Source organism: Saimiri boliviensis, chromosome 12, assembly GCF_048565385.1.
Source record: "Saimiri boliviensis isolate mSaiBol1 chromosome 12, mSaiBol1.pri, whole genome shotgun sequence".
In the NCBI taxonomy this organism is placed as follows: Eukaryota; Metazoa; Chordata; class Mammalia; order Primates; family Cebidae; genus Saimiri; species Saimiri boliviensis.
In genome coordinates, this window is record NC_133460.1 from 19,381,079 (window position 1) to 19,525,257 (window position 144,179).

The following is a 144,179-nucleotide window of genomic DNA, read 5'->3' on the forward strand; positions in this document are numbered from 1 at the left end:
ACCATTCCATCCCTCCCTGGCCACTGGAAATTCCTGTCTGCTACAGAGAGGTCCCCACTTCTGTGGAGGGCAGAGGGCGGATGGGGAATTTGAGATGAAATTATCCTGTGTTTAAAGGAATCCTAGCTTAGGACTTCTTCCCAAACCCCAGTGGAAAGAGCTAGGACTTTAGGGTCAAAGCAAGGTCAATCCCAAGACCCTGTTCAGCCACGTACTAGCTGTGTGTCCTTGGGTAAGTCACTTTACACATCAGGGCCTTGATTTCCTCAGTGCAAAATGGTGCAAAGTGATACTTACCTGGCAGGGTTTTGTGAGGTCAAAATGAGATCACACTTGTAAAGCAAGGTTCCTAGCACGCAGTAGGCCTTCAATAAATGATAGCTAGTACTCAAGGTTTGTTCTGTGGAAATAATAAAACGACTGCCATGTAGTTGCTATGAAACAAGATAACAGAAGTAGAGAATCAGGCAGCCTCTGTATGTACTAAGTCCTCAACAAGATGACGTCCGTTCTTTATAGAAGTTCCTAAAATTTCTTTCTCCAGGTCGTTTTCCCAAACCAATCAGAAGAGGAATGGTAAATTTTTGCAGGGCTTCTTGACCAAATTTGAAAGCCCATTGACATGACCAGTGAGGCAGATACTGGCTAGTTGCTTGTCCAATCTGTTCCCTCTTCTTGGGCATATGCTTGCACCACATTTCCCAGCCTCCCTTGCAGTTGTATGTGGCCATGTGAGTGAAATCCAGGCAATGGATGTGGAGAGAGGTGATGTAAGCCACTTCTCTTTTTCTTCCCTATTACTAGGATTTTATTAATGATTTATTATTATTTCAATATGTTTTGGGGGAGCAGTTGGTATTTGGTTACGTGAATAAGTTCTTTATTGGTGATTTCTGGGATTTTGGTGCACCCACTTAGTGTACCTAGCAGTGTACACTATACCCAATGTCCCTTTGTCCCTCACCCCACTCCCACCCTTTCCTGCCAAGTCCCCAAAGTCCATTGCAACATTCTTATGCCTTTTCATCCTCATAGCTTAGCTCCCACTTATGAGTGAGAGCATGCTATGTTTGGTTTTTCATTCCTGGGTTACTTCACTTAGAATATTGGTCTTCAATTCCATCCAGGTTGCTGCAAATGCCATTAATTTGTTCCTTTATATGGCTGAGTAGTATTCCATTTTACATATATATATATATATATATATATATATATATATATAATCAAATTTTCTTTATCCATTTCTTGACTAATAAAGAAGTGGATAAAGAAAATGTGGTATATATAAAAAATGGAATACTGGTTTGGGCTGGTTCCATGTTTCAACGCAAGCCACTTCTATGCCTTGCCCATGAAGATCTCCCTTGCTGCTTCTCCATGTTTTCTTCCTCTGGATAGAGGAAGAAAATTCTAAGACCCCAGAGAAGAGAGAAAGGGCACAGACTGGAAAGAACCTGGGTCTTGGACTCAACCTGTGAGCAACTACCCCAGTGACTAGGAACAGCCACATCGAACCATTAATAAGCAAGAAACAAGCTTATGTCGTGTGAAGCTACTGGATGGAATTAGGGGTTTGTTTGTTACAGCTGCTAGCATTACAGCCAGCTTCTGGGGAATCTCGCTCAGAACCCCGCTCATAAAATGGACTTTGCCGCCCTAGGGATTTGAAAGTCATGTATTCCACATGAATACTTTTAGCTTTAAAACTGTCATAAAGAATTTCACATGGGGTATGAACCTATGAGGTCCAGCCCGTAATAATATCCAACATTTCTGAGTGCTTGCTATGTGTGCAGGCATTGGGGGAAGTCCTGCATAGGTTTGATCTCAGCTATTCCTCATAATAATCATATGCTTATTAATCATATATATGATTAATACAATAATCATAAATCTTATTAAGCCCATTTTACCACAGAGGGAATGGAGGGTTTATGAAATTAAGTAACACTTCTTCACTTTCACAACAGAGAACTGACTCTGCGCATGAAACACTGACAGTTTGTCAGGAGGGGACTAGGGCTGCCCCGAGATACTCTGGAAGCCAATGGGGAACAGGAAGTTTCTTGGGTTTCTGGGTGTGGGGAAAGGAGAATGTTGCCATTTTCAGATGCTGGGAAAATACCAAGGTCTGGACTTTAAATATATGTGTTGACAATTGTATTGATTATAAAGAAAATAAATCTACATATCTATATTAAATCAACAGTGCAATAATCTTACAGTGATACCTTCATAAAGAATCAAATCATAAACTTGGCTTTGTAATGTAATGAAGAAATACTGTCATAGACTGAATTGTGTGTCCTCAAAATTTATATGTTGAAGCCTTAATTCCAAGTACCTGAAAATGCGACTTTATTTAGGGATAGCCGTTTAAAGAGATAATTAGTCTGGGCACAGTGGCTTATTCCTATAATCCCACTATATCGGGAAGCTGAGGCAGGAAGATCGCTTGAGCCCAGGAGTTCAAGATCAGCCTGGAAAACCCCATCTCTACAACAAATTTAAAAAAAAAATAGCCAGGCATGGTGGTGCACCTGTGGTCCCAACTCAGGAGGCTGAGGTGGGAGGAGAGCCTGGCCCTGGGAAGTCAAGTTTGCAGTGAGCCATAATTGTACCACTGCACTCCAGCCTGGGCAACAGAGGGAGACCCTGTTTCAAAAAGAAGAAGAAGCAGAAGCAAGCAGAAGCAGAAGGAGAAGGAGAAGGAGAAGGAGAAGGAGAAGGAGAAGGAGAAGGAGAAGGAGAAGGAGAAGGAGAAGGAGAAATATTAATTAGGTTAAAATGAGTTCATTAGGGTAAGCCCTAATCCAATATGATTTGTCCCTTGTTAAAAGTGGAAATTAGGCCGGGCGCGGTGGCTCACGCCTGTAATCCCAGCACTTTGGGAGGCTGAGGCGGGCAGATCACGAGGTCAAGAGATCGAGACCATCCTGGTCAACTTGGTGAAACCCCGTCTCTACTAAAAATACAAAACATTAGCTGGCATGGTGGCGCGTGCCTGTAATCCCAGCTACTCAGGAGGCTGAGGCAGGAGAATCGCCTGAACCCAGGAGGTGGAGGTTGCGGTGAGCCGAGATCGCGCCATTGCACTCCAGCCTGGGTAACAAGAGTGAAACTCTGTCTCAAAAAAAAAAAAAAAAGTGGAAATTAGGACATAGATAGATACAGACTAGATACAGATGGAGGAACATGTGAAGAAGACACAAGGACTTTGAAACATTCACCCCAACATTTGCCCTAACCCTTTAAGACTGAGTCCAGGTCAGTCCTGCCCAGTGTCAGTCACATACTTGATATCGATATTTTATTTTTCTCTTACTAGCAACCACTAGAGGCATATTCACTTCTGTGGGTTTGGAAGCTTTCCCCTACCCTTTCAGGTCAATCATTAAATGGCTTGCTTCTGAACTCTCTGTGCACTTCATTTGTATCTCTCACTGTGTGACCTCAGGCAAGTTACTTAATCTCTCTGAACATCAGGGCTCCCATCCACAGTAGAGCGAGGATAATAGTGCCAACTTCCTTGGGTTGTTGTGAAGATTAAATTATGTAATTCGTGTAAACTACTTGGCATGTCGTAAGTGCTCGATCAATTGTTTGTGCGTGTGTGTGTCCATGCATATATTTTCTGTCTCTCTGCTTCTAGAGATAATATTAACCTTTTTAGTATCAGGAGAATGGACTAAAATAACATATTCCCTATCAGCACACTACCTTGCACATAGGAGACATTCCCACACGGGTGTTCCTATTCCTTAGCGGGTGTTATTATTTCAAGCTGCCCGCCACTGGCATTGGATTGGGATTAAGAAGTCCAGGGTTTGAGTCTTGGATCACCTGGCTATTAAACGATGGTCAAAGCAGTTCATCTTTCTCTGCTACAGTCTTTATGTCAATAACACAGGGATAATCGTGCTCATTATAGAGAGTTGCTATTTTTTTAAACACTGAATAAGGTGAATAAAATTCTATAGATGGTCATAAACTTGTAAAATATATATGGCTGGACACGACGGCTGAACACACTTGTAATCCCAATACATGGAGGCTGAGGTGGAAGGATCACTTGAGGCCAGCAGTTTGAGACCAGCCTGGGCAGCACAGTGACACCTTGTCTCCAAAAAAAATTTTTAATTAAAAATTTTTTTAAAAAGCCCAGCATGGTGGCACATGCCTGTAGTCCCAGCTACTTGGGAGGCTGAGGTGGGAGGATTGTTAGAGCACCGGAGTTCTAGGCTGCAGTGAGCCATGACTGCACCACTGCACTCTAGCCTGGATGACAGAGTGAGACCCTGTCTCTAAAAAAAAAAAAATTTAATGCAATAAAATATAGGTGATTGGAGTTAATTCAGGGATATGTCCTTCCTATTTCTTGTTAACAGAATATAGATTTTGTTTCTGTAGTCTGCCAGCATCCACCATAATACCTGGCACATCGTAGGTGCTCAACAAATGTTGAACAACTGAGTGAATGAATGAATGCATGAATGAATGGCCTGAATGTGTCTAGGACTGTCATAAGCTTCCAGGTCTCAGGACTTTTTGTTTCTGGTGCAGATATTTTTGGAATAATTACATAGCCTACTAGCCCAGAGCCTTGAGCTTGACTTTCGATAACAATGATGAGAACTTTCCAAATCCATTCCGATAAGCATCACAATAACAATAATTGAATGCCTTACTTTCAAAATGCCTTTGCATCTATCATCGCATTTTATTGTCAGCACCCTTATAAAAGTAAGAATTATTATTTCATTTTGCAAATGGAAAAAAATTTTGAGTCCAAGAGAAGAAATGCAATTTTCCCAATTCTGCAAGCCAGGGGCCTCTTTAAAATTTCTAGGAGGAATTTGATTTCAGTTATTCTTCCCCTCCTTAGAATCTTGATGTCTTGATGTAGGGGCTTGGAAAAATGCCTTCATTGTCAGCATCCATCAGAGATCCCTGCAAGTCAAGTATTTGCTGTACTCGCTAAATGGCAGCCTCATCTATGCAGTTGTCCACTCTAGAAATTTGGAAATTATGCTGGATTCCTGCTTGTCTTTCATGCCCCTCCACTCCATACCCTACATACTTGCCATCCAGGCACACACATGCCCAGAGCGATGCCAGATTTTCTCTATTTTCCCTCTAAAACATCTCAAGCACCTTCTTACCTTACTACTCCTACAGCAGAACAGCCACCATCACCTCTCAACTACGTGACTTCAATACCCCTGACAGACCACGTGTTCTCTACCCCTGGCCCCTCTGCCATTCCCACAGACTGAGTGATGTTTGAAACATATAAATTCTCTTCCATAGCCTTAGGATAGAATTCAAGTTCTTTATCGTGATCCTCCCGGCCCTTCGGATCTGCTTTGCCATCCCCTCTTCTGGCTTCCCATCTGGCCACCACCACCTCATAGTCACATTCCCACAGAAGGAAGTCCTTGCAATTTCTGGGGTGCCCCTGCTCTCTCTGTCCTCCAAACCTTCACACACATTATCCCCGCCTCTGGAAGCCCCCCCCCCCCCCACATACTCTTCCGTTATCAAGACTTGATTTGAACATCACAGTTCAGGAATCTTCCCTTGTTCTTCCAACACCCTGTTTACCTTTATCTTTACCTTTAGCAGTCAATACACATTGTTATTTGTGAGATCCCATTATCAGCTGTGAGATCACAAGAAGACTGCCTTGAGCCATCATTTCCAATGACTTCACTCCTGTCCAAAGACCTTCCAAATACTCTGTGAAGTCCAGGGCAGCAGAGAAACTTCTCTGCAGGCACCTCTCACCATATTGTGCCCAACAGGAAATTCGAGCTCTTCTTCTATTTTCAAACTCAAGAATCACTCTCATAAACATTGCAGGGGTGGGGGTGGGCATTGTTTGACTCTCCTACAATGTTTGGAGATTCCTAGAGAGGTACCGCAGTATACTCTATAGAAGCATACAACCTTCTGTCATTTTGCTGGAGAATTTTCCATTTTGATGTTCCTGCCACTCTCCCTGTGATTTCCTGCAAAGCACCTTAGCCAATCTTTCGGGTCTCCTTCGTTAAACCGACATGGCAGCTGCCAGTCACACGGAGCTACTGAGCACTTGAAATGTGGTTAACTCAAATTGAAGTCAGCCGTAAATGTAAAATACCACTGGATCTCGAAAACTTAGTTTGAAAAAATAATGTAAGATGTCTCATTAGTAATTTAAATCTATCTTAAGTTTCTTGAGTTAAAATAATTATTAAAATAATGTCACTTGTTTCTTTTCCTTTGTTCACATGGCTACTAGAAAATTTAAAAAATTTTCTGTGTGGCTTACATTACATTAGTATTGGACATTTGTCTAAACCTTTGAACTCATCAATGGTGGTTGTTTCCCCAAAAGAAATTCCAGTGCTGGGATTTAAGATGATGTTTATTATCTATCTCCTCTTCATACACTATAAGATGAAGGCACTACAGCACAGAATTTAATCTTCTCTTAGTTCTGTTTCCACAGCAATAAAATGAAGGGGGAGGTGTTTATTTGACAAACAGTTCCAGAGCCCTGTATGCAGCCAACACTGAGGATGCAGGGGCGAATGAAATGGCATAGAACACATCCTCGGGGGTGGGCCAAGAGGAGCTTTATGCTTTTTCCATCCCCAAAACATTCCCCTCACCTCAAGTTCCTAATTTTCCGTAGTTCAACCTGGGAATTCCTCTGCTCCCCTAGGTTTAGAGCCTGAGGAAATCAGAGTCTTGGAAATTGAAAAGCGTTTTTCCATAGAAACTCCATTATAAGATGTGTAATATACGGTCCTAGACTACCCCATACACTTTTATCTAACCAGTAATTATAGAAATATATTATCTACTCTGTATAAAAAAACTGTGCATTTTTAGGAATTGTATCATTTTCTTTTCATATCAGCCATAAGAGTCAGACATTAATATGTTGGCTTTTCAGATGAAGGATATGAGGCTCAGAGAGGCTTAGGAATTTTCCAAGTTCACACAGCTAAAAAAAAACCCAATATGCCAAAGCTGGTATTTGAACAAATATTTGTGTTTGTGTAGGTGTGGAGGAGAAGGGGGCCTAGAAAAGCACAGTATGTTTCATTAAACTATGGCAGAATCGTAGACAGAAGCTCTTCTTCCTCACAACTCTACCAAACTCTTTATTAGATTTTCTTGCATGACTTGCTTGGAATTTAACCTATAATACAAAACTTGAAGAGTCTTTTAACATTTGGGACTATCTCAGCTATAACTTGTAACTTACAAGGGACAGAAAACCCAATGCAAACAAGCTTAAGCCAATCATAGATGAAGGCAGGGTCACACTTCCTTGCCCAACAATTTCAAAGTTCAGAGATATTTGGCTTCAGTCAGAGCTTCCGGGAGCTCAACCTACCTCATTGGACTTTGCTTGCATCCATTTCTTTAGACCGTTTGCTGTCCAGTGCACTTCTAAGCTCTTACAACCTCTCTCCTTCACATGGGTAAGGTCTTTCCTGGAGTACCATAAAAGCTCCTTACTTAGCTCTGATTGGCTTATACATGCCACGTGCCAACTCATGAGCCAATCACTGTGCTCAGGGAAATGGAATGCTCTGATTGGCCAAGCACAGGTCATATGCTCACTCTTGGACCTGGGGAATATGGCCCCTCGAAACCATGGCCTGAGTTAAATGCCAGTATTTCCCCAAAGGAAATTTGCTATTACCAGAAGAGGCTAAGCAATGTATGTTGGACAGGTAGAAACGCAAACATTAACTGCAATCCTTATAATGAATGGTAAACAGGTAAACGGGCTCTCAGGAAAGCAAACAAACTCTAGTTTGTAATATTTGAAGTCATCAGTGATGTGAATGATCCCACTATGCTAATTTTGAGCTACCGACAGTTTAACAACCATTTTCAAAATTCCTGAATATGTAACAATCTGTTCTCACAGGCCAGTGGGGGCTAACTTCAGCACACTACTGGATCTTCCAAAGGAAGAAGAACTATTGCAGAGAGGAAGCATTTACAAGAGGAAAGAGTTTTTTCTCCTTTGTATTTTGATTTTATTAAGTGGAAGGCTAAGTCCCTTATAATCCCAATTCGTAAGATAGCTTCTTATCCCCAGAGCTAGGAGGGAAGCAGGAGACAGCCCCAGTGACCTCGGGATAGCCAGCTTTAATTTCTGAACTACCATAGAAAGCTGTGTCATCCATTCACCCAAACTCTCTCATCAAAAGCACATATGGCCCAAACTAAAGTTTCTCTTTCTACCTTAGAATTTGTGTTTTATGTTATTAGCAAAACACTGTTTCAAAAAAATTCTGCCTTCCATGAACATCTGTTGTCACTGATTAGAACACTTAGAATGAAGCCATTTTCTATCTTGCCCAATATTAACTGCAGACACCGTAGCCAAGTTCTTCTAAGTAACTTGTAATAAACGGGGATGTTTCCTTAAATGTACAGGCAGATGAAGATTCACCATAGCAACTAAGAATGTTAGGAACTGAGATGCATATTGTAAACATGGAGGTAGCTTTGTTCAGCTGGGTTCTCAGAGAAATAGGACCAATAGGGGGTATAAATATATATTTACTGCAAGGAATTGGCTCACACAATTATGTAGGCTGAAAAGTTCAAGATTTTCAGTCAGCAAGCTGGACACCCAGGAGAACTAATGATATAGTTCCAGTCCAAGTCTGAAAGCTTGAGAACCAGGAGAGCCCATGGTCTAAGTCTGAAGGCCCAAGAATCAGGAAAGCCAGATGGGTAAGGTCAGGTTCAAGTCCAAGTCCGAAGGCAAGAGAAGACTGATGTCCCAGCTCAAAGACAGTCAGACACAGCAAAAGAATGCTTTCTTACTCAGCCTTTTATTCTATCCTGGTGTTCAATAGATTCGATGAGGCCCATGCATATTGGAGAGGATGATCTGCTTCACTCAATTAATTCTGTGTTAATTTCATCTAAAATCACCTTCACAGACACATCCAGGAATAATGTCTAACTAAATATCTGGGCATCCCATATACCAATCAAATTGACACATCCCCATCTCTACTAAAAATACAACAAAATTAGCTGGGCATGGTGGTGTGCCCCTATAATTCCAGCCACTTGGGAGGGTAAGGCAGGGAAATTGCTTGAAGCAGGAAGGTGGAGGTTGCTGAGCCAAGATCATGCCACTGAACTGCAGCCTGGGCAACAGAGCAAGACTCCTTCTTTAAAAAAAAAAAAAAAAAAAATTTGACACATAAAATTAACCATCACAGTAGCCGTCTCTCCCATATTCCAAGTGCCCAACAATAATCTGGTAATCTGAGGCTTTACATTACAGCTTTAAAAATAAGTAAGGAAAAATATCCTCTGAGTTCAAAAATTCCTGGCTTTTTCATATTAGGACCCCCAGGCAAGTGAAGGGATTCCTAGCCTATGCCGCTGAGTATCAGAAATTTTAGTTGAGGTGGATGGCTTCAAAACAGAAGTGATCATAAAGCTCTTCCCAACCCAGCCCTGAGGGTTGGCATATCAAAATTACTCAGAGCTCAGCCTTTGGGTCAGAGGGACCTGGGTCCACATCCTATCACTGTCACTTTATAGTTGATAACCCTAAGCAAATTTCTTAGCTTCTCTGAACCTCCACTTTATAATCTATATACTGGGAATGATAATGGTACCTACTTCCCAGAAACGAATGGTATGAGAAGATATATGTAAATTTTAACCCTGTGTCTAGGGTTTCCAGTTGTTAGGCTCTGGAATGCAAATGAATAATCCTTTAGCAGTTTTTAAATTTCAATATGGTTCCCTAATTGAAAATGCCATAGTGCATATAAAGTGCTAAGTCATCAAAAAGAAGGGTGAGAAATGCATGCACTGTGTTTAAGGTGTCTATAAAAGAGATTGTTGCACAGCCTGTTTGCTTTAGGGAATGCAGGACTTCAACACAGGTGAGTTTTGAACTTCCTTAGCTTGTGAAGAGTTTCTTTTCATCAGCATTTATTATCATACACTGTAGATGCTGTAGGGATCACAAAAGAAATAAGACACGGAAGAGCAGGAATTGTAGTAAATAGTGTATGGAGATGGAGTAGACAGCCTTGGATACAAAGCCCGGCTCTGCCCCTTTCTAGCTGGGTCAATCTGGACAGGAAAGTTAGTGTTTCTAACTCTCCTGAGCTTCAATTGCTTCATCAGGAAAATGAAAGTCACTCCTGTGACAGCATTGTTTTGAGGATTCAGTGAGATGGTGCGTGCAAAATATCTGGTACCCAGTTTAGAATAATGTTAGAATCCTTCTCCTGTCTAACAGGAGAGCTGATTTTCTGGGAGAGAACATAAGATACACAGAGAAGCCAGAGCTACAGAATATAATTTGTGTTATGTTTACAATGGACTGGGGTGCTTTATGTGTATGTCAACTTCTGTCGTGTTTGCACTGTCATAAGAAAAAAAAGGCTTTCCCTGCCTCCCACCGTTCGTGGAAGGAAGGATTCTTGCTGGAAAGAAGTCAGGCTCATCAAGGAATCCAGCTAGCAACCTCGTAGAGGCTGGGGAAGCAGGAGCAGAGTGAGACTACCCTAAGCCTGGGAGCCCCCGGAAAGAAACAGCATTAGACATTGTCACTACCCAAACCCATAAGGCCAAGACCTCGCCCAGCAAGAACAACTTCTGGAGTGCATTTCTGTGGGCAAGCCTGGGTGAGAAGAGCATCACTAATTCCCCAGCAGACTAGAGCGCCCCCTAGATGGCGGAGGACCGATGCTCAGCATGGGGTGGCCACAAAAGCAACTGGAAGGATGGAGACCTCAGGAGACCCGAATGGGCCCTTCCTGGACCGAGGAGTTCTTACTCCACATGATGCCCAGGGGAAGTAGAATCGAGCCCCATTAACCAAGCAGGTGAGCCTCAGAGATTCATTTAATTTGTTTAAAAAAAAAAAAAAAGAAGGAAAAGAAAAGTGATCTGTTTCTTGAACCCGAATGCCATGGAGTAAATTCACGGGCTCATAAGAGCTTGCTAAGGACTTTCGTTTATATTCTGCCTAGCAAATGTGAATCAAGCAGCACTAGGAACTCATCACATCGTCTCCCACTGAACCCTCCAAACCATCCTATGAGGGAGGCCGCATTAATTCCACTTGGCCAAGGAGTAAACTGAGGCCAAGAAGGTGACTCAACTTGTTTTTGGCCACAGTTAGTGAGAAACTATTAAAGAATATTCACGGCATTAAATAGAGTATCTAGCACAGAGTAGGTTCTTAATCCAGATTTGTTGACTTGATGATTGAATGAACAAAATAGATAATATGCTAGTGAAACCCAGTTGAAATAGCAAAACTGAGTGACAAGAATAGCTGACATTTGCCAAGATTGTTCTAGATCATTCTAACCCATGACAACACTAAGAAAAAAGATATTTTTGTCCCCATTTTACAGATAAGCAAACCCAGGCCAGAAAGGCTCAGACATTTGATTCCAGTCACGTATCTTAGAAGCAGTAGAGCTAAGATTTAAACTCAAGATGTCTGGCTCTCCAGGCCAAGTTTCCAAGTACTGCCCTATCCAGTGTACAGATAGGGTACAGCATGAAGGTGCAAACTTTGGAATTGACATAACAAGCCCCCTCCTTTTCACTTTCTAAGATTGGGAAACTGATAACATGAAGGATAAAAGCATGAGCTCTGGGGTGAGATAAATTTGACCTAAAAAATCCCAGCCCCACCAATCTCTAATTCTGTGATCTTAGACGAGAGGCTTAGTCACTCTGAGACCCAGTGAGATGAAGAGGATAATAAATTGTTGAGAGGGTCAGATGAAATAATAGGCATACGGCTCCTACCTCAATGCTCAGGACCTGGTGAAATAGCAATAAATGGCAACAACCATAAAAACAACAAAAATAACTGAAATGGTAGCTCTAACAATGCTACTGATGGAGAAGGGGAAAGAAGAGGAGGAAGATATGGATAAGGAGGTAGAGGAAGAGAAAGAAGAGGAGCAGGAGGAGGAAGAAGAGAAGGAGGAGGATATTGAGGTGGAGGAGGAAGAAGAAGAGGAGAAGGAAGAGGATAAGGATGTGGAGGAAGAGGAGGAGGAGGAATGGGAGGAGGAGGAGGAAGAAGAGGAGGAAAAAGGATAAAGAAGAGGAGGAAGAAGAGGAAGAGGAGGAGGAGAAAGAGGGAGAGGAGGAAGAGCAGGGACAGGAGGGTTCTGAACACAGGGAGGAACCCTGTCAGAGCCTAGAATATTCCTCAGATTGTACAGGGGGTGTGGGGAAATAGCATATTAAAAAGCACGAACTTGAAATTCCACTCTACCACACTATGTGCCAGACACTGAGGAAGGAGAGAGCCCCCAGACACGTAGCCATGGGCAGACCACCAGCTGACAACAGAGCCCAGCAGTTCGAGTCCCTGCAGCCACTTTTGAGCAAGCCTGAGTTTACAGCCCAGGTGACTTCAGATGACATCACCCCAGGACATCAGATGGTATGTGCCTCCCTCAAATCACCACAAGATTGAATTTTCAGCCACATCCTCCAGACACATCCATTTTGGCAGAGATGTTATTTGCGGAGACCAATCAGAACCTGCACTTTAAATGCAATTCCCCTAAGCAGCGTAAACCTCCTCTTCATACCCGAAGTGCCTCTGCACTCCCAGACAGACACTGCTTGCCTGAAGCAGTTGAGCAGAAATCCAAATTTGGAGAACAATTTGCTAATCATAAAGAGCCATCACTCAGAAGTGCAGTGACTGGCCTCGAAGAATTGGACCATCACCCGACCCGTAGCTTCTGTGTTGCTCTGCCTGGATTGTGTGACCTTGACGTGTGAAGTTTCCCAGATTTGGAGTCTAACCACAACTTCTGCTACTCAACAGAGACCCCATCCAGTGGGACTAGAAACCACAGAAGCCTGAATGAAAGGCAAAAAGCCAAGAGGACAGACTGAATCTCACCTCTCTTCTCCCTTCCATCAACAGGACTTCTACATGTCATATTCTTTGTAGACCTTGCTGCTCAATGAATCATCCATGAAAAAGATTTGACCTGTTTAATCATATAGCAGCCTAGTCCTCCAGGCCTTTCTCCCCAAGACTTGCAGTCATTTCTAGAAGGGAAAGGTGAAACCAGAGTCTATGAGTCCCAAATAAAATACCCCTTGTCTATCAGGAAGGAGTATTCACAGGAACCTGCAACATCCCTACCCATTCGAGAGGCCTGGAATGCCCCCCAGCTGATGTCAGTGCTCACCTGACATCTACACCCACCTTCCTCCTCCTCCCTTACCTCTCTCTGTCCACCCCTCTCATGGAACTGGCTAACCATCTGAGGACTTAAGGGAAGGGAAGGGAATTCCTTCCACCTTAACTCCCAACCCCTCCAAAGTCAGAGACTCCTTTAGCCCAAATATTTTCTCATGTCCTTCCAACACTCCAACTGATGACCAAATCGTAGTTCTGTGGAGCCTTCTATCCCATGGCACATTTAAGGAATCCTGTTACAGACTGAATGTGTGTGTTCTTCCAGGGTTTATTTGTTGAGATCCTAACCCTCAGTGTGACAGTATTAGGAGGTGGGGACTTTGGGAGGTAATTCGGTCATGAGATTGGAGCTTCATGAATGGGATTAGTGCCCTTGTAAAAAAGTCCCCAGGGGGCTCTCTCACCTTGTTTCTGCCATGTGAGGATACAAGAAGAAGTCAACCATTCACAGACTCGGAGAGAGTCCTCACCAGAACCCAACCATAGTGGTACCTGGATCTCAGACTTCCAGCCTCCAGAACTGTGAGAAATAGATTTCTGTTGTTTATAAGTCACTCGATTTGTGGTATGGTGGCTTGTTACAGCAGCCTGAATGGACTAAGACAAACCCCTGTACCAGAGGGTTTCAAAGAAAGATATTTAAAGAAGAGCTTCTTCCTAAGCACATGAAGGTATTTGCTAAGCCCGATCTCCAACTCAAAACAAATCCACAATGAATACTACATTTTTTCCATGTAAGGGACCCCAATTAAGGCTATACCTCCACAGAAACAAGGAATCTTGGATGTACAAAGTTACAGTGATGGCCTAATTATTGTTCTCTTCACATCCACTATTGCCTCCTTCAGTATCCTCCATGCAACTGTCAGGGTGGTATTTTTAAAATCGAAACCTTGTTATGTCATTCTCTGGCTTAAAAACCTTTCAGTGGCTTCCCATTGCACTTAGGACAATGGCTTCACATTGCTCTTAGGATAAAATCCAATCCGTTGTATGAGGCCTGTGACAATCTACATGATTGGATTCCTGCCTGCGTCATGCAGATTCCCTTGAGTGTCTCTCTCCTTACTCTATAAGTCAGTACCACACTTAGATCCCGGCAAGAGGGGTCTGTCCCCACCCTGGGTCTGCCACAATTTAGACAGCACCACATATCACAAACACACACATAAACCAATGTATTAAATAACATGAGGAAAAAACTCTTTGAAATCTGGCATTCACTGACAGTACAGCGCACTCCGTACCCTGAACATATATTGTCATGACTGACACCGTGAGCGCCAGGGAAACTTTTTTTCTTATTTTTTGAGACAGAATCTCACTCTGTCACCCAGGCTGGAGTGCAGTGGCGCAATCTTGGTTCACTGCAACCTCTGCCTCACAGCTTCAAGCGATTCTCCTGCCTCAACTTACTGAGTAGCTGGGATTACAGGCATGTGCTACCACACCCAGCTGATTTTTGTATTTTTAGTAGAGACAGGGTTTCACCATGTTTTCCAGGCTGGTCTTGAGCTCCTGACCTCAGGTGATCCACCCACCTCAGCCTCCCAAAGTGCTGGGATTGCAGGCGTGAGCCACTGTGCCCGACCAGCTCCAGGGAAATTCTTCTCTGCATCCTTTGCTTCGTGCCTTTAAAGCAAAAGGCAATGGCATTCAAATGCCATGAAGAATTCTCCGTGGTGCCCCTGCTGATTTTGGAAGCAAACACTGCTTCTGAAGGCAGAGAAAATTTCACCATTGAAAATGCTTTGGTAAAGAAAAATACAAATTAATTTAACTTGGGACATCCTTCCCCTGAGATCATATGAAGGCAATGTATTCTCACAAAAGGAAGCACTGTTTTCTAGTAATTCCAGGCAACCATCTACTTACTCCCCTTCATGTTTCAATTCACACGTCAGGAGGCTCACACGAATTAGCACAGTATTTGCAATGGTTGGACATGGCAGTTGAGAAACACTTTGGAATATTAAATGATTTATATTACTCTGAAGTTTGTATTTGTTTAAGTCTAAATTCCATTTATGGCAAATGTGAAGCCTACTATCTGTGCGTGTGTGTGCGTGTGTGTGTGTGTGTGTGTGTGTGTGAGAAAGAGAGAGAGAGACGGGGTTTCTGTCACCCAGGCTGGAGTGCAGTAGTGAGATCATAGCTAACTGGAGCTCCTGATCTAGACTCAAATGATCCTCCCGCCTCAATATCCTGAGTAGCTGCAATTTCAGGTGCATGCCACCATGTCCAGCTAATTTTTGTTATTATGAGTAGTAGAAACAAGGTCTTGCTGTGTTGCGCAGGATGGTCTCTGGCTCCCGGCCTCATGAAATCCTCCCGCCTCAGTCTCCCAAAGACTGAGATTAAAGGTGTTAGACACGGCCGGGCGCGGTGGCTCAAGCCTGTAATCCCAGCACTTTGGGAGGCCGAGGCGGGTGGATCACGAGGTCAAAAGATCGAGACCATCCTGGTCAACATGGTGAAACTCCGTCTCTACTAAAAATACTAAAAAATCAGCTGGGCATGGTGGTGCGTGCCTGTAATCCCAGCTACTCAGGAGGCTGAGGCAGGAGAATTGCCTGAACCCAGGAGGCGGAGGTTGCGGTGAGCCGAGATCACGCCATTGCACTCCAGCCTGGGTAACAAGAGCGAAACTCTGTCTCAAAAAAAAAAAAAAAAAAAAAAAAAAGATGTTAGACACAGGCCGGACATGATGGCTCACGCCTGTAATCCCAGAACTTTGAGAGGCCAAGGCGAGCAGATCACTTAAGTCAGGAGTTTAAGACCAGCCTGGCCAACACGGCAAAACCCATCTCTACTTGTACGAAAATTAGCCAGGCTTACTGGTATGCGCCTGTAATCCCAGCTACTTGGAAGGCTGAGGCACAAGAATCACTTGAGCCCAGGAGGTAGAGGTTGCAGTAAGCCCAGATTGTGCCAATACACTCCAGCCTGGGTGACAGAACAAGACTGTCTTAAAAAAAAAAAAAAAAAAAAAAAAAAAGATGTGAGACACAGCCTGGCTGCTACCTACTCTTCACAGTGACAACTAGCTGGACTTTGCTAAAATTATTTAATGAGTTTGAATTTAAGTTCTTAAAGTTGAAATGAGTTTCCATTTTCTTTAAATAATTTGGATTTGGATTTGGATATTTATTATGATTTGCATTTTGTTTTTTAAATTCAATAGATAATCAGAAATATTTAGGCATAAGGTATGTGCCTCTGCCTTTGTACTATTGGGCTATGGAAATATCGGTATTAGGGCAGCTCTACACTTCCAATCCCACTGAAATTCTTTGAGTTTCTCAAATACGCCATCCTCTTTCTTATCCCAGGACCTTTGCACGTGCTACTTCCTCACCTGGGGGGTGCTGCCAGCACCCTGCACCTGGATAACTCCTCCCCATACTTCATATCTTACCTTGAACTTCTTAACCCTTAGAAAGCCTTCTTTAATTCCCCTGGCCACGTTAGGACACCTTATCATGCACATTCGTTGCACCTGTTTTCTCTTTTGTATGTATTTGTCCAATATCTCCCTTCCTCATTAGACTGTAACTTCCATGAAGTCAGTCTGCCTTGTTCACACTTTTCAGCACCCGGAACAGACCAAGTTTATAGTAGATGCTCAATAAATACCAGGTAACTTCACAAATGCTAGAGTGCAGAGTACCAGCTCTGATTGATTACCTGAACTATAATTACCTGTGTGAGTCTCTCCAGATGGACCAGGAGCCAGAGGCCAAAAGCTGGTACCCATGGGCCACATGTAGACTGTAGTTTGGTCAGCAGAATATTGCCCATATCATGTATTTTTTTAAATTTTGTGGTTTTAATTTTTTTTAATTAACCGCCAATATTTAAGAACTTGGAAATTATACTTAAAAATTAGGATTTGCAATTTCTCTTGACAAAGCCAAACAGTTGGTAACATTTCCCATGTGACAATAATCCCCTAAACTGTGCTTCTTGTAATAAGCTCATTGTCCTGACTGCCACAGTCCTGATTTACCCTGTATCACACACTTCCATGGGACTCCCATGTCAGTAACTAGTATTCGACCAACTAAAATCATGCAGCTAAGGTCTAGCCAACAAATTCTAAAAAAGAAGTGTGTCCATGTTCATCACAGCACTATTCACAATAACAAAGATTGGAATCAAACTAGGTGGCCATCATTGTGGATTGGATGAAGAAAATGTGGTATATGTATGCCAGGGAATGCTATGTAGCCATTAAAACAAAAATGAAAGCATATCCTTTACAGCAACATGGATGTAGTTGGAGGCCATTATCTTAAACAAATCAATGCAAGGACAGAAAACCAAATACTGCATGTTCTCACTTATAAGTGGGAACTAAGTATCAGGTACTCATGGACGTTATGTCATTTTTCATTATCCCGACCACCACAGTCCTGATTTACCCTGTATCACACACTTCCATGGGACTACCAGGGACTACTAGAGGGAGGAGGGAGAGAGGAGGGCAAGGGTCAAAAAACTGTTGGGTACCAAGCTCAGTACCTTGATGATGGAATCATTCATACCCCGAATTTCAGCACCATGCAGTATACTCATGGAACAATTTGCCCATTACCCCCTGAATCTAAAATGGAAGTTGAAAAAGAATAAGTAAAGATATGATGCTGTATGCAGATGCGTTTAAAAAAAGAAATGTGGGGCTGGGCATGGTGGTTCACACCTGTAATCCCAGCTACTCAGGAGGCTAAAGTGGGAGGATCACTTGAGCCCAGGGGCTTGAGACCAGTCTGAGCTATGTGGCAAGACTTCAGCTCTAAAAAAACAAAGTTAAAATATTCACCATGCATGATGGTGTGCACATGTGGTTTCAGCTACTAGGGATGCTGAGTTAGGATGATCGTTTGAGCCCAGGAGTTCAAGGCTACAGTGAGTTATGATCATGCCACTGTATTCTAGCCTGGGTGACTAAGCGAGACCTCATTTTTGGGGGTTGGGGGAAGAAATCTTATTTAAAAACTTCCATGCACGGTTCTCCTCTCTCTTCCCGTATCTGTCAGCTGAATATTGATGCCCAGGGCAACCCGAGAACACGGAAAAACCTTCTTGAGCCTGGGTTCCTAAATGATCGCATGGAGTAGAGATTCCCCCACCATCCTCTGCCAACCAGGAACACACACACTGAATTGTTTCATTGTCAAGTAAAACATTCTTGCTGTGTTAAAGCTACTTAAATGCTGGGTCTTGTTTATTACAGCAACGAGTTTTACTCGAACACAGTCCCTACAGGCATTTAAACTTGGGACCCCTGCACAGGTTCTTGGAAGACAGAGATGATGCCTCATTTACCCATTTATGTGCAGTGCCTAGCACAGTGCTGAGCCCATAATGGATGCCCCTAAAGATGTTTATTGAATGAATGAAATGCAGGAACAGATGGAATTATGTAAGCTTCAAGCAGAGCCAAGGGAGGTGACAACAGCTCTACCCTGGTTGACTCTAGCATTGCTCCTACCCATCACCAGTCCCTAGCCTTTGCAGCAGAGCTGCATCCTGTGAAGATCTTACCCACATGGCTTCAGATTTTTCTCTGGCCTTCACTCTCATTCCCCACACCTGTGCTTAGGACAGCAGCCAGTGACTGGTGCAATTGGCATAAAGAGACAAGCATGAAGTTGAAGCAGCTGCCTAGAAAATAAATTACATGCAGTCACCTGCTATTTCCATTCTAATCTCATCTGCTGGAAGCTGCTCTCCCTATCCCTGCTTCTGCTCCCTTCTCTCTAGGCTGCAGAATTCTCTGGAAACGGAGCTCCACTGGACAAGAGAAAGAATAGGACATAATCTATCTTTTCATAATTGTACAACATCAAATATTTATTACATGACCAGCTTAGGCATAACAGTGGATGCTGAGTAATTTCTGGGCCATGTCTTCTTGTACAGAAATTCAGAATGGTAAGACTTGTATTTTACATCACATCTTTAAAATCCCATTCAGTTGCATTCACTGTATTATTTTATTCTCAAACATCCATGGGACATATGCAGGTAAGATGGAGATTAATGTCCTCATTATACCATAAGATCCAAAAAGCTCTAGAACTGTGCTTTGCAAGTGCCAGGCGTGATGCTAAGGAGTTGACGTGTATTTGTTTCAGGCAAAGGTCAAAACAACCCCATGAGGCATGTTCTATTGTCATCATACTCATTTTACTAAGGAAGACAGACTCTGAGACCCAAAAAAATTACATGATTTGCTTAGGACGGTAAGGTAGTAAGAGATGGAGCCAGGAAGCGAACTCCTGTCTGTCTGACTCCAAGGTGCTAACTCGTTTGCTATTATACTCCATAGCTTTTATTCACTCAGTATGTTGCATTTGTTATGTCTGTCTCCTCTACTGGATTGTAAGCTCCTCCAGGCAAAGATTAAGGCATATCCATAACACTCTCCCCAGCTAGTAGACAGCCTCACATTTAGAACAGTACCTATGTGATGAATGAAAAAAAAGAGCGAGGAAGCCGAATGAGAAGTTAAATGGCCCATCCACAGCCACATGGCTAGCTAGTAACTCTCTGACTTAAGACTCAAACCCTAGTTTCAGAGTTAGCTAGTCATTCCATGACTCAAGATTCAACCAGTGTTTAGGTTACTAGCTAGCTCTGTGGCTGTGGATAGGCCATTTAACTTCTGTTCCGAATCCAAGGACTTTTCAACAGGAACAATAACAATACCAGAACTATTTGTTGAGAATTTATATCAGGCTCTTTTATACATATACTGTTTCATTTAATTTTTAAAATACCCTTGTAAGCTGGTTGCAATAATACCTTCATTTTGAAACAGAGGCTCAATGAGATAAAATAACTTGCCTAAGGTCAGCTAGCTATTCACTGTCAAATACTCAGTTTGTCATCTCTGGGTTACTTAACACTTGCCAACTTCCTCCCCCAAGAACGAGGCCCAGTCTCTGTATCCATCCCAAGTTGACTGAATCCTTTTCTCCACACATCCCAAACCATGACTCTCCCCTATCTGACTACAAGAATCCCATTGCTCAAAGATATTTTTTCAAGGAAGCTCCACCTTTAGGGGAGGCCTCTTGGATATGGGGAAGAATTCTCCAGAATTCTTCCAGAGGGGCTGAGTATGAGCTGCTGAGTCAAGCAGAACAGGCTCCAATACTCTGCTGCTCTCTAGCTGCATAAGTGGTTGGGGGAAAGAGAAAAGGGAGTCACTAGAGACTGTTAGTTTTCTATTAAGTGTACCTTGGCACTCTCACATATCTTATGCCCCCACTGTATATTTCAGCGTGTTCCAGCCATCCATCCATCCATCTATCCACCCATTCTTTTTGATTTATCAGTAAATCTAGCCACCTTGCACTCTTTCTTTTATCTACTTTTTTACCAATCTATCCATCTTTCCTTCTTCTCTCAGTCCTTCTTTGTACCCAGGCATTCAATAAACATTTATTGACCAACTACTTTCTCCCCAACACTCTAGTGGGTTTTAGGGTCAAAAGATGAATAAGACTCAGGATACAACACAACACAGGAGTCAAGAATGAGTGTTAGTAGGGACAGAGAAAAAAGTTAACATCTGGCCTCTGCCACTTAGAGGATGGACACATTCCTGGGCCTTTCTAAGCCTGTTTTTCCTATATAAAATGAGAAGAGTATAGTACATAACTCATAGGGTTGTGAAGTGAAGATAAGATCAAGCTCTTAGTGAGTATTTAAACTCCCTTGGGGACACTGAGATCATAAAACCAGTTCCTGCCCTAGAGGAACTCAGAATGTATTCGGGAGGCGCACTGTAATAAAGTAAGAAGTCTGATAAGGAACAAAGTAGTGGAGGTGGCTGAAGTCAGCCTGGAGCATCAAGGCAAATCTCAAGAAAAAAGTAATTTCCAGCTCCTTTTCTAAAAAAAAAAAAAAAGAAAAAAAAAAAAGAAAAAAAAAAGAAAAAAAAAAAAATGGCATCTCCTCCAAGAGAAGAGTCGACCTGAATTACTTGATGACCTTGAGGCATTTAAAATGACAACTTCATGGGTAATAATCGTTTTTCTCCCCTTGACCAAGGTCTTTGCTAAAGTATTTTTCAGCATTCTAGTCATGTGCTGATGTTCTGCATCTCTCTTTCTGAGTTTGATAGATCTTCATTCCCCTACATCGTGCATCTAGAATGTCCTTGGCACTTCATGTGTCTTAGATTTATCATAAAATTATAGCAATGAAAAGTGTCCTGGATACCATGTAACCCTATGCTTCTTCATTTGCCAGAAGGCAAGATCCAGATGGATTAAGTGGCTTGTCCAAGGTTACTCACTCAACTAACCTGTGACCAAATTGGAACTAGATTCGAGGTCTTGTGGTGCCTACCTCAAAGTTACTTCCAGCCTACTATGCTGCCCACTCTTCTATTTTCCATGCTACCTTAAACTAAGATGCCACTTGTAGTCTTCTTCAGGTTTCTCTTTATCTGCACCTCATCTGTGATGTGGTGGAAAGTTCAGATTAAAATACTATTGAAAAAATTACTTTGCCTCACCAAATCTGTTTTACTCTCTATAAAACTATATTGATAAAGCCAATCTCACCAATTTGATATGAAAGTTAAGTGAGGATGTAAGTGGAAGTACTTCAAGAAATGCTGTAGATTGTCTTTGCTTCTCAGAACATTCTATTAGTAGAAGATTCAGGATTCTGCTTTGGCTGGATCTGATTGCAATATGTATGCACTTTGCATTACATTCTACCACTTAGTAGATGCTTTATGAATAAACAAAACTGATTTTCAAGAAAGTTAAGTAGATGTAGTTTTATTTTTTCTAAGTCCAACTAAAAGTCCTGCATACTACGTGTAAAGCAAACATACATACAGCTTCTACCTCCATCTGACAGTAACAGGTGGCACCACCATGCTTTCCCATGCCAGAGTAGTGTTAGAGAATGCCAGCTAAAGTAGAAGGCTTATATGAGAAGCAGCATCCCCTACCATACAAAAATGTCTAGGCTTCAGTAGAAAAATCACTGCTTGTACCAATAGCCAGGAATATTTTAAACTGAACTTTTTAAAAAAGACAATCAATAGATGCCAACATCAAGATGCCAGAGATATTGGCATAATCCAATTTAATTCCAAAGAATTTAAATTAATTATTGAAAAAAAAAGAAAATGCTTCAATGAGCAACTACAAAAACATTTGAAACAAATTAAAAAGTAGAAAACTTTAGTAAATAAATCAAAAGTGTCAGCAAACAAACAGGAGATATGAAGAAGAACCAAATGAAAATTTTAAAACTTAAAAATACAATAATCAAAATTTTTAAAACTCAGCCAAGAGGCTCAGCAGCAGAATGAATGGGAAAGAGGAAACAATCAGTGAACTCGAAGGTAGAACAATAGAACTTACCCAATCTGAACACAGAGAAAGGAGACTGAAAAAAGAAAAATGAACAGATCCTCAGGGGGACTATAACAGAAGATCTCACACTCATGTTATTGGAGTCCCAAAACAAGCAGAGAAAGAGAATGGATATAAAAAGAATCAGAGCTGGTGCTAAGAAATGGTTACAATCAGTGTCTCTAATGCCATTAGTTTGTCTACATCTGCTGTGGTTTGAATGTGTCCCCCAAAGTTCATGTGTTGAAAACTTAATCCCTAATGCAGTAGTACTGGGGGGCGGTGATTAGGTCATGAGAGCTCTTCCATCATAAATGGATTAATGTTGTTATCATGGGAATGGGTTTGTTATTGTGGTAGTGGTTTAGTTCTATGAGAGTAGGCCTGTTATAAAAGTGAGTTCAGTTTCTTCTTGCTTTCTCACTCTCTCACATGCTCTCCCACCCTCTCACCTTCTGTCACAGGATGACACAGCAAGAAGGCCCTCACCAGATGCTAGTACACTGATTATTGAACTTCCCAGACTTTAGAACTGTGAGAATTAAATTTCTTTTCTTTATAAATTACCCACTCTGTGGTGTTCTGTTATAGCAACACAAAACAAACCAAGACACCATCTCTATCTCATCCATGCTACCTCTTTCTGTACACTAATTTCATGATCTCCTATCTAGGCTTTTTATGCCACATGTATCCCTGAGTTTCCATTCTAACAGCCCTGAGTGCAGAGTAGAAAAAGAATTTTCTCCTTTACCTCCCATTTGAAGAAAATCCCCAGAAAGAACTCTGATTGGTCATATGTGGGTCTTTTCTTCTCTTTTAATGAATTTCTGAATCTAGGTGTATGAGTGAGATACTATTAATTAATTCCTATGATCATGGGTGGAATCTGTTAGCAAAACAGAGTCTTGGCTCCCAGGAAAAACAATGCTTTATTCCCATGAAATTGCTTTTAAAACATAAAACCAAAGTAAGGCTTGACTGTTCTTCCAATGACTTAATCTTTGTAACAGAATCCTTAAGGAATCTGATAATAGGATTTCTCAACCTCAGCACTATTGACGTTATGGATCAGTTAATTCTTTGTCACAGAGGGCTGTCCTGTGCACTGTAGGGAGTTGAGCAGCACCCAGGTCTCTATCCACTAGATGCTAGTAGCAGTGCTCCATCTCCCAGCTGTAATGACCAAAAATACCTCCAGACATTTTCACCTGAGGAGCAAAATTGATCCTGATTGAGAACCACTGCAGTGGAGGAAGATGAGATGGGAGAAGAGAAGGCATTTATCCAGAAACTATTACCAAAGTAGATATCTTGAGGAGTGACAGGAACATGTAGAAAAACAGAGAGGAAGAGAGGGAGGGAGAGACGGGTAGAGACCTGTATTAATAGTTCCTCCAGCACCTCCTATATTATCCTTCCATTAGCCCCTTGGCACTGATTAATTTACCACATTATCTCGTTTTCACCTTGGAAGAAGAGCTAGAGCCCCAGGGCACATGAAACAGAATGAGACATATGGATAACTCAGAGTGTGGAAAGGGAAGGAGAGACTAAGAATTCAGACTCCTTAAGGGAGGGAGTGGATGGAGCCGTTATCCACACTAACAAGAGTGACCTCTAGTTACATAGTATTATTTTTCTGGGATTTCTCACACCCAATATTATCTGTCTTTCAAATCTTGTGAAGTGAACAAGGAAAGATCTTCTTATGCCCACTTACAAATGAAGAAACTGAGATCCAAAACAGGAAACAGAGGCACTATCATGTAGGCATTAAAAGTATGGGGCTTTTAATAGAGATAGATCATGCTTCAATTCTTGGCTTCACCACTTACTAGTTATTTGATCTTGTCAAGTCATTTAACCCTTTACCTATAAAATATAGTCAATGCCTAAGTAATGTAAGTTTTCATAAAAATTAAATTGCCTAATGCATGTAATTATTGTGATGCCTATCACTTAGCAAGCACACAATAAAATGCAACAAGTATTGTTATCATAGTAATCACTGTTATCACTGAAATTCTAAGAACAAAATTAAAATTAAGCACTGTAATCACAGACTCACAGCAAGTGAATGATGAGGCAGGTCTTTAAATTCAACGTTTGAATATTCAGTACCATTTAACTATCCTGTGATGACTGAGACTGACAAACAGGGTGAAGATTGATTACCTACTAAGGTGTCTTATTTAATCTTAGTATGATATTGAGAATTAGTTGATAGCATCTCCAGTTCATAGATGAAAAACATCTGAGACTTAGAGAGTAACTTTCCCACCATCACTCAGATTGAGAGTGGAGCTGGACTACTGGTTTTGTGTTGTAAAATTCAACCGCTCATTCTTATGCAATTCTAGTGACTGGTTTAGGTATGGGATGGTCTCTAGCCATAAAAAAGTCTTAGGGAGTAGGAGAGAGTTGGGAAAAACTTCTCCTCAGTGAAAAAAATAAATAAAGATGAACAAGAGAAGAAATGGTTTGTTTTCTGTGCAATATGCACAAAGTAGCTGCCACCATCTTGCAACCATGAGAAGAACAAAATGGAAAGGAAAACTGAAACATCAAAGATAGCAAAGCAGAAGACAGAAAAAAAAAATCCGGACCTTTGATGACTTCACTCAACCACTGATTTAACACCCTTAGCAGCTCTACCTCAGGACTTCTTGTCACATGAAGAATAAATTTCCTTTTTGTTTCATTCATTTAAATCAGATTTTCTGTTAACTTGCAGTCAAATGCATCCTGATTCAGTCAAGCATAATACCATTACTACTACTACTAATAGAACTCATTATATAATTACTACATATCAAATAATGTACTAAGCTCTTTAGATTTCATATTTCACTTCATATTTTATACCTACAACAAACCCATGTAGTAGTTACTATTATTAATTTCATTTTACAGATGAGTAATAGAGTAGAAGAAAGAAAGCTAACATTTATAGATTGATGATATTTAACTTCTTGGTGCATCAGTGAAATGGCTCAGAGTGCAGCCTCTTGAGTCAGACTGCCTATGTTCAAATTCAGTTTTACCATTGTCCATGCAACCTCAAGCAAGTACTTCAAGGTGTTCTCTTTGAACCCCCATTTCCTCATCTTTTAATTTTTTTTAATTTGAGGGGTTACATAGGTTTGTATATTGATGGGATACATGAGATGTTTTGATACAGGTATGCAATGTGAAATAAGCACAACATAAAGAATGGGATATCCCTCTCCTCAAGAATTTATTGTTTGAATTATAAACAAGAATTTATTGTTTGAATTATATTCTGTTTTGTTGTTGTTGTTTTGAGACAGAGTCTCCCTCTGTTGCCCAACCTGTAGTGCAGTGGCATGATCTCAGCTCACTGCAGCCTCCACCTCCAAGATTCGAGCAATTTGCCTGCCTCTGATATGGGCCACCATGCCCAGCTATAATTTTTATATTTTTTTGGTAGAAATGGGGTTTCACCATGTTGGTCAGGCTGGTCTCAAACTCCTGACATTAGGTGACCGGCCCGCCTCAGCCTCCCAGAGTACTAGGATTACAGGTATGAGCCACTGTGCCTGGCCTCCAGTTACATTTTTTAAGTATTTTAAAATACACAGTTAAATTATTAATTATATTCACCTTATTATGCTACCAAATAGTAGGTCTTATTCATTCTTTCTAATTTTTTGTATCTATTAACCATCCCACCTCCCCTACAACTCCCCACTACCCTTCCCAGCCTCTAGTAACCATCCTTCTACTCTCTATGCCCATGAGCTCAATTGATTTAATTTTTAGCATTTCCTTATCTTTAAAATAGACATGGTAACTGCATCCATCCGTCTTACTGAGTTGAAATGAGATCATTCAACCAACAAATATTGTGTGGATAATTTAATATAATACTCATAATTTTGCAAAGTTAGGAAATATTGCCGCCATTTTTTATAAATGAGAAAACTAAGGTTTACACCTTAGATTAAACTATTTGCCAAGCTCCTTGCAGTTAGTAAGCATGGGTTCTGGGATTCAAATCTAACCATGTTTCTTTGAGTCTCAAAGAGTTTACAAAAAATTGGGCCACTTGGGTCAGGGGCTGGGACAGAGATTTGGAAGAATGGATTAAGGCCAAAACATGAGAACTCTTTGTGCTTTGCCAAGAAATATGAGGAACACGTCAGCCGCAGTGAAATTTTTTTGGTAATTCATTCCTACAACAAACCCATAAGGTAGATACTATTATTAATTCCAGTTTATAGATTTGTAATAGAGTAGAAGAAGGAAAACCAACATCCATAGGTTGATGCTACGGCATGGTCCAGAGTTGGCAGTAGGAAACAAGAGAAGGTGGGACTGCAAGGTAAGTGAAACTCAACAGACAAAAATGCAGCTGTGGGATTGCCAACCTAGGTAGTCTCATTAATAGTAATTAATAGGACTTGCCTTATGCACACTTGTCACCAAAAATCTGTGAGGTGTGACTAGTGGTTGCCGTTCAATCACCTCCTCATCAACCAATGTGGGCACAAACTGACCTCAAGCATTTGAGCAATCAGCACTCTGAAATTCCAGATTCTCTTATTCCAGGAAACAAGATGATCTAGTGGCTACATAGGAAACTTGGGAGCAGACCTGGTGGCCTAGAATGCTTAGCATCTAGGTGGCCTTAAACATATAACTTCAATACTGGGACCTCAGTCTAATGGTTCTCCTCCCAGGTTTAAAGCTTGGGCCTCCCATTTCTTAGCTCTGTAACCTAAGGTAAGCTACTTATAAGCTCTCTGAGGCTCTGTCCCCTCATCTGTAACATGAAGAAGGCAGTTTTACCTACCTTTTACGATGGTGGAAAGGAAATGATCCAGGTCATACATTCGGTGAATCATTACTAGGAACCTTCTACAGGCCAGGCATATTCTGATGGTGATAAGACGACAAGGTCCCTGTTGTCATGGAGCTCACATGAAAGTAGGAAGGAACAGATGATAAACAGATTATGAGAATCACAAAATAATGTCAGGTAGTGATCAAACTAGAGCTGCTTTGGAGGAAGATGGTGGGGTTTGAGCACAGACCGGCCTGGTGGTTGAGTAGGGAACACAGCAACTGCAAAGGTCCTGAGGGAAAAAAAATACAGTTTGTTGTGTGCGTGGAGCAACATAAAAGGCCCGTGTGTCCGGACATACTGAACAAAGGGAGGGACAGTGCCAGAGCCATTTAGGGTCTAGACCCTGGGAGACCTCGTCACCCTTTGTTGGTATTTTTTTTTTTCTTCACTTCAGAGGGGAAGGCATTGGTGGAAGTTTCTCAACAGGACGGTTCTTACCAGAGTGTCTATCACAAAACAAGCTCTCCGCAGCGGATATCTATTACCTCTAAGATGAGGGCAATGCTTTCTATCACAAAGAGTTGTGAGAAATAAATTATACAATATGTGGAAAGAATAGAAAATGTAGGACGTCCTCAAAAATGTTACTTCTTTCTCATTTCTGCTCCAACGCATTTTGACCTCTAAAGCCACGTTTAGACTAGAAAACACACTGTAACAGATGGGTGTTGACCTGCATTTTAAACTGAGAACAAATTTCCCGTACATCGTCCACAAACCAAATCAACCCTGGCAGTTGATTAAAAGCAAATGTAGTCCCCAGTGGAGATGCTGCTACCAGGTTTAAACCTCCAGCAGTCCCTCAAAATGCAGCAAAAAAGAGAAAAAGAAAAAATAAATGCCTGTTGACTGTGTTCAGTGGGCCAAGTACTGTGTAATACGGTAATGCAAAGTCTCTCCAAACACAGCAAGTAGAGACCACAGAGGAGATTGTTTTTAGGGTTCTCAGACCCTCTATGAGATAATATTGAAGCAGACAGTGAAAGAGTTCATTTCCTTCCCATCATTCCAATAACATCAAGGGAAAGTCTCAGGGAGGTACTAGCATGTCTTTAACGCCCCCTAACACTTTTTCATTCCTCCTTTCAGCAAAGAATGAAACGGCCTCACTCTCAGAGTCTTGGCAGACCACAACACTAGCTAGAATTTTAATGGCATTGGCTTTTTCCCCCATGATTTTTTAAATTGTTTCGTTTTTATACAGCAAGAGACACTAGTTTGCATATATATGGTAAAATTTAATTTTTAAACAAATGTTAAATGTATAATTTTTTTTAATAGAGGGATTTTTATGTGAGGCAGTTTAAACAGAGATATCATGTAAATAAGAGCACGAGTGACAAAAATCAGGCACATGGTATCAAAATGGCTAAACTTCAGGAACCGTTACTATTTTTTATTCTAACAGCAACCCTAGGAGGTAGATGCCATTTTTATCTCTGGTTTACAGATAGTAAGCATTGACACAGAGACAAGAAGCGACTTGGTCAAGGTCACATGGGCCTCTTAACCCAGGACTCCAGAGTTTGGAATCATCGTGCTGACAAATCATAGTGATTGTTTCCAGATTTGAAAATATCGAACTTGAAAAATCTTTACATGCCTCCCTTAAGAAGGTACCTGTGATCTGCTGGCTTTAGGAATTCGCTGCCAGGTGTATGGCTAACCTTCACCTGCAAAAGTTGAGCAAAGCCCTAAACCTCTCTCTGAGTCTCCTGCAGCTTCTCTTCCCTGACAGTGTTGGCTGCAGAGAGAAAGAGTGTTACTATAACCACACGTTGCATTGTAAACTGGTCTCTTAAATCAGTGATGCGCAGTACCTGAGAGCACAGGGCTGTTAAAGAGAAGGAGGCCTTCAGTGCTCAGGTATTCGGAACATTCTGGAACATTCCTGAGCAGGACAGCTCATTGCTCTGCCTCACTTAGTCTGGCCCAGCCTCTAGATTGCCTACCTGCTGCCCTTCCTGGCTATTCTGCTTTTGTCATCGTTGCTGCTTGGCGGAACCAGCCTTATCTGTACATTGATGAGTCATGCTTTCTGTACATTTCAATGTTTTATCCCTGCAGGGAGGATTCTGGTAAGTACCTTCACTCTCATCGGTCTTAATTCCTCATGCAGCCTTCTTTAGGACTATTTCTGAGGCTCTTAAAGAAAATTAAACTTTTGAGCAGTTGGAGTACAGTGGTTGAAACAAAAAAAAGGCTCACGGATTGGGGGGATGTTCTCATGATTATCTAGTTTGAAAGAATATTTAAACCTTCTCTCTTTTTCTAGCTTGATAATTTTAGTACCTAGAATGCTCTCAGGTGTAATACACAGAATGTGAGAATTCTTGCCCTTGGATGCTGTACAAATCAAGGGAAAAATGACATCTGATAACTATTTATTCAAACTCAGATCTGATGTCAACTATAAGTTACTGTTATTATCTCTTTGGGGGTCAATTCTCATGTATGTGATGAATGGCATTAGACTTTTAACTATAAAAAGCTGCATTTGCATTCCAGTTTGACACTATGTGTGACCTTAGACATTTCACTTCACTTCTTTGGACTCAATTCTCTTACCTGTAAAATGGGAGGATTGAATTGAATCCCTACCTCTTAAACACTAGGAATGATGGCCACATGGTTTGCCTTCTCTGTGTTGTAAAGTTGTCATCTATAAAACAAGCTTATGATGCCAGCCCTGGCCACTTCACATGGGTAACAATGAGGATTAAAATGAAACAGTGTACATGTCTATACTTCGTTCAGAGTTCTATCAATTGTGACATGTTACCATAGAGCAAGGATCACTGGCTGATCAATGCATGTCCTTGGGTTGCTAGCAACAGAAATCTTCTCTGACCTGAATGATGTAAACAAATGGAATTTTTTTTCAGAAGTACCCTTCAAATCTCTACAGATCCTTCTCTAGATAGTCCTTACGTGTTTTCATTTTATAGATTTTTTTTTCATTTTATGGATTGTTTTAAATTGTAGTAAGAACGTTTAACTTGAGATAGATCCTTTAAACAAATTTTTTAGTGTACAATACAGTATTATTGACTTTGGGTACAATGTTGTACAAGATATTCCTAGGACTTATTTATCTTGCATAACTGAAATTGTTTGCCTGTTGACTGGCAACCACCCACTCATTTCCTTCTTCTACTAACCCGTGGCAACCACTATTCCACCCTCTGCTTCTGTAAGTTTGGAAATGTTATATCTCTCATGTAAATGGAATAATGCAATTTTGGTCTTTGTGTGGCTGTTTTGTTTTACTTAGCATGATGTCCTTCAGATTCACTCACATCGTTGCACATGGCAGGATTTCTTTCTTCTTTAAAGCTGAATAATTTTCCACTATTTGTCTATATCACATTTTCTTTATCCATTCCTCCACTACTGGACATTTAGTTTGGCTATTGTGCATTGTGCATGGAGTGAGGACATGGGGCTCACAGAAGAACAGGAAGCCATGAATTTGGGAATGTGCAGGAAGCAAGGACCACAGCAATAGCACCAGAGCAGATTAGTCCTCTACAGCCGTCCCAACATGAAGGAAATCCAAACTCTTCTGCTGCCCTTGTCTCCCTCATTCAAGGGTCTAAGTTCAAAATGCCACCCTGTAATTGACCAAGCTCATGACACCTGCCCATCCACCTCTGACTGCCCTGGGCCAAAAGATCTGTTCCCTTTGGCTTCTGTAATGGGATGGTAGGCACCTGAATTTACTCTTTGTCCAAAACCACACTCAGTGAGGAAGAATCTCTCCCCTAAGGGAAACCGTGATCTGTCAGGTAGGGGAAGAAGATCCTGGGCAATGCCTACATGCAAAATCACTACTGCCCAGAGACTAGTTAAATGCTAAATTTAAAAAACTACAATGTGATACCCTCAGACAAGGATTTTGTTTGTTTTTCTCGTTATTATTACTGTTTCCTCACCCGATGGGAAGCAGGAGATTTGGTGACACATATTGCTGTGCTCTTTCCTTCCTTTTCTTCTTCGCCTTCTTGTCCCTCTTCTCCACTTCTGCTTTCTTATTCTCCCCTCCCTCCTCCTTTCTTTTCTCTCTTTCCCCTCCTCTCTTCTTCTCTTCTTACCCTCCCCATTTCTTTCTCCCCCATCCAACCCCTGTCACTTTCCAGAGCAAAGTAAGTCTTTAGGGATACACAGCGGTCTCTCACATCTCTCTGAACCAGAAAGAAGACTTTTCCTGATACATCAACATCCTGGTCACCACACTCCTCCTTTATTCTACCATATACACACACACATGCACACACATGAATGCACAAGGGTGCACATGTATTCTTACATACATACACATGCACATACATGCACATGAAAACACACACACACACACACACACACACACCCCTAACCCCTGCCTTCCCCTTCCTTTCAGGCAAAGACATCATTTCCTTCACTTCATCCATGATCATTCTTCATATCCTGATGAAATTTACCCAGTTGCAGCTTGGATTCTTTCTCTTTTCCCCCTCACTGGGTTTTAGGAGGCAGGTAGGCACACAATTGTGGAAATATTACCATCCCACTCTGTGGTTGCCCCTGACCACCTTGAAAAGTCAGTGACAAGCAGCAAAAGGCTCTATCCAAATTCTGTGAGAACTGACGGACAGCTCAAAGAACTGTAGTGAGTGATTGCTACAGGAGATCCTCAGCTGTTCGCCAAGGCATCCTCAACAAGAAGCCACATGCGTGGAGTAAAAAAAACAGCAGAAAAACATGATGATATAGTTCTTACTGGAAAGCACACAAGAGCCCACGGACAAAGACAAACTAGTAAAAGCTCTAGCAGAGAAGGCCAAGGTCAGTGGAAAGCTGGGAGCATCAGGGGAAAATATCAGGTGCCATTTTGACAACCTAATAGCAGGGAAGCAATTGTCTTCCACAACAACTCCAAAAGCTGAGCTTCTAAAGAATTGCAACACCACCAGATGTTAGTTTCAATAATTGCTTGTAATAACATGCTTGGCCAAAACACACTGCACAAGACGTGTCTTCCTCCATTTTATTACGATAATTTTCAAGCAGACACAAAAGTTGAAAAATGTTTCCACTGAAAACCCATCTACCCATGACCTAGATTCTACTACTAACATCTCCTTGCTTTAAGGTATATCTACCTCTCTATCCATTCTTCTAGCTACCCATCAATCCTTTAAATGTTTGATACATTTTAAAGTAAATGGCGGGCATTAGTACACTTTATCCCAGAACTTCGGCATTATCTAGAGTTGTTTTTGTTTATAGTTCACACAGAAGATATTTTTGACCCCCCAAAATAAAACAGAGCAAGGGATCTACAGGTGAAGCATGGAGGATTTTTAGGACAGTGAAACTGCTCTGGACGATTCTATAATGGTGGGTACATGTTATTATACATTTGTCCAAACCCACAGAATGTACAACACCAAAAATGAATGCTAATACAAACTATGGACTTTGGGTAATGGTGACGTGTTCACATGGGCTCATCAGTTGTTAACAAATAGACTGCTCTTGTGCAAGGTATTGATAATAGGGGAGGCTATGGTCCTATTCGGAAGGATGGGAATTTGGAAAATCTCTGCACCTTCAATTCAACTTGCTGTGAATCTAAAACATCTCTAAAAAAATAAAATCTATTTAATTTTTTAAAATAAAACATATACTATAAATCTAACAGGACTAGCAAACTGGCATCCCTTGGGCTGAATTCAGCTGACAAACATGCCCATAGTCGATTTCCATTCCTCCCATTATGGAATCACAACCTTTCTTTGAATAAATGGTCCACCTCCTCTTAGAGTCAATGTGGTTTGGGAAGAACTTACCCTTCAACTTTGCCACTGGACACATGAGCCACACCCTGCAATCAGTATATATATTGTTTGTTAGCTATAGAAATCTAATTCAGATTTGTGAGTTTAGTTGAGACGAGCCCCTGACCCAGGTTGGTTCATCAAGAGCCTTTTCCAGGACTTTGGTTGGAATTCTCTTTTAGCTCTGGTTATCAAAGGATCAATCTAAGGATGACAGTGTCCATCTTTTTCTTATATTCCAAAAACCTTCTTAAGAATGCAGCTAATCAAGGCAAAGCAGAGGCCATTGGTGGAAAAAGCCAGGTATGCTTTTGCACCTGGATCACCAGGCCTGCAGTCAGGCAAACTTCTATGCTTTTCAGTTTTAAGAGCCAATACATTCCTTTTTTTTTTTTTTTTCTGAGACAGAGTCTCACTCTGTTGCCAGGCTAGAGTACAGTGATATGATCTCGGCTCACTGCAGCCTCTGCCTCCCAGGTTCAAGCGATTCTTCTGCCTCAGCCTCCTGAGCAGCTGGGACTACAGGTGTGTGCCACCACGCCAAGCTAATTTTTGTATTTTTAGTAGAGATGGGGTTTCATCATGTTGGCCAAGATGGTCTTGATTTCCTGACCTTGTGATTCTCCGGCCTCTGCCTCCCAAAGCGCTGGGATTACAGGCACAAGCCACTGCGCCAGGACTAATACATTCCTTTTTAAAATTAAACTAGTTTAAGTTTTTCTCCATCAATTTCAATAAAAAGAGTTCTGGGGAATATACAATTACTAAGGGAGCTGAGCTGGGATTCAAACCCAGGTCTGGATTTAAGGCCTTAACAGTTAACAGTTATACTACTTGCACTGCAATTAGGTTCTGTGTTGAACATTCCCAGATGAAGGACACTTCCCCTGCCAGGAGGTGATCTAAAGGCAGGAAGGACAGATAACAGATAACCTTTGAGTGGCAACACAATGTGATAAGAGACATTTCAGGAGAAAGCGGGTCTATGTGGGCAGTCAACGGGCATGTGTAGCTCAGGAAAGACTTTGAGGTCAAGGTGATACTTTAAAAGCAGTCCTGACTCCAGAGGAGTCAGCCAAGTAGATCCAGGGTGCTACACGCCCCATTCGATCAGCCCATCCATCTAAAATAACCTCAGTCATAATCACTGTGTGTTTACATTTCACTCCCTATCAATCTATCCGTCTATTCATCTCTCTCTGTCTCTCTGTGTCTCTCTCCACATCTCTGTCTCTCCCTCTCTCTAGCTGACTCTTTACTCTCCTTCCCTCCTAACTCCCTCTCTCACTTTGTCTTTCCCTCTCCCTCTTTCTTTGTGCACACACTCTCCTAACTTCTGGAATGCAGCCCACTCCATCATCAACACCACCCTAGTCCAAGCCACTATCATTTCTCATTTATCCAAGGTGACAGCCTCTAAACTCGTCTTCCCACTTCTATTCGTCCCTCTTTTCCATCAATTCTCCACCTCCCTGATAGAACAAGTATTTGAAAATGCAAATCTAATCACAGCACTCCCCTGCTTAAAAGCAGGGATAAAGATCAAACTTCTCCCAGTAGCCTACAAGACCCCACCCACTCTCTAACTCCATGGATTTTCTTGTACTGCATGTACACACACACACACACACACACACACACACACACACACACACACACAATCTTTGGTCTCCCACCTCCTCAAACAGTTCTCACTCCCACCCCAGGGCCTTTGCACTGGCTCTTTCTTCTGCCTGGGAATCTCCCCTCTCCCCTAGCCCAACATGCCTTCAACCCTCTTATCCTTCATCCCTCAACCCTTACTTACCCTTCACATCTCAGCTCAAACAAATATCACTTCCTCAGAGAAGCCTTCCCTGACTGCCAGACTACACAGAATTTTCCCTGACTTCCTGGTGCATGCTGGCTCATTCCTTTCACTTTTTTTTTATGTAGCCATTATACACAGTCGCCTTGAGTGTGTCATTGTCATACAGAACCAATCAAGTGGATCAGCCCCTTGAGCAAAATTATCCGTGTGTGTGTGTGTGTGTGTGTGTGTGTATGAATTTACTCATACCTATATCTTGCACTTGACTTAAAGTTCCAGGAAAGCAGAGACCATATCAACTTTTAAAAACAATTGTATACCCAGAACCCCATACAGTGGCTAGCATACACACATCTAGTTTGTTACAGTTCCCACTACTCCCTATTGCCTTCCCAACTCTGAGTAAAATGTTAGTTGAAATTTAAGTTATGTTTATGTTGCTGTTTATCCTCAAGAATTATCCCTTCATACCACTGCCTCTATCAAAGGGTGGAGAAACGGAATCTAGACCAAGTGTTTCCAGGAAAAAAAGGGAGATAGTATATGAAAGTAAAGAATGTGGCCAGGCTCCGTGGCTCACGCCTGTAATACCAATTCTTTGGGAGGCCGAGGCAGGCAGATCACTTGAGACCAGGAGTTCGAGACCAGCATGGCCAACATGGTGAAACCCCGTCTCTACCAAAAATACAAAAATTAGTCGGGCATGATGGTGGGCACCTATAATCCCAGCTACTCAGGAGGCTGAGGCAGGAGAATCTCTTGAACCCAGGAGGCAGAGGTTGCAGTGAGCCAAAATTTTACCACTGCACTCCAGCCTGGGCAATAAGAGCAAGACTCTGTCTCAAAAAAAAAAAAAAAAAAAAATAGTGAAGAAAGTTTGTTACCTGCCCAAGCTCACAGGCATTTGAGTGCGAAACTCCTCCTCTAACATTCTGTATGTATTTCTATAATATTTATTTACTAATTCATCTAAGATTTATTTCTGGACACCTACCTGGCACTGCTCTTGGCACTAGAGATACAGTGAAGGATAAGACAGGTGAAGATTCTGCCTTCATGATACAAAAAGGCTACATGACAGTGTGTGACATTTCCTATCACATACCTGCCCTTCCACCAGCCTCAGCTCCTAATTATTTCAGCACAGGTTCTGGAGTCAAACTGCCTTGGATTCAATTCCAACCAGGTAGTCTTGAACAAATTACTAAACTTTTCTCTGCCTTGGTTTTCTCAAATGTGAAATGGGACTAATAATTGTACCTTCCTTCCATTGTGATAATGAAGATGCAATAATTCAAGTCATGGCTGTCTCTTAACAAACCCTCAGTCAATGTTAACTCTCATTACTCACCTCTGTCTCCTAAGCAGGACTGGCTTCATAGATGTGTCACCTATGTAGTCACTCAAGGCCCCATGCTTGGAAGGGCTCCATGCTTGGTTTAATGCTCTACTCTTGGTGTTGAAATTCTTAGTAATCTAAGAGACCTCATATTTTTGTTTTGCACTGGGCCTTGCAAATTATGTGGCTGGTCCTGACCAGCATATTTTACATGTCCAGTAAAAGTCTGTCGAAAGAATGAATAAATGAATGGATTCAGCCAACTGCAGTTGTTGAACCGAGTCTGCCATTGTTATACAGAACCAATCAAGTAGATCAGACCCTTGAGCAAAATTAAATAGATTTTTGTTGTTAACTCATCCTGCCCATTCCCTGGGACCCTAGAACACTCAAAGCTTGACCTAAGTTTTTAAAGATCTTCTCATCCAGGCCAAGTGCATTGGCTTATGACTATGATCCCAGCACTTTGAGAGGCTGAAGCAGTAGTGTGAGACCAATTTGGGCAACATAGTGGGACCTATCTCTTATTTTAAAAACTTTAAAAAAAAAAATCTTCTCATCCAAACTATCCATTTTCCAGGAAGCTTGGACCTTGACAAACTGCCAGTGTTCCTGATGGAGCCAGCAGAGGACCCAATCCAATTCCCCATTCTCCGGAACTGCAGTCTGCACCATTCACACCACGCCCCTCTTTTTCTCTCTGCTCAGCATCCCTGGGACAAAGGTATACCCGGTTTCTTTCATCCCCATTTTACAGATGGAGAAATAAAGGCTCAGACACAATCAAGTCCATCAAAATTTCCCATGCAGCCCAGTCCCTCTGCCTGGCCAAGTTTGTAGTTCCGTAAAGAGTCTCTAACTAGAGCCCTAGAATTCAAACCACTCAAATCATTTTTGGAGTGACTAATTATGCATAATCATTACCTGTTAAATCCCCTGAACCCCAACAGCATTCTGAAACCTTGGCTTGCAAAGATGAGCAAAGATAAACTCATCTCCTAGCAGGCCCTGGGTGCTGAGCCCTTTCATTATTTCAATGTCTATTGAGAGTCTGCAACATGCAGGCACCGTGTGAAGCTGAAATGCAACCAGGGACAACACAGATAAGAGGCCCTACCTTTCTAAGAGAAGAAACAGACAAGAAGCCAAGTAAATAAATGCAACATATATGGTCTGCTGATGGTGCTATACACCATGCACAGAAATTAAGTAGAGAGGGAGAAAGGACATGAATATTTTGAGGTGAGAGAGGAATAGAGATTTCATTTGGGAGGGGAGTAGAGATTTCAATGGTAAATAGGATTATCAGGGAAAGCTTCAATGAGTAAAGGACATATAAGCAAAGACCCGAAGGAGCTGAGGAAACAGCTTCACGCAGCTGTGCAGAGGAAGAGCATTCCAGACAGAGGGAATGGCCAGTGCAAAAGCCCCGAAGCCTTATCCATCATTCACAAGGCAGGGGGGCGACTCTGAAGAGACTAGGAGGATTTCATAAGATCACATACATTTCCCCCGCCCCTGGCTATCCCCAACTTCTCATCTCAGTCTAGCTGCCTGCAGACCAATCCAATCTATAGGTTTTTGAACAATTATTTATTGAGCTTCTACAATGGCCAGCCACTGCTTTATTCATCAGTGCAGCGGCGTTCTTGTTTTCTTTGTGTTTGCAGTAGTCATATTTAATGGAGAGAGATCACGATAAAATTTCAGTATCTAATGGGGCTTGAAATCTCAGACCTGGCCTCACTGGGCCCATGTGACTCTGTAATCTGCCCTTTTGTGGGGCCACATACCTCCTCCCTTACCACAGACCCACCTAGAAGCAGGAGATGCCCCCCTTATGCAGACTGCCTGGCTCTGTAAGCTTTGGAGATTTCCATTCTGCCCTAGAGTGTCCCCCATTCCTGCCTGGGGTAACCCCTAACAAAGACAGGGACTGGATACATGCCCTTTGCTGGTCTTGAGGGCCAGAGGTCCACTCCACCTTGGAAGACCTAGAAGAGGCTGGGGAAAACCCAGCCAGTTCCTTCTCTCCAGGAATGCATGTGATAGAGGGGTGAGGGGCGTTGGGAAGCAGCGGGGGCGGGGTCTTAGGCTTCTCAGACCCATCACAGCTCTTTGCATAGGCAGCTGCTACAGTCTGCTCCTGGGGACGCCGGGTCTTGGTATTCCTGCAGAATCTTTAACTCTCTCACATTCACTGTCTTGAGCCCCAGACAGCAGACGTCTCTCTCTCTCTCTCTCTCTCTCTCTCTCTCTCTCTCTCTCTCTCTCTCCACCTGCCTGCCCTGAGGAGAAAAGACCACCCACCCACACATTGCTTGGATCCCACCTGCTGTACCAAAGCTACCCTTCACACAACCTTCAAGCACTCTAGACCATCCCCCATAACCCCGCGTGCGTTTGTGTATGTTTGGAGTGCCCCGCGAGTGTGGCCTTGTGCACGGTGATGAGGATGCCTGCGTGTTTTCACGGGTCTGGGTGTGGAGTGGGAGGGCATCCGCGTGTCTGAGTGAGCGTATGAATACACCGCATTTCGGGGTTTTGTGTGTCTTTGTGTCAGCGTGGGCGAGTGCGTGTTTGAGTGGCTGCAACATCCTTATGCCTGACTGAAGGGCTGCATGCTGGAGGGGCGTCTCTTAGCCAGTCTGTATCCTCTTCAAATGCAATCCAGTTAGGGGACAGTCCACCGGCGGCCACACACACGCTCAGGGATGCACGCACCCCTCTTTCCAGAGTCAGCAGGCTTATCTGCCCTAGTCCAGGAAAACCGACAACCCTTTAGCATCCTCGTTGCTCCAACAGCCCCACCCCTTCCCCGTCCTTTGCCCTAGGTGTAGAATCCTCTATCTGGAGATGGACTGGAAGCACTGGCGAGGGGTAAGAGAGGCGGCCGCGAGGAGAGTGAAGAAAGGCAAACTGCGGACAAGCTGGAGTAGTGAGGAGCCGCTGCGGGAGAGGCAGATCCCACCCACACCACGCCCCTCGCGCGGGGCTGGAGATGGGGGTAGCCTGTTCTCCACCCCGGTCTTCTTTTGGGGTTCCCAGGTCTAACTGCATCTTCTCCCCCTGAAACTGGAGCCAGGCGAGGCGGCTGGGACCCCCTCCTTTCCCGCATCCCCCCCACCCCACACACACTCCGCGTCCAGGCAGCCGCTGATTGGCTGCGGAGAGCGGCGTCCCAGCCCCCCAGCTTTGAGGCGGGAGTGGAGCGGGTCCGAGGTGGGAGGCGCACAGACCGGCTACGGGAGCCCCTCCCGAGGCCCCGCGCCGCGCGCCCCATACCCTGCGCCCCGCGCCCCGCGCCCTGCGGGAGGGCTGAGCCGGGACTCCAGGCGGGCAGGTGCGGAGCGAGCAGAGGGGATCTCCGCCAAGGGTAGGAGCCAGTCCTGCAGGGAGAGTGGCGTTGCTGCTCCAGCTGCTGCCTCCGCCGCCGCCACCACCGAGCCGGCGACCAGAGTCGGGCTGGCAGGCCGGGCGCGAAGCGGCGAGGGGAGCGAGGGGCGCGCTCATGGAGCACACGCACGCCCACCTCGCAGCCAACAGTTCGCTGTCCTGGTGGTCCCCTGGCTCGGCCTGCGGCTTGGGCTTCGTGCCTGTGGTCTACTACAGCCTCTTGCTGTGCCTCGGTTTACCAGGTGAGGGGCGTGGGGGAGAGGGAGGGAAACCAGGAACCCCAACTGCCTGGCCACCCTGCCCAGAAGCCCCAGTCCTCCCCGTGCGTTCCCTGGAGCCCTCCTCAGAAAAAGTTTAAGCTTTAAGGGCAACTGCGGAGATTTCCAGGCGGGCGGGGCTAAAGGAAGTTGCTGGTGCCCTGGCAGGGGAGTGGGGGTGAAGACCGTGCGCGCGCGCGCGCGTGTGGGTGTGTGCGTGTGTGTGTGTGTGTGTGTGTGTGTGTGTGTGTGTTTCATTAGTGTGACGGCAGGCAATGGGCTTGGTGTGTGAGCGTGGATTCGAGGGTGCATTTGTGCGCGCGTCTGGAGGGGATGGCTTTCATGGGGTGGGGATGACTTTCACGGGGTGGGGGCGAAGAGGGCTGTGTGTGTATTTCACTTGACTGCATGTTCTGGACAGAAGGCTTCCTGGAGGCTTCCCTTCTCCTATGGCCCCTACAAGTCCACCCCCTTTGGGGCACCTCTGCCCCTCTGCTTGTCCCTACCTGACACGAGATGAAGCTGGAGACCCTGACATTGGGCGCTCTCTTACTCAGGGGACACTGGGATGGAGCAAGGATGCCTAGCAAGAAAAGGGTCTTCCAGCCAGCTAACGAGAATCAGGGGTTGGCTCTGGGACCCTGCACTAGCCAGGGGAAGGGTGCAGAGACACACCGGGCTGCCTGTGGTGGCTGCCACCTCAGGGGGTCACAGTCTCCTTGAGGACATGCCTGGACCCCTGGCTTGGCCTCCAGGTCTACCGACCCTGGGCAGCTCACAGCTACTGTGGATGTCTGGCTGGTCCCACATCTTAATGTCCTCTCTAAAGTGTGGCTGAGACTTGTGCTGAATTCCTGAAGAGAGCTGGCTGCTGAGAAGGAGGGGGTGCTTGCCTGGGCTGTGTGCAAGGAAGAGAAAGAGAAAAAGAACGTTTTTTCTTCCAAGGGCTCCAGCTTTGGGTGGACACCCCTTGCAGACAGTCTGGGTGGTCGGTAGATTCCTAAAGATCATTTGCATGCAGAGAGGAGAGAGGGACTGAAAGAAGAAAAGAGAAAGAGAGAGAGAGAAAAAAAATCCAATGTACAGCCTAAAATCTCAGCATCATCTCTCTAGTCATCTCTTAGTCTGCAGACCTTAGCATCCTGCGATCCTGGGAACTTGGGAGCCGAATTTCTGAGAGCCTGGCTGAGATTTCCTTTCCAAAACATTCAACTTGGCCCAGGGCCCCAGATGAGATTATTTCAATAAATCCCCCCTCCCAAATTTGGCAGGCATGAGAAAGCGCAAGTTTACTGATGTGAGAGCCTCTCTCCCCCAGTGAGTGATGAGGCTTTTATTCCTAACTAATCACTCTGGCTGCCCTAGGAGAGATGCTCAGCCTCTGATTTGCCCTGCCGGGGTGGTAGCACATGTCCTGTAATTACCTTGAGCTGGGATTGATTTCAGTCCAGATTCCACCTTCCCCCTTCAGCCCTTCTGAGATGCTCTCTCTCCCCAGAGCACTGTTTTTGGAAATGGGTTTTTGAGAAGGTTGGTTATTTGGTGATGCTTGCTGAACCGGAAAAGTGTCAGAACCTCTTTCCCCAACAGCCTTCCCATCAGAATGCACCCCCACCTTCCCCCAGCCACAATCCATCCACCCTTGCACCTCTTCTACTGAGTGAGGTAGCCACTTACTCACTCACCATCCCAGGCTTTTCTAATGAAACCATTTAAGGGACAGAGACAAAGACAAGCAGAGGTTGACCCTTCAAGAGTTCAAAGCAGGGACGTGAGGATGAAGAGAATGAGGAAAAGCTTAGACTTTCAAAGACCTCAAAGTGGAAGCCAACGTATTACACCTTCACATCCCAACTCCTATGCCAGCTAGGGCCTTCCTGACGCACAGCATTGACATCTACTGTATGCCAAGCACTGTGCTAGCCTCAGGCTTAGCCCAGAGCTTGAGAACTTAAAAGCATGAAGCTAGGGTTAGGGTTTGGCTGTTGTTGATGTCTTCATACCCTCAACTAATAGTTTTGACCTCCTGTGGCATGCCAAGTATTAACTGGGTGTCAAAAGACCACAAAAACTCCTAGGGTGCAATCTCTGAGTTTCAGGAGCTCCCAAATGGAAGCGCAGCAGATGGATGGGTAGGGACCAAGCAACCTAGAGAAGAATGACTGGGTACCAGGACTATTCAAAAGTCTTGATCTGTTAGCAGTTTTAACAGCCCGCAAGGCTGGTTCAAAGGTGAATTCTTTAAGTCATTCTCTTAAAGCCATTTCTGACAATGAAGTATGTCCTGGCAATGAAGAGTGAGTGTTAATCTAGATTCTGCTGGGGTTAAGTTGCAGGCTTTTCATGTCTCTGTGCCTCAGTTTCCACATCTGCAAAATGGGAACTAGGAGAGTAGCTGTCCCCTGGAGTGGTGCTGAGAAGAAAGGATGTTGCTGGAGATGACAGCACAAGTGAAACACTCACCTCGGTGCCTGACATTCATTGATTGACACTGAGCCACTGCAGTCATAGTTATCATGAAGCCCATTAAGTTGTAAGGAGGTGAGGTCTGCCTGCCCAGCCCTACCAGTGACCAAAGGAGGGACTGAGAGATACACAGAAGAAAGCACTCCGGTCAGCATTTAACTCCACGTGTTGAGCTCACCACAGTAGTCCCCACCCATCACCTCCCCTCCCCAGCCCCAGCAATTAGCAAACTCTTATTTACTCCACCACTGACTGGGAGACACAGCTTTGCTGGGTGTGGAGTAACAGACCGCAGGCCTTGCTCATATTGTTGAAAACTGAGATTTTAATTGAATCACTGTTCCTGGCAGTGGACTCACCCCAAGTTTCCCAAATTCTCACAGTAGTGGTTGGAGACGTGGGTGGGAACTGAGGGATGGATGAGGAGAGCCTGAATGTTTGGCAACAGGAGAGCTAGTATCACAGGAAAGTAGCAGATGTCTCTGGCTACCTGCAGTCTCTAGGCTGGGAGGAAGAGCTAGGGGATTGCTCCAGACAGTCTAATATTTAACTGGTTGGTGTAGGATCAAAGGAATTCTAATGTGAAATATGGGTACAGCTTTGCCACTTAAGAACTCTTTGCCTCACTTTACCACAATAGGTAATAGTAATACCTGCTGCCCACACAGGTGGTATGTATTAAATAAGGGCATCTATGCAAATATGACTTAGCACAGTGCCTGGTCCGAAGAAAGCACTTACTCCTCACTCAGTGCCTTCTCTACAACAGATCTCTGTCACCTATATTATTGCACATAATTCCTGCCACACCTCTGCCTTCAAATTCATTTTGCATGAACACTGAGAGTCAAAAAAACTGAGCATCTTATCTATGGTCGCACAGTCAAGCCAGCATGCAAACACATTTCAGTGCATGGCTTTGCCTTCATTATGGCTGGGAAGTTGTTTGAACTAACCCTGGTCCCTCATTTCTGTGCTCCATGGAGAAAATTGGTGTCCCACCTGTTCCTAAAACTTTCTCTCTTTCCTCCTCCTTTTTAAGTAAGCGAGATGTTTCTCACTTCTTGAGACACACAAAATAAGTCAGCGGAGCCAAAAAGGAAGGATTGGGACACTCACTGGGCCAACAGGAATGAGACAGTGCAAAAGAGGCAGCAGTGCAGAAGAAAATGATGAACTTGAGCCCCTGGGGAAAGACAGTGAGAGGAAGGATGGGTGAGCCAGCCTGATAAGGAAGGAGCAGCGTGAAATTAAACTGAGATTTGAGAGATTTAAAAAAATTTACCTTCCTAAGAGTGCCATGGATGTGCAGAAAGACAAGGTGAGGAAAGAGAGGATAGCTTGAAACTGCATGCTGCCCAGCAGAAGGGAGATTCCCACCACTGCCAAGTGAGGATGATAACATCTGTAACATCTGCCTTTGACGGTTAGTGCAAGATGAAGGCAGATGATGAGTCTGTAGCCTGGCAGATAGTAAGTAAGCCTGACGCATGGTAGTTACCATTGTTTTTAACCAGAAGTAGAAAACTGGTGACCTGTAAGCTGAGCTTAGCCCTGCAGATGTGTTTTCTTTACCTTGTCAACATCTTTAATGAGAGAAAATGGAGTAAACAGGTTAAAAGGACACACTCTGGAGCTGGACCTCTGGAGTCTGAGTACTGGCTGTGCTTCTTAAAAGTTATGTGACCTTAGGCAAGTGACTTTAACCAGCCTGTGCCTCAGTTTCCCCATCTTTAAATTGAGGCTGATTGTAAGAATGGTCTACACTTCATAGGCTTGCTGTGAAGATTAGTGGGTTAAGCACTGAACACAATGCCTGGAACACAGTAAGCACTCTATAAGTTATTTTTTCGTCATTTAAAACTTAGGAAAAAATCCCAACTCATTTTACAACACCAGCTTTATCAAAACTGGACAAAGACATTACAAGAAAAGAAAACTACAGCCCAATGTTCCTCATGAACATAGACACAAAAATCATCAACAAAATACTAGCAAATCTAATCCAGTGATAAAAAAGTGGGATAACACATCAAAATCAACTTGAGTTAATCCCAGGAATACAATAACACTGGTTCAACATGTGAAAATCACTCAGTATAACTCACCGTATTAACAAACTAAAAGAAAAGCCATAAGATCCATCTCAATAGATGCAGAAAAAGCATTTGACAAAATTCAATGTCTGTTTGTGATAAAAACTCATCAAACCAGGAACAAGAAAAGAACTTCTTTAACCTGATAAAGGGCATCTATAGGTCACTTACTTCTTACAACACAATTAATGATGAAAAACTGAATGCTTTTCCCTAAGATCTAGAACAAGGCAAGGATGATTGCTCTCACCACTCCTATTAAACATCATACTGGAAGTCCTAGCCAGTGCAATAAGGCAAGAAAAAGCAATAAAATGTATACAGAAAGGAAGAAATTAAGTCATTTCAGTTCACAGATGACACAGTAGGCTTCCTAGAAAGTCACAAAGATTCTACACCAAAAAAACTCCTAAGAACTAATAAGTGAGTTTAGCATGTTTGCAGGATACATGGTTAGTATGTAAAAAACCATTGTATTTTTATGTACTACCAGTGAATAATTTGAAATTTAAAATTTTTTTTAAATAAATTTCCAAGTTCCCTTAAAAACACCAGAATAATTGACATTAGATGTACATGCCCAGAAGGCAGCAATTTTCTGGAGCTGAGGAATAGCTGCTTGCTTTATTTTATTTTTCCTTTCTTTTTTTTTTTTTCTTTTTCTTTTCTTCTTCTTCTTGTTTTTTTTTTTTTTTTTTTTTGCATTAAATAGATTATTATATTCATCTGACTTAAAAGCCTGAAAATATAAAAAGAGACACATTGGAAAGTCTTTCTTCCATCACTTTCTTCTGTTCACCATTTCTCAAACCTACCACCACAGAGGTAACCACTGTTATTAGTGCCTTAGTTTCTTATGCATTCTTTCCAGGTATCTTCATGCATATGAGAGCAAATATGAATTATGGATTTCAATGCTCCCTTTTTTTCACTGTCCCCAAAATGAGCACATTATGCACACTGTCCTACATTTACTCTTTTTCCACTTAATATATGAATCCCCATCATGGTATATATAAAGCTTTATCATTGTTTTATACAGCTGTATTGTATTCCACTGTGCATTTGAATCATAATTTCTTGGTTGGCTGCCCCTTTCAAAAGTACGTAGGCACTCCAATTCTGAACAGTCCCTAATGGCATACCTAATGGACCTCTGTAACCTGTGTGACTCATCCTTAGGCACATTTGACCATAGGACACCTGTTCTAGCAGTGAGAAAAAGAGCACTTCATCATTCCAGGTTTCCTCTGGCAATGACTCACTGTGTGACCATGGCCAAGTTATTCTTAATGGATCTCTCAAAGGCCCAGGAGAGCCCGGTTCTGCCTATGTTGCTGTAGTTGGAGACATGGCCCCATAGGCAGGACGTGAGCATAGACCAATGGCATAGCTATGCTGGAGGCTACCTGGGCTGGCTTTGTAGTTTTCTCCCCTGCTTAGTTTCCGTAACGATCATGTTAGTTTTGATTTGTGAGGTTAAGTGTCAAATACATTGCTTTGTAACTGGACATGGATTTAAATCCTGTATCTTAACCATGTTTGCCATGGATCGCAGGTATAAGACTTCACCTCTCTGAGCCCCAGTTCTCCCATCTGCAAGAAAGTGGGCAGCTGAGTTCAGCAGTTAAGCCCTGTGGTCTCTCAAGTCAAACTGACTGGGTTTGAATCCTGCTCCCCTGACTGCTAATCTGTGACCTTGGGCAAGTTTATCCCCTTCTCTGAGCCTCAGTTTCTTCTGCTGTGAGATGGAATAATAATACCTCTCTCACTGGGTTGCTTTGAGGATTAAATGCAGTTATAAGAATGCTTAGCACTGTTCTTGGCACCTGTTCCTCTCACATAGAGTAAGAGTTCAGTAAATGCTATTAACCTTCTGTGCCCTGGATTGATTGCTGTGGTGACCAGAAATAAAATATGCAAAGGTTTCTCGCAGTGCCTCACACATTGTAGGAGCTCAGCAAATAGTAACTCGCATCGTTTTATAGTCTAACCTGTCCATGTGCTCAAGCCTTGTAAATGCCCAGTAACCACACATCACTCTGTGGATAGGTCTTTTCCATGAATACAGTTTCACTCAAAATGGAAATGAAACAGCATGCCCTGGCAAACTAGAAGAGAATGATCCAATGGATTAAGTGATCAATTCCATCATAAGCCTAGGGAATTTGTTTCCCTAAAAGAATTGCCTGTGATTCAGAGAAACTCCCAAAAATAATATCAGTGCAGAACATGAAACGGCCTCCAGCTACAGCTGGCAGAGACCGACAAGCACCACCAACAAGGTTCTCCTGGTTACTGCAGTCAGAGTCATGAACAGAAAGGGTCCTGCCATTGAACCTCCATGTGGATCTGAAACATATTGGCAAATGGTGATAGCTGATGCCGGCCCTGCAGGGGGCACCATGAAATGATAGTGGCCGGGTGTCTTGAATTCAAATATCTAAAAGGAGCAGTTAGATAACGTAAATGAACAAAGTCATCTAGTGTTTAAGAAATGCTTCATTTACCCAAAGAATCATGCTTCTCTGTTGTTTTTCTGAAAACACGTGGCTCTCTTCAACTCTTATTTTCTCACAGTTTTAGAGACAAATGCACAAAACAAACAAAAAAAAGAATGGACTATTCCTCTTAATAATTACTAACACACTTTTAGTGCTTACTATGTACTAGGAATTCTTCAAAACACTTCAAATTCATTAACCCTTTTAACGTTTTATTTTATTTTATTTTATTTTATTTTATTTTATTTTATTTTATTTTTGAGACAGTCTCACTGTGTCACCCAGGCTGGAGTGTAGAGTGCAGTGGTGTGATTTTAGATCACTGCAAGCTCCACCTCCCAGATTCAAGTAATTCTCCTGCCTCAGCCTTTCGAACAGCTGGAATTACGGCCATGAGCCACCATGCCAGGCATATTTTTGGGTTTTTTGTAGAGATGGGGTTTCACCATGTTGGCCAGGCTAGTTTCAAACTCCCGTCCTCAAGTGATCACCCACCTTGGCTTCCCAAAGTGCTGGGATTACAGGTGTGAGCCACTGTGCCTGGCCTCATTTAACTTATGATGATTCTTTGATGATTCCTTGAGGCACGTATACATTATAACCCATTTTTCCATTGAGAACTTTGAGATACTTCCCCAAGGTCACACAGTGAAGAAATGACAGGGAAGTATTCAGTACTGCTTCTCTGCTGTCTTATAAGTAAACAGCAGCACATGCTCCTCAAGGATAACCAACATTCAGACCAGGTCGAGAGACGGGGGAGTGACCACAACAGGAAAGATAGGGACCGAGGGAGCTAGAACGTGCCACTGCCACTCCGCTTCCCAGCCAGTGGTTCCGTGTTGCCAAGCTGTTCAAAAAATCTGGATTTTTATATGAAATGTCCGTTATTTCACATGTTGGCAACTAATTCAAAAATTTAAAAAACACTATGTGAGCCAGCACTTTGTGAGCCAAACCAAACATATCTGCGGGCTTGATAATGGTCCGCGATGCAGCCAATTCACAAACCCAGGGGTTGGGAAAGCTGCAAGAAGCACCAATAAACACCAATGGGGTCACAGCAGGTGGAGAAAAAAGAAAAAAACAAGAATCTAGAGGGAGAATTGAGGAGTAACAGGGATGGAGACAGAGAGAAATATGTGGCTAAACTGGAAAAGCATGCCAACCCATGAAACCAGGGATTTGGCATAAGCTGGAATAAAGAACTGCCAAAAATACCACAAACTGCATGCTAACAATGTCTTGAAACACAAATCCACCATTTTTTTTAGAATAGGGAGAGTCCTTAGAACCGGCCAGAATGGTGGATCAAGATGTAGGCTCCGTGGTCCCCAGACCTGGGTTCAAAGTCCGGTCTTGTGGTTTCCTATTAATGGGTCTCTGGCAAGTGATTTCACCCTATCTGAGCCTCAGTGTTCCTATCTGCAGAATGGGTGTAAGAGTCTTTCTCACAGGGTTTATGGTGTGGCTGAAATGAGATAATTCAGGTCTGCATGGGGCACAGTGTCTGGTACTAGCCATTACAATGTGCCAGAAATTCTTCAAAACACTTCAAATGCATTAACTTATTTAACTTTTTGTTTTAAGACAGAGTCCTACTGTGTCACCCAGGCTGGAGTGTGGAGTGCAGTGGCGTGATTTCAGCTCACTGCAAGCTCCCTCCCAGGTTCAAGCGATTCTTCTGCCTCAGCCTCCCAAGTAGGTGGAATTACAGCCATATGCTACCATGTCCAGCTGATTTTTTGTGTTTTTTGAAAAGATGAGGTATCACCATGTTGGCCAGGTTGGTCTTGAACTCCTGGTCTCAAGTGATCAGCCCACCTCGGCTTCCCAAAATACTGGAATTACAGGTGTGAGCAGTAATGACTGCTGTGTTTTCTGAGTCCAAACATTCCCATTTTATAAAATGAGGAATCTGCAGAGCTAGAAATGTGATATGGTTGAGGTTTGTGTCTCCACCCAAAACTCTTCTTGAATTGTAATCCCCAGGTGTTTAGGAAGAGACCTAGGGGGAAATTATTAGATTAAGGGGGCAGTTTCCTCCATGCTTTTCTCATGATAGCAAGTGAGTTCTTGTGAGATCTGATGGTTTTATAAGGCAGTTTTTCCTCTTCTTAATAGCTCACTCTTTCCTGCCACCATGTGAAGTAGGTCTTTGCTTCCCCTTCACCTTCCACCGTGATTGTAAGTTTCCTGAGGCCTCCCTAGCCATGTGGAACTGCAAGTCAATTAAACCTCTTTCTTTTACAAATTACCTAGCTCAGGTATGTCTTTATAGCAGTGTGAGAACGGACTAATACAGAAAGCAGAGTCTTAACCAGAACTTAGTTTTCCCATCTCAGATCAGTTTTCACGAAACCACACTGCTAGCAATCTCTTAGACAGAAGCAAAAGAATAGGAGTAAGAGAAAAAGAAAGTGGAAGATTTTGAGCTCAGAGTGATAGCCTAGATATTTTTGGTTTGTTTTGTTGGTATATAGGATTATTTTTGGTGGTACAAGTCTGTAGCATTGAATCTCTTTTCAGCTATCTTAATCTTTCTGATTCCATCAAAGGGAAAGTCTCAGCTTGGTGCTAGTGTATCTTTAACACCCTTTAAATCTCCTTTTTTTTTCTGAGACAGGGAATCACTCTGTTGCCCAGGCTGGAGTGCAATGGCTCACTCAGAGCTCACTGCAGCCTCGAACTCCTGGACTCAAGTGGTACTCCCATCTCAGCCTCCTGAGTAGCTAGTACTACAGGCACATGCCGCTGCACTCAGTTTAAATCTCCCTTTTGAAGAGACACAGAGCAGACCTTGGACTCAGACACTGGCAAGCAGTAATACCTAGCTGGAGTACTGTAACTCTTGGATTGTCATTCTATTTCTGTTTGAGGTTACCTTCCACTTACAATGGGGAAGGGAGGCTGACTTATGATCTGGGGTGGTTGTGCCATCCAGTAGAATAACCACCAGCTGCATGCAGCTATTGAACATTTGACATTTGACTAGTGCAACTGTAGAACTAAATTTTTTATTTCATTTCATTTCAATTAATTTACAACTAAAATCCCATACTCAATTCAGTTAGTAGAAAATAATTGTATACTTGGAACAACTTAAGAATGTGAATCTACTCTTTCAATCATACATTTTATGACATCTAAATAGAGATCAGAGACTTCCAATGAAAAATTATCATCCATAGGGATATGTGCTGGAAGCCTGAAATGCACATCAGATTTTGAAGATTTAGCATGAAAAAAAGTTAAATATCTCATCAATAATTTATATAAATTACATTTTGGATGTACACAGTTAAATAAAATATATTGTTAAAATTAACTTCTCCTGCTTCCTTTTACTTTATTAATGTGGCTACTAGGAAAATTTCAATTGCATATGTGACTCACACTTATATTGGGCAGCACAGTTATATAAAGTATAAATTTAAGGAAGAAAAGGCAAATCACTTTCAAACAAAATGCTAAATAAATGATAGTACTGGTGACATAAGAATGCTGCAAAAATCACAAAATTGGTAAAATCACTTAGTCTGTGTGGGCTGCTGTAACAAAGTACCATAGACTAAGTGGTTTATATACCACAGAAATCTATTCCTCGCAGTTCTGGAAGCTGGAAGTCTGAGATCAGGGCTCCAGAACAGTCAGGCTCTGGGGAAGGCCCTCTTCCAGGTTGCAGACTCCTGACTTCTCATTGTATCCTCTCTCCAGGGAAAGAGAAGAAGAGAGCCCTCTGGGGTTCCTTTTATGAAGCCACTAATCCCATTCATGAGGACTCCATCTCAGTACCTAATCAATTCCCAAAAGCCCCACCTCCTAATCCCTTCACATTGTGGGCTAGGACTTCAAAAAATGTGGAATACATTCAATCCTTTGCAGTAGGACAATCACTAAAGTCTAGGAACACTGTTCTAATACAATGCCCTTTTTAAAAACTATGTTTAATTTAGAGATGAGGGTCTCGCTGTGTTGCCCAGGCTGGTCTCAATCTCCTGGCCTTAAGTAATCTTCCTGCCTCAGTCCCCCAAAGCTCTAGGATTACAGGCACAAGACCCTGCACCTGGTCTACCATGCCCTTGATGGAAAAACTGAGGCTGAGAGAGCAAGAAAGTTCCCCAGGGTTGCATAACTAATTAGCAGCAGAGCTGGGCCTTGACCTCAGGTCTCTAGGATTCCAAATCCCGTGTGCCTTGACCATTGCAGCACCATGAGTTACCCTCCTGCCTCCACCTCTACCAAGGGAAATGTAAAGATGGCAGGGTCAGGCATGAGAAGGAGGTGACTACCTTGAATCCTAGTACAAATCAAAGGGAGGGAATTTTGCTGTATGGGTGACCCAGGACCTTTGTTTTTCTATAAAGTGGAAACAGAATTGCTTGTGCTTTTCCTAAGTGAAGGTCATGACCTACTGCACTGCATTGAGAGGAAGCTAGGAATTTTAACCTCAAATGTGTGTTTTCATTTTGCCTCATGGCAAAGAGTGATGAGAAGAGAACCGCAGAGCACGATCAGACAATGCACCTGCATTCATTTATCCATCCATCCGTTCATACATACATACATGCATACATCTGTCCACACATCAATCCATCCATCCATCCATCCATCCACCCATCCATTCATCTATCCATCCACCCTCAACCATCCATCTGTCCACGCATCTACCCATCCACATGTCTATGCATCCATCCATCCATCTGTCCACGCATCCATCCATGCATTGTGGGCCTGGGATTGCTAGGTACCAGGCTCCATGCTAGCTATGTGGTAAGCCCAAATGACCCATTTTTTGCCCTTGTGGCATTTACACAAAACACACACTCATGGGGAAGACCGGCATGATGAGATATCCAAATAAATGTAAAAGTTCAACTGGGAAAATGTCATGAAAGAGAGCTACTTGGTGCTGTGAGAGCTTATCGCTGGAGAACTTGACCTACACAAAAGAACTCAAGGGAAGCTCCCCTCAAGGAGGAGTGGTTGCAATCTGAAGGACACAGAAGGGAAGAATGGAATGGAGGGGGCAAAGGGAGCAGGCTGTGTCATGGCCCGGAGGCAGGAGGGCACCGGTGCCCACATACAGGACAGCAAGAAGGCCAGAGTGTCTGGGATGCAAGCAGAGTGAAACAGGAGGTCAGTGCCTTATAAAAGTAGGTAAATTGACCCTGAGTTGAGACAACACATTCTACAGAGTATGAACTAATGTGTCCACTAGTGACTTCTTTTCTTTCCCCGCTTGTTTGGCAAACACAGGTAGAGCTGGGGGAATTGCTTTTCAGCCACAGACATTTCTTATTTTCAACTAAGTGCAAAGCAAGCAATCGGCCTCATCATTTCAACCAGGGAACTCTGCTCAGACACACAGACACACACAGCCATTGCACACACAGACACACAGATGCAAACCCACACAGACACACATGCAGACACACACCACATGCAGAGACACACACTCACACATATAGACACACAGAAGCACATATCAACATGCACACATAGAGATGCACACGCACAGACACACATGCAGATACGCACTACACACAAAGACATGCATACATATAGACACACACAGATGCACACATATACCCACACCCTCCTCAACCCTCCCCCCGACACACACACACATCCTGCAGCCAAAGGTATAATGGCCATGATTCTGTTTTAGCTGAAGCTTTGAACTTTTTTTTTGTTTTGAGATGAAATCTTACTCTGTCGCCCAGGCTGGAGTGCAGTGGCATGATCCCGGCTCACTACAACCTCTGCCTCCCAAGTTCAAGTGATTCTCCTGCCTCTGCCTCTTGAGTAGGTGGGACTACAGGCGCTTGCCACTACGCCTGGCTAATTTTTGTATTTTTAGTAGAAATAGGGTTTCACCATATTGACCAGGCTGGTGTTTGACTCCTGACCTTGTGATCCACCTGCCTTGGCCTCCCAAAGTGCTGGGATTACAGACGTAAGCCACCATGCCTGGCCTAACTTTTAGCATTCCAGCCTCACCACAGTTCAGCTCCACAGAGTTGCTAACAAGAACCATCATCTGCCTCCTGAAAGAAGGCAGTGTCTTCCCTGGAATGTGGTGGAACAGGCAGTGGTTGGAGAGAGCACAAGAAGGTGGTGCCATAAGGAGGGTCAGAGTGAGCAGCCCTTAAAGGACTCAGGGGCCCACACTCCTGACCCTCCCAGAACATGGTCCTACCTTGTGTCCTCCCTCTACACCTACAACCCTTCCAGAACATCACTTTGGCAATAGTGGTTTGGGGATGGGGCACATTTGGGCACAGGTCTCAGGGCTGCAACATTCTAAGCTGCAAGACTGTGAGCAGGTAATTTCCCCTTCTTCAAGCCTCAGTTTCCTCATCTGGGAGTGAGGGTGATAAGATCAACTGTGTTCACTTAGCTCATTTGCATGAGCCCCTGTCATGTGTCAAGCCCTTCTAGGCAGTGGGAGATAAGCAAAGAAAAATACGAAGAAGTCCCTGCACAAGCAGAGAGAAAAGTAGCAGGCAGGGAAGTCAGCGCACACGAAAAACCATTTCAGATACTGACATGTGCCTTGGAGATCATACGGGGTAAGGCGATAGGGAGCTCCATTAGGTTGGGTGGTCAAGAAAGGGTGCTCCAAAGTGGTGATGTGTGAGCAGAGACCTGAATAATGGGGTGGGATTGGCCAGGGGAGGCGTAAGAGGAAGGATATGCCAGGCAGAGGGAACCACCAGAGTAACCCAGAGGTGAGAATGAGTTGGCACAAAAGACCAGTGAGACTAGAGTATAATGAAAATGTGGGAGAAGGGGCTGGAGATGACAGGAAAGAGATAGGCACTGGCCGGGCTAGACAGGTGATTGTGAGGAATTGAGATTTGGCTTCTTTCATGCTGCAAGAAGACACAGGTGCCCTTGAATGGTTGACCTGATCTAATAGGGGTTTTTCACTATTCTCTCTGGCTGCTATGAAGAGTAAATGAGTAGAGGTGAGAGGGGCTTAGCAAAAACATGAAGGTGGCTGTGGCAGTAGGAAGGCTCTAATGGGTGCTGGGCAGAGAGGGGAGCATCACCAGGGTGCCCAGCACAGGGCCTGGCACCCAGTAGGAGTACAGCTCAGTGGTTATGTTCACAAGCAGCCTCTCTCATCCTCCTCCCATGCCAGCCACCATCACCTTCAGTCTCCACAGAAAATACAGACAGCCCAGAGAAATGAGCAGGATAATGATGTCCTCAGACACCAAGGACGTCTGTGCCTGGCTCTTGAGGGCTGTGGGAAGTGCCTGTGGCACAGTGGAGAACGATCCTCCCAGTCGGTCATGACAGTGGGCAAATCCTGCTAATGACCCAGCTGTCAGCTGTAAGAATCCTGAACAGAGAGAAAACAAGTGCCTGGGCTGGGCTGCTGTCCGACGGAGGCAAAGAAGAAAAAGGTCACCTTCAGCACTGTCATTTGACAAATAAAAGGGACCGAGTTCTGGCCAGTGTGACAGAGGGACATTGTCACTGTGACTGCATTCGGTACTGATAACATAGTGTCCAGCAGGAAAAGGGGAATAATGACCCCAAGACCAAGGTGGCGATTCCAAGGACATCTTGAAAATGGCAGACGTAGCTCATGGAAGAGGGAAGAAAGAGGTGGTTGCTTCTTGGATCTTCTCAAAATTGACCTTCAGGCCACAGGAGAATGGCTCTGGAAAATAAGAAGACTTTTTTGTTGTTGTTGCTCTCAGTACTGAATGCTTCTCTCAAAATGTTGGCCAGGTGCATGCTGGTTAACGTCCTTCTCAACCACTCTCATTTCTTTCCTTGAAGAGGTCTGACCTAGGGGCTCATTGCCAGCCACAGCCAACTGGACGCAGACCTTTCAGGATGTGAGAGTAGCCTGTTTATGGTTTCCTTAAAAAGAAAGCACCTTCTAATCAGTGGAAATCTCATTTTAAAAAATCCAGATCTGTTTTGAGAGACTCAAGCAGGAGGATCACTTGAGGCCAGGAGTTTACAACCAGCCTGGACATAGTGAGACCCTGTCTCTACAAAAAATATATATTTAATTTGCTGGGCTTGGTAGCATGCACCTGTAGCTACTTGGGAGGCTGAGGCAGGAGGATCACTTGAACCCAGGAGTTCAAGGCTGCAGTGAGCCATGATCAGGCCATTGCACTCGAGCCTGGAAGACCAAGCAAGACCTTGTCTCTAAAAACAGTTTCAGATTTCTCTTCTCATGATTCTTCAGAAATGTTAACGACTCCTCTCGGCTGTCACCAAAAGCCTCCCCTAGATGGAGTTTGTGCGATCCCAGTCCACCACAGTCCTTGCCTATCCCTTTTCCCTCCCATGCCACAAAGATTTTTTTATGCCTGATCTGTTTCTCTCACTTCTGTTCCCTGCCTTGCTCCCTATAGAAATTTGAGTTTACTATTTTCATGCCTTCCTCAAATTTGACTAAGTATACAATACACACACCACACACACACACCACATCCATTTACACCATCACATTTTGGGCCTTATCTCTTCTCCAGCCATTCTAAATGCTTTTCCTGCAAGAAGGTCTGTAAAACCTAGATTTGAGTTTCACATGGACTTTCTTGCTGGGTATGTTAAATTCTCTGAACCTCTACATATACGTAAACAGGGATGATTGCTCACCTTATTGAAAGGGATATGTAGTATAATATACATAGAATGCTTGGCACGTAGTAGGCATTTAACCAAAAGAAGAGTTCCTTTTTTAAAAACTTACAAGGATTTCCTAGCAGATCCTCACATGGGCTCTTGAGGCTGCATTATTAAGGACCAGGTTTCATGTCATGAGGCCCGACTTTGTGCCAGGGCCTACAGAGGATACTGATGCAGGGAAAGACAGAGGCACATGAAATGGCTTTGCCCTAAAAGAAGTCAGACTCAGGTAGGTAGAAAGGAGAATGGATAATCATAAGAAAATGAGACTAGTTCTACAATGGGGTGAGGGAGGTGAAGGGTGAGGCATTTAAATTCCTGTGGGGACTAGAGGAAGGGTTTATCTCTGCATAGGAACATTCAAAAGATGCTGAATTAGACTGTGTACCATTAACAGTGAGCGTGGAGTCTACGTCATCTCTTGACTCTAGTGTCCTCTGGTGGGCATTGGCACATGGTAGGGGCCTTGGTAGGTATTGGATGGATGGATGGATGGATGGATGGATGGATTTATAGATGGATGGATTTATAGATGGATGGATTTATAGATGGATGGAGGGATGGATGAATGGATGGATGGATGGACTAGATGGATAGATGACTACCTATTTAATCCCATCAATGTAATCATGCTAGCCTCAAAGAGAACTGAAAACAACATCTTGATCATAACTATCATCATCATCATCACCACCACTACCATTTGAGTACTTACTCTGAGCCAAGTACTAGACCAAAATGTTGCTCCATGTTGCCTTATTTAATCTTTACAACAGTGTCTGGGTCATTGGTACTTTCATCATGCCCATTTGGCATATGGGGAAACTAAGGCTCCGAGAAGTAAAGTGGCCTGCCCAAGATAATTCAGCCAGTGAGCAGCAGAGCTAAGATGTGACCAGCCTGCATGTCACTGCTTAGGTTCTATGCTTGCCATTGGGCTCGCTGCAGATGTTGGTATTCAGGGAACAGGACAAGAAAAATGCTGTGTCTACAGACCTCTCTGTATGGTTCATCCTCCCAGCATGGTCTTTGCAGCTGTTTTGAGGAACCGTGTCTTCCTTCCTGATTGAGGATTCTCTCACCATCATCCCCAGTACCGTCTCCCCAAACAGACGTTTTAATTACTTGAGATTATGTTTAAGGACAGGTAGGCAAATTTCTTCTTCACCCCACACCTAACCTACAAAATGGAAATTGAGTTTCCTCTTCCTTAAAAAGAATACTGTGATGGAACAATCACCCTGCAAAAAAAAAAATTCTCCTCTTCCAGATCCTTCCTTCCAAGTTTTCCTTTCTCAGCCTTAAGTGGGCTCAGTTTTAGATAAGTACTTAGAATTCAAATCCAGTTCACGTAGTGAATGTTTATTGACCACCTATTATGTGCCAGACTCTAATGCTCAAAAAGAGTCATCAATAATAACCATTAATGTTAATAAAGTGCTGACCAATGTGCAAAGTGAATTAACATTTACACAAAAAGCTCATCCATTATGAAACTGAAAGCTCGGAAGAGCTGAAACTTAACTCGGAAGAGTTAAGTGACTCTTCCAAACTACTACTTGTAGGCAGGACTGAAAACCAAAGCTACATTCTTGGATCTCAAACCCAGGGCTCATCATTCCCATACAGACACGAAGCTGTCGAAGGCAAGAATGACTTCCAAAATGAAGTCACCCCTCTGAATCCTACTAGGACCTTCCATTGTTCATTCGTTTTTAAATTGTCTAATAGCTACTGGTGCCACAAAGGCAAATAGATCTGTGTTTCTACCCTCAGGAAGGGAAGAGTCTAGTTGGAGAGACGCAGAGGTAAATCACATGGCTGTGAAGATTGACATGTGATGTACAAAAAGAAAGCCCAGTGTATCATGGAACAAGAAGGGAAGTGCGTCAACCCCAGTCTTTGGTTGGGGAGCAGTGCTGAGGATAAGGTGGGTTTCACAGGATAATGGCATAGCCCCAAATCAGTGGCCAAATACTGTATTCATGCCTTTCCACCACCACATCCCCTCATTTCACAGTATCCATGATGGAAACATGGATAGTGAGATTGCTGACTTCTTCGTAGACACTAAACTAATAGTCATTTACCATAATTATGATTAACATTAATTGAGTTCCTACATGTTAGATACTGTTTTAAACACATTACCCAAATTAACTAATGTAATCCTTCTAACCCTATGAAGTAGATGCTATTACCCCATTCTACAGATGAGAAAACTGAGATGCATGGCAAATTGCTAAATGGCTCAAAGGCAAGCTTCAGACCCAGGCAGCAGGTGCTGGAGCCTATACTCCCATCTGCTGAACAGTGGCAAGAGGTGAAGATTTTAATAGCATTTTGGGGGGAAGGAAGTTCTTTGGTTCTAAGCTCAGTCAAGTGAGTATTTTCATGAAGGCAGTAATCTCTGTCTTCTGAAATAGAGATGTGGGGTCCACCCACTTTTGGGAGATACAGTGGTAAAGCTGTCCATATTGGAGATAAAGGTATATTTCCACAAACCAGGTAGTAACTGTTTTTTCTGAGAGGGAGTTGAAATTGTTAATGAGGGTGACATCTAATTCTCCCATTGGGTAGACCGGGTTTGATCTCTGTTTTTTACATAGAAAAGAGCCAGACATTGGCAGAACAGTTGTGTGGGAGCTCTTGTGAGATTCTGTACACAGGCAGAGCTGTTTGGGGTCCCAGGAGACACAGCACACAGCCCAGAGTTGGAAAGGAGGCCATTCCCCCCACCTCTGCTCCAAGTGTAGCCTGCCTCAGTTATGGGCATTAATAGTATTGTAAATGTTCCTGTGTTAGTTTGCTAAGGATAATGGCCTTCAGCTCCATCCGTTTCCCTGCAAAGAAGAGGCCATCATCCTTAGCAAACTAACAGAGGAACAGAAAACCAAATACTGCGTGTTCGCCCTTCTAAGTGGGAGCTAAATGATGAGAACACATGGACGCATAGAGGGGAACAACACACACTAAAGCCTCTGTGAGGATGGAGTTTGGGAGGAGGGAGAGGATTCGAAAAAATAATAGGTACTAGGCTTAATACGTGCGTGATGAAATGATCTGGGGCTGGACACAGTGGGTCACACCTGTAATCCCAACACTTTTGGAAGTTGAGGTGGGTACATTGCTTGAGGCCAGGAGTTCGAGACTAATCTGGCCAACATGGCAAAACGCCATCTCTATTGAAAATACAAAAATTAGCTGGGCATGGTAGTGTGCACCTGTAGTCCCAGCTACTTGGGAGGCAGAGGCATGAGAACCACCGGAACCTGGGAGCTCAAGGCCACAGTGAACCAAGATCATGCTACTGCACTTCACCCTGGGTGACAGAGCAAGACTCTGAGAAAAAAAAGGAAAAAAGAAAGGAAGGAAGGGAGAAAGGGAGGAAGGGAGGGAGGGAGGGAGGGAAAGAAAGGAAGAAAGGAAGAAAGAAAGAAAAAGCAAGGAAGGAAGGAAAAAAGGAAGAGAGAGAAAGAAAGAGAAAGAGAGAGAAAGGAGGGAGGGAGAGAGGATGAAAGGAAGGGGGAGAGAGAAAGAGAAAGAAAGAAAGAGAAAAGGAAAGAAAAAAGAAAGAGAAAGGAGGGAGTGGAGAGGGAGGAATGAAGGAAGGGAGGGAGAGAGAAAGAGAAGAAGAAAGAGAAAGGAGGGAGGGAGGGTGGGAGGGAGAGAGAGAAAGAGAGAAAGAGAAAGAGAGAGAAAGGAGGGAGGGAGGAAGGAAGGAAGGAAAAGAGGGAGGGAGGCAAGAAAAGAAAAGAAAGAAAGAAAGAAAGATTCTGTACAACAAATCCCCTGTGACACAAGTTTACCCAGGTAACAAACCTGCACATGATGTACTCCTGAACTTAAAATAAAGGTTAAAAAAAAAATAACATTGTAAATGGAATCTTCTTCCCATTCTGTTTTCTAAATAGCCATTACTGATATGTTTGGGCTTTGGACCTCTTGATGATGCCCTTGCTGGCTCTAATAACTTTTCAGTTAATTCTCTTGAGTTTTCTAAGCATGTGACTATATTATCTGAAAAATAACCTGATAAGAACAATTATGCCTTCTCCAATAATTATACCTCTTATTTTAGTTTCCTACCTTGTGACATTGGCTAGCCTGCAGGTTTGGATTCTTTACTAGTAGATTAGTATTTGGGATTAGTTAATTTTATCAGTAGTATTTTACTAGAATAAGGAGCACATACTGAGTTTTTCAGCACAGACAGACTGGCTTTGGTAACACAGAGCAAAGAAGTCCCTGCAGTGACTCAAGTGTGAAATGATGACATCTAGACTCAGATGCTGCATTAAACAAATATTTGTCAAGTTCCTACTGCATGTCGGGTACTGTGCTAGGGACTAAGAATGTGGCCCTAAACAACACAGAAACACATCTGCCCTCCCAACGTCCCCAGTGTCAGGACAACCATGGAAAAAAAAACAACAGAACGCATCTGAAAGCTAATTTCATGAAGAATTTTCTAGATGTGATCTTACAGGCAGGCAACAAAATATTACTCGAAGTCTCAAAACCTGGTTGTATAATTGATAATGACCAGGAAATTGGCTGAATTTTTATTAGATTCTGAAATCTATTACAATCTATTAATCTAAAAAAAAAAGGAGATAGAGCAATGAAATTAGAATTCTTCATCTATGAATGCTTTAGAGAATGCGGATTCAAGGGAAATTAGCAGCTATTTTAATTTTCTGCCATCTCACTCTCGATACCAATCAGGCTACCTCTGAAATATCTCGTAATGATTAGCATCTGCCTAACGCTTTTCCTATCTGCAACACCGCTTCACGTGCATTATCTCCTTAGGTCCCCACAACAACCTTGGGAGTTTGCAAAGCAATTTCACTGAGGTTATCACACTGGATTCTTGAATTCTCATCGCTCATTTCCCTGCGGTCCACATGCCAGCCAAGCCTTGTCATTTTACAGTTCTTCAAACACAGCATGGCTTCACACTTCCTCGATTTTGCGCTTACGGCTCCCTCTGCCAAGAAAGAAACCCATCCCTCCCCATCCAAGGAGTGTCCTATTCATTCAAAGAAACCTTGAGCAGGCAGGGAAGAGCCTCTTTCTCCTGGGGTAGCTAGGAAGGTCTGAGCACCTTAGAGTAGGGAGCACCCAATGGCCCCCATGCCAGGGTAGACCAGCAAGCCGGTGGGCAAAAGTTCTCTCCTGCATCTGATCTGAGTGTTGGTGAAAACAACGGTCTCCATACCTTCTCTCAAAGAAGTCTAACAAGTGACTGTTTCAGAGTTTAGCAGACCTGGCTTCAAATTTCGGCTCTTCAACTTACCAGCTCTGTAACCTTGGGCAAGTCTCTAAATCCCCTCCTACATAGAGTCCATTAACATCTATTTTAAAAGTGAGGGGAGCTGCAATGACTATTGCTTATAAAACACTTGGGGGAGGGAGAGCACTGGGAAAAATAGCTAATGCATACTGGGCTTAATACTTAGGTGATGGGGTGATAGGTGCAGCAGACCACCATGACCCACCGTTTCTCTATGCAACAAACCTCCACATCCTGCACATGTACTCTGGTACTCAAAGTAAAAATAAAAATTAATAATTTTTAAAAACATGTATTCCCATTCTAGCTTATAATGAGAGATTGTTAAATGGAAGCTATTATTTTTATTATAAAGATCACTTCCCTTCTGGAAGAAAAAGTTACAGAATTATGTAACAGCAGCAGCAGCATCGTCATCACTACGACTGCTGCTTCTACTATTATGATTTCCATGTTCTCTTATTTTTAAGGTGGGGCAGAGAACTGCTGCCTTTTTCTACTGACGCTTTCTCTGTCCTGTCTTGGAAACGGTATTCCTGAGGAAAATGGAAGGTAGTGTGTTTTGTCATAGGCAAGATTACAGGCAAAGTCTGGGGACATCAACCTATCATCACTGGTGGCTGGACAAGCTGGTTCATGAATGATGGACAAGGGTCATCCAGACAGTGTATGGGGAAAGTGTTAGAAGAGGAGGGACCTGCATAGGCAAAGGCCCAGAGGCTGGAGAGACCGTGGTTTGTTTAGGTAGCTTGAAAGACAATGGTTTCTTTCAGCCGACAGTGGTGGGCAGGAGGGGTGAGTGAAATAGGATGGAGACTGGCACGGGGCCAAGATTCCAGTGGTGCTTATTATGTACTCCAATATCAGTCTCATTTCAGAGGTGAGGAAACAGAGGCACAGAGAAGGTCAGTAACTTGCCCAAGGTCACACAGCAAATATGTATCAGCTCTGGATCCAGCACCCACGTTCACTACCACTGAGCCAAAAAGGCATTGCTTCTTTTTCTCTGTGACACGCAGGCACGTGTCCTGAAACCAGAAAAGCAGCAAACTCCTCCAGAGTCATGAGGAAGCAAACTACCTTCACCCGCTGAACTCAGCTGGAACAGGTTGGAAGCCGCTTTCTCTGTGCCTCCTCCCAGGGTGCAGAGGTGGGTTTTTAGAAGTTCCCAAACATAAAGCCATTTCCATTTCCATATAATTACGCCTCCTTGACCTACATGGCATTTGGCTGTGTGCTTGGGCTGGAGGTACAAAAAACAATTTCTCCAACCACAGAAAATTGCTTCCCGAGGCCCCTGGGTAATTAGACATTGTCCTTTGGGCATGGCCTGTTCCCTGTCTGTCCATGTCTCCTGGTACAGATGCTGCCACTTCAACCCTGCATCTGCCGAGAGAACGTGGGTCCCATGATGGAACAGAATGTCCATTAGGGAGGTGGCCTTGGGGAGCGGGCAGCTAGGCCATTTGCACCAAAGAATTTTCTAATGTTCTTGGACATCCAGATCCCGTGGGACTTTCCCTCTGCAAACCCAAGACGCGGAGGAGGGTGTGCATTGTGGGGGAGGTGGTTACCTCTCAGCATTTCTGCTGTCTCTTGTCAAATTTTATAGATGAAAAAGTACCAAGACCAATCCCTATTTGAGAGTTTCACTGAGGTATACAGGCTCCTCTGTTCTTCACCTCTCACCTCGTGTTCCTTCAGGGATGTCTGTAGTTTGGGGGAAAAAAAATAAGTTTCTTTCTTTCTTCCTTCCTTCCTTTCTTTTTCACTTTCTTTCCTTCCTTCCCTCTTTTTTTCTCTTTCTCTCTTTCTTTCTTTCTTTTTGAAACAAGGTCTTGCTCTGCTGCCCAGGCTGGAGAGCAGTGGCACGATCTCTACTCACTGCAGCCTTGACCTCCGGGGCTCAAACAATACACCCACCTCAGCCTCCCAAGTAGCTGGGACTGCTGGCTAATTTTTTTGTATTTTTGTAGAGATGGAGTCTCCCCATGTTGACCAGGCTGGTCTTGAATTCCTGGGCTCAAGCAATCTACCCATCTCAGCCTCCCAAAGTGCTGGGATTACAGGTGTGAGCCATCGCACTTGGCAAATTATAAGTTTATTAGTAAAATCCTTTAATGTTTAATGCCCCTCTATGATCCCTATTGCCTCCCAACAGATCCAACGCAGATAGGGCTGCAAAGCCATTGGAATCGGGGACTGTTACTTCTCTACCTTATCTCCAGCCGTGCCTCCCTCCCTACTCTCTCTTGGGCGAGGGGGAGCAGATGACATAAAGGAAAGAAGCCTCGTGGGGGTGTGAACTGGAGGGCAGCCGTATGTGGAAATATGAATCCAGCCTGGCCTTCCCTTCTGATTTTCAAAAGAAGCTCAAATCTGGGATTGGATGTGAAATACTCCAGTTGCTAAAAAACAGCAACTAATTCAGAAACCTTACAGATGCCACTGGCCCCCACTCTCACCCGCCCCTGCCAAGAAACCACCCCACAACCTGCCAGTTTGTGACCGCTCTTCTATGCTGAATTTCTACCTGCAACAGCCATCCCATCTCTTTCTTGGCATTTGCACATTTTGTTCCCTCCTATTGGCATGCTTTGCTTCCCAGTCACTTGATTGGCTCCTATTCCTCCCTCCCATTGCTGCACACATGCTACTTCCTCCAGGCAGCCTTCCATGATTCTCTGTATTAGATTTCTTCCCTCTTCCTAAGTGCTTCCATAGCATCTGTCTTCTTCCATCATGGAGCTTCTCACGGGGTATCTGTCTGGCTTCTCTGCCAGGCTGGAACCTTCAGAAGGGCAGAAACTGGTTCTTTGGGTTTACTGACATCTGCAGCCTGTGGGAAGGTGCTTGAACACAGTAGGGAGTCACTATTTGTGATAGAAGGAAGGTGAAAGAAGCTGGCCTGAGTGGTCTTGATGAAAATGCAAAATACTCCTCATCCTAGAGTCTCTTGGGTTGGGTCGGTGAACAACCAAAATAACATTTATTGAGCACTCACCTGTGTCAGGGGTTCTTCTAAGCACTTTATTTGCATTAACATATTTAATTCTTACAAGAACTCTGTGAAATAGGCATTATTATCCCCACTTTACAGATGAAGAACATTGAGACATGGAGTGTTTAAGAAACTTAGCTACTACCACAAGACTAGGAATCAGCAAACTTGGAATTCAATCCCACGAAGTCTGATTTTATTTGTCGGAGCTCTTAACCTTTCCTCGTTTCAACAAGGGAAAAGTGTTCTAAGAGGGAAACTGTCAATCACATTCAATAGGGAAATGAGATCTATTTCTGAGCAACTACTCTATGCTAAGCATAGTGCAGATGATTTTGCACGTTAAGTTACTCAGTCTTCTTAACAGCCCTATGGAAAGACGTCCCCATTGCACAGATGAGAAAACTGAGTTGAGTGTTATGCCCAAGTCAAGAAACAGGGAACTTGTCCAATAGCTATTATAGAAGGTAATAGGAAGGAATGCCAAGAAGCTACAGAGACACTGGATTTAGAGAGAAAAAAGCAGAGGAAAGGGGTGAGATCAGTCATCACGCATGTAATGGAATACCATAAAAATGACAGCAAACAGATGAATGTCACACAGAGAGAGCCTTGGGGAGTCCATCAATCCATCCATCTATCCATTCATTCATCCATCCATCCATCACTCTTTCATCCCACAAAGATTTATGGAGAGCATACTCCTTGACAGCCCTGTGATAAGTCCTCAAGGTTTAGAATAAAGAGATACAGTCCCTGCTTTCCAGAGGTTCCCAGTGAATGGGTGATACAAATCTTGAAGGAGGTCATCATAAAAATGTGTTAAATACTCTGGCCAGTGAGGTGCTTAACTCAATGCAATGAGATTAGAGAAGTCTTTAAAAATTAAGTCTTCTAGGGAAAGTATTATGGGTGGGGAAGGTGTTTCGGGCAGAAGAATTATCCCATGCAATGCTACGGAGGTAGGAAAGTGTGTTGTACATTCAGGCAGTGACTCCTAAAATCAAGTGCAAGGTGCATTTGCAGGGGCTGCAGAAGGGAGCTGATGGTGTGGGAGGTAGCTTGTGGGTTGTGCAAAGATTTTGGTTGTTGGCTGATAAAGCAGAGGTCTCAAACCAGCAACCCATGTACCACACTGTGTATTGGGATGGGGTATGTAAGTGTGTTACTTGCAAGCCTCTCCTGAAATATCAGAAGACCTGACCACAGTTGGCTGTCATTCCCTCATGGAAAACTACCAAGTGGGGCTAAATGGTGACTACCCTCCTGAAATGGGGCATGCGATATCCTGCTCACCGGAGGTGCCCACATGGCATGCCCACTCCACACATTTATATTCCCTGCCCATGCCCTGTCACCATTTGAGTTTGCAAGATCTAACATGGAGCCATTGAAGGGAGCAGGGAGTTTGAAATGACTCTTCGTGCTGCCTCGGGATGATCTATTTAGTAAGTTCTGAATGCCTTGAGCCTAAGAGATGAATCTTGTACTCTGGGAGCCTGACCCAGGCTCTGGCACATGGTCGAACATCACTAAATTTATGTTGAACTGAATTGGATTCATGTGGAAGATTCTGGGACAAAACCTCTTCTCAGGGAGCTAATGGTCCCAAAAAGATCTCTCCCACACACTGAACACCAAATTAATTTCCAATTAATTTCCAATTACCCTGGATTACATCACCCGATTCATTTTCTGCAGTAAACCCTAAGTACATTCAAAGCTGTTAACCAGCCTTTTGCATGTCTGCAATGCGAAGTTAATCTATATTCATAGTTATTCATTCATTTATTCATTCAACAGATATTTGTTGAGAACCTACTGTAAGCCAGGAACTGTGTACGAGCTTGGTAATATATTAATAATAGTCAGCAAAGCAGGCACACTTCCTTCCCTTCCAAACTTTACCCTGAATACTACTAATGATGATAAAAAGGATATAGCGTGCTAGGACCAAACACTTTCCCTCTATCAGTTTATTTAATCCTCATAAAAGCCTGTGATGGGTGCTGTATCAGCATACTTTTCATAGATGAGCAAACTGAAGGCCCAGAGAGGTTAAGTAAATTGCCCAAGGTCACACAGCTAGAAGGCTGCAGTGGCACATTTGAACCCCAGCAAGAATGGGTACTCTGCCACTTGTCTTTCTGAGATGATGCTAGGAGTCCCTGACATGCCTTCTGAATCCTTGAAGTGATGGTCATTATAATTGTGGTCAGCTCTCATGACACCTGCTGCCATGGAACCCTGGGTATGTAGTTGAACCATACAGCATGCTTTAGAACCTTGGTATAGACTAGTTCACTTTTCCCCCTAATGTCACATGTTACTGCCTTTTCTTCTTTTAAGTCGGAGACACTGGATGCAGACCTAATATGAAGAAGTAGCTAGAGGATGCAAATTCAATAGTTGCTGGTTGCAGTTTATACCCGACCTTAGCTGCAGGACATGCAGGCCAGCTGTCCCTTAAAAATGATACCTAAGGGTTGGGTGCAGTGGCTCATGCCTGTAATCTCAGCATTTTGGCAGGCTGGGGCAGGTGGATCACCTGAGGTCAGGAGTTCAAGACCAGCCTGGCCAACATGGTGAAACCCTGTCTCTACTAAAAATATGAAAATTAACCAGGTGTAGTAGTGGGTGCCTGTAATCCCAGCTACTTGGGAGGCTGAGGCAAGAAAACGGCTTGAACCTAGGAGTCGGAGGCTGCAGTGAGCTGAGATGGCGCCACTGCACTCCAGCCTGGGTGATAAAGTGAGATTCGGTCTCAAAAAAAAAGATCCTAAAAAGAGGAGCTTTAAGACTAGAAAGACAGCTTGAGTCACTGACTGGTTTGTTTTGTTTTTGGTTTTGTTTCTGTTTTACATGATCATAGCTCACTGCAGCCTCCAACTCCTGAGCTCAAGGGATCCTCCTGCCTCAGCCTCCCAAGTAGCTGAGACTACGTGTATGCACCACCACACTAAGCTGATTGTTTAACTTTCTGTAGCAATGGGGTCTCACTATGTTGCCCAGGCTGGTCTCAAACTTCTGGTCTCAAGAAATCCTCCCAGTTCGGCCTCCCAAAGTGCTGGGATTACAGGTGTGAGCCGCTGAGCCTGACCATTTTTTTTTTTTTAATGCTTCTGCTTCTTCGCTGTATCACTCACAGTCCCTATCATTCCTGGATCCTCCAGTGCCATTCTTCTCAATCTCGCCCTGCCTGTTTCTCTGAAATCTTCCCTCACCACAAACTCAGAACCCAGAACTCAATGCTGCTTCTCCAGATGCCCAAGAAAATACCTGAGCCTCCTGGCTTACATTTGCCACTTGGTAATGTAGCCTCTTTCTCTCTCTGCCCCCTTCATTAGAGAGGGAAATAGAGCTGCCATCCCTCACTTGGCAGCCTCACAGCATGTAAAATGGCACACAGTACACACTCAGCACATTCCATGGGAATAAAAGAAGTCCCAGAGAGATGAGTGACTTACCCAAGCCACAGAGCTCCTTGGCCACAGAGCAGAATTCTACTGAGTAGGAATGGACTATAAGTTTCCTGTGGATGCAAACCACTTGTGTGTTTGTGTATCGCTGCATCCCTGAGTCTGAAACAGTGCCTGATTCACAACGGGCATCTCAGTAAACATTTGTTGAATGAAGAAAATGAATACCCATCTCATTTAATTCTTCCTTTGTCCTTGTCTTCATGGGAGAATGAAGCAGGGTAATGGAAAATAATGGCTTTGTGTTGGCTGCGTTTTGTATGCACAATTGATAAGCTATTTGCCCACAGCTAAAAATACCTACCCCTGGCAGCCATTGGGAGAAGCAGATGGATGATGCTTAGCGCAAGATGTTTAATCAAACAGCGACAACCCAGGCAGAGCCTCAATTAGCCTCTGACACCCCAGTGAACTCCAGATGAAGAGCACAGAAGCCTCTGATTTCCTGTTGATCCCCTGGCACCCAATAACCATCACCCCTGGGTCTGTAAAAACAGATGAACATCCCCTGGCCAAGGCAGTCACTAGCTAGAAGTCAGTGGATGGGCAGAACTGGCAGAAGCTGAGCACATGGGGCAAAAACAATGGAGAATCAGCCAGTGGGGAGCATCATTTGCTATTGAAAAGGGGCAATGGGCAGGAGCTCAGTTGTTTGCCCTTGATTTCGAGAAAGTGATTAGCTCTCCAGATCCCCTTACCCCCGCTGATTCCCAGGGGCTGGGAGTGGTGAGCATGCTCAAAGGCCATACAACTGCTCTGAAAATGATTCTCTCTCAACTTCCTTCATGCCTCATACGTGCCAGCTAATGGGCACTTGTAAAAAATAATAATAAATTACAAAAGAGAACAAGTGGTCCATTTCTATGGAATGATCAGTTCCCTGAGCTGATTGTGGAGGTATCTGGACAAGCAGGTGTATCAAGTGCACTCTAGAGTCTAACAAATTGTTTTTGAATCCTGGGTCTAGCACACACTTCCGATATGGGCAAATCCCTTAACCTCACTGAGCCTCAGTGTTCTTGTCTTTAAAATAGGGATATTAATAGAAGCTATCTCATGATGTCATATGAGGATTAAATTTAGTGCAAGTGAAACCTCTGGCAAGTGAGCCAAACACAGTCAGTGCTCAATAAAGAAAACTGTTATTGTTAAATGTACCAGCCTTGCTCAGGTGTTGGAGGGTGGGAAAGCTGGAAGAGACGTTTGTTGCCATTGTATACAACCTTAGCTTCTTAACCCTTTCAAGCCTGAGACGTTTTTATCTATAAGGGGATGAAATAGTGCCTACTTTAATAGTAAGGATTAAGTACTAAATATTTAACAGTAGGCATTAGGTATTACCTGATATTATAATGTTAGGTAATATATCATATTATAGACAAGCAGTTTACTTGGCATATATGAAGAAGTGAGCTCGGTGCCTAACATGAGAGAAGCACTTAACAGCTATTAGCTGCTCTGATGGAAAGGTAGGGATCTCTTCCTTCATTGCCTCTTTACCTTTGCACATTGCTGTTCATTCTCCCCGGAGAACCCTCTTGAGTCTTATCTGCCTGTTAAACTCCCACTCATCTTCCCTAGATGTGAGCCACGATGCTGTCATTATCATTATTATTGCCTATTATGAACTGGTTCATTTTACAGATATGGAAACTGAGGCCTTAAAGGAAGGAGTAGCTTGTCCAGGAGCAGATAGGGGTCTCCATCAGAGACCAATCTAACAGGGCAGCATCTCCTGACAAACTCAGGACATTTTCATTGATTGAGTTGGAGAAACAGGGTCCTTCCTAGAGCTAGTTCTCACAAATCAAGAAATATACCAGAAGACTGTTCCTAGAATTACCCGTGCTTCTTCCCTCTCATCAAACCTTCACCTGGTTCAATTTATCACCTTAGCAGGGCTGATTGTTATGTGTCCTTAATAACATTACCACTTACTGAGTGCTTTCTTTAGGCCAGGCTCCGTGCTAAGAGGTCTGTGTGCACAATTCTCTCTAATCCTCATAGCATCCCTTTGAAGCAGGTACCATTTTTACTTCCATTTTATTAGTAAGGAATCCAAAGCTCATTGCGTTTACACAACTTGCCCAAAAGCACCAGCTAGAAAAGCACAGATCTAGAAGAGACACCTGGATCTGTCGGCCTCCAAAACACATGTCTCTGGTTTTAAGTATCCTCTCCTCTCTGGTAACTCATCTGCTCAGTGTTTGCTGGAGAGCCACCTGCATGTTCAGGACTTGTTCTTATAAAGCCCTGACCCCATCTGTCTTTATGACAAACTCCTAGAACTGAGAAAACACCACTGCATTCATCACTTGATATGAAACTTGACCCAAGATAGCACCATCAAGTGCTTTTAAGATACTTCATCTTACCAGCTGGGTCGTCTTTGGCAGGTGGCTTACCCTCTCTGAATACCAGTTTCCTCATTTGTAACATGAGGACCAGAAGCCTGTATTCCACCTGCACTGCCATCTTCTCATAGTTGTTTTTTTTTTAATCAACTCACTTTTTAAATAAACTGAACTTATTATATAACCAGGTCTTTATCACTGACTTACATGGAGAAATAACATTCCTCTAATACCATTTAAATGAAATGCATAATTTTTAAAGTAAATATGTGCATCAGTGAATCATGTAAAATCATCTCATCTATGCAGAGCCACCCAGCACATAACAGGTGCTGCTCAATATAGGACAGTCATTAGAAAATGAACTTTGGTACTGAGATATACACTTTGGAAACCATTGGGTCTGCTGGATGGCTTGGATGTGGTTTCATGATCGAGGCCTAGCAGTTGTCATGGTTACCCAGTGAAGCTGCCCATGGTCAAAAAGCCAGAATCAATTCTGCTGTCAAGAGGAGGTCAATTGGTTGGCAAGGCTGACTCCAGCCCTGCAGCCTGGATGCTGACTCACCGTTCTCCATTGTCCTGAGTCAGACTGCCCTGGGATGGCAGCCATCTTATCTCTTGCTGCTTACTCATCAGCAAGGAGGAGACTTGCTAGGTCTCAACTGTTCTGGCCTACACTGGAAACCCTGCTTTGTTAATTTCTGGGAGAAGCCAGGGAGGCTGCACCATGGATCCAGGGCCCAAGACCCCAAGGACAAATTCACAACTATGCTCCACCTTGGCAAATCTCAACAATCCATCACAGCACCACTAAGCCCAGGCATGGTGTTAGAATACTTTTCAACATGGCACCATGCAGCCATAACCAATAGACTGAAGAAGAAACATGATCCCCTATAAAGGATGATACAAAGAAACAGAAAATGCTGATTCTAGCTTTGAAAAGAATCCACTGAAGTGCTAAAATGTAGTTTAAAAAATGAAAGAAAGAAAAAGAAAAACACAGAAAAGAGGTCTTCACAAGAAAAATAATAGAGAGATGATAGTGAAGCTACAAAGAAAATTAAAGAGCTATCAAAATGGGGACTAAAATTTTAAAAGAACAAAGGCTATTTCAGAGGATGCAAGACACAACTGAGTCATCGTGCAATAGTGGCTTTTCAGGATTTGATTCTACAGATAATGACCAATGTTATTCTCCACCAAGCAGAGAAACAAAGTAGGGGGTAAGGGCTGAAATACAGCTGCAACTAGAGGTCTTAGGGCAGAGGCAATGAAGAATTTCCTGATAGGGTGACAGAGTCGTTCGTGCCTGGAATAAACCACGGGGAGAAGCTAGAATCTTTGCTGGGATTCCTTGAGAGCTTGACTCTCTCCTACTCATCTTTGCGTCTAGTGGAGGTTCCTGCCTCTAGAAGAGGTTCAGTAATTGTCTGCCAAACTGAACTGGCCAAATGTCAAAAAGTGACAATAGCTAATGTTTTCTGAGCACTTACTATGTGCCAGGAACTGTGCCAAGTATTGTGCTCATATTCTTTTATATAGTCTCATAATATCCTATGTGGGTATTATTTATTATTATGCCCATTTCACAGATGTAAGAACTGAGGCTCAGAGACATTAGCTCACTTGCTCACCATCACTCAGTTGGTAAATGGCTGGCTTGAGATTTGAACCTGAGCTGGCTGCCTCCAGAGACTGTACTCCTAACCACTATGCTCCCAACTAGGATAGGTTCTTAGGTACCCAAATATTTGGGTTAGAGTCAGCCTCCAAAAAAAATTAAAATAGTCCTTTGGGGAACCTGAAAGTCAGCCTCCCAAGGGGTTGTCTTTCTCACGGTGAGAGAATCCCTCTACCCAACCTCCACCCCACTAGTCTACAATCAGTTTTGTGCTTCTACTAACCAACTGCAGTAAGAAGGTTCCACATTCCCAGGTTTCTGCCTTGGGGCAAGAGTAACAACAGGAAACAAGGATGGCCACTGGCCAGCTAGCAGTGCCTGCAATTGGATACAGTGGGGCAGCAGGCCCGAGGAACCTTTTCCTGCTTCTCTCCTAGAGGACCACTCAACACAGAACTTCCTGGAGACCTCTCAGCACCTTCTTCAGAAGCTAAAAGACTGACCACTGAGTCTCGTCAGCATCATCTTTTTATTTATCTTTCTTCCATCCCAGAGCCCAGAGTGGGGCAGGTAACAGTGAGGGAGGTGATAGCCACCAGAGACAACACCCCATCACACAATTCGCTCTCTACCCCTCAGCTGATCTAAACAAGGGCATTGCTGACTTCTTACCTAGGAGGCTTAGAAATTGATCTTCCTAAAAATTCATCCTTGGAGCACCTCCCAGAAGCAGGTAAAATAACACCACTGCAATTGTCCACAATGCTAGGGGTTGGCATGACATGAGGGCTGACTCTCCTGATACAAAAGATGGCAACTTTGTCAAAGAGATATTTTTTTTCTTTTCTTTTCTGAGTTGGAGTCTCACTCTGTTGCCCAGGCTGGAGCACAGTGACACGATCTCGGCTCGCTGTGGCCTCCGCCTCCCTGGTTCAAGCAAAGAGAGAGATGCTTTTAAGTAAAAGGAAATGGTGACTGAAAGGGGTGAGTGGCTTCGTTTTTCCTAAGTTCACGAGAACACAATTTAGGATGCAGAGAAATAGGATTTGTAAATGGTAGTTCCAGGAATCTAATGAGCCCGAATAAGCAATTCTCATTCCTACTCTTAAGACCCTTGTGGATTGAGCAACCGTGCTCAGTTGTGACCAGCCCTTCTTCACATAACCACCATTGCAATCAAAAAGTTCTTCTTGACGTCTATTTCTAGCCTCCAACTTGAGCTCTTCTCCATCTTACAGATTCTCTTAGCTGCCTTTCGGAGGGAAGGAGAGAGAGTGAGAATACGACAGAAGTGGAAGAGAGGTGGGAAAGAGGGAAGAAAAGTGTTACCCTTAAAACCAGCATCTCTACTTTGGGGAGTTTATCCAAAAGAAAGGCACAAAAATGGTTCATGGACTCAATGCTAATAGTAACAAAAATAGTCATAATAAGGAATATCCAGCAATAGGTGAATATTTCGTGAATATCATTGATATATGGAAAAATCTATTATTTATTTCTAAGTGAAAAAAGTCAAGTTGTACAACATTATTGTATAATCTCATTTTGTGGTGATAATCATTATTACTAATTGTACCATTATTGTGGGCCTATAAGCATCCTGGAGATAGAAACACCAAATGGCCAACCAACATCTATCTGGTACCTATTGCAGTATAGCAAACCCCAAAATTTACAGGCTAGAAGCAACAATTTATGATTATTTGTCATGGTTCCTGGGCTGACTGGGCTCTGCCGGGCAGTTCTTGCTTCTGGTCTATCATGCCTTTGCAGCTGGTGAGCAGTGGGACTATAGTCACTTGGGGGCTTTATTGAGCTGTACATCCATGATGGCTCATTCCCATGGCTGACAGTGGATGCTGGATGTTGGCAATGAGCTTCACTGAGGCTTTCAACTAGAGACCCTACACATGGTCTAAGTGGCATGCACCTCACAGGAAGGCAACTGGGTTCCAAGAAGGAGCATCCCAAGAGCATGTGTTCAAAAGACTCACTTATGACCTAGCCTCAGAAGTAATGTACTATCAATTCTGCCATGTATTGGTCAAAAGTAAATTACCACACCAGCTCCAACTCAAGGCATGGAGACTACATAAAGGCATGTGTACCAGGAGGCATGGTACACGAGGGTCCACCTGTAAGGCTAGCTGCCACATTCTCTCTGGAAGATGGGGTTTTGACAGACTTCCCCTTTCTGATTTTTAATGTAGTCATTAAATGTATAAACTCTACTGAGTTTATACACGTAACAGCTTGGTTTAATGTCCTGGCTTACCACCTAGCTGTGTGATCTCAAACAAGTTACTTAACCTCTCTGAACCTCAGGGCTTTCAAATCATGTACCCACTACACAGGGTAGTTGTGAAGATTAAATGAGGTGTTGTGTGTAAGATGTTTAAAAGTGCTCTGAGCGGTGGATACACAATACAAGTACATAAATTCTATTTATTGTTATTATAAGACACTGACATAATGTTCAATTTTTGACAGGTGTATTACTTTTGTGCTTGAAGAAATAGTTTTTAAAGACAAGAAAAAGTCAATGTAGCAGAACTAAAAGATATAAACTCAGAACTCCCAGTCCAGCTGCTTCTTACAAGGAACCTGCTGAGACCCCTTAGTCATCACAGACACAGAAAATACCTCTAGAAGACCTTGAAGTATTTTCCCTTTGGGCCAGCAGACGATTCAGTGGTGTGGTCTGACAACAAAACCTGCGTTGTTCTCTCAGCCAATCCCCAAATCCTCTCAGGTTTGAGCACAGTAACCTGCAAAATACAGGAAATGATTTCCCCCAAGAATATAACCGAGAAGCTTTGCAGTCACAAAACATGGGCTTTTTATTATCCAGGAGCTTAAACCTGTCCAGCGACACCATTGACAGAAAGGATTTGCTTTTTAGAAGCACTGACATTTTGGTCGGGAAGTTCAGCAGGGCTTGTTTGGATGGGATTGGTTAGGTTTCCTCAACAATGGAATGCTTGGCTCAGTTTGAGAAACGGAATTTCAGGCAGTGAGTACTTGGGTTTCTTCACTTACTCACCTCTTATAAATACACACAGATGCTGTCAACACCACTCTTTCTCTTTGGGGAAAATGTACCACTGTGGAAATGAAAAAAATTTTTAATATGGAGAGTTATAGCAAATGTCAAGCTTTTAAGAGTTGAAGGCTCTACCTTTTCATTTCTTTTTCAGAAAATCAATACACAGGCACCACACCATTCCCCTCTGGGTCTCCTCAGCTCACACTTCTTTCTCCCACCCCAAGGATCTCCTACATGTTCTTGATGTTGCCTTGGGGGAAAATCTACCTGTACAAAAGAAATGGGAAACTCACTGTCTGCGGGTTACTTTCTCAAGAGAGGCAATCACTAGGAACTTCAGGAAATGTCAAATATGAATACCTAGCAATTTCACCTGGAGTTGATGACTTGCCTGACTTAAAGCATTAATTAGATGGGGCTGGAATACTTTTAAAGAGTTTCGATATGGAGAATTTTTAGCACCACTCTTCAAACAGGGTTCAGCTAGGGAGGAAGAAAAGGTGGGAGAGACACTCTCTATAGAATCGATATATATAGAGAGAGCACTTTTTCTGGGGACACCCCGCCATTTATACATTCTACCTCCTTGGGAAGCAGGAACATGAAAAGGAAAGTAGGCATTGTATAACGGTTGGGGGAAAAAAAGAGGCTGTGGCTGAACATGGTGGCTCATGCCTGTAATTCCAGCACTTTGGAAGGCTAAAGCTGGTGGATCACCTGAGGTTAGAAGTTCAAGACCAGCCTGGCCAACATGGTGAAACCCCGTCTCTACTAAAAATACAAAAATTAGCCAGGCATGGTGGCAGGTGCATGTAATTCCAGCTAGTTGGGAGGCTGGGTCAGGAGAATCGCTTGAACTCGAGAGGCAGATGTTGCGGTGAACCAAGGTCGCACCACTGCACTCCAGCCTGGGCAGCAACAAGAGCAAAACTCAGTCCAAAAAAAAAGGAGGTTGCAATAAATTATGGCACTTTTCTATGTCGGGGGCAACTTAAAGAACAGGAATCACATTCTTTATGTAGAGAACCCTTTTCTTTGAAAATAAAGCAGAATCTAATAAACCAGAAAGTCAGACACAACTGGGGTCACCATTTTCATTGTTCTCTCGCTCCCTTACTTGTTCTGTTTGTGACTTTGAGCAAATTATCTGAAAATGCAAGCCTCAGTTTCCTCATCTGTAAAATGGGAAATCAATCTCATGTCTCTCTGTCCCATGAACATAACAAGCTGATTCCCACCACAAGGCTGTTGTACCTGCCATTCCCACTGCCTAGAAACCTTTTCCCACAGATATTTGCATGACAGATCCCTAGATCCCTTCTTTCCTTTTCTTTTCTTCTTTTTTTTTTTTTTTTTTTTTGACAGAGTCTCACTTTGTAGCCTAGGCTAGAGTGCAGTGGTGTGATCTCAGCTCACTGCAACCTCCATCTCCCGAGTTCAAGCGATTCTCCTGCCTCAGCCTCCCAAGTAGCTGCCATTATAGGTGCCCACCATCATGTCCAGCTAATTTTTGTATTTTCAGTAAAATGGGGTTTTACCATGTTGGCCAGGCTGATCTGGAACTCCTGACCTCAGGTGATCCACCCGCCTCAGCCTCCCAAAGTGCTGGGATTACAGGAGTGAGCCACAGCACCTGGCCAATCTTCTCTTGATCCTTGATTGAACCGAAATGTCACTTTTAATCTCAAAGTTACTCCCCCATCAATTTGTCTCATTCCTTGGTGTTATTCTTCCTAGTATTACATCTGACATTCTCTTGTGCATTTGTGTGTGTGTTTATTTATTGTCTCTCTCCCTCATTATACTACCAACTCCATGGCAAAAGGGAATCTGTCCACTTTGTTAATCTCTGTATCTCCAATGCCTCATACAATGCCTGGCATAGTCAATGCCCAGTTAATATTTGCTGCATGAATGGACTCTCAGTCAATAGCTACCATGCATTAAGTGCTTCCCACTTGCTAGACACTGTTTTAACCACTTTGTTAAAATTATCTCACTTAATCCTCAAAACAAGCCTATTAGGTGGATAGTCTTATTAACCCCATGATGTGGTTTGACTGTGTCCCAAATCTCATCTTGAATTGTAGCTCCCATAATCCCATGTGTCATGGGAGGAACCCAGTGGGGAGTAGTTGAATCATGGGGCTATGTCTTTCCCATGCTGTTCTCATGATAGTGAATAAGTCTCATGAGATTTGATGGTTTTATAAAGGGGAGTTCCCCGGCGCAAGTTCTTGCCTGCCACCATGTGAGATGTGACTTTGCTCTTCATTTGCCTTCTACCATGACTGTAAGGCCTCCCCAGCCAGGTGGAACTGTGAGTCAATTAAACCCCTTTCCTCTGTAAATTACCCAGTCTCAAGAATGTCTTTGTTGGCAGTGTAAGAACAGATGACTACACCTCATTTTATAAAGAAGGGAATTGAGGCACAGAAATATTGAATAAATTTGTCCAAAGTCAAGGTGGTAATAACACCCAGGCAGCCCAGCCCCAGATCCCACACTCTTAGAAACTGGACTCCCATACCCTTGATTCAATAGAACTTTAAACCTCAACCTCTTTATACCTTGAGTTCCATGAAGGTCTGGCTACATAGGATTAGGTCAGAGGGAGGGATTGGATGCCAAGCCTTTCATCAGGACCCTTCTCCAAAGCCTTTGTCCTTCTGTATCTATTCACCAGCAGCTCTTGTATACTGTATTCTTATGTATCTCTTTAATGCTTGGCCATTTATATGATGTTTCTCCACTCTCTGAGTAGACACTTGTATATCCACCAGAGTACCCAATATATATCCACCTTAGGCCTATGCGCAGGCATTTGCCCACAGAAAGTAGATGCTAAATACTTTTTGGAAAAATTTCTGGATGAATAAAACATTTTGAAATGTTTTTCAACAGAACACAGCAAGGCTGTTCAATAAAAGAAAGCTATAAAATGCAAGAATGCTTACAAAGCAAGCAGAACTCAATATAAATATTCTTTGTTTTAATAAACCCAACTCTTCAGACTTCTCCCCCCCCATAACCTTTACACATGCTGTTTCCTTTGCTTGAAACACTTTTTCCTTCCAACCTTTCTGCCTTTTAACCTCTTCCTGGTCCTCCAAATCTCAGTAAAGATTTTTCTGATTCCTACTCCAAAACATTCTGTCATAGCATTCACTACATCTTGCAGTTAATGCATTTTTTTCTGTGGTTCTTCAGCTGATCTTTTTCTTGCCTAACAGAATCTAAGCTCCATGCAGGCTAAACAGACCATGTCTATTTTGTTCATCGTCCCCACCCAGGGCACAGCTCAGAATAGGTAGATAAACTGTGTTGAATGCATGAATACAGATTTGAAATATCAGCTTTACAAATATAAAGACCTTTGCTTTAGTGGGTCTCTTTGCTTAAGTAGTGACTTAAGTAGGACATACTCATGATTTTTCTCTACATTCTGTGCAGTATAGCATACCTGCATGGTACTCACACCCCACTGGAAGTAAGTACCAATATTGCAGATTGGTTTTGAGGATGGATGTTGGTCCTGGGTTTAAATCCTGGCTAATTAATGTATTCAGTATCTTAACTCTCCACCCCTTCAAAATGCTATTTCAAAGTGCTTTGGACAAAAATAAGGACAGCAAATACTTAAAAAAAAAAAAACTGGTAATACTGAGAAAATACAGAGCAACTGGAATTCTCACATTCTGCTGTTGGGAATCTAAATTAATAAAACCATTTTACAAAGCAATCAGCAGTATCTGTTAAAATGAAAGATGCACATACTCTAAAACATAATACACTTCCATATGTACATTAGCCCAGAGAAACTTTTATATATAAGTACTTCTCATGGAGACTCATGTCACGATATTAACTACAGTGGTTCATAACAGCAAAATCCTAGAACCAATTTAAATGAATGGACATATTTAATATAATAAATTATAAATAAATAAATAAATCAGTAAGTTCCTATAGCATAATGCTATGTAGTCATTCAAATGAGTGAACCTAGATCTTCATGTAGCAACAAAAATGGGTCTCAAAAATATAATGTTGAATGACAAAAGCAGTGTATAGATTGGCAAGTTCATTATATAAAAGAAAGCAAAAGGCTGGGCACAGTGATGTGTATCTGTAGTCCCAGCTACATAGGAGGCTAAGATTTGAGGATCACTTGAGCCCTGGAGTTGAAAACTGTAAAGCACGATGATCGCACCTGTGAATAGCCACTGCTCTTCAGCTTGGGCAACATAGCAAGATTCTGTCTCTGAAAAGAAAGAAAGAGTATGCAGATATGGCACTGGACACTTCACACTGCCTGCAGCATGGTGGTTGCCTCTAAAGAAAGAAGATGGAAAAGAATGGGAACAGAGCTTCTTCAGAGGATACTTCGACTGTATTTACAATGTCACTTCTTAAAGAGAGCTGAAGCAAATATGGCAAAATGTTAAAATTTGTTAAATCTGAGTGATGAGTACACCACATTTTGAAGTTGTGTTTATTATAAGACACTTTTACATGTGAACTATTGTATAATATTTTAAAAGGTTACCAAGAAAGGGAGAAAGAGAGACTGAGAGGGACAGAGAGAGATTGAAAGAGAGATCTGGTTCTAGATCTGCCATTGGACCTCAGACAAGGAATATAAGCTTTCTGAGAATTTGCCTTGCAAAATAGCATTATTGGTGTTCAAATTTCAGGGTTGAATGTGAGAATGAATGAAAATAAATGCGCAGAATGAATTCTAGATATTATCTGTTGGAACATCATTTTTGAGTGAGTCCCTAATGACTTTCTAAATATGCTTAATTCAGGAAGACTTTTTTTTTTCAATTTGATCAGAAATTATATAGAGGTATTTTCAAAACAAATCTGACCCCATGAAAAATAATACATTACTGCCGTTTATGCAAAAACCATGTATTAGGTTGGTGGATCAACCTAATACATGCACATTACATAGACAAATATAAGCATAGATTTTTTTTTATTAACTGTGATTTCCCTGAGGGAGGGGAACTTTGATGACTGGAGAACAGGAATCAAAGGAAAATGTGCTTTGCCCTGCTATTATTTTTAATTATGTACCATGTATGTAGATTCCCTATTCCAAAAATAAATGTAATTTATTTTTAAATTAATCTGAAGGTCATGATCATCTCTGCACTTCCAATTTTAAATCTCCTTAAAAAGGAAAGATCCTAAAATCCAAGCTCTGAAGAGGTTCTTAAGAGGTTATGCAGTCCAGTCTCTTTTCTAAGCACATATAGCAGGAAATGCTACCTCAGCCCTATATTCTTCATGCCATTGAACAAGTGAAAGAGCATAAGATTTGGGATCAGGGGATCAAGGTGTGGTTCCTGTCATCGTGAATTATTAACTGTGTGGCTCTAAGCAAGTTGCTTAAGTTCTCAGAGCCCAGGTTTCATTCCTAAGATGAGAAGAATGGCGGCACCACCTCTCAGGGCTGTGTGAGGCCCTCAGAGCCCAGGTTTCATTTCTAGGATGAGGGGAATGGCGGCGCCACCTCTCAGGGCTGTGTGAGGCTCTCAGAGCCCAGGTTTCATTTCTAGGATGAGGAGAATGGCGGCGCCACCTCTGATGGTCGTGTTAGAATGTAAGCATAACTTTGAAATCGTATTCACATGTTCGTATGAGGTGCTCTTTGTAATGCCAAGGTTGTCCCTCAAAAGCTTTGATTCAATCATTTTGACTTCCATGGGAGTGCACAATAACCATATGCTTAGGGCCCCCATTAGAGCCAACAAAGTCATCTTTGCTTCAGAGGTAAACCAGTTTTTCTTCTCTCCACAGCAAATATCTTGACCGTGATCATCCTCTCCCAGCTGGTGGCAAGAAGGCAGAAGTCCTCCTACAACTATCTCTTGGCACTCGCTGCTGCAGACATCTTGGTCCTCTTTTTCATCGTGTTTGTGGACTTCCTGTTGGAAGATTTCATCCTGAACATGCAGATGCCTCAGATCCCCGACAAGATCATAGAAGTGCTGGAATTCTCATCCATCCACACCTCCATATGGATTACTGTTCCATTAACCATTGACAGGTATATCGCCGTCTGCCACCCGCTCAAGTACCACACGGTCTCATACCCAGCCCGCACCCGGAAGGTCATTGTAAGTGTTTATATCACCTGTTTTCTGACCAGTATCCCTTACTACTGGTGGCCCAACATCTGGACTGAAGACTACATCAGCACCTCTGTGCATCACGTCCTCATCTGGATCCACTGCTTCACCGTCTACCTGGTGCCCTGCTCCATCTTCTTCATCTTGAACTCAATCATTGTGTACAAGCTCAGGAGGAAGAGCAATTTTCGTCTCCGTGGCTACTCCACAGGGAAGACCACTGCCATCTTGTTCACCATTACCTCCATCTTTGCCACACTTTGGGCCCCTCGCATCATCATGATTCTTTACCACCTCTATGGGGCGCCCATCCAGAACCGCTGGCTGGTGCACATCATGTCCGACATTGCCAACATGCTAGCCCTTCTGAACACAGCCATCAACTTCTTCCTCTACTGCTTCATCAGCAAGCGGTTCCGCACCATGGCGGCCGCCACGCTCAAGGCCTTCTTCAAGTGCCAGAAACAACCTGTACAGTTCTACACCAATCACAACTTTTCCATAACAAGTAGCCCCTGGATCTCGCCGGCAAACTCACACTGTATCAAGATGCTGGTGTACCAGTATGACAAAAATGGAAAACCTATAAAAGTATCCCCGTGATCTTATAGGTGTGGCACCTACTGCCTCTGTCTAATCCATTTCCAGATGGGAGGATGTCCCATCCTACGGCTGAGCAGCTCTCCTTAAGAGTGCTAATCTGATTTCCTGTCTCCTGCAGACTGAGCAATCCTCAGACTGGTAGATGAGAAGAGATCGGAGAGAAGAAAGGAGAGCATGAAGCTTGTTTTTATTTCTGCATTTATTTCCATATTGAAAGCAAAAGCTCCTGCCAGTTTGAAGACACCATTGGAGGTTGTGTCATCATCCTGTGACCAGTTAGGACACAAAGTAGAGAAATAGTCTGTGATTTTGCTCCGGTACCATCCACAGTCACTGGGAGCCATTCATTTATGTGACTTACCAAGCTCCAGTAGCACGTAGCTGAGCCTGCACTCTTCTTCCGAGAGCTGAGGTCATTCATCACTTCCCTGTGCTGTTCCCAGGAGCTAACAATACTAACTGTTTCGGGATTTTTTTTCAAGGTGCCCTTTGTCCTAGAGAGGGTTGTGGTCTTGAAGTGGCCCTGGCACTCCTAGCTTCAGAATGACACTGTGGGAATAGAAGAGTATTGGATCCCATCCAAACTCTGGCCAGAGCTTCTTCAGAAAATCTCCAAACCCACAGAGCTGTGACCTCAAACCTGGGGGTCTAAGAGGCAGTTTTCTATTTATCATTATGTATAGATTTTCTCTATCTCCTCCAAAACAATGACCCTGCCTGGTGCGCAGGGGGAAAGGAGGAATTCTTGAGCCCAGAAAAACAAAAAAATAAGCCCACACTTGCCATTGTTTCAACCCATCCCTGTGTCAGCTGCATATGATCTCGTTACTCAGAATTGCTTCTTGTTATGGTATTTCTCAAGCTTCCTAGAGAAGCCTTTTTATGTGTCGAGTTGCCAACCCTGCCTCCTTGCTTGCTGAGGCCCTCACCAAATTGTTTTATTTGAAGTGACTTCCGAACTGAATTCAATATTCAAGGGTCAGGAACTGCATCTCTGCGGGTATGAGAGGAGATGTTCTCAGCTCTGCCTCAGAGCCCAGCTGGCATTGCCATTTTGCCACAAACACAGACACAAAAGGTGCCCATGCTGACGCCTCGTCTGCCCTTTGACGCACATGGCTCAAAAGGGTGGTGCCAGTTCTTGGTAAAGCTATTTAACCCAGATCCTTTGCAAAATGATAAAATAAAACTGTTTATTTATTCTACCATTGCCTGTCCAAGGTAAAAACATTTCTAGGGGGGGCTTCCCTGGAAATTGCTACTTATGTGTGCAACACACACACACACACACACACACACACACACACACGATTATCTTCTATGTTCCTCTTATTTCGCTTTTTTTTACTTCTGTCTCAGATTCCCAGTATTAGAATTCATCCCTGTTGTAGAAGAAGTCTGCCAAAATGATTTGAAATTGCATATTTTTGGTGGCCAAACAAAAAGCAGATGGTCCACCTGGAATACTTAGTTCCTCAGGCTGGACTTTTACTGCGTTTTGTCCCTAGATTGGAAGACACGTCTATCTTTTTTAAGGGAATTTGCAATAAACGAATGGGGTAAGAAAAGGCCCCAGGGCAACACAAACCCTAAACTTTGGCCAGTGTTCTCAATACTAACTCAATATAATCTTAGGTCCTATTAGTCCTGACGATCCTAATTCTTACCCCCTTTCAAGTATTGCAATAGAATCTCATCAGCCAAGGATTACATTCTAAAGTCAATGCAAAAGATAAAATATTAAAGAGCCAAAATTACCTTTGCAAAAGATCCTCCAAAAAGAGACATGTTGGAGATTATATTCCATTGCTTTCAAAACCTAACACAGCTAAGTTTTTCTCCAGCATTGGAACAGGTTGCTGTTTCTCTGTTTGATGATAAGGCAGAATTGGTTCTCATTTAGGGACCATATTGTGTGATTCTAATGTATCTGAGAACATTAGGACCACCCTGGTGCATCAAGATGCTTCCACTGAAAGTAGTTCATGGAAGTTGTCTCACTGAAGGACAGATCTCCATCTCCCATGCTCCCCTGAGCGTATGCTTATTGAGTGGAATGGTAAGCAGATTCCCTCACGTCCCTTAAATTGTATTTCTCTCTGTCTCTTTTTTGCCAAGCACGTACAATTGAACATGTGTTCATTAAATCTGTGTATGATGCAATTCCACCACACCTCCTTATGAATGGACATTGACCAAAGGCTACCTATACTGAATATATATATATATATATTTATTTATTTATTTATTTGTTTGTTTGTTTGTTTGTTTGTTTTTTAAACACATAGCTCTGAAAAATGCTAGTTTGAGCTATACAGGAATGGGTCAAAGTGCAATATCTACAAAGGTTAAGCAATTCCTTTTTGAGAATGTATATAAAATGGAAAGGATGTATGTGACTCTCCATGCTCTCTGCTCCATGTATTTAATTGTCTGTAAAAATTGTCGATGTTTAAAAACTGGGTGTGCATTGGGAACATTTTCCTCAGACACTTTAATTTATGACTTCTCTTGGTGATAGAGTCTCTACCATGTAATATTGTGATCTCTTTTCCTCTGAATATATTTTATATTTTGCTAAATGATATTTAAAAGAGGTCCATTTCTCAAAGGTACTCTAGTGAATTGCTGTCTTCTGATTAAAATGCAAATGAATGCCCATTGGGTTAGGTTGACACGTATCTCTTAAAATTTATTTCAGATTATCTAAGGACTTTTAATTTATTATTATTTATAGTAATAATTATGGACATCATAAAAAAGGTTTTTTTGAACTCTAAAACTTAAAAAATGTGTAAGCCTTTTCTTTCAGGCCAGTTTTGAAAATAAAGCCTTGAATTTTGAAGCCTGTCATGTAAGCAGCTGCTGCTGGTGGTACTGAAGCAATTGCCTTATTTCGGGTTTTTGTGGTGCCTCTTTCAAAGACAGTTAACTAGTTTCTCTCTTGGTGTATGATTTGTGTCGTTGGTTGGACATTGCAATGATGATACACACCATCATGCTGTGTCATTTTATTGAACAACTTGAAGGCTGAAATGTCTTGTGGGGAAGGAAATGAGGGGAATGACAGACAAACCGTAAAAGACAGACCAGAGGGGGCATGAACTTGTGTGTTGCAAACACCCTGCTATTGGAAAAGATCACTTTGCACAGTTGGTACCTCCTGATTCAACATGGGGAGCCTACCCGAAGTGAATAAAAGACTCTAATGTTGGCTTTTCCAGTTCAAAGAATGGAATAGAAGGTTACCATAGAAAAAAAGCAAATGTTGATATTTTCTTAATTAGATTATATATTGTGTTTGGACTTGTTTGTATCATAATAAATTCTCATATGGTGCACACTTGGTGTTTGGTATTTGCATCTATGTTCAAGCAATTGCAGTATGCTGTTTTTATTACTATTATTTTTAATTGATAAATCATAATTGTATACATTTATGGGATACAATGTGATGTTTTGATATATGTATAAAATGTGGAATAATTAAATCAAGCTAAGTTAACACATCTATCACTTCACTTATCATTTTTTTGTGGTGAGAAATTTGAAATTTATTATCTTAGTTATTTTGAAATATACATTGTTATTGACTCCAGTCACCCTGCTATGCAATAGATCTCAAAATTTATTTATTTCATCTAACACACTGTGTGCCCTTTGACAAACATCTCCCCATTCCCTGCTTCTCACCTACTTCCAGCCTCTGGTAACTATCATTTTACTCTCTACTTCCATTTCAGTAAGCATGACATCCTCCAAATAGTAGAATGCTGGTTAAAACCTTTAACATTTACATAGACATCTTTCTTATACATCATGCTGGGTGCTAGAATAAAACCAGAGCTCTGCCTGCCTTCTGGTTAGCAGATATAGCTCAGAATTTGAGACCACTGAACTCTGCTCCCTATACTCCTAAATTAGGTAGTTTACTGGGTATAAATCTGAATTCTCTTCTCATCACATCCTCTTTACATCTTCGAGACAGTGATGGATGCACTAATAATCATAACTGGAAATCAAGCATCATGTATAAGAGCTTGGGCTTTGGTGTCAGACAGTTATGAGTCCATGCCCCAGCTCCACCATTTACTATATGTATAGCCTTAAGCAAGTCCTTAGAGATTTCTGAAGGACTCCCCTCATCTAGAAAATGGTGCACAATGTAAATGTTTCTATTGTCTTCAAGGTATGTGAAAACTCTTACAGGAACCCAAAATTTGGCATCAGTTATTGCAAGCCATAACTTTCTGGCTGTGTGACCTTCAGCAATGTTCTCAATCTCTCTCTGAGTCTCAATTTTCTCTCCACAAAATTGAGCTAATTATAATTCCAATAGGTACCTTATAAAGTGATTATTAGTAGCAGAGCTTTAAAAATACTTCCAGTTGTACATCATTTTAAAGGTGAGGAAGTTAGGCCCAAAGAGATCAATGAGGTGAATGATTTGGTCCTGAATGGAACCTAGGTTACTCAGCACTCTATCCCTTTCACTTCACCTCCTTATCTTCTTTGCAAAATTCTAAGTCATCCCCACAAAACATCACATTGTTTCTATGCCCATCTTAGAGTTGGGTGTATTGCATAGTTTTGAAACTCTTCAAACCCAGATCATCCAAGCATAAGATATATTATAACAGCCTCATAATTAAAACTCTCAGCTTGACCTTTCCTTCTGAGTGGAACTTTTTTTTAATTGACTCTATGTGGAATCCTAACCATAGCTCTCAAACTTGCTATGCATTTTCCCACACAAACCACCATCAATTCTGACAGCCACCCACAAACTATTGTCACAATCCATCTTTGCATCAATGTGGAGAATAAAAGTGACTTAAGAGTTGAGGGGGAAGTACAGAAAAGCACAGAATTTGCTGAAAGGGTGGCAAACAGAAGCTGTTAAGCATGGCCACAGCAGCCTCATTAATTTTGTTCACCAATTCGATGAGACAGGATAAAGGAGAGTTGAAGGAAGTTGAACTGTTAAATAATAATCCTTTTATTAGTGCACTCAGCTAAATTTGAGAGTCCGGCCTCTTTGGAGCATGTACAATTAATCCCAAGTACTTGCCAGACACAACAAGGGGGATAAGAGGCTCGTGTCTACTGGGATAAATAGATACTGTGAATTTCCTGGGTTTATTGGTAGAATGTGTTACTGTCATGCCACAAAAAAAAAAAAAAAGGAAAAGCAGGGTGGGGTAAATGTTCTGATTTAAAATGAGTAAATAGGGCCACAGGGAAGAGAGTCGTCTTCTCATCCACTCTGCATGAGGAGTTGCTATGTCTTTGGAGCTTTGTTACTGAGATAATGGCAGTAACGTGACATTTCTCTCCACTGGAGATGGAACAAGAGGATGTGAGACTTCAACTGCAGTGTGAGAGTTCCAGATTAAACCCAAAGAAGAAATCATTATAGGAATGTCTATTAACACCGCAAATGGTTTTTAGTGGGAGTTCTTAGAATCTGCTTTTCTGGATATATTTCAAAATGAGTTGTCTATCAGAGTCTTATAGGGAACAAAATCTCAGTGAGATGGTTTCATGAAAAGACTTTAACCAAAAAAAACTGCTAACAATGGCTTGAGCAAGATTAGGGGAACTTGTGAGAGGTGAAGCTTCCTGAGAGGAAGCTTTCATTTACCGTTGAGGTACCTTGGAACTAGAAATAACAAGAAGTTTTATCTCTCCTAATGAATGAGAAGAAAGGATATCAGTGGACCTCAGTGAGGTCTAGCGTCTTGGAGGAGGGGCCTTCCAGCAAGAAAGGGCCACACCACAGTCAGGGCGCCAGAGCAAAAGGAATGCCTCTCTCTTCCTTACCTCTGATATCATTCTGATGCTGCCTACTGACCAAGTTCAAACAGAAGCCAGCCAGAAAAAGAGGGCAGGTGGTGTAGTCCGCAATGGGAAGACCCCAGGGCACAAGGCAATGAAGAATAGATCAAGAGTAAAGTGAGACAGGAAGCAACCACGGAATAACCGCAAAGGTTAGATTCTTCTTTTACTACCACTGAATCATTAGAGAGCCATAGAGGATCTTAGAGACTATTTCACTCAAAGATCAAAAAAGAAAGCTTAGGCCTGAAAGAGCACTTGTCCAAAGTTACACAACCTAGACGTTAGTAGACCCTCTTTCCAATGATCTTTCTGTACATTTTCAAGAAATATAGAATAGATTATATACCTCTGCAAGGTTGCTTTAAACCTCCGTAGTTAGAAACCTTCATGGTTAGAAATTTCTTATATTCTTCTTCTTTTTTTTTTTTTTTTGAGACAGTCTTACACTGTTACCCAGGCTGGAGAACAGCAATGTGATCTCTTTTCACAGCTCACTGCATCCTCCGCCTCCCAGGTTCAAGAAATTATTCTACCTCAGCCTCCCGAGTAGCTGACATGTGCCACCACACCCAGCTGACTTTTTTTTTAGTAGAGATAGGGTTTCACCATATAGACCAGGCTGATCTCAAACTCCTGACCTCAGGTGATCCACCCATCTCAGTCTCCCAAAATGCTGGGGTTACAGACATGAGCCAGCATGCCCAGCCAGAAATTTCTTCTATTATTCCTTAGCATCTCCAGTGACCAGGCTGTCAACTTGAACATGTTTAGGGGTGGAGATGAAAAGAGTCAAGGGAGTAGGCACTCATTTAACCACCACTGGGTCCCAGGCACTTCTCTAGTATTTATTTATTTGACTAATATTTATTGAAATACGCTATGTGTCAAGATATATTCTAGGCATAGTGATTCATTAATGAACAAGATAGGTAAGACCCCTGACATTTTGGTGCTTACATTTTAATGAGAAAGACAATACATAAGAAAGCAAATAAGATAATTTCGAGTAGTGATAAGGGCTGGAAATAAATAATTGTAAGTGACTAAGGTCAGGCAGAAATAACACTAGATCAATGAGTCAAGGAAGGTCTATTTGAGAAAGTGACAACAGAACTGGAATCCAAATTAAAATGAGACAGTCATAAAAGGAGCATGTTAGGCAAAGGGGTCAGAGAGTACAAAAGCCTTGAAATGTGAATAACCTTCGGTGCTAATGGAACAAATAGAAGATTAATATTGCCGAATGAAACCTAGTGATCCAGGGTTAGAGTGGTATGGAACAAGGGAGGAAGGGAGAGGGAGGAGCTGAATCATGCTGTGTTAGTCTGTTTTCATGCTGCTGATAAAGACACACCCAAGACTAGGCAATTTACAAACGAAAGAAGTTTAATGGAGAATGCACAGTTCCACGTGGCTGGGGAAGCCTCACAATCATGGTGGAAGGCAAGGAGGAGCAAGGCATATCTTACATGGGTGGCGGCAGGCAGAAAGAGAGCTTGTGCAAGGCAACTCCTGTTTTTAAAACCACTGGATCTCATGAGACCCATTCTCTATCACAAGAACAGCAAAGGAAAGATCTGCCCCCATAATTCAGTCACCTCCCACTGGGTCCTTCCTACAACATGTGGGAATTATGGGAGCCACAAGACAAGGTTTGGGCGGAGACACAGAACCAAACCATATCACGTGTAGAGGTTTGTGATCCCTGGTGAGGAATTTTGTTGGAAGCCATTAAAAAGTTTGAAGTAAGGAACTGATGTGATCTTCTTATCTCACTTAATCTTCACAATTCTTGAAGGACAATGTTGTTCCCTCCATTATCCAGATGAGAAAACTGAATCTCATGGAGATTAAATTAAACATACCCAAGGTCACAATGAGTAATTTATGAGCTGGTATTCAAGTTCAGTTCTGTCTGACTCCAAAAGCCACTTCACTTCAGGCCACGCTGGCATGCTGTTGTAGACATTCCACACTCTCTCTCCTGAATTTGCAGTTTGCTCCCATTAGCCTTTTCATCATCCAAGGTTGATATTTAGGCTAAAGTTATCTTCTAGTTCCATTAATGAGGAGTCAGAAATCATTAGTGCATAATACTGTATGGTTCCATTTCATGAACCAGTTCATGTGTCTGATGATTTCTCGCAGAGCATTAGCCCTACAAGATGGCAGATAAAATAATACAGACTCTACCAACAGGACAGACATTTTTAAAGATGCATTATTATTATTATTATTTGAGACAGTCTCTCCCTGTCACCCAGGCTGGAGTGTAGTGGCACAATCTCAGCTCACTGCAACCTCTTCCTCCCAGGTTCAAGTGATTCTCCTGCCTCAGCCTCCTGAGCAGCTGGGACTACAGGCACATGCCACCACACCCGGCTTATTTTTTGCCTTTTTAGAAAAGATGAGTTTTCACCGTGTTAGACAGGATGGTCTCAATCTCCTGACCTCATGATCTGCCCACCTTGGCCTCCCAAAGTGCTGATGTTACAGGCATGAGCCACCACATCCAGCTTATTTTTAAACTTTCCTGCACAATCTTCAATAATAATTTTAATGTCATTATTTTGCAAATGTTTTTAATATGCAGATTTTTAACTCTTGTTTCTGCTCTATCTTAGGCACTGGCCCTTTAAAATAATGGCCTGTGCTTCTGTCCAAGGTGCTGAAACTATTTGGCCATGACTTTTGAACAAGACTAATATCCATTTTAAGATTTGCACTCCCCCCATAAAAAATAAATTAAGACAGCATTATTTGCTTTATGAAAATATTTAAGGTACAGAAGCAAGTTCCACGAGGGCCTTGCTCCTCAAATCACGGCCCACCTATCAACAGCATCAGCATCACCTAGGAGCTTGCAAGAAATGTAGAATCACAGTGCCCACACCAGCCTGTTGAACCAGAATCTGAACTTTAACAAGATCCCCAGGTGATTCATATGCATATTAGAGTTCGAGGAGCACTAAACTGATGCATTTTAAAGCAGCAGTTATACACCCTTGGGGAGCTTTTGAAAATCCCAATGCCCAAGATGAAATCCAGATATCATTATTTTTTAAAGCTTCTCAAATAATTTAAATATGTAGCCAAGATGTAGAGCCACTGATTTTTTAAAGGAAACCTCATATCCCTACCATAAATTGAAAGCCACTATCGTCTACCATAAATAGAAATTGTACAAAAAGATTAAAGACTATCAATAATTCTCAATACATACTATTGTGTGAACTTGATAGCCACTCTCTTTTAAAAGATAGGAATTAGCGATCTAATTCTACCACATTGAGGCATTCTTTTTAATCTAATCAGAAGAATTAATAGAAAATTTAAAAGGCAAACTTTTTCACAATATGTTTTAGTATCACCAAAGCCAAATGTACTATCTAAGCCCACTCACACACTCAGTGCTACAAGCATTAAACTTTGGGAAACACTGACCTGTTAAATAAGGAGGCTTCAGCAACTTCTTTATTTTGGTAATTTCTCCAAACTTATCTGCACTTTAGACTCACCTGGAGTGTTTATTAAAACCTATGTTCAGACTCTATTCCCAGATGAAGTAAATCAGAACCTTCAGGAATGGGCCCAAGTCATCAGTATTTTTAAAAATGTTCCCAGGTGATTGTGATACACAGCCAGGATTGAGAACCACTTGGCTACTTGGTAACACTCAATTAACTATAAGAACTGGGAAAATACAATACAGCTCTCCAAAATAATCTGTCATTTGGCCATTTCACAAATTCAGACTCTTCACAATTGCTTGAGAGTCCACAGTGTGTGCACATTTCACTGTTGATGTTTCCAGGGGCTGATAAATCCCACCCATCTATCGCCCACTCTGGGTTTGGAACCAGTTGAAAAATAAAATGAAGGAATTTGGCTGATGGATATCGATTATAAGCTCTATTACTATAAGGGTGGATTGGAGAACTTCAGCTGGACCTAGGGCCAATGGATTTCCCAACCAGTGAGTTTCAGTCTTTGGCCAGACACCCATGAGATAGTCTGAGACTACAGAAAACAGTTGTGCAGACTGTTGCAAGCAGACTTTTGCCTCCAAGTCAAGCCCTGTTGGTAAAGACAGTTAGAAATGGGCCTCTAGAACTTCCTTTGGAAGCCAGGCATGGACTGCAAACTAGTTAGGGGTCCTACAGGGAAGATGAGAGTGTAGGAAGAACTGCTGCCTCCTAGGGTCAGGCTAGTCAGAGAAATCGGAAGGGAGGGAGGCTTATTCACACATATTGTGTGCCTTCTCACAATTCTACAAATCAGTCAAGACCTTCATTCTCCAGTGGACGTGCAGTAAAAGAGGAAAGTTGAGAGACGTTACCTTCCAAGTGCTTCTGAGAGATTAAGAACAAGAATTTCTAAGTTATGGCCTAATGTGGAACTACTGGAAAGAGAATATGGTTCCCCTACATTTGCCTCCTCATGACCTGGGGAATTTATAAAAGTGGCTCAGGGAATTTTATAACCCACATGGAGGCAAACAGCCAGGTGTGCTGTACGACTAAAATACTTAAAGCAGCAAGGCAAGAAAAGATCCGCCTGGTCCTCTTAGCACTTCACTGTCCTCAAAGTAGGGGTGTTGGGTGCCTCTAAAGGCATATTTCTGTCTTCATGGCCAGAGATTTTCAGCCCTGGCCTATCCATCTCTCCTAGCTGTCACACAGTTCACTAAAAGCTCTAAAATAAAAAATAATAATAATTGTAATTGACTCAATACAGATACCAAATAGCACTTCTAAAAGTAAAAAAAAAAAAAAAGTGGGTTCAAAATAAAAGTAGTTACACATTCAAAGCATTGCAACTCCTGAAACCAGGTTCCTGGTATGAAAAGGATGTGGGCCATGCAGGTCTGAGTTCAAATCCTGATGCCACCACTTTTCAGCTGAGTGATCTTGGACAAGTCACTTCCAGTTTCTGAGCTACTATTTCATCACCTGTAAAATGGAGATAGTAGTAGCGACTTCAAAATGGGGTGGTGGGAATTATTTATAATAATTTTAAGTATCTAGAACATTATTAACAAACTCTATTTTTTAGTTCTCTGTAATAGGGACAAGAAGAATTTTGTCTATTCTGGGACTTCTCTGAGAAACTGTATCCATTTTGAGATGATGAGGCCACTCCCAGGAAGAAAGCGTTTAGCAATGTCATGCTCCCAGCTCTCTCTCTTTTCCAAAGTAGAGAAAGCATTTCACTCATTTTAGTCATCCAGTAAGAGATCCCAAAAAAAGGCAGAACATCAAGAATTTGGAAGAAAGAAGGCAGGCCATCATTCACTCCATATTCAATTTCAATACCATGAAATGTGGCTCCCCACTTTGCCTTAGTTCTCTCTCCATTTTCATCCACTGCTAGTCTGAAGCTAAACTTCAGCCTTCAGGGCGATGTGACGGCAGCTGCATAAAGGCCACTTGCCCATCTCATCAGATGGAGTTAAGCGATATCCCTGAAGCCAAGTAATAGCAACCTAATGGTGGGGGCGGGTTGATACAGGTGACCCATCCTCACTATGTCAAGTGTACCTCCAGGCTCTGAGAGAGGCCACAAATATTCCACAGCTGCAGAATATTTCTTGTTATTGTAAATTAATCTTGTAAATATCTGATTTCTAACAATCTGTAAGGAAATGACCCCTGTTGCTAAATGTGTGTGCATCTTAGTGTATCTGATTGTCTGGGGCATGGTGATGTGTTCTGACATGGCTATCCCAGCCAGGTCTGGAAGAAAAAGGTCATCTCCATGAGGGAAAGTATAGGGTCTTTCCCAGAGAATAAGGTCATCATAGCATCTGTTATAAAAAGAAAATGCAGGTCATCAAACAGGGAAAAGGGAAATGAGCCTCGGAAGGTAGGAGAGAGGGCTCTGCTTCTCTTAGTTTTCCTAGGGAGGAGAAGATAAAGGTGGGGCTTGAAGCCAGAAAAGAAAAGAAACTGGCTGTTTTTCTTGCATCCCTACTGATGAGGCAACCTACTTTAAATTTGACTGTCTCCTTAAGGATCTCTTTATTGGTTTTCTGCCATAGTCCCAGAGCTTTAGTAAAAGTCCTGTTTGGGCCAGGTGTGGTGACTCGCATCTCTAATCCCAGCACTTTGTGAGGCAGAGGGAGGAGCATTACTCATGGTCAGGAGTTCAAGACCAGCCTGGGCAACATAGCAAGACCCTCTCTTTACAAAAAGAAATTAAAATTTAAAAAAAAAAATTAGCTGCGCGTGGTGGTGCATGCCTGTAGTCCCAGCTACTTGAGAGGCAGAGACAGGAAAATTGCTTGAGCCCAGGAGGTCAAGGCCACAGTGAGCTGTGATTACTCCACTGTACTCCAGTTTGGATGATTGAGCAAGATCCTGTCCAAAAAAAAGAATCCATCTTGTACTGGTTGAATTGAAATGCTAAATAAGAGTGTATCCCCAACCAAGGCCACAATAATCTTGGAATAGGAACCTCCCGAAAGGGAAAGTGAATCCAGCACAGAGCTAGACCCTGTGATGCCATCACTCTTTCCTTGGAAGATTCTGTCTGTGAGGACCCTTAGATGTAATGGCCTATCTCTCTCAAGAGTGAGAGAATTATCTTACAGAGTCTTTAAACACTTCTGAGATGGATTAGCTTTACCAGATTTATCCAGCGACTCTTGATCATTGGATTTCAAGATTGACCAGCCATGTGTCACTTTCCAAAGTGGCTAGAGAAGACGCCAAATAAATGCCTCTCCTCCCATTGCCCTTCCCTAACTGAACACATGTGAACACATCCTTCAGAGCCAACTTCAATTCTTTCCAAAACTTACAGAACAATATTTTGGTTTTCAAATACTCACAAAAACATAGCAATGTTATGACTCACTTATTGATATTGGGAAAGAAAGTAGGAGAATAGGATGGGAACTTGAAATTTCTTCCAAGTAGCAAAACCATCCTTTACCCATTAACGTCTAATTATTTATTCTTTATTTCTTCTTCTACAGAGTAACAAACTGTCTTGCTCTTCATTTCAGAATCCTCTTTAGACTCACAGAGAGTTCTTTTATTATTATTATTATTGTTATTATTATTATTATTATTATTATTATTTTGAGACAAAGTCTGGCTCTGTTGCCCAGGCTGGAGTGCAGTGGTGCAATCTCAGCTCCCTACAGCCTCCATCTCTCAGTTTCAAGAGATTTTTATGCCTCAGCCTCTTGAGTAGCTGGGATTACAGGTACCCGTATTTTTAGTAGAGGCAGGATTTCACCAGGTTGGCCAGGCTGGTCTCGTACTCCTGACCTCAAGTGGTCTGCCCACCTCAGCCTCCCAAAGTGCTGTGATTACAGGCGTGAGCCAGTGCATCTGGCCTAAACTTGCAAGGAGTTCTTAAATTGCAGTTTTCTTCTCTAATCAAAATGATTTCAGTAACTCTTACATTTCCTCTAGCGTTTTTTTCTCCAGTTGTGCCTCTTTCCAAATATACTGCAAGCACCAATACTGTCTCCACCACCCATAGATAAGTTTATTGCTAGTGCTCTATTTCTTTTATCTATTCCTCCTGAGTGAGAAAGACAACTTAATGGGGTGGGGGAATTCCAGATTAATTTAGATAATTTTAAATTAAAATAAATCTAAAGCAGTGATTCCTCTGGTTCTTTTTGTTTACAGCCCACTTTGAAATAACAAAACTTTCAGGAATATGCTTGAAGGGATTAACAAAATCAAACCAAGTCTTTGAAAGTCAATGGTAATTGCAGTGCAATTGCTGCTGCAAACAGTCAATGTTTTGTCCTTTCACAAAAGCATCCAGCTGGTCGTGGTGGCTCATGCCTATAATCCTGGCACTTTGCGCCACTGAAGCAGAAAGAGTGCTTGAGGCCAGGAGTTTAAAACCAGCCTGGACAATATAGTGATACCCTATCACACACACACACACACACACACACACACACACACACACACACACACAAATTGAGATGCCATTTTGCTCTTCTTGCCCAGGTTGAGTGCAATGGCGTGATCTCAGCTCACCACAACCTCTGCCTCCTGGGTTCAAGCGATTTTCCTGCCTCAGCCTCCCAAAATGCTGAGATTACAGGGGTGAGCTGCTGCATCTGGCCAAACATTTTTTAAAAATAGCCAAATGTGGTGGTGCGTACCTGTAGTCCCAACTACTCAGGAGGCTGAAATGGGAGGATAGCTTTAGCACTAGAGTTCTAGGCTGCAGTGAGTTATGATGGCACAACTGAACTCCAGCCTGGGCAGGAGAGTGAGATTCCATCTCAAAATAAAAATTAAACGGCATTTGCATTTACTAAATTTATTATTTAGTGGCCCTTCAGCACTGGCTGTGTTTTACTAGAAACATTTACTGGCCTACCTGTGCCTTCATACCTATTCTTAAAGTAAAATTCTTGTAAAATCTGTGTTAATAGAATTTCATCAAACCAATATTTAACTGAATCAAAGAAAGAAATAAAATGAGAAAGAGCAATGATAATCACAATATACATAGTAAGAGTCATCCTCTGCATTCTGCAACTTGAGAATGAGTTTGAAACGGGACACATAAATCTACCATTGATTCAGTCTCTGTTTCTACATGCCTCTCAGAGTGTGAGCATCTCAGTTTACCTGGAATGATCTTGTGCCTGAAAACATGGTTTTTTTTTCATGTAACTTAATCCCTAAACACAAGCCAACTACTTCCATTGGTCCTCAATTGAATAAATATTTGTTCTCGTGAAAGTGGTAAGAATCAAAATGGAGTTTGTGTTTTAAAAACAAACAAACAAACAAAATCCTAACTAATAGGGCCAGGGAAGGTTATGAAGAGAGGGTTCTTACACTTATGCCCACTCCACAGGAATACACTTGTATTCCTGACAACAAAACTGGGACAAAAGACCCCACAGAAGCTGCAACCTTGTGCAAAGCCCTTTGCAACCTTACACAAAAAATACTTCTGCAAGGATGTCTGCCCAGCAACTGTCTATCGAATCTCTGACCAGTATCACCTTTGTTATTGACCCTTTAGCCAAGGATGATTATCTCAAAACAATTACATAGTTCTCCTGCAGTTTTCCGTTAAAAATCTTTACCTTCCTTTACCTCGCTGAATGCACATCTAGTTTACTGTAGCATGTGTATTCCCATGGCAATGCCCTGATTAAATATCATTTTCATTTAGATGGCTTCTCTCTGATTGTTATTTAGATTGACTTTTTAATGCCAGAGGATACTTCTGCTGTATAACACACACTATTTTATTAATAATTTGATAGACTTTCAATGGCAATTTTTGTTATACTCAGTTCCACCTTACTTGTTAAGTTTAGAATCTTACCTCTATCAAGGGAAGATTTTTAAAGTCCCACTTCATTTGTGGAGAATTTTGATTAGAAATACTAATTTCTCCTTTAAGAATGGTAAACAGGTTCAAATGTTTACATGTTCCCAACATCATGATAGAGTAGGTGTTGCTGATTGAGCTACTAACAGTTTTCTTGATGAAAATAGCTATTATCCTGACACTAATAGATTTCACATTTTACTTTTATATTGTGGACATTAAACACCTTTTTTCTGATTGTTTAAAAAGCTTTTCAAAGATTGTTCAGATAATTACTCCACTCAGAAAATAGTGATTAGTGTGGGGAATCAATGATATTTTCAAGGTTTTACCATTTGAGGTAAATGACTCCACAGTAAACTAAGTTCTTCTTAAAGACATATTGCATTCAAACATACAAAACCTTTACTTATTTGAGAGTTTTGAAACAAGCAATTAACTTAATGATTTTCTTGTTGAATTTGTAATAAAGTGATTCCAGATAGTGTAAAATACAACACCAGTGTAAGCGTTGTCTTTCTTTGTCACCAGCATGATGTTTACCTATACATCTTACTTCTTTCTTCCAGAAAGTTATACCCACTCCACAGTATATCCCATGCACACTCATCTGATAGACATTGATTTTTTTATTGTTATTGGTATTATTTTGAGACAAAGTCTCACTCTGTTGCCCAGGCTGGAGTGCAGTGGTGCAATCTCAGCTCACTGCAACCTCTACTTCCTGGGTTCAAACAATTCTCCTGCCTCAGCCTCCCTAGTAGCTGGGACTACAGGCCTGTGCCACCATGCCTAGCTAATTTTAGTATTTTTAGTAGAGATTGGGTTTCTCTGCATTGGCCAGGCTGGTCCCAAACTCCTGACCTCAAGTGATCCATCCTGTCTGGGTGATGAAGAGAGACACTGTCTCAGAGAGGGAGAGAGAGAGAGAGAGAGAGAGAGAGAGAGAGAGGCTAGAACATGAAGCAAATGAATAAACTAAAGCCATATGTGTCACCATGGATGGAAGGGAATATTGAAAGTTGAAGCCTATGTACAGTATAATTCCATTTATATAGTTTCCATGCATGCATATATACATTTATAGAAATGTGTGAAAACATGAACAAAAATGTGAAATTCCATATTTCTGATAGTGGTTATTTCTTGGACAAGAGGGAGAAATAAGAAAGGAACAAACACAAGGGATTGCGACTCTATCTGATGGGTTTTATTACTTTAGAAAATTCTGAAACACACAAGGCAAAGTGTCAAGATATTTTACAGACGAATGTCCTTCCTGATATCTCCTATGAGTTTCTGGGTACTTAAAATATTTTATAATGATATGGCAGATACACCATAAAGTAACCCCAAAGTAAGTCATGTTCTTACATAATTCCTCCCCTTAAGCACAAGTAGAACCTGTAACTTGATTCAAACCAATAGAGTGTGGCAAAGGTGGTGGACGTCACTTCTGTGATTATTTTACGTTATATAATGTTCTGTCTTAATCAACTAGAGAGATTGATTCTTACAGCCTTGGAGAAACAAACTGTCTTGTTGTGAGAAGGGCAGATGGCAGAAAACTATGCGTGGCCTTCTAAGACCTAAGAGCCATCCCCAGCTAACACTGAACAAGAAGCATGACCCTCACACAGTTACAAGGAAATGAATTCTGGTGCCAACCTGACTGAGTTGGGGATTTGGGATGGAATTTTTCCCCAGTCAAGACTCCAGATGAGAACACAGACCAGGTACTGCCAACCCTTTGATTGCAGGCTTCACAGATGCTGGCAGAGGACCCAGGGAAGCTGTGCCTGCACTCCTGATCCACAGAAACTGAGATCATACATGTGTGTTGTTTTAAGTCACTAGCTGTGTGGTCATTTGCTACCCAACTGTAGAAAACTAATACAAATAAAATATTTTTGAAGAGAAACAGGAGTTCAGAAGAAAAACATAAACTTTTGATGTCATGGTGTCCAAGTTTCAAGAGGGAGGAAGCAATTTCTGGAATAAATGCTCCCAAGCCTAAGACCAAGTTTGACAGAGAGACATCTCCTTCAGCTTTAGCAGTTTTCAAGCAGTGGGAAGATCAGAAGCTGGGTGCTAGAAGGTTGAGAAGTAAGTAGGAGAGAAGAACTGGGGCCATCAGCCAAGAAGTTTATCAAGAAGGAAGGTTAAAAGAAAAACCTACTCATTGCATGGGGCTATAAGGCTAGGGGAGTTTCACTGATTTTTTATAAACCAGGAGAAATTTAAACATGTTTGCTTGGGTGCCTCCCATGTTCTTACTCATAACAGAATGGTTTAGTTCAGTGGCTGTCAACCTGGTCTGCACATTATAATCACCTGAGGAACTTTCAAATAGTCCCCATACACAGCACATCCATGCAATTGAAAACTATTCTGCAATAAAAAGGAACAAAATACCAATAAAAATGTAGTACATTTACAACAGGGATAGAGTTATCTATCCATCTCATATATCCCATAAGTGTACATACCTACTATGTACCCTCAAAAATTAAAACTTCAAAAAATTTTTTAAATTAATAAAACTATCATGGTCTAGAAAAAAACAAAACAAAAACAGGCTAGGCATGGTGGTTCACATCTGTAATCCCAGCACTTTGGGAGGCCAAGGCAGGCAGATCATCTAAGTCAGGAGTTCAAGACCAGCCTGTGTTTCTTCCAGGAAAAAGCATGAGTAGATGAATGTGTTACATGGAAGGGACAGGTGAGCTCAAGTTGGACACCGATAGCATCAAGGCCTTCCCTGGGGGAGAAGGTGACATTGTGTAAAAACTTTGAGGGGTAGTCACTTGGATGTCATTTCACAGAACTGTGCTGTGATTGCCATGTTGAGTGGATTTATGCTTTTATGAAATATCGTCATCATCACCCAGTTTTGCTCCTCCAAAAACACATGCTACTCCAATATAACAATGCTCAGCTCACCAGGCTGCTTCAACACAGGCAAAAATCTAAGAGATGAATGAGTCAAATGTTGTCACATCCCGTGTGCAGTTCTGCTCTTGAACAATAAGCTATGGTTTGTTCTGACCTGTGGTCACATTTCTATTGAGGTGATAATTCTAGACATGTGACAAATTTGGAGCAGCCCAGAATGGATTCTTCACCTTGACATATATAACTGGTTCTTCTCTAGCATGAAGGTCTGCAAATTCTTTTTGCAGAGAGCCACAGATAATTTTGGCTTTGTAGACTAGACTGTTTCTGTTGCAACTATTCAACCCCTGTCGTTGTAACACAAAAGCAGCCATGGATGCTGCATAAACTGAATGAGCCTGGCTGTGTTCCAATAAAACTTTATTTACAAAAATAGGCAGTGCACCAAATTTGGGTCATAGGCTATAGTTTGCTGACCCCTGCTCTAGCAGATTGAACTATTTGTCAAAATACAGGTGATTGTCCTCAAGAAAAAAGTAGGTGGTATTTTGCCAATAACTTTGGTTCCTTGGAGTCTTTTTTATTGCCCAGTAAATTGTACATTTATAGTGAAAAAAATTTTATATACCCTAGTAAATGTAGGTGAGAAGGATCCAATACAGGAGAGAAGTTGAAAATGCTGGAGAGATTGGGGGTGACTGATGGAGTAAAGACCCTGAGAACCCAAGAGGGAGGATTTCAAAGAACAGGTGAGAGCTCTCTTGGGCCATAGGAAGGGAAAGGATGAGAAGCTGGGTTGGAAAAGATGGTACACATTTGACTAACAGTGTCCGTTACCATCTGCTGAGAGAATGGTAAATGTCAGGAGGCATGAAATGGAAAAGGTTTGAAATGGCCTTGATGGACAATGGGCAAGAAAGCTGAGAAATGGAAGGTGTGGGGACGAACCTCATTGAGGCTCAATTAACTCATTTTAAAAAGGAAACAAAGCCACCTGCTCACCAGGCAGTGGTGAGTGTTGAGAAAATAAAGCCAGTTCACCAGGGTATTTAAGAATCCTGAAATGTGTGAGCAGGGAGAGACCTTAGAATCATCAAGACTTCCCAAAATAAGGAATGACTATCACTGATGAGAGTTGAGATCAGTTTTTACATGATGCCCAGACATGACATTAAATAATATCAATTCACATATAGGGCAGTGCTTTCTTCTCCATTCTCTTTCTGTGTTTCTGATCACCTCACACGAAAGTCTCCACCTGGCACAGGTATGTCTGGAACACCTCTCTAAAACATGCCATTTTCCCATAACAAGTCAGACAGACCTTCCAACAGGAAAGAGTCTCTGCATAGAATTTAATGTCATGGGTTTGTTTTCCTCCTATTTATTTTCATGGCTGTTTTTCATTTATAGCCATTGATAATAGGCTTTTTATTCATGATATAAATACATGATTAAATATTATACCTACCTGAAGGGAAAGAAATCATTATATCAAAAAGATACCTGCATTTATATGTTTATTGCAGCATTATTCACAATAGCAAAATTTGGACTCAACCTACATGTCAATTAATGGACACCTAAGTGCCATTGACCACTGAGAAGATAAAGAAAATGTGGTATACATGCAGAAGGGAATACTATTTAGCCATAAAAAAGAATGAAATCATGTCTTTTGCAGCAACAAGGATGAAACTGGAGGCCATCATCTTAAGTGAAACAACTCAGAAATGGACAAATACTACATGCTCTCACTTATAAGTGGGAGCTAAATAATGTGTACATATGGACATGGAGAGCACAATGACAGACACTAGAGACTGTCAAGGGTGGAAGATAAGAGGGGAGTGGATAATGAGAAATTATTTAATGAGTACAACATACATTATTCAGGTGACGGATACGTTCAAAGCGCAGACTTCACCGCTATGTAATATATCGACATAACAAAATTGCACTTGTACCCTTTAAATCTATACAAATAAAAATACACATTTTCAAAGTAAATTTAAAGCAAGGCATTTAAAAAAAAATAGTGAATAATTTCCAGGCAGTACACAGACAAAGCCAAAGAGTGAAGTTGCTTTAGGAATCAGGCATTACAGATAGGGGGAGTGATGCCAGAAGAGGACAAGAATTTCTCCCAGTTCAAGCAGCACTAGAGGCTGAGCTGGAATCCAGTGCCAGGTCTCTCCATTCTCAGCCCTTTAGTCTTTCTGATGTAAAACAGGCCTTGCTCTCACCCAGAAGTTCCCATTTATTTGCATGGTGTAGCCCAAAGCTAAGCCCAGTCAGTGACCCTTTTTGTCTCTCTTCACAGAGGTGCACCTTGCAAGTTGCGCTGTCACCTGTCAGCATGGTGGAGATAGAAGCCTTGTTCATCAGCTCTGGCTTCTCATGCAGGAGAGTGGGGCAGAACCTTGACATGCCTGAGAAAGTAGCCTGTCAGGGGCTGGGGCTCAAAGAGCTGTGTGCCTGATCCATCCTCAAAGCCTTCTGCAGAATCAGGCAGGCCCAGCAGGTGTTAGCTCTGGTGAGAATGCATAAGAGAGCTTGAGGGAGGATGCTGAGAGTCGGAGGGGCAGGGGCATTTAAGACAGATAGTGGGGGTTTCTGGAGGCAAAGGGATCAAGCCCAGTCAGAACCTATAGGCATTTCTCACACTGTCCATTTCCTGAGTGAAAATTGCTACCAAGCTGTTGAACAGGAATGACACTTACTTTGTTTGCTATGTTTTCCCATTATCCAGGCTCATATAGACACTTAATGAAACTCTGTTTCATGTCTAATGAGTGTGAACCTTGAGTCAGAGAAAAAGGAAGAGAGAAAGAGAGCAAGAGAGAGAAACACAAAAGGGAAAGGAGAGAAGAAAGAAGTCTTCATGTAGGTAGATACTGTCTAACTCTTCCCTAATACTTCTCCAACTTGCAGGACAGTACCTGGCACAAAAAGAACCCTCAATAAATACCTTTTGAATAAATGAACAAATGAGTAGAAGAAAGACAATAAGCACTCATAAAAACCACAATATAATCTAAAAGTGGGAGTGGCCAGAACAATTCTCACAGATAGCATTTATTGAGCACCTACTCTAAGCACTCAATGGATGTAGGTGGTGTTAACTGTTGCCACTATTATAATCTTACTGAGTACCAAGCATGGTGCCAGGAGATTTACAGAGATTTTTCTCTTGTAATCCTCATTATTCTTAAAGACAGAACCTTCTATAAACCCCATTTTGCAGCTGAGATAACTGAAATTCTGAGAGGTCAAGTATCTTGCTTAAGATCACTCAGCTAATAACGACAATGGTGGATTGAAGACTCTCATCCAGGTCTATGTGTACCTAAAATCTGGGGCCTGTGCCTTATAGAACTGTGCTCAACAATATGACACCTGGAAGGCCGGGTGGGCTTGGTGGGTGTTCAGGAAGAGCTAATCAGTCACAGAAAGTGGGAAGGGGATGAGTGAGGAAAGAGACAATTGTGGGAGTATGGGAGACATCACCAGGACTCTCCAAGATTTGGGGTTTTCCTTTCTTTCTGTTGTACTCCCTCTTTTTTTCTTTTTATAGACGGAGTTTCTCATTCTGTTGCCCAGGCTGGAGTGCAGTAGCAGTATCTCAGCTCACTGCAACCTCCCTCCTAATGGGTTCCAGTGATTCTCCTGCCTTAGCCTCCCAAGTAGCTGGGACTACAGGTGCCCACCAACGCACCCATCTAATTTCTGTATTTTTAGTAGAAACAGGTTTCACCGTGTTGCCAGGCTTGTCTTGAACACCTGACCTCAAGTGATCCTCCCACTGATCCTCCCAAAGTGCTGAGATTACAGGCATGAGCCACGATGCCTAGCCTCTTTCTGTCATATACCCTCTTAGGGTGAGGCATGGCCATGTGAATTTCTCTGGCCAATGAAATGTGAGCACAAGTGACATTATCACTTTTTGGGCAGAGGCATTTAAGAGTCACAAAGTGATTTTCTATGCTTTCTTTCCCTGCCAAACAATTGTTAAAATAATATGGACTAAGCCAATATGTGAAGGCCAGTTGGCCATACCTGCAGTGAATTTGAAATGAGTAAGAAAGAAACTTATGTAAAGCAACTATAATTTGGTGATGTTTGTTAATCAGCATAACTTGTCATACCTTGCCTAATACAATAATGACTATAAAAGAGTTGGCTGGGCACAGTGGCTCACACCTGCAATCCCAGCACTTTGGAAGGCCAAGGCAGGCAGATCACTTGAGATCAGGAGTTTGAAACCAGTTTGGCCAACATGGCAAAAGCCTGTATCTACTAAAAATACAAAAATTAGACTGGTGTGTTGGCGGGCACTGTAATCCTAGCTACTCAGGAGGCTGAAGCAGGCAAATGGAGTGAACCCAGGAGGCAGAAGTTGCAGTGAGCTAAGATGGTGCCATTGCATTCCAGCCTGGATGACAGAGTGAGACTCTGTCAAAAAAAAAAGAAAGAAGGGAAGGAAGGAAGGAAAGAGAGAGAGAGAGAAAAGAAAGAGAGAGAAAGAAAGAAAGGAAAACAAAGAAAAAAGAAAGTTACAAAGCAGCGGCACCTATACAGAATGAAATGTAGGACACAATGTTTGCACAGAAGAAACTACTTGTGAGTGTCAATCAACGAAAGAGGTTTTTCAGTCTGCTTTAAAAATGAAAAAGCAATGTCAAGGCTATTGGAAAGGAGTACAATGTGGTGGGTAAGTGGTATCTGAACAACCTGAGTTTAATTCACATCTTGGACTGTCACCAACTAGATGTTAGCTTCCCTGAGCCCATTTTCTCACCTGTAACATGAAACTGACACCAACACCAAGTTCATACAGTGGTTATGAGCTTTAAACGAGATTATATACACAAAGTCTTCAACGTAGTACCTGGCACACAGTAAGTTCTCAAGAAATACGCTGATTAGTAAAGGAGGAGACAACAATCAATGGCAGGAATGAAAAGTGTTCATTTTCCCCTTCCTAACAATGCCCTGTGAGTCCTGAAAGCTGTTCTCAGGCCTGCAGGGGTTAACCCAAGACACAGTCATTCACACGTACACATACATGCGCACACACACACAGTCCTGCCTGCTGCCCTTTGATCCCTCTCCCAAGGCAAGGATGGAGATGAAGTCTGCCGACTGTGCAGCCCTAATTGCATTTCCTTTCTGAAAGAGGGTCTGGTGCAGAACACCTGCGGCCCAGCACTACGTGACGATGAGGCCGTCATGCAGGCAGCAGAGGCACAAGCAGCATGCACATTTGAGGGCTCTGGGGCTCGAGATACAGCCAGTCCTCACAGATCCCTGGGCGCCTCTCCCAAGTGCTGCTCCCACTGTGGAAACAAAACTTCCTGCACAAGGCTAGTACAGTCCGGAGTTTTGTAATTAATCTCCTCAAGAGCCCCCAAGGGCTGAGGGTGGGGAGAAAAAGAGTCCAGACATTTTCCTGATGTCCTAAGAGGCAGAATACATAGCATGGTGGTTGAGAGCAGAGGGGTTTAAAAGGCAGGAACCAGGGCTCACAATCAAGCTGTAACGTCATTGGCTGTGCTACGTGGGGCAGGTCCCGTGTGCTCTTTGAGTTTCCTCAGCTATAAGGCTCAAGGCAATAACATTTGCAGGACTGGCTGACATGATGTGTCTAATGTGCTCTGTCAACACCTGTCACGTAGTGGGTACTTGATAAATATTAGCCTTTATTGTCAGGATAATTCATTTATTGGATAAACACATATATTGAGCAATTACCATGTGTCAGTTACAGTTCCTGCTCAGAAAACGTGGATGAACCACTTTGACTAAGTCTTTGCCCCTGTAAAGCTTATATTTTGGTGGAGAAGAGAGAAAGTAAGCACATAAGCCAATTCGATAAATTTAGCACAGGACGGTGCTCTGAAGGAAGTAAGATGATGGGATGGAAGAATGACTGAGAATGGAGAGCCCTGCATGAGCCAGGCTGGTTAGGGAAGTCCTCTCTGAGACACTTGAAGAACTTATTAGTAACCAAAGGAAGTTGGAGGTTGGTGTGTTCCACTCAGTCATTATGTGGAAAGGTGACAAGGAAAGTCTCATAAACTACAGCTACCACTATTCACCCAGATTCACAAGAGGGTCAATATAGAAGGTTATATACACATGCTCCAAGGTTCTGAAGCCCAAGGGGTAGTGGGGATATCAGCACCAACACTCCACTAATATACAAATATTTTACTAAGCATTCTCCACAAAGCAGGCAGTGGGCTTGATACTAAGAGATACCAAGTAAATCAGGATGACTGTTGTCTTCTATGCCTGTAACCACCCTGTATTCAAGCTCCAGGGCAAGGGTCTGGAAGACAGAAAGTGCTCAATGAATATTGATTGGTAGAAATAACAAGAACAATAACAGTTGCTAAGCTCTTATTCAGCTCTTCTACTCTGTTAGCATATTAGCTTATTTAACCGTCACAGCAACTCTTGCATTAGGTATAATATTATTATCCCCATTTTACAGAAAGGGAAACTGATGCTCAGAGACGTCAAGTAACGTGCTCAGGATTACTCATCTAATAAGTGTCAGAGCCAGGATTTAGACCCTTAGCAGTCTGGCTCTACACTCAATACTCTTTTTTTTATTGCGTTTTAGGTTTTGGGGTACATGTGAAGAACATGCAAGATTGTTGCATAGGTACACACATGGCAGTGTGGTTTGCTGCCTTCCGTCCCCTTGCCTGTATCTGTCATTTCTCCCCATGCTATCTCTTCCCACCTCCCCACCCCTCCGTCCCTCCCCCATTTCTGCCCAATGTACCCCAGTGTGTAGTGCTCCCCTCCCTGTGTCCATGTGTTCTCATTGTTCAACACCCGCCTATGAGTGAGAATATGCGGTGTTTGATTTTCTGCTCTTGTGTCAGTTTGCTGAGAATGATGGTTTCCAGGTTCATCCATGTCCCTACAAAGGACGTGAACTCATCGTTTTTGATGGCTGCGTAATATTCCATGGTGTATATGTACCACATTTTCCCTATCCAGTGGGAATGTAAATTAATTCAACCATTGTGGAAGACAGTGTGGCGATTCCTCAAGGACCTAAAAATAGAAATCCCATTTGACCCAGCAATCCCATTACTGGGTATATATCCAAAGGATTATAAATCATTCTACTATAAGGACACATGCACACGAATGTTCATAGCAGCACTGTTTACAATAGCAAAGACCTGGAACCAACCCAAATGCCCAACGATAGAGTCAATACTCTTAACCACCAGCATGGTGCCCAATCATCCTGGTTTGCTGGGAGCTGTCCAGGTGTTAATGCTGAAGTCCTGTGTCTTTGGACACCCCTCGGTCCTGGGCAAATTAGGTCCCTTGACCCAGTACTGCCTTTCTAACAGGTCCATTGTCATAAAATAAATAAATTCCCATATCATGCTATATGTACAAATAACAAACACATTACGCTTGCAGAGGTAGCAAAGGGAGAAATAAACTCTGTCAGAACAGAAAGGAATTTTCAAGTAAGACTCCTAAAGGAGAGGACATCTAAAATGGGGTTTGAAGGATGAGTAGGAGTTTTTCCTGTTGGATAAGATATGAAAGAGTTTTACAATGGGGAGAAATGCCAGGTATAGTATGCACCTAAAGTTAAATAAATAAATAAATAAAAGAGTTTTATGGGCAGAGAGGAAAAGTCAACAAAATGAAATAGAGGGGAGTCCTAAACAAAGAGGGATTTTTTAAGTAAAAAGTTTAAAGAAAGAAAAAGCAAAAGAACAAAAAAGTAGGGAAATAACCATCAAGTCAGATCTTGGGGATCTGAAGCTTATATGTTATCCTATAGTCAATAAGGGACCATTCAAAGAGTTAAAATTGGAGAAGGACATAGGCAGAATTACATTTTAGAAGGACTACTTTGGCAGCTTTGTGGAGGAGAGATTGGAGGGCCCTAAGGTGACTGCACAGAGGAGAGAGACGATGGGGGGCCTTGACTTGAGCAGTGGCTCTGAGAGCGGAAGATAAACCCCCATTGAGAGAATCCTGACTAAGGATCAAACCCCTAATAGTGGCCCAAAAGTAAAGGAAATAGTTAGAAACAAGGAATCTAAAATCATGAGGAGTGGCGATTCCATCTGACCTTCCAACTTACACCGGTCAACGGTATCTTTTCTATATTTGAAGCACAGCATCATTCACTAAAACCAGTTGTTCACAGCTTACTCCACCACTCCTTCATTCATTCAACAAACAACACCTACTCTTTGCTAGGCACCATACTAGGCATGGGCATTGAGGATTTGCAACAAAGCAGACCGACATGGTTCCTGCCCTCCTGTTACTCTCAGTCTAGTGGGAAAACAGGTCAACTAAACACAGTCCACTAAATAATTTTAAACTGTCAGAAACGATGAAGGAAACCAATAGGATATTAAGAGAGAGAACAGTCCTAGTTTAAACTGGAAAATTAGAGAAATCTTCCCTGACCTGAGCAATGCTCAACACTTAGCTGGGTCACAGACAGGTGTGCATTCTAGGTAGAGGGAGCTATGCATGCAGAAGTTATAAGGTGGGAAAAGCTTGGCGCATATCAAGAACTTTAAGAAGAATTTTGTCAGTGGAACAAAGTGATCAAGCTGGTGAGAGGCCTAAGATGAGGTGGAGAAGGGGCAGGAGCCAACTCACACAGGGCCATGCTGGCCTTGGTGAAGAGTGTGGCTTTCATTCTAACTGCTAAGGGAAACACCATTGGAGGATTTAATTAGGGGAATAAATGATCAAGCTCAAATTTCATAAATATCTCTCAAACTGCTGAATGCAGAGTGGATTCTACATTATCCAAAGGGACTACAGGGAAGTAGGTAAAGAGGTGGTTATAATGATCCCAGCCAAGAGATGATACAGGTCTGGACCAGGTTAGTAAGTGTAGACATAAATAAGAGGGTGCAATGGAGAATTATTTGGAGAAATGTAGAATCTACCTATTTTAAAAGATCACCTTGGGCTGGGCACAGTGACTCACACTTGTAGTCCCAGCACCTTGGGAAACCGAGGTAGGCAGATCACCTGAAGTCAGGATTTCAAGACCAGCCTGGCCAATATGGCAAAATCCCATCTCTACTAAAAATGTAAAAATTAGTCAGGCATGGTCTGCACCTGTGGTCCCAGCTACATGGAAGGCTGAGGCAGGAGAATCGCTTGAATCCAGGAGACAGAGGTTGCAGTGAGCCGAGATCACACCACTGCACTCCAGCCTGGGCAACAGAAGTAGACTCAATCTCAAAAAAAAAAAAAAGATGACTTTGAAAGGAAGACCTTTGAAAATGACACCCCATGACCCCAGTTCCTTAAGCCAAACCTAGAAGTCACCTTTTTTCTTGAGAGGTGGTTCTCTATTCATTGGGGATTAATAATTGCCTGCTTTCCCCTATGATCCTGATTTGTGATAAGAAAACAAACCACTTTCTAGAACATTGATCTTCCTTCCCTCCTGTATTGGATTGAATTATATTGTCCAAAAAGATATATTCAAATTCTAAACTCTGGTAACTGTGAATGTGACCTTATTTAGAAATAGGTTCTTTGCAGATGTAATTAAGATGTAAGTTAAGATGAAGACATATTCGATGGGGAGGGGGGCTCTAAATCCAATCGGTGGTGTCCTCATAAGAAGAGACACAGACACAGGGAGAATTCCATGTGACTACAGAGGCAGAAATGCATTTGAAAGCCAAGGAATACCAAGGATTGCAAGCAGCTACCAGGAGTTGGAAGAGTCAAGGAAGGATGCTTCCACAGAGCCTTCAGAGGGAGCCTAGCCCTGCTGACACCTTGATTTCAGACTTCCAGAACTGTGAGGGGAGAAATTTCTGTTGTTATGTGCCACTGGGTTTCTGGCAATTTGTTTTAGCTGCACTAGGAAACTAGTAAGCCTTTCGAACAGCCAAACAGCTGAGAGGACAAAAGACACTCACCTCTACCTGCTGATGTTGGTTAGAGCTTAATTCACTTTGAACAGTCGCATGATTTTGATGTTAAAGTTCAAAGCAGCAATTCACCCCACATATGGATGTGAAATCTTCTGAACAATTAGGCAAGTCTTATATGGTGTGAGATCCAATTCCAAATAACTCCAGCTGAACAGTCTTTCTCTGAAGCTCATTTTCCAGCCTTTTGACCTCTCCTTGTCTGTGGACTTCCCTTTTACCCTCCAGAGCTTAGGAGAGGCATCCCTTTTCCACATCTTAAATATAAAGAAACTGAGACAGAGAAAAGATCTTTTTAAGACAGCTAGTTGTAGCATACAGCATAATAGCCAGTAAATGTAAGAGTTAGAAATCAACTGGTATGGTCTGGATGTCCCGCAAAGTCCTCGTGTTGAAACTTAATCATTAATGAGGTGGTATTAAGAGGTGGGGTCCAGTATGTAAATAATTCAAAACTCAATAATAAAAAGACCAAAAAAAGGGGAGTGAGGTCATGAGATTATGCCACCAACGAAGCCCTATCCAGACACTAAATTTGTCAGCACCCTGATCTTGGGCTTCCTCAGCCTCCAGAACTGTGAGCAATAAATTTCTGTTCTTTATAAATCATCCAGTCTCAGGCATTTTGTTACAGCAGGATGAATAGACTAAGATACCAATTCTGAGTAATTTACATGAAAAAGGAATTAATTAAAGGATGTTAAGTGGTTGGCAGAAAGGCTGGAGAACTAGGTCTAGAGATTTTGGGACAGGAGCAATCTCAACATTCACACCACAGGACTGGACCAGTGAGTCCCCCACTCCAATAGAGAACCCTCCAGATCTTGTCTTTTGGGGTGGGGATCCAAGAAAGTTTTGCTTTGTGACTGCGGAAGACTTAATCACCTAGCTGGGGACCATAAGATGGGAAATTCCTCAGATACAGAAAGTAGTTTGCTTAGTGAGTGGCCAAAAACAGAAGTGTTTTATATTCAATATACTGCCATTCATTGTGCTTTTTGAAAAAATAGTCCCAGACTGTCCCGTGTGTTAACTGAACACATGGTCAGTGCCAGGTACTAGGAATACAAAAATGAATAAGAGAAGCTCATGGTTCTCCCAGGGCCCACATGAAACAGAAAAAAGAAAAGAAAAGAAAGCTCGGGAGCCAGGATCCTAGAGAAGAGCCCTATGCTAGGAATCAGGAGACTTGTGTTGACATTCCAGTCTAAGCCTGCCCTGTGGAGCAATTTAGAGCAGGTCTCTTTAGGTGTCAGCTTCCTCAGCTACCTCTATAATAGAGGTAAACAGCACTGGACTACCTACCATTGAAGAGTGATTTGGAAGCTCACTAGACAGCCTGTGGGTGACGGTGCTCTGTCAGGGTAAGGGGGTCATCGCAGTAGATGGCTGCAAAACTGTCCTCAATTCCTCACCCCTTCTGGCCTGCCTATTTGATGGCTGTATCCCCGTCCAAATCTCATCTTGAATTGTAGCTCCCATAATTCCTACGTGTTGTAGGAGGGGCCTGGTGAGAGAGAATTGGATCGTGGGGGAGATGTCACCCATACCATTCTCCCCATAGTGAATGACTCACAAGACCTGATGGTTTTGTAAAAGGTTTCCCCTTTCACTTGGCTCTCATTCTCTCTTGCCTGCTGCCATGTAAGAGGTGCCTTTTGCCTTTTGCCATGATTATGAGGCCTCCCCAGTGAATCCATTAAACCTCTTTTTCTTTATAAATTACCCAGTCCCAGGTATGTCTTCATCAACAGCATGAAAACAGACTAATACACTATCTTTTACAATCTGGCTTTGCAACTACTCCAATCAAAAGGTAGACTCTTTCCCCATCCCTTGATCTGGGCTGGGCCGTGACTTGTACTGGTCAAGAAGATGCAGTAGAAGTGAAGGTGTGTCAGTCTCAAGGTTATAACTCAGGAGACCTGCTTTCTCATTCACTGTCAGAACACTGCCATCACCTTGAGGACAGCCTGAGCCACCCTGCAGGAGGATGAGAGACCAATGGACAGCAGCCCAATTGTCCCGGCAAGGCCAAAGTGTGAGAGAGCCCTGCCAAAATCAGCAGAGCCTCCTACACAACCCACAGATATGTAAATAAGCCCAGCAGAGGCCAGAAGAACCACTCTAATGACCCATAAATGGTGGTTGTTTCAAGCCACTGAGTTTTGGAGTAATATTTTTTTTACAACATTACTGTCGTAATAGATAATGGATATAGTAATCTCCGGCTTCAGCATCCCATGACTACAAATTAAGGTCACATTAACTTGCAAACAAAACAATTTAGATAATATGTACCACTTTTTAAATTAAATAGTACAGAAAGGGATAAAGAGAGATCATCAAACCTTTTCTGCAAAGGGCCGAATAGTAAATATTTCAGACTATGTGGGACATATGGTCTGTGCCATGCAGGCTAGTGTAGCTGCTCAATTCTGCCTCTGAAGCTCAAAAGCAGCCACAAACAATATGTAAACAAATGGGCATGGCAGTATGCCAATAAAACTGTGTTTACAAAAACAGTCGGCCAGCTGAGTTTGGCCAAAGGGCTGAAGTTTACTGGCCCCTGGCATAAAGTAAACAGCAAAACTCCTTTTCCTTCCCTCTTCCCCTCTCAGAGACAATTACAGTTAATAGTTTCTTCAATAGTCTTCAAATTATTTTCTATACGTAAATGTCCTTTAAACACACACACATACACACACACATACACACACACACACATAAATGGTATCATTCTATATCTGCTGTATATCTGCTGGCACAAATTCAAAGTTTTCACAGAATATGTCTTAGAGATTTTTCTGTCAGCACTTACGGGGTGACATCATTGTCTTTGATTGCTGCAAAATATTCCATAGTAAGGATGTGCCATGATTTAATACTGGGCTTTCGGTGGTTTTTCAATATTTTATTCTCTAAATGAATGCTGCAATGGACATCCTGATATAGATAAATTTTGATACACAGGCTAGATTACTTTTCTTCGTGACCTTTATTCAGCAGCATTTAGACAAACGTTCAGTTAATGGCTGATACAATCCAGGCATTGTGTTAGGTGCTGGGGGATCCAGAGATGAAGCCACAGTCTGCCCTTAAATTGTTCATGGTGTCAGCCAATGGTCATGTTGATGAATTTACTGAGCATTTACTACAGGCCACCCACGGTGCAGTGACATTTAAGTGCATCGTCTCACCCAATCTTTACAATAAAAGCACACTAGGAGGTAGCTCCCATTATCAGCCCCACTTTACAGATGAGACTAAAGCTCAGAAAGACTGAGTAACTTACCGAAGTTCACACAGTTAGCAATCGATCAAACTGGAATTCAAACCGGCTCCTGAGTATGATGCCTCTACTTGGGAGTTAAGTGCAAGTAGGAGCTCAAAAGAGGGAAGAAGGACTCCAGTTGACAAGGAGAAGGAGGGAATACCAGGCAAAGTGAGCACAAAGCCATGGGACTGCGAAGGCATGGGATTTCTGGAAACCAGCTCCTGTGATTCAGCATAACTAGGGTGCAGAGGGAAGGAGAAGAGGCGAAAGATACAGGTACCACAGAGTCATAGATGGTTTCTCATCTTAGCTGAAGACTCTGAACTTCAGCCAGTGTGGAAAGCACTGTGGAGATTTCTCAAAGAACTTAAAAGAGAATTACCATTTGACCCAGCCATCCCATTACTGGGTATACACTCAAAGAAAAATAAATTATTATGCCGAAAAGACACAAGCCCTCATATGTTCATGGCAGCGCTGTTTGTAATAGTAAAGACATCAGATGGACCAGGTGTCCACCAACAGTGGATTGGATAAAGAAAATGTAGTACATACACACCGTGGAACACTACCCAGTCCTAAAAAAGAATGAAATCATATCCTGCGCAGCAACATTGTTGCAGCTGGAGGCCATTATCCAAAGCCAATTAACACAAGAACAGAAAGCAAATACCACATGTTCTCTTATACGTGGGAGCTAAACATTGAGTACACATGGACACAAAGAAGGGAACTATAGACACTGAAAAACACAAAAGGTCTGGGCACGGGTTGAAACATTACATATTGGGTTCTATGCTCACTACCTGGGAGGTGGGATCTGTACTTCAAATCTCAGCATCTTGTGATATACCCATATAACAAACCTGCACATGCAACCCCAAATCTAAAAGTTGAAATTATTTTTACAAAAGACTCTGGACTTTATTCCGTATGTTATAAGGAGCCATCGAAGTGTTTTAAAGCAGGAAAGTCAAGTTCAAAGCTGCATTTTTAAAAGATCATGATGACTGCAGCATGGAAGATGGATTACAGAGAGGGTCAGAGTGGGGCAAGGAGATAGATGAGGACTGCCCTCTCAGCCACACTTGGGGAAGTTTCCTTTTCGGGGACAGCATTTGCCATGTAATTAAAGACAGCAGGGTGGTACCAGGCCTCAAAGATGGGACATGCCAATCCAGTGACACCAGGAGCTGTGGGGCCCCTCAAAATGGCAAAGGTCGCCTCAGTTCCCAATTTTCCCCAGGATGTGAGAGCCAGTGGCTGACTGCCCAGTAGGGAACCTAATTTAGCCCTGGACCATTTCATTTCATGTCCGGAAAGCATCAGGCAGCAGAGATATGTCCTCGGGTTGCCCCATCCCAGCAAGAGGACATCTTGAGCAGTGGCCCATCCATTTCCGCCACCCCCTGAGCTGACACAAAAAGAGGCTGTGGCCCTGCAGAGAGCCAAGCCGCGTGGCCGCCGCATTGTGAGTCATCCCAGCTGGTTCCAACTATTTTCCCTAGGAGGTAGAGGAGCTGGACGGAAGTGAGCCCTGGCCAAGTGAGAGATCAGCAGCAAGACTGCCAGGGGATGCCAGCCATGACCAAAGGGAGGATGGATGCCCGCATCTGCCCCTCTGACCTTGTGGAAAGGAAGAGAGCATCAGGAAAGGCCTATCTCACTTCCGCAAGGCTGAGTGACCAACGGGTCTGGGTCTGAGACAAGATACAACAGAATGGTGACCAGGACAGGAGTATAAAGTTCAAGGGAGTAACATTGGGGGTTAAGGTTGGCAAATAAAACAGCTAACTGCTTACGGAGCCCAGGCTCCAGGCCAGGAGCTGTGCTAAGCACTTTACATCATGTCTGCTAGAATACTTTACAGCTATTATTCCATTTAATCCACTTCAACAGAGATCAGCTTGTGGCTTGTCTTTGTACAGCCCATGAGCTAAGAATGGTTTTTCATTTTTAAAGAGTTTTAGGGAAAAAAAAAAAGAAAGAAAAATAGGTAATACAAGTCATTTGTGACCTGCAAAGCCTAAAATATTTACTATCTTGCTCTTTACAGAAAAAGTATGCCAAAACCCTTATACTGGTTCAATTAGGACAGGGTATATATGTGTGTGCCCATGTGCTTGTGTGTGCACGTGTGTGTGCATGTGTGTGTGTGTGTGTGCGTGTGTGTGGTCCACTGCTATATTCCTAAATGCCTAGAAGAGTTCTTGGCACATCATAGGTGTTCCATAAATATCAAGTGAATTAATGAATGCATGTAATTTTTATTATCACTCAATGAGATGGATACTATCATCAACCCCATTTTACTGATGAGGATACTGAGACTCACAGCAGTAAGACAATGTGCAGAAGTCACAGAAGTAACAAACACCTGAGCTGCAATTCAAATTCAGCCAGTTTGTCATTCAAGACTTGGGGTTTTTTTAAAAAAACAAACAAACAAACAAACAAAAAAAAAACAAAAAAAAAAACAAGCTCATATCCTAAAAATGGAGAATCTGAACTGTGTCTTGTGCCGTGATTTTCAAACATTCCTGTGCATGACAGTCATCTGGGATATTTGTTAAAATTCATGTTCCCAGGCCTTTCCTTCTTGGATTCTGATTCCATAAACCAGAATGAAACTCAGGAGTCTGCGTAGGGAAAGAGGAGAGTAAATGAGGTGCCTACCAGGGTTAAGGAGCTGCAGGGAGAAGACCAGGAGGGAATATAAGTGTATTAGTCTGTTCTCATGCTGCTAATAAAGACATACCTGAGACTGGGTCATTTATAAAGGAAAGAGGTTTAATGGACTCACAGTTCCATGTGGCTGGGGAGGCCTCAAAATCATCGTGAAAGACAAAGGAAAAGAAAGAGACATTTTATGTGGTGGCAGACAAGAGAGGACCTGTGCAGGAGAACTGCCCTTTTTAAAACCATCACATCCCATGAGACTTATTCACTATAACAAGAAAGGCATGGGAAAGACCTACCCCCAGGATTCAATTACCTCCCACCAGGACCCTCCGACAACACGTAGGAACTATGGGAGGTACAATTCAGGACAAGATTTGGGAGGGGACACAGCCAAACCATATCGATAAGTTTCTGGTGTGTGCTGTGCCTTGTAAACATCCCTCTTCCTCTCCCTACAGCATCTTCAGTAACAGGTCCATCTTCCTTCAGCACCTGGTGGGGAAGGCTCTCTCGAATGGGACTCAGGGCTGTGTATGAAGTAAGAAGTCAAAGAATAGACACATACATAGGTAGCCAGAATTCCTGATATAAATGTGCTTAATAGATGCAAAACTGCTCAATATCCACAGAGCAATAGTCAATTGCCTTCTACCTAATTCATTTGTGTTTCTATGGACAAAATTCATTTGCATTATCAGTTTTCTGCAACTTACAGAGTTACACAATAGCTCAAAGATAATGAAAGGTGGCAATAACCCAGACAGGCACACCAGAGAAGACATCCAGCCATCCTTTTTGCTCACTCTAAGTTTTTCACAATTTTCCTGCACTAATAATCACCAATATTTGTTAAGTAATTACTAACTGCTCCAAGCTAATGCTAGGCATTAACTCATAGAAACCTACCAACAAGGCCATGATGTTGTATAGTCCCAAATTTGCAAGTGGGAAAACCAAGGTACAGAGAGGTAGAGTAACTCATCCAAGATCACACAGCTAGTACACATCAGAGCTGCCATTCGAACCTGGCTGTTCAACTCCATGTCTAAACATTCTGCCATCCTGTACCCAATGTGTAGTGACAGTTGCATATGGTGGTCAAAGGAAGTACTTTATCATAGACATGGTTTAGAACTTCTCACCATTGTGTGGTGATAAGGAAAGGTATGCCTACTCTCAATTGTGTTACTGCTTTGAATTCTCTGCAGACAATGACACCCTTTCCCCCACATCCCCTGTTTCCTGGTCCAGGTCAGAATGCCCCCATCCCACAAGTCATCTCTACCTCTGCTCCCATCTTTCCCCTTACCTCTGCTAAGAGGTGGTTTTTACAGTTAATCTCCAGCTTTTTTCTTGCTTAAAGAGAGTTGTTAACTGAAGGTGCATGTTGAATTTTTCAGGAAGCTAGAGGGGTTTTTAGAGGCTGCAAGGCAGGAAAGGGAAGGAGGGAGCGAAAGAGAGAAGAGAAGACAGATGAGAAAAGATGAGCTCCCCAACAGGGGGGGAAAAAACTTGGTGGGCTAAACCACAGCTGTTTCACGGAGAATCTGATCAGGTTTCTGCTGAATGCTGTGCAGTGTGAACCACCCTCCCCACAGCTATAAAATCTTCAGAAAAAAAAAATTTTTTTAATAAACTGAGGTAATGGGTCTATTATGGGGAGTGTGGAGAACAGCAGCCCCTCTGGACAAACCAGCAAGACTGGGTTCATTGCTTTACAGAGCTGGAGTGCAGATTTATGAGATTAACCATGTAAAGTGGCTGAGCAAGAGTAAGTCTCAAGTGAGAAAGAGAAACAGAGACAGGAAAACAGAAACAGGCAGGCACAGAGACATACAGAGGCAGAGAGGAGATGCAGGCACAAAAAGAGCAGTGAGTTATTTGTGTAGGAACACAGAGCAAAGGAAGACTCCCAAATGACCTGCACCCTGTAGACCAGAGCTGAACTAGCCTGTCTTGTGCTTCTCTGAATCCCCAGCACAAAGTCTAACCCAGAGTGGATATTTAATGTTTGCTTGAATTTTTTTTAAAAAAATGCACAACTCCCCATTTATAAGAACTCATATTAAAAAAAAGAATATACACTAGACATATTAGAAATGCTGTCTATTGGGACCTGAAGAGGAATGAAATAAAAAGGAATTAATTAGTAATAAAACAAAAGGGAGCTTTGTCCACATACCTAGTGGTAATGTGTTAGGCAAGAGAGGTATAAATAGCTCAACCTTGCCCCCTGGGACCCAGAAAGTAGAAAGGGAGGGAGAATGAAAAGAAGGAGGGAGGAGAAAAGGAAGGAGGAAGGGAGGAAGGGAGAGAGGCTAATTGACTGATGGATGAATGACAGATGCCACCAGGAATGCTGGTTGGCTGCAGGGAGGAAGTGAGTTGAGAAAGCTTTTCAAAATATTGAAGTAGGATTAAGACTTAGCCAAGGATTGAAAAAAAAAGCTGGGACCATTGTCTGCTTCTGATGAAAGTAACCCAGCACCTAAGGCACAGAATGGAAGGGAGTCTTGTCACTGAAAACCTTCTCATGCCTTTTGAATTTTGAACCATGTGGAATTATTACCTATTCAAATATAAAAATATACATTATTTTAGAAAAGTGGCCAGGTTGATAAAGGTTACAGAAAAGATTTCCAAGCGTCAATGTATTTTCCTCCTTTGCAAACACTTGGGAAATTCTATTTTATTCCCTTGAAAAGAACCAGAAGATCAATGTTTGCCTTCTTCCCAGCCCTGCAAGTGACTGACTGAGAGTTTGGTCCTCTCCCAGGTGCCAACATAAGGGAAGTTGTGTTCAACCATTCCAGCTGGACACTGCACAGCCCTAGGAGCTGCCAAGCTCATCAGCTATAATGCGAATGGGTTGTTCAGTGCCCAGCCTGCTTAACCTCATGGTGACACTTTTCTCTTTCCACAACCTAGCCTTTTCGAGGGCATGAAAGGATCACAAAATTCACGGTTTAAGTATCTTCCACCAGGAGCTTCTTTTCTTTTATCCAAGGGGGAATTTCTAAGTGTTATGCATTGGTTTTCAAATATAGAGAAAGCAAGCAGGGCTTCCTCCCGATGAGTTCACCTTCCCTCTGGCCCAGCACTTGAGTTCCTCGAGCTAGCAAACAATCCCCTCACCACAAGTCAATTGACTCTGCCCACAACAGCTCAAGATGATCTGATGGTTTGTTTGCCTGCTCTGGGAATTCAATTTGAGGAGTGTATTCAGGCTAAGGGAGCTTGCAGCATCCTGACCGCTCAGGATGTGAGGAGGTGAGGCAACAGCTGCCTCTCTAGAGGCAAACGAGCAAAGAGCACATCAGGCTGCCGCCCTGCCTCCTGTTCCCAGCATAAAAGCCTCACCAACCAGGTTCAGCTTGACCCCTAATATGTTCCTGGGAAGATTCCTCTTTCTTCCAGATGTCACAGTGTCTGCAACTCCACCATTAGAAACCCATTGTTCACTGGCAGCTACCAACCACAGGGTAAATCCCAAACTTCAGAGGTTACAGGGTTCAGGATGACCTGATCCTGCTTTCTCCTCGCCAGTGCCCCCCACACTGAATCACTTTCAGGTCTACATGCTCTCTTGCTTTGTGGGTTTTACACAGGCCTATTCCTCTTTCAAGAATGCTTTTCAATAAAAGAAGACTGGTTAAATAAACGACGGCACACTTTTAAAACAGAATATTGTGAAGCCATTAAAACTGATGATAAAGAAGAATATCTGATGTCCTGGGAGAAGGTTACAATAACTTTTGAGAAAACCCAGTTATGAAAAAACATAAGCAGCTAATGTTTATTGAGGATTTACTCTGTACACTACTCACTGAATCCTCAAAACGACCTTAGAAAGAAGGTACTGCTATAACCCACCATATTAGAGATGGGGAAACGGAGGCTCAGATGGAGACTTCTCACATGTCTGAAATTACAAGCCTAGTTAGCAGCAGAGTTGAAATTTGAGCCCAGGCAATTTGTCTTCAGTGTCTGCATTCTTAACCCCCATCTAGTACTGTGTCGAGCAGAGTTTGTGCAGTGTGATCCTATGTTTGTAAAAACAAAATGAATAAAGTATTATATGTAGAAAGAGGCAAAGCACTTGAAAATGTGGCCATGATATGGTCCAAAATATTCAGAGTGGTTACCTGTGGAAAATGAGATTAATGACAGGTGACGTCACAGGTTGGTTCCCCAGGAAGCAATCCCTGAGGTGGAGGATAGCATGAGGCATGTTGATGAAAGAGGGCTTATGAGAAGAGAGATACAGGAGGCAGAGCAGAGGAAGAGCTTCAGTTTTGATGCAGGAAGCTCTAGATACAGAACAATCCTTCAGAGTGTCCCAAGTTGGCCCAAGGTGCCCAGACCTTGATGCTCCCTGATTCATCAGTCACTGGATGTGAGCCATCCCTTGAAGGGTATAACATTGAATGAGGTAGCCCTCTGCAGTCAAGGTGTGATGATGAATTTTAGGAGTCAACTTGACTGGGCTAAGGGATGCCCAGATATATAGTAAAACATTGTCTCTGGATGTGTCTATGGGATGTGACTATCCAGAAGATATCCACTTTTGAATCAGTAGACTGAGTAAAAAGGAACGACCTTGCCAATATGTTTTGCCAAAACAAAACAAATTCCTGCTCATGGATTAGCTGGTAGAGCTCCAAATACAGAAGCTGACAGATGTGTGAGAAGGACTTTGGCCCAGGACCCTACCAACCAGATTATCTGGCCTTAGGGAAGCACATGGTATCTGCCTCCCCTGCTGCAAAATGAGAGGGCTATAGACTATTTCTTGGTGGTCCCCATGAACCACACCTTTTGGTTGTACCTGTTATGGACTGAATGTTTATGTGCCCCACGTCTGTGTTCCTTCAGCTGGGTGGAGAATGTTGGGAGCAGGTGTTCATTCTCCAGCACTTCAGGCTGCCAGCTTTAATATATATATAAATGCTAATGGAAGTCAGGCCATTGTACCCTAAAAAGGTAAAGTTGAGATCATGGTAAAATTGTGCTGTAAATTCCATCAATTATAAAAGGTGCCGCATATAATATTATCTATTAATACCGGTGCTGTTTAAGTGCAGAATTTTGTAAATTGCATATTTCTTCTTATAAATTGGGATAGAGTCAGTGTTGGCACTGTAGTAATGCCCAAGGTTCCTGGCCCATTCCATCTTGTGATGCCATAATCTTCAAAACATGTACACAACACACACACAGGTACACATATACACACAGGTACACACACACACACACACACAGGTATACACACACACACTGGTACACACACTCTAATCCCTTCATCTGTCTCCATCTCTTCATCCTTCAGATCTCAATGTCAACATCACTTCTCCAGTGAAGACCTTCCAGACTCCCAGCCATATACTGCCACACCTCCCCAGTCTCCCCATATTATAAAAAGATACAGCTAGCTGCCTACCCAGATTTCAAAACCCTCCCTTTTATCCCTCCCTAACTGAATCTAATTCTATCGGGCATTCACACCTGCCACCTTCTGTTTTAGGACAATGGTAACCCGTTCCCAGCTCTAGTAAGTCCCAGTTAGTCTTAACCAATCAGAATAAGCCATGCCCCTGGCAACTGTTATTGGTTCAGGATAGTTCACATGGTCTAAACTGACCAATCAGATTGAAGGGAAGAGACAGGGCAAATTTGGGAGATTTTCACCTCTCTCCTGCTAGAAGTGAATGATGAACCAGTGGAGCCTTAGTTGCCTCTGAGGGCCATTTTGTCCCTACAAAGAGAACCAGGATGAGGCCAGCCCCAGGAAGACAAAGCAGAGAGATGGAGAGAATCTGGGTCCTCTTGACGTCACTGAGTTGCTGATCATTCCTTGCTTAGAGCTACCCTGCATGTGAACTGCTATATCTGTGTGATTAAATAGTTTATTCCTAAGCAAGTTTTAATCAAGATTTTCTGCCCTTATAACTAAAAGCATTCTAATAAGTGCATCTATCATCATTTTCAACACACTATTTTTTTTTGTTTGTTTAATTGCCTGCTGCCTCCAGATTTTTTTCACTGTATTCTCTGTGACCACAGAGACTGTCTTATTCACCATAGATCCCCCAGGCCCTACCAGAGTAAATAGCTCCTGGTAGGTATGCAAAAAATATTTGTAAATAAATGGACAACATTCTATATGCTTTATGAATGGAAAAGGAGTAGGCTTCCAACTAAAACTGGGAGGTAACCCTCACCTAGCTCAACTGTGCTTCAGCCTCTACTGAGTACTAATAGTACTAATGTACCTTCATAGTTGTTGCAAACTATAGTCATTTGATGAGGTTCAAGACATGCTACCCCAAGATATATAACACCTTGATATTTGAGAAAACAGCAGAAGCAGGAAGGTCACTCGCACTGTCCCCTCAACATTCTCTCCTGAATCAGGCCAGAAAAGAATTCTCTGATACTCCCTTGAAGCAGGTCATAAGACCCTCATTCCAGAGGTCCCCTCCCGATACCCAGAAAAAAAGTAATGCCCTTCTCCCTGATGACACAGGAATGCAGTGAATAATCTGAACAAACAGGCCTTGCTAAGTTCCCCCCTGTTTATTACCATTAGATCACACAACCTTTGCCCAATCATACTCCTGGCTGATTCTCCACTCCATCAAACTTATGCATAAAAATACATAGGTTTCCTTGTTCCTTTGGATCTTCACTTCCAAAGGTTCCCATGTAGTGAAAAGCTTATATTAAATAAACATGCATGCTTTTCTCTTGTTAATCTGTCTCTTCTTATAGGGGCCTCAGTCACCAACATAGCAATGGTTGAGAAAAGAAATATCTTCTCCCCTACGCATGTTTTATGTATTTGTGAATTAAGTTATTCACAATACATTACCTAAAAAAATTACCCTAAAACTTTAATCAGCAAAATCTAGAAACATATATGTGAGTGTGTGATGCAAGTAAAGGAATCCATTATGTGGGTGGCAGTCAACAAGTTAAAATTCACCATTATTCCAGTTATTCCTGGATGTACTTCTGCACAGACCTCTCCTGGCACCACCTTGAGCGTTCTGTCTTCAGACCAAGAGGCATAACCTCTCAGTCCCCAGAACTGGGTATGCACAATTGGAATCCAGTCTTCCCAACTGTTCTAGTTACATATTGCTATGTAACAAATTTCCCCCAAACTTAGCAAAAATTACCCTAAAACTTTAATCAGCAAACGTTTATTATTTCATAGTTTGGGAGGGTCAGGAATGTGAAGAGGCTTAGCTTCATGGTTCTAGTTCAAGGTCTCTCATGTGATCACCATTAAGTCATGAGTTGCAGCTGCTTCTAAAGGACTGGAGGATCTGATTCCAAGTTCAATTACATGGCTGTTGGCAGGAGGCTTCAATCCCTCACCATGTGGATCTCTCTGTTAGGGCTGCTTATAAAGAGAGTGAATCAGGAAAGACAAAATGTATGCACCCAAGGCAGAAGCCAAGCCTTTTTACAATCTAATCTTGGAAATGAAACACTATCACCTCTGCTATATGTTATCTATTAAAAGTCAGGCACCAAGGAATAAATTTCAAGAGATCTATTATACAGCAAGGTGACTATAGCTAATAATGACATATTGTATTCTTGAAAAATGTACAGGGGGGATGTTATGTGCTCTTACTACAAAAATAACTATGTGAGTATTGCATTTGTTAGTTAGCTGGACTTAACCGTTGCACAATGTTGATGTACTTCAAAACATTGTTTCATACATGATTAAAACATACAATGTTCTCTATCAATTTAAATATAAACAAGTAAATGCATTTTTTATTTTAAAAATAAAAATGTTTCTCAGATGAATTCTAAAAAGAAAGAAGAAGGAGGAGAAAGAGGAGAAGTAGCTAAGCACTAAGTTCAGCTCACACCCAAGAAGAGATGCCTTGAGTTATATTTCTTAAAAGGAAAAATATCAAAGGATTTGTGGACATATTTTTTAAAACCACGCTGTCCCTAAATCCTTTCTCTCTTCCACTGAGCACTTATCTTCTGGGATTAAGAGGATCACAGTTTGGGAGCCATTATGATGAGTGCTCCATCATTATCTTCATCATCAGCATCATCAGCACAAGAAAACTACCATATTAACTACATACACAGTTTTAGGGTCCCTGCCAAGCAGTATGCTAACTTCTTTACAGACACTTAATTCTCACAACAACACTACTCAGTAGGTACTATTATTATTCCTATTAAGAGTTGAGGAAACAAAGCCCTGGGGCCATTAAGTAACTTATTCAAAGTTGAACAGCTAGTATAAGTGCGTAAACCAGATCTAATTGCAGTCCATGCTGTTAGCTGCTACTCTATACTGCCTCCCATTGGCCAGTAAAGGAAACTCCATCTGTCCCAGCAACCAGGTCAGGTTTCCAAAGCCAAGTGCCCACCATGTGGAAAATTTAAAATAAAATAAAGCTTTGAGGCCGGGCGCGGTGGCTCTAGCCTGTAATCACAGCACTTTGGGAGGCCAAGGCAGGAGGGTCCTGAAGTCAGGAGTTTGAGACCAGCCTGACCAACATGGTGAAACCACGTCTCTACTAAAAATACAAAAAAATTATCTGGGCGTGGTGGCATGCGCCCGTAATCCCAGCTACTCAAGAGGCTGAGGCAAGAGAATCGCTTGAACCTGGGAAGCAGAGGTTGCAGTGAGCCAAGATCGGGCTGCTGCACTCCAGCCTGTGTGACAGAGCAAGACTCTGTCTCAAAAAAATAAAAATAATAAAAATGAAATTTTGAAATCAGAGTTCAAGAAGGTCCAAATCAGAACATGAGAGGGTGGGAAGTTGCAATATGCAAAGCATACTCAAGAATGGAGCCAAAGGAATAAGAGAAAGCCATGGACATCCCTGATGCATGGAAATCTATGCAGATGTATGTAAATGTATGTAAGTGGCCATGCTAATCTAGGTAAATGACTATGCCCTGAAACGCAAAGAAAGGGGTTCAGCTTTTCAGAAGGCAGTTTCCCCTGGTCTTGGCGTCTCTTGGTATAGGAGCCACTACGGGCCAAAAAGTGAGTCTCTAGACTGAAAATTGCAAGAAAAATTGTACCGGAGGTGACGCCCAGAACTTTGCAGGAGTTCAGATACCTGAGACCTGGCTTACCTGAGGCCTGGCTTTCCTCGCTCCCAACAAACTGTCAGATTCAATACATCAGCAAAAATCAGTAAAGAAAAATCCTGTTTGCAAACGAGTGTCCATTTTTCTTGTCCCATAGGTGTATTAGCAAAAGCTGAATTGGGCATCCTTCCAGTGCAATCACTCTCAAACTTTAGTGTGTGCTTGAATCACACAGCCAGGGTCCTTATCTGAAGTACACATCCCTGTGCCCCTCCTGAGACCTCCTGTCAGTATTTGGGTGTGAGAGTCTGCCATGCTGGAAATCCGCATTTTTTAAAACACGTCACAAATGATTCTTGATCGGGAAGTCCATGGACCACCTTTAAAGAAAACTAGTATATAAAAAACACACAGAGTTTGAGAGCAGATAGACTTGAATTTGAATCTCAGCATGACATCTACTAGCTATGTGACCTTGCTGAAAAGGTGCCATGGTACCACCATGTTCATTCGTAAACTGTAGCTAATTTTATTCTCCCTCTCAAAGGGTTGCTGTGATAACCTGAAATATATATACATTTGACTCTCAATAACTAAATGAGATAATTCATTTAAAGGAGTTGGCACAATGCCTGACACAGTAAAAACTCCATAAATATTTGGTATTATTGTGATGATCATTCCCTAGCGTAAGGGGAAACCAGAGTCTCCCTCACCCAGAAGCCAGGCTCGCTCATAAAACACTGACTAGTGAGTGCCATTGATAGGTGAATAAGCCTTTACCTCCTCCCTAAGGAGGCGGAGCAATGCATCTCATTGGCAGATTGGCAAGAATCTGAGTTTCATTGGTTCATTGTTTGGAGGTAGAGTTAAAGTGTTCCACCCCTCTTCCCTTTTCTCCCGTTCTTTTCCTCCTCACATTTTTTTCTTCTTCTTCTTTCTCCTATCTCACCCCTTAAGAAGTTCTCTAGTTCTAGTCCAGGAGAGGAGAATTAGGAAGGATGATTAGGTCCACAGGTCCAAGCCATGGCCTCCCACCCAGATTAGCCAGCAACAGGTTTGATATTTTGATCCCTGTCTGATTCCTGTGTCTATTAATTTCTCAGTCGGTCAAAAACCCACAGAGCAAAGAGGTGACCATCTGGCTAAGACCTCACCACCCAGTGTGTGCCTTCTGGGTGCCTGTCCTCATGCCCAGTGGGTAATTTCCCTTGATATCTATTGCCTCACTTGGCGGGTTCTCCGTGAGGCCAATTATTCAGTCCCGATCAATCATGGCAACCATACTCATGCACTAATTTCAAGGCTGTCAGAACTTCCTCTCATGAAGCATCCTTTATTTACTTGAATTATGATTTTCTTTAATCAATTCTTAATCAAGTGGGTTTATATGTACAAAAGCAACAAACAGAATATCCAATGTAAACGATACCTCAAAAAGAGAAGCCCTGGGCTCAATTAACAATTAATCATAAGTTTTGAAGGAGCTTTCAAAAGCTCTTAATACATCTTTATAAATAATACCACTGCCCAACCAGCTCCCATAGAAACAACAGCAGCACCCAATGGATGCAGGCTATATGCCAAGCGCACTGAGTGGCACTTTACATACGTTAATTATGGCATTTATTCCTCACAATATCTCCATTTGCAGAGGACAAGTCTGAGCTCAGACAGGATAACAGAAGACAGTACCCAAATTCACACAGCCAGAAGTCACCTCACCAGGATTCAAACTTGAGTCTTGCCTTCAAAGTTGCCACCTTTGGCAAAGCACAGTGGCTCATGCCTGTAATCTCAGCACTTTGGGAGGCCTAGGCAGGTGGATCACCTGAGGTCGGGACCCAGCCTGACCAACACAGCGAAACCTCATCTCTACTGAAAAATACAAAAATGAGCCAGGCTTGTTGGCGGATGCTTGTAATCCCAGCTACTTGGGAGGCTAAGGCAAGGAATATTGCTTGAACCCAGGAGGAGGAAGTTAACAGTAAGCCGAGATCGTGCCAATGCACTCCAGCCTGGGCGACACGGCGAGACTCCATCTTAAAAAAAAAAAAAAGTCCCCATCTTCTTCCACCACACCATGATGCTTCCTTGTACCCTTCTCATTATGTATCCCCTTGTATTTGGATTATATCAAGCCAATCCCCAAGACTGAATAGCCTATCTTACTGCTTTAACTCACAGAGTAATTCCTAGATTAAAATCCTGGCTCTTCCTCTTGCTAAGCTGTGTGATCCTGGGCTAATTACTTGAACTCTCTCAGTCCCAATTTCCTCAACATGAAGACAGGAATAATAATCTTGCCCGGGTTATCTTATGGTAATTTCTTTATGGGGTAGCTCTGAGCATTACAGTACAGTGATGAACATTAAAGTGCTTTGTAATTTGTAAGAAATATACAGATGCATTTGACTCATGAACAACATGGGGTCAGGAACATCAACCTCAACATAGTTGAAAATTCACATATAACTTTTGATTCCCCTAAAACTTAACTACTAATAGCCTACTGTCAGTTGGAAGCCTTACCAATAACATAGTCAATTAACACACATTTTGTATGTTATATGTATTATACACTATATTCTTACAATATACTAAGCTAGGGAAAAGAAAATGTTTCTAAGAAAAAGAAGACGTATTTACTACTCATTAAGTAGAAGTGGATCATCTTAAAGCTATTCATCCTTCTCATCTTCACCTTGAGTAGGCTGAGGAAGAGGAAGAGGAGAGATTGGTCTTGCAGTCTTAGGGGAGCAGAGGCAGAAGAAAATCTGCATATTTGAATCTGCACTGTTCAAACCCATGTTCTTTAAGGGTCAACCGTATTCTTTGTTGATGTTACTATCAAAATTATTCTTTTGTGGTAGTCAGATCCTAAGAGAGCACCCAGTGATCCCTGTTCCCTGGTATTCAAGTCCCAGTATAACTCCCTCCCCTTGAGTGTACAAGGGACCTGTGACTTGCTTTTCATCAACAAAACACAACCAACATGATGGGATGCCATTTCCGCATTGGGTTACAAAAGAATGTGACTCCTGTCTTGCTAGCAGACTCTATTACTTGCGCATTCCAATAAGGCAAGCTGCCATGTTGGAGGGCCCATCTGTCAATAAACAAGAGGAACTGAGGTCCTCACTCCAACATCCACAAGGAACTAAATCCAACCAACAACCACGTGAGTTGAAAAGCAAATCCTTGAGCAGTGAAGCCTTGAGATGACTGAATCCCCAGCTAACACCTTAACTGCAGCCTGTGCTGCAGAACCCAGCTGAGCTCTCCGTGAACCCCTGAGCCACAGAAACTGCAAATTAATAAATGTGTGTTATTCTAAGCCACAGAGTCTTGTGGAAATTTATCAACCAGCAATAACTAATACACCGATTCAATCACTGATTCATTCAAACATTCACTGAGCTCCTACAATGTACCAGGCAAAATACTAGGAGTGCGGACACAGAAATAACTGGGGCATGGTCTGTATCCTCAGGTTGTTCATTCTAGTGCAGGATCTGACATGCATTTAAATAAGAGCAAGGTACACAGCCCGCAAGCAATAATGCGGAATCCGTGCACAAGGATGCCGGGTTAATGTGCATGGCAATCTCCTTCCTCAAAATGTAAGCCCTAAGTACTAAGAAATGTACATTACTTTAGTTACAATTTAAAGGGAAAATTTGGTTTAAAATAAAGGCAAAAAGAAACACAAATGTGTCCATCAACAGGAGAATGACCCCCAAAAAAGAAAACCAAAACACAATTATATTTGCAGTCCACAAAGCCCATAGAGTATCTAGCAGCCATTAAAAATAATGAAGTAAGTTTATATCTGTTGACATGGCAAGAACTCCAAGACACATTGCTGGTTGAATTTGTTAAGAAAAAAAATAGCTTAATTGTAAATAGTATCTTACTGAATAGTTGTATGAGAAACAACTATTCAATAAGACAGTAATTAAGATTTTTTAAAAATTCATTTTGGCTGGGTGCAGTGGCTCATGTCAATAATCCCAGCTCCTTGGGAGGCCATGATGGGCAGATCACTTGAGGACAGGAGTTTGAGACCAGGCCGGCCAACATACTGAAGCCTCATTTCTACTAAATACAAAAATTAGCCAGCCATGGTGATACGCACCTGTAATCCCAGCTACGTAGGAGGCTGAGGCAGGAGAATTGCTTGAACCTAGGGAGCAGAGATTACAGTGAGCCAAGATCACCCACTGCACTCTAGACTGGGCAACAGAGTGAGACTCTGTCTCAAAAAGAAAGAAAGAAAGAAAAATAATCCACTGTGCACACACATATGCATGAACACACACACATAAACAGCACTTAACTTCAGTGATATATAAACATGTACAGTAGGTAGAGAACAATACAATGAGGATTAAGGACACAGACTAGGGACTCAGATTTCCGGGACCCAACTACCGGCTATGCCATTTACTGGTTGTGTGACCTTGAAAACTTTTCAAGGTCACACAACCAGTAACTTTTCAAAATGCTTTGAGTCTCAGTTTAGTCATCTGTAAAATGGGAATTATAATGGTGGTACAGATGGGCTGTGTCCCCATCCAAAATCTCATCTTGAATTGTAATCCCATTAATCCCAGTAATTCTCAAGTCTTGAGGGAGAGACCAGGTAGAAGTAATTGAATCATGGGGGTGGTTTCCCCATGCTGTTCTTGATAGTGAGTGAGTTCTCAAGTGGTCTGATGGTTTTATAAGAGGCTCTTCCCACTTTGCTCGGTGCTTCTCCTTCCTGTTGCTTTGTGAAGAAAGTGCTTGCTTCTCTTTGCCTTCTGCATGACTGTAAGTTTCCTGAGGCCTTCCTAGACATGCTGAACCACGAGCCAATTAAATCTTTTTCCTTTATAGATTATCTTGTCTCAAGCAGTTCTTTATAGCAATACAAAACAAACTAATAGAAATGGTACTTACATCATAGGGTTATTGTGAGAATCAAATAAGCTAATATAAAGCTGATGCATAGTAAGTGTTCAACAAATGTTTGCTATTATTAATACTAATACAATGGTTATTTTACTCCTATGACCACTATTGATCTGGAAAGATACATACAAAATAAAAATAATGAAAATAAAAAATAAAAACAATAATATAAACAACAAGGGTATTGGAATGAGAATGGAGAACAAAAGTGTCTTTAGACATATCTGTGATTTCCATTTCTTACAAGGACAACAGTTCAGGTATTATGTAACTAACAATCAAAATGAAGAAATAGATAGTCAAATAAATAGTTATTTGAAACCAACACATAAATAGTCAAATAAATAGGAGTACAGGTTCTCAGGTATCCTGAGGCACAAAGCAGGAAAGTACTCCGTTTTCTCTGAAAATGGAGAGGGTGTCAAGGCAGGCTCCATGGAAAATGTGATTCACCCAGAAGCCACCCCTCCCACTGATATTTTCTGAAAGTACGAATTTTACTCTTTGTCCTCTTTGTCTGAAGAAGTGCCGTGAAGCCTTCTAGAGTCCTCTACAGATTGATAAAGGTCCTGCTAAAAACCTGGGGAAGCTGTCGGGGAGGCAGGTGGCCCCAAAGACTGTTCTCAAAGTTTTCAGAAACCCAGGGGAATGCCTGGGCTAGCTGCCAGCATGGCCTGGCTGGACCTCCAGGATACCCAGCAAGCTCTTCCAGCCCCACCGAACTGTGCATTAATAAACTCATAACAAGCTGTCTTCCCATTCCAAGCTGCTGCTGCTGAGCACTGCTGAAAGATACCTGTGTCTTGTAAAGAGGTTTGGCTGGTAATGGTGATGGATGGCCTTCCCTCTGCCTGCCCTCCCTTTTCTGCCTTGATCTGCCAGGTCACTGGGCTGGTGGGGGCTGCAGACTAAAGTGAGGAAACCCACTGGAGGGGTTTCTGAATGGAAGCAACTAAATCTCCCAACACCTTGGGGCTCAAACCGCAATTGGGATCTCATCAACTCCAAGCTCTAACTAAGTGCCCACTGTGAATGAGCATCTCCCTTCGAAGCAATAAATCCATCCAGAGGAAGCAATTAATGGGACCAATAAGAGTAGGAGGGAGCAGAGAAGAAACATTTATCAACAGCCTCCTCACTGCTTGTCCATTTTTCTTCTCATTTAATTTACCCAATAAACTTTTTTTCTAATTATTTCATTTTTTGTCAGTCTCTGCTTATCCATAATTATTTTACTTTTATTATCCAATAATCTTTTAATATCTTCACTATTATTATTGCCAATTTTATGGATAAGAAAAATGAGGCTTGGAGAGGTTCTGACTTATTCAATAGTATACAGCTAAGAAGCAAATGGTTCAGGTGTGGTGGCTCATGCCTGTAACTCCAGCACTTTGGGAGGTCCAGGCGGGATGATTGCCTGAAGCCAGGAGTTCAAGACCAATCTGGACAACAAAGTGAGATCCTATCTCTACAATTTTTTTTTTGTAAAGATTAGTTGGGTGTGGTGGCATGTGTCTGTAATCCCAGCTACTCAGGAGGCTGAGGCAGGAGAATCGCTTGAGCCCAGGAGTTGAAGGCTACAGTGAGCTATGATGGCGCCACTGTACTCCAAGCCTGAGACAGAGCAAGAGCCCATCTCAAAAGACAAAAAAAGAAGCAGCAAATAAATTTGGTCCTCATCACATTGCTTATGTCCATTTTACAGATAACAAAACTGAGGCTTGGGCAATCAGGTGGCTTTCCCAGGGAGGACTATATGATTGGGAGGTGATGTTGTTATTATTTCTTTTATTATTTTTTCTTTCTTTCTTTCTTTTTTTTTTTTTTTTTTTGAGATGAAGTCTCACTCTGTTGCCCAGGCTGTACTGCGGTGATGCAATATCAGCTCACTGCAACCTCCACCTCCTGGGTTCAAATGATTCTCCTGCCTCAGCCTCCCAAGCAGCTGGGATTACAGGGATGCACCACAATGCCTGGCTAAATTTTGTATTTTTAGTACAGATGATGTTTCACCATATTGACCAGGCTGGTCTCAAACTCCTGACCTCAGGTGATCCGCTCACCTCAGCCTCCGAAAGTGCTGGGATTATAGGCATGAGCCACCACTCCTGGTGGATGTGGTCATTATTTCTGAACTCGAGTGCAGAGTTGATTTGATGCCTAGTGAGAGAAAGAGCATTTCACCTTCTTTATCACCCACCTGGAGACTGGATCAGACCTTTTCTTATCCTCTAAAGGTGGTCCTGGGTTTACCTCTAGCAGCATCAAACTAGGGCACATGTTAAAATGCAGATTCGCTGGTCCTGCCCCCAATCTTTGAAAGAGAACTCTCACCAAAAGATCTGAAGTCTGCATCTTACCTAAGCATCCCCAGAAAGAGTCTCAGGCATGCTGGAGCTTGGGAACCACAGCACAGGCATCCCTCTCTGATGCTCGGTACATCTTGATCCATGAAGAACAAGGCAGCTTTTCCGAGAGCGCTGTTTAAATTAGTGAGCCACATTTTAAAATCCATCATCATTTTACATTTATGAAGTTCATTTTCATCCTCTTAATCAGAAGTCTAAAGCTGGCAGACTTGAGGATTTATTCAGCCAGCTCTTTCGGCTCTTGGACCAGTGTTTTGAAAAAATCTAGCATGGTCCTAAACAGAGACCACCTGGGTTTAAATCCCCACTTCCCCAGCCTCTACCTGTGCTGCTCACACATGCTGACCTCAATTTTCTCAACTACTAAATGCAGTAATAGTAGTTTGAGCCTTCCAGTCATATGAGAGACTTAAGTATATTCATTGATAGAAAGCTTACAAAAGAGTGTCTGGAATAGAGTAAATGTTCAATAAAGGTTAGCTATCAATATTAAAATGTAGATTTTGGCCAGGTGCAGTGGCTCGCGCCTGTAATCCCAGCACTTCGGGAGGCCAAGGCAGGTGTATCACTTGAGGACAGGAGTTCAAGACCAGCCTGGCCAACATGGTGAAACCCCAACTCTACTAAAAAATACAAAAAACAGCCAGGTGTGTTGGCGGGCACCTATAGTCATAGCTACTCAGGAGGCTGAGGCAGGAGAATTGCTTGAACACAGGAGGCAGAGGTTGCAGTGAGCTGAGATGGTGCCACTGCACTACAGCCTGGGTGACAGAGCAATACTCTGTCTCAAAAGAAAAGAAAATAGAAAAAAATGAGTATTACTTCTAGATTTTCTTGATTTTTCTCACTGCCACACTTACCTGGATCCAGGTGGTGTCTGCCCACTTTCAGGGGTGGGGAAGACTGTTGGGTCACCCACAGCACTTAGCCACCGGCCATCCCCCATAGGCATAAGCTACAGGCAGTTCGGCAGGCATTTGTATTGGTGGCCCTGTGGGCTTTGTTGAAATCACATGTCCATCATTGTTCCTCTCCAGGAGCCACCAACAGGCATTTCATAGCACCAGCCGTGGGGCTGCCCTGGGACTCCACACCCACATTCCGGCGATAGACCTGGAGCAAGAGGCTTCCAAGGCCCCTTAATAAAACCGTTGCTTTCCTGCCCAGCCTTGCTGCTCGCCTCTCTCCCACTCCAACATCAACTCCAGCTGGATCATTGCAATTACTCAGCTGTAGTATCTTGCCATCCTGTGAAGTGCAAACTTAGCAAGAGTTTTGGAGACAGTCCTTCTAAGATGTGTTCTCCTGGCTAACTCATTCTCGTGCAGCCTCAGCTGAAGTGTTAGTTCTTCCAGAACACTTCCTTGGCCTGCAGAGGCTGAATGAGCTGGCCCACTGTGTGCCGCTTCAGTCCCCTGCATTTCCTACTCACCTGCACTTGTCACGTTGGGTTTTGGTTGCCTGTTAATTGTGTCTCCCCTTACAGACCAGTAAATCCATGAAGATAGTCTTTGCCTTGTTCACCCTGAATGCTCAGTACCTAACAAAATACTTAGCATGTAGTTGACACCCAGTAAACATTTGTTGACTGGATGGACAAAACAGATTCTGTTCAGGTACAGGAAAAGGAACCAGAATTCTGTTTACAAAAGCAAGCAAGAAAGAGACAAGACAAGCATTTACTGAACACCTACTATATATAAAGTTTCATAATAACCTTATAAAGTCACTATTATAAGTGCTTTTTTTTTGAGACAGAATCTCACTCTGTAAGTGAAACTGGCCCAGGCTAGAGTGCAATGGCACCATCTTGGCTCACTGCAGCCTCTGCCTCCCAGGTTCAAGCAATTCTCCTGCCTCAGCCTCCTAAGTAGATGGGATTACAGGTGCCGCCATGCTCAGCTAATTTTTTTCGTATTTTAGTAGAGATGGGGTTTCACCGTGTTGCCCAGGCTGGTCTCAAACTCCTGAGCTCAGGCAATCCACCTGCCTCAGCCTCCCAAAGTGCTAGGATTACAGATGTGAGCCACCACGCCCAGTCTATAAGCCCTTTTATAAGAATATTGAGATTCAGAGAAGTTAAATGGTTTGTTCAAGGCCATTGAACTACAACAGAGGTCAGCAAAGTTTTTCTATAAAGGGACAGAGAACAATACGTGTTAGGCTTTGTGGGTCACATGGTCTGTGTCATAGCTACTCAACTCTGCCACTGTAGCACAAAAGCAGTGATAGACAAATGGGCAGGGCTGTGTTCTAATAAGATTTTATGTGCAAAATGAGCAAGAAGCAGGATTTGACCCATGGGCTATAGTAGGTGAACCACGAGTTAGACAGTCATCTAAGAAAGATGAAATCCATGTTTGTTCATTAGGTACTAAAGCCTCTCAGACGAGTAGCTGGAGGAAGGCAGACACATAGCAGAAACAGTGAAGATCCAGGAAAGGCTGTTTGCTATGAGAAAGACCAAAGCAAATACAGTCCCTCTCATAAGAGCTCACATCCTTCACTTTTCTATAAAACGCTGATTGAGGAACTACTGTGTGCTAGGACTTTGCCAAGTGTTTGGGGGACCCAACCATGAGTGAGGCCAGCTCCTGCACTCTCTTAGCTTATAATGTATTAGTCCATTTTCACACTGCTATAAAAAAATGCCTACGTCTGGGTAATTTATAAAGACATAAGGTTTAATTGACTCACAGTTCTGTATGGCTGGGGAGGCCTCAGGAAACTTACAATCATGGCAGAAGGCAAAGGAAAAGCAGGCACCTTCTTCACAAGATGGCAGGAGAGAGAAAGCATGAAAGGGAAAGAGTCCCACACTTATCAAACAACCAGATCTTTTGAGACTTACTCACTATCACGAGAACAGCATGGGGGAAACCACCCCCATGATCCAATCACCTCTGACCAGGTTCCTCCCTTGACACATGGGGATTACAATTCAAAATAAAATTTGGGTGGGGACATAGAACCATATCATATAGAGTAGTAAATGAAATTATACTTAAGTACGTTCTTTCCTTCATTATATATTTACCCAGCACCTACTATGTGCTGCGAATGAATTTGTTCACAGCTGTGAACAAATCAAGACTTAGTCCCTGTTCTTATGGTGGTTACAGCCCAGCTGCAGAAAGGGACATGAAATAATAATCACACAGATAAATATTTAATTACAAATTTGGATAAATGCCATGAAGGAAAGAACATGATGCTGTGAGAGAGAATAACAAGAGAAAATTCATTTAGGTTGTCAGGGAGAGGCTTGGTCAGGGAAGAACTCTCTGGAGAAATGGTAAATGCTAGAAAACTGAGACAGCAAAAGGTAGAGGCAGTTCAGAGGAAGTAAGATTAGAAGAGGTTTCTGGAAGGACATGGCATTTGAACTCGACTTGTAAAGATGAGTGGGACTTGGAAGTGTAGGAACCAGCCTGCCACGTGCAGTTGTATAGTGTGTGCACTGCTCAACTCCAGAAGACACATTCATATGGACACAGTGGGAATGGCACTCCCTAGGGTTGTGCAGTTGTACAACTGTCTGCAGCAACCCTGTGCTGCAGTGGAGAGAAAAAGCATTCCAGGGTACCAGGTAATAGTTAGCAGTCCCTTACTTACACAAGGACCATGAACAAATTGCCCTGCCTTAAATGCTTCCTGTTCAGTGTTCTTCCTCTACCTCTTCCTCCTCGGGCTGCAGTTTGTGCATCATGGGGCATTCTCAGGCCTCCTCAGCAGCTGTGATGAATGTCCTTGTATTACCTGTAACAATTCCCCCAGTGAGTTCCCTTGCCTGATTCCCCATCAGCCTTCCTCTGGCTGCAGTGTGTTAAGAAGGTACTCAACCCCATTCTTATTACTCCAGTTTAATGAGCTGGTGGCAAAACTTGCTGATATAAAATTTCTATTTATTGAATCTGATTGTCCCTGAACCTGCTCTTGCATGGGTAGCCTGCTTGTCCTAGTGGCTGGGACCACTTTGGATTATTGTGTTACAGTCTTACTGATGGATGGCCCATTTTCTCATTTCTTTGGAAAGGAAGTCACACTCCCTCCCATCTCCACTGACTGGGTGCAGCCTGGTTTTCCACCTGGCAACTCTCTAAGTAGGGGAGAATGAGGGCAGAAGTCCAAATTCATGTGCCTGCCAGGACCAGGTGGGCATGACGAATGACTGAATTGGGCTGGGACACAAGAGGAAGAGACCAACTAGAGAGCACAGACATCACCTAAAAGGGGTGACCCTACTTGGTTCCTCTCCATTGTTGCCTGCCCATGTGCAAATGAGCCCCATTGTGAGAGGATCTTTAATTTTCCAGGAATTTGGGAAAGAGATTTGTGTGCGTGTGTTTCTGATATCTTTCCATTTTAAATACCTACTATCAATTTTTAAGACTATCTTAACATAGAAGTCAAACAAGTTACTTCTGGAGGTCAAATCCAGCCCTTGGATTTCTGTTTGCCATTTCTGAACTCAAGGGAGCTGAAAAAATCTGAAGACAAGAATGCCCTTTCCTGGGGGAAGCCGTAAGTCCTCTGACCTGAAAGAGACCAATTTTACAAGGCAGAAGGATGTGCTGCTTAAGAGAACAGGCTTTGGAGTCAAACAAGCTTGAATTCAAATGCAGGTTCCATCCCCTTGTGTGACCTTGGGCAAGTCCTTCACCTGCTGAACCTCAAATCCCTCAGCTGAGAGTGAGAGAGAAGTACAACTGTTTTGCAGAGTTGCTACATAGAATTAAGGCTTGCTTTGACCCAGTGAAACATGAGCACAATGACATGTATTTGTTCCAGGAAGAAACTTTAAGAGCCAATGCACTATGTGCTATGTGCTCTTTCTTATACTGTGACCACATGTCATAATTTGGAGCCTCCATCATCCTGGGTCCCTCAGTAACAATGAGGAAAAGACTCCCATGCTGACCTTCAGCAGACATACAGCATGTGGTAAAAATAAGTTCTATTCTAGCTAAGCCATAGAGTATTTAGATTTTTTTTTTCTTTTGTTACAGCAGCAAAGCCTACCCCAAGCTGACTGGTATGTAGGGTGAGGTAGGCTTGCTGTAGTAACAAAAAATTACAAAAATAGTAAATTTTGCAATTACTTTTCATTGCAAAAACTGAAATTACTTTTGCACCAACCAAATATCTCATAGCATTGTTCTAAGAGTTAAATGAATTATTAAATATACATGGAACACAGAACCGTACCTAGACATGGTAAGCCCTTCTATTAATCCATTTTGTTATAACATCAAATAACTCCAACATTTCAGTGGCTTACAACCACAAAAGCTTACTTCCTGGTTTCACGCTGAAGGACAGCCCCTCTCTGGGATAAGCCCCAAGACATACCATTCTTATGACAGAAGGGAAGGAAGAAGGGAGCTGGAAGAACCAGGCAAGAGTTTAAAGTTGTTGCTCAGACATCCATCACATCCCTCCAGACACCACTGGCCGAAGCAAATCACAAGGACAAGCCCAGTATCGGTGGGACAGGAATGTTGCCCCTGTCACTGGGAGACATGTCAATCAGGAGGCAAATCACTGGGGGGAAATTATAAAATCCAAAATACCCCCCAGTAAGTTAGTGATTAGGCTTTTCACACATGGTAAAAGGAGTCGGCAAGGAAAAGTTTGGGCTCCTAAGTACAAAGACATAGAGGAAGATGAAGAGGATGACTTGGAGTTGGTCCTTCCACTTGGTCTCTTGGATATCATGGTGGAGAGACACAGCCAAAGGAGCTAGTTTCAACATAAAACCCAAGCACAGGCCGGGTGAGGTCGCTCACGTCTGTAATCCCAGCACTTTGGGAGGCTGAAGCAGGAGGATTACTTGAGGTCAGGAGTTCAAGACCAGCCTGGCCAACATAGTAAAAACTGTCTCTACTAAAAATACAAAAATTAGCCAGGCGTGGTGTTGCTCATCTGTAATCCCAGCTACTTGGGAGGCTGGGGCATGAGAATCGCTTGAACCCGGAAGGCAGAGGTTGCAGTGAGCTGAGATTGTGCCACTGCACTTCAGCCTAACTAACAGAGTAAAACTCCATCTAAAAAGAAAAACTGTCTTAGGTCTACAGGATAAAATATAACCCAGAGTAACCAAAAGGCCTTCTCTCCACCTGGGACTAGGATGCAGCAAGAAATGGATTGAGATGCAGTGTTTCATCATCTCCAGGGACTGTCATTTTCGGAGGGTGGAGGATACCTTACCAGAGGCTTGGCGTTTTCAGACGCACCAACTCAGCAGCCACAGTGAATATCCTCCCTTCTCACATCTTATCAGACAGCCAACATCAGCCAGAGGATGCAGAGGGAAGCTGAGAGGACTGGTCAGGGGGACACGTGAGAAACTCGTGGAACTGTAGGGATACTGAGAGATGCAGGGCTGTATCCTCCGGCATTGTGTTAAATGCATGAACCAGAAAACACTGAACCATCCTAGTCAGCAAGGCCCCATTGTTCCTCACAGGTTATTGAGCTCTGCAGAATCGGTTCACTAGTAAAACTACACACACACAAGGGCAAGATGTACACATACCCAAAAATTATCTCTCAGCAGAAAAATGCAGAGCACATCACTGGACCTTCAGAAGGCTTTTTCGTACCTTGGCAGCCTGGGGGAAAGAGATATACTGCCAAAAGTAAGGCCAAGGGGGCAGCCATGACTGCTGGCTGGGGTCAAGATGGGAAGGGAAAGCAGCAAAGGGCTGGTGATTTTCCCTTCTGGAAGTCCCCAGGACACAGACTATATTCTAGAAGGAGATGAGTAACTACAGTTTGGAAATAAAGGTTGACATTAACATTATTTAATAATTATTATTAAAAATATTTTAAAAGCTTGTTATTAAGTTGGGTCATAAGAAATTACTAATATTTGACCAGTTCTAACCTGGGCAATTTCATAAAGCACAGTTTCACAGGGAGCAACCTGACATATGCCAGACATTGTGCTAGGCAGTTAACCTGCAATCATTTTATTCAATACCCATCCAGCCCTCTGTATTAGTCCATTTTCATGCTGCTGATAAAGACATACCTGAGACTGGGCAATTTACAAAAGAAAGAGATTAAATGGACTCACAGTTCCACGTGGCTTGGAGGCCTGGCCTTCAAGGTGGAAGGTGAAAGGCACATCTCAAACAGCAGCAGAGAAGGGAAGAGAACTTGTGCAGGGACACTCCGCTTTATGAAACCATCGGATCTTGTGAGACTTATTCATGATCATGAGAATAGCACAGGAAAGACCTACCCCCATCATTCAATTATCTCCCACTGGGTCCCCCACACAACACATAGGAACTGTGGGAGCTACAATTTAAGATGAGATTTGGGTGGGGACACAGCCAAACCATATCACCCTCTAAGGCAGGTTTCATTACTATCTCCATTTTACAGAAGGAGACTGAGGTTAAATTATTTGCCTGAGCTAAGCATGGTGACATATGCCTATAAGTCCAGCTACTCAGGAGGCTGAGGCAGGAGGATCACTTGAGTCCGGGAGGTCAAGGCTGCAGTGAGTCATGATCACACCACTGCATTCCAACCTCTAAGATAAAAAGAAAAAATAATTAAAAAAAAAAAAAAACAATTTGCCCAATGTCACACAGCTAATAAATTACAGACCTAAGATATAACCCAGAGGGTCAGAATCTGGAGCCAAGACCCTTCACTGCAGGGCTCTGGCTGCCCAAAGTGGGTTCCAAGAATCAACAGCAGCAAGCCTTTCCTGGGAGCTTGTTTGAAATGCAAAGTCTTATTTGTACATCCATGAGCATGGTAGCATTATTCACAATAACCAAAAGATGGAAACAACCCAAATGTCTGCTGACGGGTGAATGGATAAAATGTGGTAAATACAACAGTATATTATCCAGTCTTAAAAAAGGAAGAAAATACTGACATATGCAACAATGTGGATGTACCTTGAGGACACCGTGCTATGTAAAATAAGCCAGACACAAAAAGAAAAATACTGTGTGATTCCACTTATTTGAGGTCCCTAGAGTAGTCAAATTCATAGAGACAAAAAGCAGAATGGAGGTTGCCAGGAGGTCGGGAGAGGTAAGAATGGGGAGTTGTTTAATGGGTAGAGTTTCAGCCGAAAACTGAAAATGAAAAGAGTTCTGGAAATTGGTTATACAACGTGCTATACTTAGTGCCACAAAACTGCACTTAAAAGTGGTTAAAATGGTAAGCTTTGTATTATGTATATTTTAACACAACAAAAATTATTTCAGGCTGGTCAGGAGAAACCTGCCGGGGATGCCAAGTGCTCATTTACTTGTGGAGCTGATACAGCCTTGGCCAAATTGGACAACGATGAAAAAATGCCCTTTTTTTTTTTCTGTTCAATTTTTTGGCTCTGTCATGCCTGTAATCCCAGCACTTTGGGAGGCCAAGGCTGGTGGATCAGCTGAGGTCAGGAGTTCGAGACCAACCAGCCAACATGGTAAAACCCCGTCTCTACTAAAAATACAAAAATTAGCCAGGCAGGGTGGCCTATGCCTATAATCCCATCTACTCAGGAGGCTGAGGCATGAGAAGCACTTGAACCTGGGAGGTGGAGGTTGCAGTGAGCTGAGATTGTGCCACTGCACTCCAGCCTGGGTGACAGAGTAAGACTCTGTCTCAAAAATAAATACGTAATTTCAAAAAAGGCAGAGTCTTAGGACATGCCAAGTGTTTTGTTTTGTTTTGTTAGAGACAGGGTCTTGCTGTGCTGCCCAGGCTGCAGTGCATAGAATATAATGGTGCAATCATGGCTCACTGTAGCATCAAGCTCCTGGGCTCAAGACATCCTCCTGTCTCCGACTTCTGAGTAGCTAAAACTACAGATGTGTGCCACCATGCCTACCTAATTTTTTAGTTTTTTAGAAATGGAGGTCTCAGTTTGTTTCCCAGCTTGGTCTTGAACTCCTGGACCCAAGTGATCCTCCTGCCTTGGCCTCCCAAAGTGCTGGGATTATAGGCTTGAGCCACTGTACCCAGGCAAGACTTGCCTTTATAATAAGATCCTCAGGTATCCTGTGCACATTAATACTTGAGGAACATGACCACTGACTAGATTATCCAGCCACCCAGGTGCAAAGAAGCACTTGTAGGAACAGCTGTGTACAGGGAAAAGTACAAGGTCAGCATAAATGCAGAAAACTAGAAGGAGCAGCTCTGAACATGGGTCCCCCTTTGCAGGTATGCTCCATGCTTAGGATGCAATTGCACTCCAGCCTCCTCCCTTTCCTGCCCTGCACCAGGAAGTGCTCTCGACTAATGGAGCCTTGACATGCCAGCCATCAGCTGAGACAACAGGGCTTGCTTCCCCCACCATGTTTAGCTTGGCTGCTTGGAGCCCCTCGGCTGCCAACCGAAGTCACCATGGTGCCTCTGAGCTCTGCTACAGATGAAATTAATTCCTCCAGAGCTGAGGGAGCTCGCGCAGGCAGAGGAGCGAGCGCTGGACTGGTGGAGCACGCTGCTTTGGCAGCAGCTGTTCCATTTGGGGAACTAATGAGACTCGAGGAAAAACCTGCCGGGGATGCCAAGTGCTTGTTTGCTTGTGGAGCTGATACAGCCTTGGCCAAATTGGACAGCGGTGCAAAAATGCCCATCATTTTTTTTTTTCTGTTCAGTTTTGTGGCTCTGTCTTCGATTGCAGAAGAAGAAGGATTAAAACTGTATCTGTCGCCAGGCTACCCCTCAGTTCCACAGAGATTCAGAGAAGACAGGCACCTTACAATGCAGGTATTCCAAAAGATCACTGTCTGGATTCCTACTGACTCATTCACCACCAAGCCTTGACCTCACCTCATAAATGCTTTTTTCTAAATTGCTTGGTTCTGTGCTGCTTTTTGTAGCCAATGCATATCTCTTTGCAGCAGATACAACATTTTAAAAGCCACAAACCCAGGTGAGCAAAAATATAATCGTTTTTACTTCCTTATAACTGAATTTTATTATTTTCCAGGGCCCCCACTCTATGTGGCTGCAGCAAACCTAATCCCGTCCAATTGAGGATAAACTCGGAGAATTCAGGAAGAACTCAGCAAATTCAAGGTTTCATTTGTTATTTCATGGTCTGCTTCCTTCTGCCTTCTCCTTCCGGTTACATCTAATTTCTGGGAGGTGTACACAGCATCATGGCACTGATGGGGGGCACTCTTCGGCCCTTCGTTATCCCTTTGGTATCTACTGAGAAGTACTTTCTCTTCAATCGATGTTATTACTCCTCATTGACTTCATGGGGACTCAGTGCTTTCTGGTCTCACCAGTCAGTGATGGCCATTTTCCTTCATTCCCCTACAAGGCTCTCAGCACCCTCACCATGCTAACCTCGGACATAGAAGCATGTTCTGTTCTCCTAGGAGATGCTAGAGATGTCGATGGCGCAGTGAGCCTGCCCCGACCAGTCTGCTCAGACAACACTCACAGCCACCTGCTATCTACCATTCCAAGCCGAGCCAGGTAGAAGCTTCTTTGAAAGGCCTGACAGCTGAAGCACAGGTGCCCTCTGCTTTTGGCCTACCAACCTCACTAGACTTGACTTATGTAACTCCTCCCCACATGAGAGTCAGAGGAGGGAACAAGAGACAAGGCCCCTTCTAAAATAGACTTGTGGCAGATTGGATTTTCCAAAGATGGGGGGCAATAATGTCTCTTGTCCAACATGCTTTTCTTATAATGTAATCTTGATACTCCATCCATGGAGTGATGGAGTCTGTATCTCCTTCTGTTTTAGTCCATTTTCTGTTGCATATAACAGAATACTTTGAACTGGGAAATTTAGAAAGAAAAGAAATTTATTTCTGACATTCAGGTACACCTATCAAATGTAAATTCGGTCTTTTCACATAGTCCCATATTTCTTGGAGACTTTGCTCACTCCTTTTTACTTTCTTCTCTAATCTTGTCTTCTCGTTTCATTTCATTAAGTTGGTCTTCGACTTCTGATATCCTTTCTTCTGCTTGATCAATTTGACTGCTAAAACCTGTGCATACTTCACAGAGTTCTTGTATTGTATTCTTCAGTTCCATTAGTTCACTTACATTCCTCTCTAGATTGGCTATGCTCGTTAGGATTTCGTCAAACCTTTTTTCAAGGTTCTTAGTTTCTTTACATTGGACTAGAACATGTTCTTTTAACTCACAGAAGTTTCTTATTATCCACCTTCTGAAGCCTAAATCTGTTAATGGAACACACTCGTTCTCCATCAGGCCTTCTCCCTTGATGAGGAACTGTGATCCCCTGCAGAGGGATAGGCATTCTGATTTTGGGTATTCTCAGCCTTTTTACGCTGATTTCTTCCCATCATTGTAAATTTATCCACCTGTCGTCTTTGTAATTAGCGACTTTCAAATTAGGTCTTTGAGTGGACGTCCAACTTGTTGATTCGCAGCACCGGAATCTGAGCAACCCACTGTGCCAGCCAAAACAGCGGCGTTAAGACTCGTGGTGCTTTTCTGCTCAGGAATCTCCAGTCTGGCTTCTTTCTTGGGTCCCTTTTTCCATCAGCTGAGTAGGCAACTCTGCCTTCCCGGAGCTCCAAATGTCGACCAAAAGGGGACCCAGTCCCGTTTACTCTGCACCAAGAACCGCCGCGCTGGGGTGCCAGCAAAACTGCCACGGCGACCACAAGAGTAACGCTGGTGACCCATGGGTCTCCTCCGCTGGGAATCTCCTGGTCCCTGAGCAACAAAAATTCATCTGAAAGTGTGGCGTCCTCTGGTTTTCCGCGCTTTCACTGGGAGCTACAATTCTGAGCTGCTAGTGATCAGCCATCTTGGAGCTCTCTCAGATCATTTTAAAGCTATGCATTTCTATCCTCCTCTCTTGGGATACTTGCTCTTAGAACCCAAATCCCATGCTCCAAAAAAGTCCAAGTAGCCATGGAGAGACTTGTGGAGGGAACCAAGATCTCTGGCTATAGCCCAGCTGAGTTTCTCAACAGCCAGCAGCAACGTACCAGCCATATGAATGAGCCATGCTGAAAACAGATCTACATACCACCTCTCAACCCCCACCCCATCAAGCCGTTTCAGCTGATGTCGCTGGAGCAGAGAAGGCCCTGCCCGAATTGCAAAACGGTGAGCAAAATAAGTATTGTTTTAAGCCACTAAGTTTTGGGGCGGTTTTTATGCAGCAACAAATAATTGATTTCATACTTATCCACAACTAATTCTCTGGTATCTCCTCGTTTCTGTCTCTTTCCGGGGAGATGTTATCACTTCTGTTGTGATAAAACTGCCTCTTCATCTACCTTTTCCAAGGTTTTGTTTATGATGTAAACTGGACACCCTAAGCTCTTTAGGACTTAAGCTTTTGAAACCATAAAAAAAAAATGGCTCTTCACTACACACTGGGGTCTG

The 144,179-nt window shown here is 42.8% G+C and overlaps 1 protein-coding gene across 2 annotated transcripts; it reads left to right on the top strand.

Annotated features, from left to right (window-relative positions):
- Positions 1-39,709: 39,709 nt before the first annotated feature.
- On the top strand, positions 39,710-84,923 carry GPR139 (G protein-coupled receptor 139). Of its 2 annotated transcripts, XM_039478342.2 has the most exons (3): positions 39,829-40,114; positions 42,641-42,742; positions 80,480-81,655. In XM_039478342.2, exon 3 carries the CDS (start codon positions 80,632-80,634, stop codon positions 81,412-81,414), a length of 783 nt encoding a protein of 260 aa, XP_039334276.1. In that variant the 5' UTR covers positions 39,829-40,114; positions 42,641-42,742; positions 80,480-80,631; the 3' UTR covers positions 81,415-81,655. The 2 variants fall into 2 exon arrangements, with proteins under 2 accessions (XP_003930194.1, XP_039334276.1); XM_003930145.3 differs by lacking the exon at positions 42,641-42,742 and having other exon boundaries at positions 39,710-40,114; positions 80,480-84,923.
- The last annotated feature ends 59,256 nt before the right edge of the window (positions 84,924-144,179 follow it).

What these genes read in the sequence shown, in the direction of transcription:
- GPR139 (XM_003930145.3), top strand. Translation starts at nt 39,988, where the DNA reads ATGGAGCACACGCACGCCCACCTCGCAGCCAACAGTTCGCTGTCCTGG. An exon ending in GCTGTGCCTCGGTTTACCAG is followed by an intron (nt 40,115 to 80,479) that starts GTGAGGGGCGTG and finishes TTCTCTCCACAG; the next exon opens with CAAATATCTTGACCGTGATC.